This window comes from Emys orbicularis, chromosome 2 (genome assembly GCF_028017835.1).
Source record: "Emys orbicularis isolate rEmyOrb1 chromosome 2, rEmyOrb1.hap1, whole genome shotgun sequence".
Classification (NCBI taxonomy): Eukaryota; Metazoa; Chordata; order Testudines; family Emydidae; genus Emys; species Emys orbicularis.
The window spans coordinates 228,736,853-228,881,031 of NC_088684.1; the positions used below are offsets into that span (position 1 = coordinate 228,736,853).

The 144,179-nt window shown below is 39.0% G+C and overlaps 1 protein-coding gene and 1 long non-coding RNA gene across 2 annotated transcripts; one reads left to right on the plus strand and one right to left on the minus strand.

Moving 5' to 3' along the window:
• Positions 1–23,259: 23,259 nt before the first annotated feature.
• LOC135874957 (uncharacterized) lies at positions 23,260–24,589 on the minus strand. The gene is made up of 2 exons (XR_010561161.1): positions 24,344–24,589; positions 23,260–23,501 (listed from the first exon to the last, which is right to left on the minus strand). It is a non-coding gene; the product is annotated as an uncharacterized LOC135874957 (long non-coding RNA).
• A 4,187-nt stretch (positions 24,590–28,776) lies between these two features.
• On the plus strand, positions 28,777–109,049 carry SATB1 (SATB homeobox 1). Its single transcript, XM_065397901.1, has 11 exons — positions 28,777–29,007; positions 32,933–33,109; positions 33,781–33,907; positions 34,647–34,770; positions 56,559–56,670; positions 59,967–60,421; positions 68,309–68,521; positions 77,469–77,624; positions 103,020–103,223; positions 104,987–105,082; positions 107,367–109,049. Exons 1-11 carry the CDS (start codon positions 28,797–28,799, stop codon positions 107,832–107,834), a joined length of 2,343 nt encoding a protein of 780 aa, XP_065253973.1. The 5' UTR covers positions 28,777–28,796; the 3' UTR covers positions 107,835–109,049.
• Positions 109,050–144,179: the final 35,130 nt, after the last annotated feature.

Consider the following 144,179-nt stretch of genomic DNA (forward strand, 5'->3'; position numbering starts at 1 on the left):
ACACATCAACACAACTTCTTAACCCATAGCCTTCAAAAAAAGATTCAAACTGAGAGCAGACTGAGGAGGCAGTCAGGAAAAATGAATAGGAGTTCAATGCTCTTTGTTTATGCATCTGCAGCAGGTGGATCTATCCTCTTTTTGATACAGCAGAAGAGTTAGGAGGCAGTCTATAGGATGTGACTATCTTTCTAAGAGAATCAAAAGCATCTTCTGTAGTGGAGCTGTTGACCAGAAGGAGGTTATTGTTTAGGGCTGTTGAATGGACAAAGGTGATGTAGAGAACAAGGAAAGGAAATGTGGTTTTCTCAGAAAAGAATGATTAGTGGAAACCGAGTCCATTTGGAAGAAGGATAATTGACCTTCTTACTGGAAAATGTTAGAAATCTCACTGAATGTCTTCCAAAAAGACATAATTCCAGCTGATGTTAGTGTCCATCATCCCCACTTCAGAAGATAACAGGTCTAGTGTGATCATTCCAGGAAACTGCAGTATAGTAAAAAGACAACAGTGAAAGCCATAATCTCATTCTGGAGGAGTCACCTGAAATCCCTTCTACTGATGCACTAGTAGGAAGAAAGAATGCAGAAACTCTAATATTTATTAGATCAGGTAGACCTGTCAAAGAAGATTTGCTAAAATACATAATGGTCCTTTGAACTGTACCTGTAGGGTCAATTCCAGTGTGCTGTGTATTTGTTCAATAGTTTGAGCTACTGGGAATGGTTATGGTCTTACCACTTCATTAAGCTACTAAAACAGCTATGGGGGAGCCTTGGTATTGAATAATACTTTTGCATTATTTCAGCAGCCCTAAAACATGGCCAAAACAACACGAGCAGCCATTTATTTTTAGATACCAGGGAAAAAGCTCAAATACATTATTTTCAGTTTTTCGTGTGCTGAGTTTAGATCAAATCACAGTGAAAGCAAGGAATCAAAAAAAGTTAGATATTTTGAGCAAGTATTTCACTGCTATGGCCTTACTCATATGCTAGGAGCTGGGAAAAAAACATATTTGTATTAGGCCCAAATTGCCTGGGAATGATTCAAAGAATTCAGCAGATTCAGGATCAGCTTGTAAGTTACTGAGAGGTTTTGTTAATGAGAGATATTTGTTTAGCAATACTGTAAGGCAGCACTTGGACCCGAGTTACACTTCGTTGAACAGCTGTATTGCTGGTCACAATTTGGCCTTCTTTATCATCCAGCATTCAGCATGTATCTCGAGTATACTTACAAATTAGTGAAATATTTCTTCTGCTTTTGATTGTCTCATTTCAGTTTCCTGACAGTGAAAAAAATATTTTTCTGCTCCCAATGTGGATGCTTATGACCAGATACTACTGTCAGATCAACACTAGTTTTATTTATATGTGCCTTTATGCACCTAACAACAGCCTCCTCACTGAGGACCTGGTGGTTTCTCTTACACAAAAAGACATCTCTGGATTAGTATGTACTCCAGATTTGTCATATCAGCACCCAAGAAGGGGCATGGTTTGACCAAAAATGGGTGGAGTTGGCAAAAACAGTGCTTTGCATTACACTGTCTGACACAGTAAGATCTAAACACCAGTATTTTTTGTTAAGTTAATGCCAACATTAGCTTTAATAATTTATATCCACAATTCCCTTCAGATGGATGGTCAATAGGAAGCTCTCTGAATATATATATTTTTACACATCTTTCAGACCTATATGAAAAAAATCTAACACTCAGGGGTATCATATGGATTTGTGACACTCCCTGGAAGACTCTGAATCCATAAACTAATGAATGGATTACTATATGATTCATATGCCATTTTAATCTGTGACAGATAATCTTATTCCAGTACCATTCATGTTACTTAAAACAGAACTGCTCCCATTTCCCTCAAATCATCACTCTGACATTTCAAAAGATAAAATGTAGCTCTCAACATTAATAAACTGATAAATATATATGAACATTCATTTGCAGTGTCTTTTGAAACTCCAGATTTCAGGGATGAGCAAGATGAGTAGAACTTTCTATTCGTTCTTGTATCGTAAGGCCAAGCAAACACAGAATGGACACTGTTTATACATACCGTGAGAGGAAATTTCAGTTTGTCCGTGAAAAGAAAGTTAGTAGATAATGTTTTCACCCCCCAGCTTATTGTATATCTGCTTTTCAGGCATGCCATCTGTGCTCTGTCATACCGTAAGATAGCGGTGTGATGGCACAGTCTCAGCAACATGGCACAGCCAAAAAGCATGCGATATGTTCGTTTCATTGATGTGAATGAAAGCTCTGTGAAACTCACTGCATAATGTTACAAAGCATAACATTCAAATATGTTATAGTGCTGACTTGTATGTTTTTCAGTGTTCTGAAACATCCTAATCATTTGGTGTTGAAAACATTGAAGGAGCACTAACCTATTATATAGTTTAAGTCAGTACATGCCTCTTATGGCCTACAGGTTAGCAACATCATGCTAGCCACAATATTGTACTGCAATCAACAGCCATTATATTGTTTAAAATAATCCAACATGGAGAATCTTTCATTGCATTTCAACCCTTTCTTTCAGAACCAAATCAAGTGTACTTCAGATTTTGTTTTCCCCACTTGGGTTTTCTCTTTCCAGGTAACAGTATCACTAGGGAGCCCTTTCTGTATTTTGAACCCATGTTGAATAACCTGCCCAAAAAATATACAGTCTCACACAAACAGCAGCCTGTTTGTTAACCACTGACTATGAACTTCTGAAGTACTAATCTGCAAGCCCTTTTCACATCCACACATGGCCAAACTGAACTTTGAGATCCATCTTCACAAAAGTGGAGGCTCTGGCAGCAATTCTGTTCCCTTTATAGCCCCCATTTCTGTAATTTTGTTGTCAAGCATTTTCTTGTTTCCAGAGAGAATTATCTCGTTATGGATTTTGGGGCCTGTTGCAAAAATCAGATATCACCATGTTTATTGAAAAGCTAGGTAATTATCACGTGTGGAATAAAATCCTTTTGTTTTTATGCAAATACCTCTATTTCTAAAACAACAAAAAAGATTATATACATATAATTCCAGAACTCTCTCTTATAGCAATGTTTTCCAGGAGGCATCTTTGGGTCTTTAGGAGGCAGTGTTGTCTAAATACAGGATTAGGAATGACTAACTTCTGTCTCTACATCTGACTCAATGTGTGGCCTCAGGCAAATCACTTAATCTTTCTTTTTTTGGTTTTCCCATCTGTAAATTGGGGATAATATCGCTTACTGAAATACTTCACTGGGGAGTTGAGAATTAATTATTTATCACTACTTTGAAGAAGTGAAACATTGTATTATTATTAATAACCACTGACCACTGAGTCAAAAGTGGTTGATGTACGCAAAGAAGATATTTATTTGACAAGAGGAAATATGCCACACACTGAATGCTAGGAGCTCATCCGGTAGGCAGCTCCAAGAAGTGTTTGAATGGGCATGTGTGAAGTGCTCTTCACTTTGACGCTCATTATATTTCCCTGTAATTCCTAAAGATCAGAAAATCAACTGCCACTCCAAGAACTTGTTAGCAGGTCTAAAACTGTTCGGGTAGCATAGTTACAGGTAGAGAAGTTTGAATTTTTCTAACAAAGCTAGATATTAATCTCAGATGGAAAGGTCAGAACTGGTCAGCGACTTCAGCATTCTTAGGGAAGGGAAGGACATTACTTCAAGGTTGAAATAATAGGGCAAATTCATCCCTGTGGCAACTCCACTGAAGTCAAATGAAGTTACACCAGGATGAATTTGCCCCACTATGTCTTGTATGAATGGGAGTGTCTGGTAGTAACTACATAAAAGAGTTCTCCCTGCTGGCAAGATCAATATTATTATTATATTATTACTATAATGTAACCTTTGGGCTTAATGGATTCTCTGTAGATTAATGATTATTCAAAAATGGTGTTACAAAGTGGCAGCTTTTTATGCCAATAAATACAACAGTATAGCACTGGCTTATTAAAGAAAGGTGTATCATCTTAACAATGTCAAGATCTCTTATTTCAAAAATATATAAAGTTGTCTAGAGGATTTTTGTTTATTTGTTCCAGGAGCTGAGAGATCAACTCTGCCACAGACTGAAAATACAGAATGTGACTGGACTGACATTCAGAATCCCCAGTGTTCTCTCTTCACAAGCTTCTAGAGGAAAAGAAACAATCTCAGCTTTCAGGAAAAACTGAATTCACTGCCAGGTTCACTTTCCAGGAACTTTACTTACAAACTGTGCATCAACTAAGGAAGGACTGAAGGTCTAAAAAGTCTCTCCAAGCGGCAGTAACACTAATGAAGAAAAATCAGAAATATAATTATTTAAAGGCACTTTGTGCGACATAAAACATCGTATGAAAGGACCACAGAATTAAGGGCAGCTTCTAAAAAACACACACTGAGTAGCTCCAGCGTGCCTAGTTGCAAACTGACACCATGCAGTTCACGGCATGAGCCTGACAAGTGGAATGCTTGCAAAAAACCAAACACAAACAAAAAAATCCAACACATCCCTGCTCCCCTTATCTAAAGCAAATACGGGCTGCCTGCTGTCATACTCAATCCAGATTTCAGAGCCACTTCCCCATGCACACACTTGCCATTAACTTAATCTGCGCCAGCTTGTTCTCTCCCCACCCCCGGGTCTCAGCGACCGGGCCACAGGCGCGCACACGCGGCCCATCTGGAAAGAGAGACGGAGCCCTGTGTCTGTCCCACTTCTCCGGTCCCACTTGACGATCTGACCCTTAAAATATTGATCACCTTTGTTAGATCCCTTTCGGAAACCGGCCTGCTCGCTCATCCTTTCACTCGCTTGAAGCGAGTAGCAGCTGACAGCCAAGCATGTGGGGTATAAATATTGAAATAAACGAGCCGGAGGGAGGGAGAAAGTGGAGGTGGGAGGGAGGAAAGAGCGGGGGAGGTTCAAGAGTTATGAGTGTGTGTGTGGGGTGGGGGTGATCAGCCCGGTGCTCCTGCGAGGGGCGCTGCTCTCCGGGAATGGGTGGGTGGGAGGGAGAGAAGAAAGGGGGGGGGGGAGGGAGGCAAGATAATAGCATTAAAAACAACCTCCACCACCAGCAGCAGCCCAACAACAACAGTGATTAGCTCCTACCCATCGCACAGGGGCTGGGAGGGGATTGTGTGTCTCTCACCTGACTTCCTCCTCCACCGCGAGCCGGGGGGGGCAGAGACACGCGCGCACACAAACCACTCTCACCAACTCAGCCCCAAAAACAGGGGCAAGCAGAAGGGGGGAAAGAGCGAGCGCCAGACGCACACCCGGCTCCCGCGGCGGCGGCGGCTCCCGGCTCGGCTCTACGCCGGCGCTCAGCCTCCCCCTCCCTAGCCCGGCTCTGCTGCTGCTGCTGCCGCCGCGCACCCGGGGAGGGCAGCAGCCGCGGCTGCTCGGCTCCGGCACAGGCGCGAGCAGCGTCCGCCAGGGGGAGAGAGGCAGCGAGACACGGCGCCCGGGTGCAGCTGAGCCAGCCCCGGCCGAGGCTCGCCCGCTGAAGCCTGCGCCCGGCGTCCTTCCCCGCCCAAGGGCTCCGCCACAGAGAAGGAGCCGGGCACACGCCGGCCCCGCGTTGGTACCTTGCTGCCCTGCTGTCAGCCCGGGCTCCTCCTGAGCAGCCTGCTCGGCAGCGGGCGTGCGTGGCTCCCCCCTCCGCGTCTCCTTCCTCTAGACGCCCACTCCCGATGGGTGAACAGACAACTTGAACTTCAGCGCGATTAACTTCGCCGCCGCCGCCTGGGAAGCTGAAGGTGTCGCCCGCAACGCTCTCATGAGTGAGTCGGTTTCTTTTCCTCCTTCTTCACCCCCCCGTCTCTAGCGCGCCCCGGTTCTTGTATGAATAGTCACATTGTGGGGTCGGAAAAGTGGGGGGAGGCAAAGAGGGAAAACCCTTCCCGAGCAGCGCCGGCGCTCCACACACCTGCCGCCTTGGCAGGGCTGCATGCCATGAACCCCGGGGGGTTGTCCCGTCTGGGCTGCGGCTGCTGCTGAACCCCTGCCGAGGGGCAGAGCCGGAGCCACTGGCCTTGCGGCCACCTTCCCTAGCAGCAGCCACTTGAAAAAGGCAAGTTCCCTGAAAGTTTGGGAAACTTCTCCCCCACCGCGTGCTCAGCACGGGAGGGTGCCGGTGTTACACCGGCCAGCCGCCTTGGCGACAGGTTGCCTGGATTGGGAGCGTTGTAAACGATGCGTTTGTTAAACGTGTGTGGGCTGGGGGGGTACTTAGCCGCCGTGTTTAACCTGAAACGCAAAGTTGCTGAGGATTGTCTTGCGAGGCTGCATAGGGGGGGAAAGGAAGAGAAACACGAAGGAGATCAACTTTGGCAGTGATCTCTGAGAGGGAAACGTTTCTCGCAGCACGCGTCGTGGCAGCTGGCGTGCCTGTGACCTTAGGGGTGAGGAGGCACTGTAAGCACAGGTATGCTATCTCCTCTCCGCTGGAGGTCCCTCCCCTGGCGTCTTCCACTTTAGAACTGGTTGGGTCCTTGAAGCAGCAGCGAAAGCTCCAAAAGAAAACAGAGTATTTATTTCCAACCAGCGATCCAAACATGCACTTGGAAAATCCTCATAAGTTGATAGTTTTAAGTACATTAACCAAAGCGTCCCACCAAGATAGTGCCACTGTTTAAAAGACACCTGAGCCGCCTTTCAAACGTCATTTTACTATATATACAAGTGCATTTAGTTCAAAGGAAAATAATTCAAATACAAATGTATGCCTTGGATTTTTTTTTAAAGACCAACAGAAAATTTCCTCTAATTCTCATAGTTTTGTCGAAATATTTGATTAGTTCCAGTGAGAAGAACTAATGACAGACACCTGCAAGTTTCCAAGTTTTGCTCTGCCAGTCCCAGAAATTTAAAGTGCTTCTGTTACTGACAGAGAAACCCTTATCCCATTGAAAACTTTGCTAAAATATTTTATACCAGCTTTTTACCCAAAATGGGTAAAAAAAATTGGCAAACACCAACAATCAGTTTTATTCAGTCAAACCTAGTGTAATTTTCCTATGAAAATAATTCATAATTTCTGATTCAAGAACTCTTAAGGTTAAGGCATATGATCTAGTAACAGACCTTTATTGGGGATATGATTTAGCAGCAGTCCTTTATTTCTACTTTATATCATTTTGGTATAGTACATTGGGATATCATTTGGTATATATCTGTCAGCTCCAGTCTGCTGGCAAACATTAGCATTCAAGCTTACATTTTTGACAAATGTGCAGACAGGAATAGCATGAATAAGCATCTTAAATATTAACAACCTAAGCATCTGTTGTGAAACAAATTTAATATATTTACTCTGTTTTTCCTCACATTGTTAGAAAAGGTTACAATAAGTGTAAAATTGCAATGTTAGTTAATACAAGGATTGGATTGGATATTTCCCTATCTCTTCAAGTGTTTAAAGCAGTCACCAGATATAAAGACATTAACTCTGGTGCATTATTTAAAAAAGAAAGTTGAAACTCTGTAAAAGCTGGAATATAGTATAGTATCTGTAATTTGTATTATATTCACTTGCAGTGTTAATATTATTTATACACTTACACTCATTTCCTGTTTCAGATTTTATTAATATCTCACTGATCAAGTGGAAATAATATTTTATACGCAAAAATGTGTAATCCTGTATAGTAAAAAGTGAACATAAAAAGACAGCATATGTATGCATACATGTTTGTGTATATACGTATAAATGGATAGCCCACATACATTATAAAGCTCTATAACAAAAATAAAATCATTGTCTACAGTTGTACCCACTCCTGAATACAAACAACTAATGAAAAAGAAACAACTGACTCCAAGGAATTCCTCTTTCCCCTGGAAAAACAGTAATCTAAGTAAAACAAGAACATAGAGGGAAGTGTCCAAAAAGCCTGTGTCGTTGTTGTTTTTCTTCTGGAAGCAGTGCATTCCTCCTTTTCCCTACAAGTGCAAATGTGTAATTAAATAATAGTTCTTTGTATGCAAAATGACTTTACTGGGACAAAAATATTTAAGTGGAATGCTTTTTGTTCATGCATTTTTTTAAGTTAGTTTCTTTTTAATATTCTTTGTTCTTGAATCATTAAATAGCAAAGTAACTACCAAAACAGTTTCTCCTTCTCTTCTCCTGTTCTTTCAACAAGACTTATCTAAGGATAAGTACTTAAATACTGCTTATTTCTGAGAAAGAAATATAAAGCAGGTAAAGTCAGCCTGTGATTCATTAATGGTACATGTTGATTTGCAGAACAGGAAGAAAGAGAGAAGCTCCCAATTTAGCCAAAGCTTGTAGTAATCATTTTGATCTTAACAAGTTATGGTTTGCAATGTAGGCCCATAAGGTCAGCTGATAAGCACCTGTCCCTTATTATTATAGAGATCCTTTGGTTATAAATAGTGCTAAACTAAATACAATGTACTGTCTTCAAAGTACCATAGTAATTCAGTAATATAAAATCCCGAAGGGATGTAGGCAGGTGTGCCCTTTCAAACCACAGAAGTGTCTCTCTTTCATGTAGTCAAGTCATGGATAACTACAACTTATATTACATTAATATTTTTGTTGGAGAAGGGATTAAATGCATAGGACTTCAATTTTTGCAATCTTCAATTAAAGTTCAGCATTATTTAAAAAAAAATCTAATTTGATATTTTAAATTAGAGGAAATTTTTATTTCAGTCAAGGAATACATTTGTTGAAATACAGCTGTTTGCCAGATTTTTTTAAACTGAATACCATAAGATTAAATTGAAATCCTTGTTATGCTTTCTAGTTGTATTGGGGGAGGGAGACAAACAGATTAGTAAATTTTATTAATTTAATAGATTGATAAATATATTAACATTTTGCATTTGGACTACAGAGAAATTGTTCTTCAAGATAACACAACATTCCAGGGTACTTAAATATCTCTATTAATAATAGGGGAAATGTGATTTTTTTTTTTTTTTTAATATTTCAGTCATGTTTCTAAGGAATATTCTATTTTAGCATATATACTACTGCAGAGTTTTATAACCCTCTTATGCATACCTGCCATGGCTTTCTCTAGATATATTTATTAAATATCTAATAACACCACAAAGTTTCCTTCTAGAACAGTTTTAAACATAAGTGGAACATTTGTTTTTTAATTTATGTTAATAGATGTAGGGTGTATATACAATCTCCTTAGAAATCATTGCTTTTTCCAAAGAGGAAACTTTGCTTTTCAGTCAGGGAATACAAGGAGAAAAAAACTGAAAGTATAGGCAGTTCCATATATCATTTTATTTTATTTTATTTTTGCTATACTGGGATGATGATATGAAGTGGTCATTTAGAGCGGGATGATAAAATTATAGAAGAGTGTTTTTTACTTTTTTAATTATTCAAATTTAGGGCTGCTAAAATAAATGTTTTTGCTAAAGTTGTTTGCATAGCATTTTTCATAGAATTTTGACAAACTGATTTAATAGAAAAGCTACTAATCACGTAGTATGAGGAAAACATATTTTTCTGGTAAAATGGAAGTTCTGTTTTTGCCATTATGGGCATCAGGCTTTAGTAATCTGCTCCTCTTGTGGAGTGAACACTTTCTACTTAAAGCTATCATGCACCTACTGTTTATTTACGCTGCATTAAACTGACAGCACAGCAATCAGAGGGAAAATATTACTTATTTTCCTGAAGTAAATACCAGTTTATAGGTTAGTGCATGTATTTATATTCTTGTTGCCTCTAAATAATGGTTCTGTCTCCATTTTAATATCTACCTGCGGTGTTATCCATGGCAGCTGAATCTTCCTTGTTTGAAAAAGAAAAGTTTTGTTATCATTCCACACCACAAGGAACTTTAAAGAAAGATGATTCCATATTGCTTTCTGTGGCATGCAGAAGCCAGTTTTAAAGAAACAGTATTCAGTTTTGCCTAGCATTCTTGAGTTGTGTTTCAAACAGTGAAAACATCATTCCTTAAGAATATAAGCCTACCGAGCCACTTAGATTGCATATTCAGGCAACTGCAAATAAGGGCAGAAGCATTTTGTTAATAACTGAGAGCACAGATGTGTGTATGATGAAAAATGTTCTGCAACTCTTTCACTATGCAATCTAATGCATTTTTAAACTTTAGTTGTTACAAAGTTGCTGTACATTATTTAAAAAATCAAAACAACCTATATTCCAGTTTGATTGTTAAATAAGAACTTGTAGTACTTCTACTTAAATTTTGCAACTTCTTAAAAAGTTTCCTACCTCAGAAAATTCCATTATGTTATTTTTAAACTTTGTTTCATTACCTGACTGCTAACCTGTAGATAACATTAGTAAAAACAGCTTACACTTTGAAGAAGAGAATACCATTAAATTCACTATCAGGGTGTTCTGCATCTAATATTTGCCGCTGAGGTCCCCTTTGTTCAAAACAAGTTATAAACTTACTACATTTAATATTAAATTAAAAGTACCATACATATGGAAGAGGATGTATACCAACAACTCTAATTCTAACCAACAATGTACCACAGTTTGTAATTGTTACAACAAAAAGGGTATGCAATGGCCATTTTTAAAAAGTAGGTGTTTACCAACAGTTACTGTGTATCGGATATAAGTAATATCTGTTTACCAGTTGGCAAATGTTGACTTTTTAATGGTTCTACAAGCCCTCCATCAGGGTGTACAGATCTCCGTAACAGTAGATGAAGTTCTGAACAAAGATTAAGGGTAGGTCATGGCCCATATATAGCATACGAATCAGATCAGTTATACAAGTGATTCCCCTTCAAATTAGTCTGGTATGATAACATGCCTCTCTTAAGTGCTGTTCTGAATAGTAAATATATTTTCTTAAACTTGGTGGGTTTAATTCTCCTCTCATTCATGTTTATGAAAATCAAGAGTAACTCCGTTGAAGGTAATGGCGCTACATTTGTATATAACTGGTGGGAGGTCACTATCAGGTCTAATGTATAGGGTGTGAACAAAGTATTAACACACATTGTTTACCAACTGTATGGCAACTTTATCTTTTACTGTTTATTTTAAAAATACTTTTCCTGAGATCAGTTATTCTGATACAGATTGTGTCTGTCTACATATAAATATTCAGGGTGAGATCTGATAGTGTAACATTTCTTTTTTATATTGGCCTATTTATACCCTTTCAGTTGTTTGGCAGCAGCTCTGCTTTGATAACACTGGTTCATGAAATAAGCCCTCTTCATCTGTGTCAATGAAATGCATAGGTTGATTAAAATTATGTGGACCTAGGTCCACAAAAATTGTTCCTCTCAGACGGACAGCAGTATGTACCATACACCAGCTGAGTTGGACTTTCCCCTTTGCTCATATTTTGACATGACCTGAGGTGTTCAGGTCGGGCCTTTAAACTCAGTGTACATCTGCTTCACTCAGACTCTTGCTTTGGCAACAAGTAGCTGACCATCAGCAATCATTTGTGTATTGTGTCACTGCAGCAGTGGGGATATATCTGACTATGGAGACCATATATTAAGGATTACCCCTTAATCCTTTCCTGGTAGACAGAGTGGCAGAATGGATATCAAGATTCCTGGGTTCTATTCGCATCTCTGCTACTGACTCAAAGTGTGTCCTTGGACAAGTCACTTACAGTGCCTAGACAATGGGAGGAGTTAGGTGCTTTTGAAAATGCCACTATTAGGGCCTGATTTTCACATGAACTAAGCGCTCACAACTTCAGCTGAAATCACTGGAAACTGCAGGTGCTCAGCATCTTTGCAAATAAGGTTCTTACTGAGTATCTGCCTTATTTTCCCTATCTGTCTGACGGGTGTTGTAAGGCTTAATTAATTACTTTTTTTCTGTTTGCATAGCACTCTGATATATTTGGATGAAAAACACTATACTGTATAAGTGCAAAGCAGTGATGTTGTTCCGGGACCCAAACGGAAAGATTTTACTTGCAACGTAGAGTATCTTTCATATGCCCATCAGTAAGTAGTGTATGCTGAATTTGTCTGTTCTTGATGGCCAGATAAATGAAACCACTTGCAATGAAAAAAAAAAGTTTTGAACAGAATACATTTCAATGTTTCAAATTCTATATATATAGTATTACATGTAGTAGCTGTGTGTGTGTGAGTGTGTGTGTGTGTGTGTGTGTACTATATACTATATATATAGAATTTGAAACATTGAAATGTATTCTGTTCAAAACTTTTATTTTTCATTGCAAGTGGTGTGTGTGTATGTATATATATATATATATATATATATATATATATATATATATACACACACAGCAAATAGCAACAGCAAACAAAAACAAGTGAAAATTCAGCCTGGGTTTAAAATGTTTGTAATTTAAAGTTTAAACCAATAGATTTTTATATGGGGAACGATAGTGGAAAGTTTATTTTAACTATGAATGTTTTTGTTAATAGGTGAGTTTTCTTGATTGGTATTAAAGGTCCCAAGAACAATTAAAAATATCTTAAGTTTTAAAATGACAGTTTTAGTTTCTAAGGATTCATTGTAATATAAATACTGTATGCTTATTAGCATTACTAGTGCACTAGACATTTAATTACAGTCTTTGTGAGACATGTTATCTGTATATTAACTATCACTTAAAGAGAATGATATATAGTCTTACATGCAGGCTCTTGCTTGCCAACCTTCTTTTTAAGATTATAGATTCAGATCTTCAATCCAGAATTTTCATGACTTCAGTCAAAACAACTCAACTTCACAAATTTTTCAAATTTTTTTTAATGAACACTTTCTTTTATTTAAGTAATACTTAAAAATTGTTGTTTACCAGTTTTATTTTCTTTCCCAGTCTTGTACATGGAAACAATTCATATATGTCTTTGCCCATTCAAATCAAATATCCTTACAGGCATTTTTTAAAACTTTTAAAAAAAAATTCTTTTCATTGCATATTGAGTAGACAGACTCAATAATAATAATCTAATTGTAGTGTGGTGGGTGGTTTTTTGTTTTGTTTTTATTTTTTTAACATATATGACATGACATTTAGAATCTTCTTTTCCAGCATTAGCTCTTAAATACTATTATTGTCTGAAATACAGTCTATATAATATTTGTGACCAGTGATTTGGACTACCAGAAGCTATAGAAAATGACCATCATCATAAGCAAAATAATATATTTACCTAGTGCCAGTTTTCCCCCCTCCAATGTGTGTCCAGGTTACACTGATTACTGTGATCCCACTAATGTAAGTGTTCCATATGCAGAACTCAGCATAGTTCCCAATGGTTGTTTTGCACTGAGATTACTAGCAGGATCAGGCATAATGGGAACTGCACATGTGTCACTGAGGGCAAAAGTGGGTGCTTAGATCATAGGTATGTTTTCTATGATTAAAAACAAGAACAACGCTACAGCATTTTTCATGAATAGACCCAACCACGGCAGTATTGCTACTGAACCTAATTCAGTACTCTCTGTAAGAAAATCTCCTATTTAAGTCCCACTGCAGATGTAATATTTAATTTGGCTTACTGAAGACTATAATCCTGACTATAATTACTGCAGAATACTGTAGTACTTTTTTAAAATAAAGAATGTGTTCATTTTATAACAACATCTTCATTTATTGGACTTGTGATTCCATTAAATGCTGTATTTGGTGATTTATCCTGTAAGAAACAAGCTTCTTATTGTTGACTATTCTGAAAAATGCTTTCAGATACCATCTAATAAAGTTATACCTGCAGAGTTGATATTTTTAATATATTTGTTGCATAGTTAAACAGCTATTTGTGTGACACAAAGATAGATATTCCTCAAGCAGCATTTTACTGTTTGACATACTGTATTTCCAAGCAGTATTTTATAGGTTCTGTCTCTTTAAAAATGCAGTCTCCTCTATTTGCCCTATTAATTGTTGATATGTTGCCATCCACGAGACAAAAATTAGAGCTGTAATTAAATAATCATGTGATGCTCCTTAGTGCCAGTGAGAGCAAACTCATTTTTCCAGGCCCTGATGGTCACTGATTATTGTATTACTACTGGCTTGCTTTATTTATTTATTTATTTATTTAATGATTCTGTATTACTAGGTTACTTAACCACTGCCCTTCTTTTCAAAATTAAAGAAAGTGGGGAACATTAAGTCAGTTAATTGGCTAGCCATCCACAGGGACACAAGGTAGACATACCTTTTCTGCTTTTGGTCACCCGATTGGTTCTTTTGGGAAAGCTACATCAGTAGTGTGGTTGTGTGCCATTTAATTTACACTGGTGTTTTGGCTGGGATGGATGCATATGGGGAATGCCAGGAGAATTACAAAAGGAGCAGGGTATTAAAATTCAGAAATGATTAAAATTGAAATAAAAGGATGCTGCTGCTTTGCCAGTACTCTGGCAGTCATAATGACACACAGAGATTAGTTTCCACCTTCATCTTTTCCTTCTTTCTCATTTCCTCTTGTTTATTGTTGACACATTTTCCTTATGTCTCTGCTTCTCATCTTTCTGTATCTTTCCCCCCCACACACACACACTGTTACATATTCCTACTTTTTCCTCTTTCCTTAAGCATGGAGAAGCTTTTAACCATACTGTAACAATAACAGAATAAGTTATTACTATTTAAGATTCACATGATTAAAATTCTCAAACACAGGTCAGCTATATTATTAACTGACGTAATTTTTCATTTAAAAATTTTTTTATTCTGTCCTTACTGTTTTTCAAAAACTGTTTACTTTAGTGGAATGTTAGGCTAGGAAAAGAAGAACTTACCAGTCATGGATAATCAATTATGCATAGATTCAGATTTAACAGATGGAAACTGGTGAGTTAAAGTTTCTCTTTGACTTCATGATTTTTTTTGTTTGTTTGTTTTTGTGACACCTGTCTCTTATGTATAGTTAAACATCTAACATAGCATACTGCATCTTTGTATTTTTTTCTTAGCATAAACTCATTTTTTCCTGTTCTTAACTTATTGTTCTTAATTTGTTTGACTGCAGGGGTTTCTGCACTGACTCTGGGGTTAAATTATCCTGTCATGAAACTAGCATTTTAACTAGTAATAAATTACACAATGCCATTTAATCTTAAAATTGTGTGTCAACATGATCATTAAATTGAATGAGCCAAATTCTGCCTTCAGCTATACCCATGGCCTTCAGCAAGGTGACATAGGTTCAACAGTACAGAACCTGGCCATGTTTGTGTATTTATTTATATATATGCATACAAACGCACGCATATTGTTATGATGCTTAAATAGGCATACACTTCAGAGGTGTTAATTAAATTTCTTTCACTCATTTGATAGTACAGCAGATTTTTCAAAAGTCCAATATGGACTGGAGATAACATTCCTTTTGTGCATGGAAAGATTTACACACCTCTAAATAAAACAGAAAAGACATAACCCTTTGCTGCATTCTGACAATGGCAACAAAATGGTAGCAATTGAAAGAATGGATAAATATTGTGTGCTTTTCCCCTAAAAGCTATTTTTAACAAAAAATGATATAAAAGGAAACTTAAACTTTGGTGTTGAGTGATGATTGTTTTAAAGCACAATTTACTGATGGTAGTACATTGGTGTGTGCTTGTATATGAAGATGATCTGTATTTCAGAAACAAATATTCTATATTCTACACCGTGTGATGTACTGGGCGACACAGAAGTCGTATTCCTCCCAAATATCCTAATAAATAGCTATGTAAAACAGGGGTAACTTGGTACTGAAGTTATTTCTCTGTGACTGCAGTAGTTAACCTTTCAAACAATTTAAGATTGGTGTAATGTCCAAATGAAAAAGCATCTTTCCTTACCTGGTTCTACCCAGATTTGAAACTGCACTTCCCTCAGGTATGGCACAGGGAAATTCCACATCTATATACCTACAAAATTATAATGAACTGGAAGATAACACAAAAAGTGCCCTCTGTATTTTTCTTGAGTAACATATTTCACAATTTCTCATGAAGATGCTATCTTTGTAAGTGGGGAAAATCATAAAGGAAGATTTAAAAAAACTGAACAGAAAACAAATGCTGTATATCACTGTGTACTACAGAAGGAATTGAACATTGACACTCTGAAAAGAAAGAATTAATAAAATGAATATTAATTTTATAACAATGATGGTGAAAGTTCATGCGCACACAGCAGTTTACCCCACATATTTCTCCAAAGAACTGTAAAGATATCAACTAAAATATAAACTCATTTTCCCCAAAATATTATATTACTGTATTGTGTTGTACAACACTTAGGGGGATATGTTTTATTCATTTCTTTTCTTGTGCCGAGGCCTTAAGTACATATAAACTGTCCCATCTACTACCTGACTTCTAACCAAGGATCCTAAAAATTACCCATTTTTTGGTGGGATCCCATCTCTAATTACTCACGCAGATGAATTTCTGTTCAGATCAGGTATTCATTACCTGAATTAATTACTCAACAAAGGCTATGCTATAACTGTTACCAGGAACTAGGTAGCAATATATTGGTGAGGTAAAACATTAAAAGTGTTCTAATACCTTGTTTCTTTGATTATTGACCTAGTATACCTCTACCCCGATCTAACACGGCCCAATATAACACGAATTCGGATATAACGCAGTAAAGTAGTGCTCCGGGGGGGGGGGGGGGGGGGAGGGCTGCGCACTCCCGCGGATCAAAGCAAGTTCAATATAACGCGGTTTCGCCTATAACGCAGTAAGATTTTTTGACTCCCGAGGACAGCGTTATATCGGGGTAGAGGTGTATTCTGATTCCATTCTTATAGTTATTCTTTCTGGTTTTTAGTCATCTAAGTCAAATATTCCAGTGTGTTCTGGAAGTTTACAGGGACAGAAAGTAACATTTTGAGGTTGTTTGCTTTAGTGTTAAGTTGCTTGATTGCTTTTGTATTATGTTCCTGTGTGCTTCTACAAATGACACGTATTATAGTGGCACTGGATATGCCAGAATACGCTTTATTTTAGCACCTCCATATTGCTAGGTATGGTGTGTGGTCATAGTTTTACAAAGCTCCATTGGCTAATAATTTCATTTTCTGTATTTAAAAAAAAAAAATCTTCAAATTTTGTTTTTGTGGGATCTTCTGAGCTCTGGATTGGAGCAAATTCCAAAATTCAAAGCAAATTCAGCACAAACAACCAAGTTTCACTTTGTTTGCATCAAAACCACATATTTTGCATGGTTTTTAGATCCAGCCCAATATTGACCCCTGTCCACATTTGGGTCAAAATTAGGTGCACCATTTCACTTAAGTTTTTTGAACCTTAGAAAAAGTGTGGCAGAACTGGGCAGAGTTTTGAGTTAATGAAACTTGAAACCAGGACCTGCATGTGGTTTGGGGTTTCATAATGAAAGTTTGACAGTTCAAGTCATCAATCAGTTCTAACCATTTTCTTAGACCTAAACTCTTCCCTGTTTCCAGCCCACAAGAATTATCAGTAGATTTTTGAGGAAGTGAATTATTAGTACTATAAGAGCTGAAAAAAGAATGATTGTTTTGTCCTGTTGATGAAACAGGCTACTGCATAACAAATTTCTGCTGTCAGAACTCATCAGAGCAAGTATCAAAAGTCTTGCTAATAGTACTTGAATGGTCCTTGTGTAGTGATAACTGCAGTGGCAGGGGCTGTTTTGCATTGTAATATGCAGCTTTGCTTAGACTGTGTGAAAATCTTATTCTTACTCAAAAGTGTTGGATTAAACTTCTGTGTTGCTTGGAAGCCTCTTTCTTTATTAGCTCAATGTTACTTAAGATCAAGAAGGAAATTCAGTAGTTTGTCTGAAAAAACAACACCGGACTGTGTTGCAAAATAGTTTAGAAATATCAATTTAACTCTGACTTTAGTAAATAAAAAGATCTGAGAATTATTTTGTTTGGTGTTAGTCGCTTACATCTGTGATATTAAGCTCTTCTATAATATTCAGTACAATGTTTTCAGCATCCCAACAAGCTCCAAAAATGAATACAGGTGCCGCTTGAACATGTCCCTAAAATAACACTACTTATTAGCCAAGTCCTTTGACATAACTGTTTGCAATTCCAACCCTCCACCCCCATCCCTTGCCTACTAATTATCTAGTGTCTGGGAAAATCAGAGTTTTAACAGAGAGCACCCTTCAACATTAAGTATCTTTCCCACGGATGTATTTTGAAAATGCTACCTTAAACCAGAGCCTTTCAAACTGTGACCTGAGGGCTACTGGTGACCTGTGGAACACTTGCTTGCGAGGTAGAAGATCTGGCAGATCATATGATGCTGGCTTTCCTCTTTGCTTCCAGCTTCTAAATTGCATTAAAAGAATATATTAAATAATGTCTTATTACAAATTTCCATGTAAGCAATTACTGTAGTTGCCACAGGGAAGTTATAAGTGTGAATTGGTGGGAAGGTGGTCTGAACAATCATGAATGAGAGAAGAGATAATCTATGGGGCTGTCTTTTAAAATGTGGTCCACCCTTTGCAAACTCAATGCCATAAAAACATTCTTATATATATTAGTGTTTGTGAAAGTAGCTATACTGACTTAGGGAATGAACTCTATTTGTCTACACCACGGGTATAGATTAGGCAGCAGCAAGGTAAGCTTTCCCACACTGCTCCAACAAAGAGCCTCATCTCCTCCTAGTGGCACTACTTTTAAGGTGTTTAGTTTCCATGCCCATTCAGTCCAAGATTTCTCTGCTTGAGATTGCCAACAAGACTGTCAATTAGTACTAATTGTTGTGATGTGGACACCTGTCCATTAACATTGCAACCAACTTGGATTTGCATTGGCAACCTAAAGGTGAAAGACTCTATATTATCATTATAAATCTCTTTAGCCATTCAATCCCCACGCTTATTATCATCAAAATGTAATACTTTTGTTGTACTTATACCATAATTTTCTCCTAGTAATTTGCCTCAATGCGATTTGTGGCAGCTAGAGGCAAACCTAAATGACCAGCCAGGTCACATCAACTAAAGTATATGTTTTCCCCAATCATACAATTATCACAATCAAAACAGAAAAATACCTATATAATGCATATATGGAAAGGGATGTGGTGGTATGAGTAAAAGTAGCCTGTTTTAGCCATACACTGTATTTGCATAATCTTATCCATTTTATCAAAAGAACATTTCTTGATTGAAATATATTGCAGAAAACATTTGCAGGAATAAACACCAGCCTCCTTAGATATGTAGTCCATAGTAAGATGTCTGCCTGTATGTGATTTTCTACACTGTAAGCTAACTGAGCTATCCAAATGTAAAATACAGCACTGTGGGACATCATGTAGATACCTGATATTTTCTAGGGGATTCTGAGTCCATAAACTAATGAGTACATCATATGTAGGTTTTTCACCTCCGACAGATATGGTAAGGATAATTTACTTCAATTAATAAGCAATTAACTACAGTTTGATACAGACTAAAGTAAGTTAAATGTTCATTTTATGTAACTTTCAGACCATCTTATGTGAAAGAACACAGATAAAAATGAGACGGGACAGCAGCATTTTGTGATATGCTTCTCAGTGAAACGAAACCCATAGCACTCTTACTTTTTGACAGACACACTGCCCAGACTGGGACAGATTTTGATCAAAATGCAAGCTTAGTATGCACTTTTCACTTCATTGAGAGAGATGTCACTAAATGCTGCAACTCTAACTCCAAAATGTTGCAATATGTATTGCCCTAGGGTGACCAGATGTCCCGATTTTTATAGGGACAGTCCTGATATTTGGGGCTTTTTCTTATATAGGCTCCTATTACTCCCCCACCCCATTCCAATTTTTCACACTTGCTATCTGGTCACCCTATATTGGCCATACATATTACATGTAATTTCTGCTTGTGGCAGTCAGGTTAGGTAAACTGTTTGGACTGTAGTTTCAGACAATGATTGTTCATTTCTAATACGCAATTCAGGGTTACATCCAGTGGAGAAGTAACTAGAAAGTCAATACTGCATTAAACTGACAGACTTGGGCACATGTTAAATAAAGGTATAAATATGCACGGTTGTAGGTATGAGTTAAACACCATAGATTTGACTGTTGCCCAGCTCTGCACTGGGGCACAAGGGGCAGTGTGAAGGGAAGTGCAAGGACCTTCCCACCCCATGCTCCCTTTACCTCTTAGCAACATTAAGTACAAGCTCCTGCAAGAGGGGAGCCACTGCTCCCTTCTAGTGCCCATGGATGCTAGCTTCCTGAAAGCCAGGACTTAGTATTCTCTCTTACCACACTGAGCAGCAGAACTGGCCAGGCATGGAAGAGTGCACACTTCACCTCTTGAAACAGAGGAGTTGCCATTCTGATGTAACACTCTGGGAACCAGCCAGAATTTCCCTACAGGTGCCTGCTGCAGTGCAACCTCTCTGCACCACCTCCTGCACAGGCCATTACTTGAGTCACACTAGTAGCCTCATAGTTGTCAGAAATGCAAATGTGGAAAATCCAACCACATTCAGATCTGGACAAAAATCGGATGAAACTAAAAGTGCAGTCTCTCGTGCCAGTTTTGTGATGCTTCCAGGTCATGTCCTGTTTGCTTTATACAAATCATCCTACCAACTTCATGATTTTTGACCCACAATGTCCAGAGATATACCAACTTACTTTGAACAAGAGAAGATCAGAATAGAGTCCTTAGAAAGCACTGTGGTAACACTCCACCCTAAAGGCATTCATTCTGTAACCCAGGTACTGACTGATCTATTGAGTCACCTCATCCCAGAGTTCAAAAACTGGATACAAACTTTCTTTGTGTCCATATACAGTTTTGGGAAGACACATTCCAATTCAAAATATTTATTTCTGATTACTATAATGAGGCAGCTTTAATATAAGTATTTGGCTTCACTTGACATACAACTAATTTGAAAAGTGCAGTTATCAGATATTTAAACTACTGACTGCATACATTCCAGGGTATTTATCTGTTTCTTTGTTTCTTTATTTATCTGTTTCTTTATCTATGTATCTCTTTCCTTTTAATAAATAAAAATAACATCTTCCAGTGGGACACTATAATATTAAAAAGTTGATATACTTGAGCATGTATTGGCATAATGGTCAGTCTACAATTACACATTTTTACAAAATGTTAGCATTTTTTGCCTTTCACTACAAAAATTTGATATCAGTATCATAAACCAGTGAAATAAAATTTCAACTGAGTTTGCTATTAAGAGAAGTTTAATTATTCATATATGCAAATATAGGAATAACTCTCTCAATTTTTGCTTTCCAGTCTAAGCAAAGTTTTACACTAGTCAATGTTCAGAGCCTGCAATGAGTGTGTTAACAGGGGTAGGTGATATACAGTAATCAAGTTTATTAGTGTGGTATGGAGTTTAAAGGGTATATGTACATATATTCAATTTCACAGCAGTTATTTTTCATAACCATTTATCTCAAGTCCAAGACGCATATGCATGATCATATAATTAACAGAGTATTTGTCAGTGTTTGGTTAGTGTCCATAACAATATCATTTAGGCCTCTGTGCTCAAATATTATCAGATTTTTATCTCCCCAATCTTTTAGTTTACTCTTGCTGCTTTAAGATTAATCATTTTCTGTTTTTTTAACTTGTGTATTTTAAGTTCTTTTTCACATATGTATTGTAATACTGAGGCAAATGCATTTTTAAAACACAGATTTTGTCTTAATTTTTTTTTTAAATCTTATCTGGTGATCAATTTACAAGGTGTTTATAGCCATAATCCTTGTTCCAAGGATTTTTAATAGCTATTTATTAAACTGCACCTTTCTTTCCCTAAGTTCTGCACTTTCCTTATTCTTGATCATATTGCAAGCAACAGATACATGTGCTGTCACTTGAAGTTACCTCATTTTTCAGCATCTTCCTCTTTTCTTTAGTGTACTTCAGTGGTCAGTCTTTTTTCATCTTTTAAACTTTAGTGCTACAAAGGCTATTCTGAAAAGGTGAGAACTGATCCAGTGTAGTCGTTCTCCACTATTTCCACAAAGTTTAGGTTCAACTATTTAAATCAGATTTTTCAAGTGTTAGAATGTTTTGGGTAAAGATTCCATCTTTCAATGACTAAATAAAATTCAAATTATCTGGTGGAAAAAGATCAGTTTCTAAATAAACAACCTGCAAGATAGTTATCCCTTGATCATCTGTTATAGAAAGTGTCATCTACATTTTCTTTTTTCTTTGTAAAGAATGATTCTTATTTTCCTTTTTTTTTTCCAGTATGCACTTTCAGTAATAATTTTAATAACCTTATGAAACACAATGTGTACAACTCTGTGTTTCACAAGTATTCCACTTTCACATCTTTGAATATTATATAATATATTCATTTTCAAGCATTGCATTTCTTTGCTTCTGTGATTATAATCTATTTTGTGCATTGCTGAATATGATAAATATTTTATGTATTTCACCCTATTACCATTTTCTTTTCCTGTGTGCCCTGTATGTTGCTTGTGCTTATTTCAGTAGATGTCAGCTTGTGTTTCTTTGCCTACTTTTGATGCTCTGCTTTTGTTATAGTAATGTATATGTGGCGATACCTTTACTCTTCACAGCATTTATTGATTTGTATTTTTTGTTCAGAAATTATATTGTTGTAGTTTGCATTTTGTATGTTATGATTAATATTAGCTCCTTGTTGCCTACATTAAAAAATAACTCTTCTAAGTTTATTACAGCTTCTCTGCCTCTTTTAATACAATTTTTTTTCAAGTTGTTACCCTGAAGTACTGTTTCTCCAATTGGGTACATATTTTCATGCATGAATTAAAATTTTCTTCTGCTTCTAATATAGCTTTTCTTTCATATACAGTATGTCTACGCTTGTGCACTTTATCAATAAATGAGTTTAATTTTCCTGTTCTCTCATAGCTTGTGCAAACTTGTTGCTTTCAAGTCTATCTAGTTAGTATGGTCTTTCCCCCAATGCATCATGGGGAAAAAATATCTATTTATCTTTACATATACCCATTTATTTTGTGAATACTTTACTAGTTTCAGTAGTTTGCTATTCTTTGCATTTCAGTGGGTGGGCTTTGGACCCTATTTTATAAACTGTAGATTTCTACAACTGTATCGCATTGCTTTTTGATCAGGGTTATACTATTTCCAATATATTGTGATTTTATAATATCTGTGATATGGGGTTGTTTAATTATGTCTGTTTCTTATTTTGTTACACATATGTCCATCACCATCATCCTTGCTGTAAAACTTTACAGTAGATCATGCAAGTGACTATGGTTCCATGTACAACTTGAATAGGTACTCTATTTATTTAGTCCCTGCCTCTGTACTGTGGTCTTTTAAAGTGTGCCTTGTCCATCTCTTTCATCTGGCATAATATAAAAGAGAGAATCTTTCTTTCCATTTGCATTGTTAGGTCTCTTGGTTAGGTGAGTTCTGTTTCTTCTGTGGTATGCTTCCAACTGCAACTACTTCTTGGAGGAGCATATTTCTTGTTCACTTTTCCAGGGGTTGGGAAAACCTTGAGTAAAGTGAAGCAATATTACAAGTCAGAAACAGAGCATTCCCATTTACTCTGCTGGTAACTTGAGTGCACTCATAACTATATAGCCAGTAACTTTAGTTATTATTTACAATTTGTGCCATGGCTCTTTTTAGGAACAAAAGCTCTTTCACTCGAGGTAGCAGGGAAATAGGATTTTTTTTCTTCTGCCTCTAAGGGTTCACCCACTCTGGACTCCGCGTTGTCCATCCTGATTTGTAATCTGCCTGCTCCTTATGTGCACCGTGCACCTGCTTTCCAGGCTGCAGCTCTCCACGCCGCCGCTTTACCGCCCCTTGGTCTGCTCATCGCTCCAGCCCCTACGCACTTTCCTTTGCGAAGCCTTTGCTCACTGGCGGGTGCCCCTGTGGTTGTCAGGCTTGGCAGCCGGAGCAGCGTCACCTGCAATACCCCGTCCCCTCTCCCTGTGGTTCCAGTGCGCAATCCCCTCGGGTCCCGTCCCTCGCCGTGTGTTGGCTACTTGGCACCAGGGCAGCAGAGGGGGAGGGGGTGTTGATTATTACGCACATCTTGGCAGGTTGCCTGGATATTGTTCAGCCCCCCCCCGACCCCCATCTGGTTGGGCCCCCCGCGCCGCGTCCTTCCTGCTGCGTAACGAAGGGGGCTCGCAGGCAGGCGCGCCCGCTCCGCTCTGCCTGCGCCGCGCGCGGCCCCCTCTTATTCTGGCTATTGTGTGTAATGAATGCAGAGCCGCCTCACCCTAATCAAGCTGATTACAAATTCCTGCGCGCCCTGTGCCGGAAATCGCACCCCTCCCCCCCCCCCCCATCTTCCCCTCCCCAACCCTCTCCCCCACTCACCTCTTTGGGTCTCTGGTTTCCAACCCCCCTCCATCCCGTTTCTCGCTCCGGTTCCCATTTCCACCCCTGCTCGCTGCCCTCCTCCGCTCACCCCCTCCTCTCCTCCTCCTCTCCCGCCGCCTCCTCCTCCTCTGCCACTTTCTCTCTCTCTCTCTCCCAGGACGCGTCGGATGATCCGGGGCCGCCGGGGAAGGGCTCCGGGCAGCAGCAGGGAGGCTGCGTCCCTCCTAGTCTCGGGCTGCAAAAAAAGCCGGCTGGCCTCGGTTGTTGTTGTATTAAAATGAGGAGGAGGAAGAAGAAGCCGCCGCCGCGGCGGCAGCAGCAGAAAGCGCTGGAGGAGAGGAGGCTCTGAGCAGGGGACGGCGGCGGCAGCAGCAGGAGGAGGAGGAGGAGTGATGAGTCAACTAATAATTTAATGGGGACAGAAACACAGAGAGGGTGGGGGGGAGAGCAAAGCGAAGCAGCTCCGTCCGGGGAGACACACACACACACAAACATATCCATGTAACATCCAGCCACAGCCACCAAACCGGCCTAAATAAATAGCCAGCCAGCCAGGGGGAAACAAGCATCAAAGCCAGGATTTTTTTTTTATTATTATTATTCTTTGCAACCTTTTGTTTTTCCAATTTTTCCTTTGCCATTTGCAGTAACTCTCCGTGGAGTTGTCTGGGGTTGTTGTTGTTTTTTTATCACTCTTTTTTGTTCATTTTTTTTATTTTGAAATAATCATACACACCTCTTGGTGGACTCGGTGGGAGTGAAATCTCTCTACTTTGGTGGTGGTGGTGTCTTGTGTGTGCGTTTCCTTCCTCCTCCTCCTCTCTCTCTCTCTCTCTCTCTCTCACAACAGCCCAGGGTAAATGAGAAGAGACAGGTCCCCTCTCTCTATTTTGTTGTGTGTTTTCTTTTAACGGACCGGGAAGGCGAAATTAAAAGTGGCATTTTGGTGCCTTTTCCTGCTGTTTTCTCTACACTCACCCTCCCACCCCTACTACAGATTCATGCAGAAAGTTTGGGGGCTGTTAGTGGTTTTGAGGGAGAGGAGCAGATTGATTTTTGTGTGCGCGCTGTTCTTCTGTATGGTTGTTGGAGAATAATAGTGTAAGTGACAGCCTAGAAGTAGACTTTCTGCTTTTCACCCTGGATAGAAAAGCTTCCTCTCCCCCTTCCCGCCCCCCACTTGCTCTTGTCCGCATTGATGTTATTTTTGAAAGAATAGCTAGACTCAAGTCACCCCCTCCATTTAAATCTACTACTTTCATTTTTAAAATTTATTTTTAGCATTACACTTATCTGTTCAATTTTGAGCTTCACTTCCTTCTTCCCTTTCCAAACCTTGAAAACTGCTTTCCTAAAAGATATTTAATATTTTTGCCCATTGCCGTTTTGCTCATGGCTACTGTGTTTCTCGCCATTTATTTTTGCCCCTCCCCTGCATAGAGGAAAATAACAACAACAACAAAAAAAAGGAAAATAATAGAATTTCAGGGGAAGTAGCCTTCAGGGCTGGTGGCTTTTGGGGGGGAGGCGGGTGTATAGTGTTTTTTTTTTTTTTTTTTTTTTAAGGACCTAGCCAACATCAGTCTTGAACTTCTTCCTCTTCAAGAGCTCTGGCTGCAAAGGAAACCTCCTTTGTTTTTGTTATTTATATGCTGTCAAGTTTTGAAGTGGTGAGTTTCGGGTCGGTTTTGCTAATTTCACTCAGAAAACTGCAGTGTTTCTGTTTCTAGATAGTACTTTGCTTCTTTGTCTCTTTAAAAGGTCACAGTGAAAGCTTGGCCTGGATTGTGACAGCCATATGGAATGGATAAGAGCAGAGACTGTTTTAAATGTGATTATGGGGTTTTATTGGGGAGAGAAAAAGGAGGGCAGATGAAAAGGGGAGGGGGCTAATTCATGAGGAGTTAAAGAAATAAAATGATACTGATTCCCCTTATTTCAGGAATAGAGACTATTACAATGAATTCATTCAGAAATTAGTTGATGTGTGTCCGTGTGTGTGATCTTTTTGAAACTGTATGTTGAAATTGTGACATTATATAATGTCTAGGATGGAAACTTGTAGCTAGTGTAAAGGAGGTCTAAATATGAAACCTGAATAAACTCTCTGCCTGCCATCTGTAGAGATAATAGTTACTCCATAGTGCTGTCATTCTGGGCAGGCCATGCTGATTGTTGCTCATCACTATTCCAAACTGAGGTTTCAGTGAACTTTAGCCTTGGGCATGGAGTTGAAATGAGTAAATTAGGTGTTTTATGTGCATGTAATTTTGCTTTGTAATGTAAAGCTTTTTACAAGATGACTAAGTGGTTAAAGGATGCCTATGGGTGGGTATTCTAAGGCCAAATTAGAATGACCTATTTGGTGTTTTGGTAGCAGTCAATACACTAACTAAATTATGATCTGTCATTTTTATTCATTGTATATGATGTATTATTCTATTCATGATGACTGGATACTTTTTGTAGCAAGAAACTTGGAGTTGTAGTGTACTTTTTAAGTTGCCAGAAGTGACAGGGATTTTCTTGTGTAAAGTTTTTTTTTTTTTAAGTGAATCCTCTTATTCTCAAGAAAGACTAGTTTCAGAATAGCAGCTTTATAATAAAGCAGCATTGTAAGGAAACATTGACATCTACCAATGATTTGAGTCTGCAGTTTTTGGTTAGACTGCAGTTAATGTAATGATAGAGTAATCTTGGTTTTTTTTTAAAAAAGTGGTTAAAATAGGCACATTTATTGTTTAATGAGACTCATAACCAAAAACAGATGGGACCATGATCAATGGTAAACCTTCCGTTCTCGGCATGTCACTCTACAGCTTAAGGATAAATAACCATTATTTTCTAAACTTTACAGTTATTCAGTCAGCATTCTTAAGGTTGCTAGTAAACATCCAGATTAACACACATTCTTTTCTTGGCTATGTAGGACAAAGCAGCCTGTGTTCAAACAGGATAGAATTGTTTACAGAATTATCATTGGAATATATGGTGTCTCCCAAGAAATCGAGACCTAAATAGCTTTGCAATGAAAAATGTACAAAATGCGTTGAATTACTAGGCAACTGAAAGAAAGTAGCAATTATCAGATTCATGCAAGTCTTTCTAAATATGACTCCCCTAGTATTAGTGTTTGTACTCAGTAATGTAAATACTAGTTCATAAAATGAATGTCTAGTCACCTGTTCTTTGTGATTATATTATATACATAATGTAATTGACAGTGTGACTATACCTTTCTCAGTCAGAAAAAGGTAGAAGACCCCTAATATAACTAGGATAGTAATCCAGAATAAAATCACTACCAGATAAGTATCTGTTTTCAGTAACTGATTGTTTTATAGTTGATAAAATAGGTTTCGGGGCGTGTGTGTGTATCTATATAACTAAAGTCACAAACTTACTCTGTGTTTTAGTCTAGGGATTTTAATGATCCAGTCATTTAGCTGGAATGTGTTTGTTTTAAAAAAACAAGTTTTTAGAAAGGAAATACAACATGCTAAAATATCCATTTTCTTAATCTGATATTGTTGAAATTACTTCCATTTTTTGACTTCAGGTACCTGTATCAACACACAATTTTACACTAGCAGGAGTGTCTCTGTGTTGGAGGGTTTCTGAAGTTCCATAGGAATTGTAGTTTTTCAACATGAGACCCTTGTGATATTTGAGATGTTTCCACCTTCTTTCAGTTTATTTTGACTTTTAAAAGATCCCATATTTGACCTAACATTTAAAACTTGATTACATCTTAAAATATTCATCTACATATTTTAAGTTTTCAAAAGTTGATAATTCGTAATGTAAAACAGCTTGGAAGAATGCAAAAACAAACAAAACCCCACCTAATCAAAAATTACAAGGCAATTGAGGTTGTTCATATTTCTAGGAAAAAGATGTAAATGCACAATATTTCATGTTGCTAATAAATCTGTTGCATGGTTACCTAAAGTTTCAATCTTCTCTTCATTGTTGTACTTGCATTTATTTACTAGCAGAGAGAAAGCACTTTTATAGTGTTGGTTTTTCTTTTTTATTTATTTATTTAAATAAAAGCATTCATGATTTACAACAAACACTTGTGAGATTTGTAGCAATGGATAGATTGGAGCATATAATTTAGTAATCCCCTTCACCTATTTAATTCTCATTCTTAAGAATTCAAGATAGAATATGACTACCTAGGCTGCACATAGTTGTTTTAGTGTTCTGTAGATGGCATTAAATATTTTTTTACCAAATCATTCAATCTTTGGAGAATGGGAACATTTTCTGAGGATAAATGTATTATCTTATTTTAAAATATTCATTTACTACTTAATTGCGAGCTTACAATACATATGTATCTCTGTACATGTGTTAACTGTCTACATACACATACGCACACGTGTACAACATATATATATATTTTTTAAATCATGGCAGGTGATCTTTAGAGGCGGGACTGAGTATGGATCATTTGAACGAGGCAACTCAGGGGAAAGAACATTCAGAAATGTCTAACAATGTAAGCGATCCGAAGGGTCCACCAGCCAAAATTGCGCGCTTGGAACAGAATGGGAGCCCATTAGGAAGAGGAAGACTTGGAAGTACAGGAACTAAAATGCAAGGAGTGCCTTTAAAACACTCTGGACACCTGATGAAAACAAATATTAGAAAAGGTAACACTTTTAATCTGCATTGGAGAAATATTAATTATATTAATATATGCATTGCCATTTAGGTGGGGAAACATACTTTTCACAGACTTCATTTATATTTCAGTAATGAATCACCATTCTAAAAATATTTTATTCCCAGTTCTGATATAAATCACATTTGGGAAATATAAGCTTCATGTTTGGGTGGAGCATCTTGCTTTCCAGGGTGGAGTCTTATTTTTGTTAAGGTAAAGACTGTCTTAAGTTTAGTTGTCCTCATTAGACCAGATTCTTCCACGGAAAGACAGTTAATGTAATAAACTCACTCTCTGGTGAGTTTGTTTTGGTAAGCAGCACTGAAATATATAAAAGATACACCAAATCCTAAAAACCTAATTCTTGCCTTTGCTCTTAGTGATAGTCCAAGCTTGGAAAAGTCAACAGTATTTCATTAACAGTTGCAAGTTGTTTAAAGAAGAGAGTTTAAATCTTTAGGTAACACACTGGAAAAGTCATTTATGATGTCAATCTTTACAGTTTATTTTCTTAAGTACAATTCATTATTGAACAATGAACATCTTGGGCATCATATTTTTCAGTGGTTGGTTTGCTGTAATTAGACATTCTCACAAGGAAAAGGCACATTTAGAATCATTGATTGGTGTGTGTGTGTGTGGCTTTTGTTTGTATTAAAATACTTCAGAATTCACCATAATATATTAATCTTGTATATCAAAATATGTCTTTTTGACTGTATACTATAGACTTGCTAATTTAAATCAAAACATGCTGTATGTGTTTGGCATTTGTTTTAAAATGACTTCTACTTTTTCTCAGTATAATAGCTATATGTTTATAATTCAGATTTTTCTTGCATTTGCTAAGCAAAGTGTAAAATGCAGCCAAGACCATTAAACACATAAAGTTAGAAGGCAGTGGGATTTCATTGTGTCTGATGCATAACATTTATCATACAATCATTTATTTTTTCCTCGGTTTGGCGAAAACAAAGAATATATTGATCCTGAAATGAACAGACACAGCAGTCCGTATTGTTAGATCTTTATCTATTAAAAATGGAAAAACAGCACTTCAGCAAATTCTTTGGCCTCTGCTCATGATTACCCTATTTATTGATTGTTTGCCAAGAATGTATGCATCTTAAGAAAGCCAGGGTAAGAGCATTAAAAATATAATTTATTATAGCTTTTCAAACAGAGTGCATTAATATTGTACTGTGAAGCACTGGGGCTATATAAAAAGGACTTTCTGACGCCTGCAAACATATAAGTTCCATAAATTCCTAAATAGGAGATTTCAGCTGTCTCTGGTATTATGTGATATTTGCACAGCAAACTTTAATGCCAGGACAGTTTTAGACAAGGATTCTACAGACTTCACTGCTCCTTATGGCAGACGTGCTGTTTACACAGGCTCATAAACCTTCAGCAAAAGCTCTAACACTGCCTTCAGGTTTAAATCATGTTGTATTTTTAGCACTGACCAGTGCTCTCCCCTTTAATACTAGAAGGTTATGAAGTTGCTGCACTTGAATTTCTTGCCAAATACTAGCAAGAGTGATCAGCCAGCTAAGATTGTGCTCTTCTGCATAATATTTTTCACATTAGCAGAAGGACACAAGTGACAGTTGCTAGAAGGTTTAGCAGCTTGATTTGTAGTCAGATGGTACCTGTGTCACTCTACCAGGATACACCTTTGATATCTACAACTTGCATCAAAATCTGGTCAAGAGGTCCTACTGTTTTGTTTCAAGTAGTACGTTTTTAGGAGTGCTGTAACTTATGGGACATTTGTACATAAAATGAAATATCTGTGTGTGTGTGTGTGTGTGTGTGTTGTAATAGTCTAATTTTTGTAGCCTACTGGAGGCAGGGGAAGAGGAGAAATTTAAGAAACCGAATGCAGTATTTCACTCCCTGCCTTTGTAATTTTTGAAACAGAGTTATGTATTTCACATGAAAATAAAGCTTCATGTAGATTTTTGCCTTCAGATATTTAACAGTGAAACTTTCTGTCAAGTCAAACTTGAACTGTGAGAGCTGGGAAAAACCCACTCCCAAGTGAAGTTTGTGTGGGGTGTTTTTGTTTTTGGAAATCTAACCATAGCTCAATTAAATCCAGTGAAGAAATTGCCAGTTTACATATGCTGTTTTTGCTCTGGTCTTCCTGTCTTGTCTTATTCTGTGATTTTAAAAACAAGAACAGAATCCCTTCCCCCTTCCCCAACTCTGTGTCCTCTCCCCCAACTACATAAATATTGGCAAGCATTTAGTCTTGTCTTTCATGCTGAGCCTATTGGGCAAACCGGACTGAATTTGTGAGCTTTTCCAAATGAGCCTGAAGGGATTTGTTTCCCAGAGACTGACTCTCTGGTGAACAGCTTATTGCAGATTGTGTGTGTGTGTATATGTATATGTGTGTGTGTGTGTGTGTGTGTGTGTGTGTGTGTATATATATATATATATATATATATATATATATATATATATATATATATGCTTAAAAGGTATCTCTTTATTATAATCTCTTGTTACAGGCAGGAGTACAAATGAACAAAGGGGTTTTAAAGCATATATCATCAGCAATACATTTATTTTTTCAACTATAGTATCTTTTCTGCACCTTTGCAGGTTAGAAAGCCAGCTGACATGGGCCAGCCGTGGATGTTTAATTGCAGTGTAGACATACCCTATAAGTCTAGAGGGCAGTGCTCACAGAGGCATTAACATTGCAGGACTAATTGGAGATCCTGGGTGCCCTGTTAAAGTAACCCTGGTCATCATTTATACTAAAAATGATACCCCTCTGGCAATCTGCCATAAGCCAGTTCTTGTGCATCTGCTTTTTAACCCTTTTGCTTCCTGTCATTAAGGAGCCTGATTCTGCACGTCTCAAGCCAATGGGAGTTTTGCTATTGACTTCACTAAGAACAGGATTGGGGCTGCAGTTCCAAGGTCTTTTTGTAGTACCCTGCTATTTTGTATAAAATAAATACAGTTTTAAAGAAATCCACAATTCTGACTTCCAGAAGAATGCTTCTTCCCAGCAGTAAGTGTTGCTGGGCTCTCTGTTAATCTTCTGGTCATGGTCTAGTAGATTGCACTGAATTAAGCAAAAGGTGTGGGGAAACATTTTGTCTTCAAATACAAAAATATATATGTGTAACAAAACCAAGAAAATGACTTTTGGGCATACAAATAATATCACACCATATATACATAGAAATATATGGTGTGAAGTAGCAAAATACATATGCCAAAAATGTGTCAATGGCAGGTAAATTTAAAACTGGATTAAAATTATTACTGTTTCTTAAAGATACAAGTCTTGGAATTGCAGTTTAGTAGTGATCTGGTTACATCCAGACAATGCATGCAGCATCAGTTAGCAGTAAGTTTTGCTTTGTTTCCTTGTACAGTTTGTTAGTATGGAGATTTAACAAAAGACAAAGGTGAAATTTTTAAATCAAAGGTAAATGAATATTTTGGGCACAATTAGGAAAGTTTTAACGTTAATGAACAAAATTATGTAGATGCCATTACAATGGCTTACTCTGAAGACATCTGCAGTATGTATTTAGGTTCTCACGCTGCATGCTACTCACAACAAATCAGACAGGACAGAGACAACCAACTTATTTCTCTCCTGTCAGCCTTATTATTTATTTCTGCAGGCAGGTAATTCTCTCTTCTGTAGCAGCTGTAGTAGTAGTAGTAGGGATATATTTGCATTCAGACCTTTTAGGGAAATATTTATTTTAAATAACTCTTTTTGGGTGGGGAGGGAGTGATGTTTTTCACAAACAGGATACCCCTAGATATTCATCTGCAAGTTTATAGGGCTTTTAGCCATGTAATGCTGTAGATTTCTTCCTTATCCCTACAATAACACCAGTTAATACTATATATTTTACTTTTTTTAATAGGAACTATGCTTCCAGTTTTTTGTGTAGTGGAACATTATGAAAATTCCATTGAGTATGACTGTAAGGAGGAGCATGCAGAATTTGTGTTGGTAAGGAAGGACATGCTATTCAACCAACTGATTGAAATGGCATTGCTATCACTTGGATATTCTCATAGCTCTGCTGCCCAAGCAAAAGGTAAATATGATTGCTAAACTGTACTGTTTATTTTATGGGGGGAAATGTAGAATTTTTTTCTGGAATGCAGTGCAATTATTATGTTTTACTCCTTGTAGATTGTTTCTTTTAAATTTTTGCTTAATGTATTTTTATTTAGTTAACATATGCTTTGCTCGTGGAATGTTGAGGTAGATTATAATTTAAAAAAAATGACTTCAACTGAATCATTAGTATGCTTATTGACCTTAATAATCTGCTCCACTGAGGATCCACAAGGAAGTGTAAAGCATATTTGAGCAGATGGACTGTTGAGAGTCAACTTGCGTTTATGACTAAATATCTAGCTCTGTTTCTTTTATTCTGTTACTGATGGGTTTTGTGGATTGTGAAGTATTTTTTCAGTACTGAGATCTTGCATTATAAAATCCCATATAATGTGTATGAATGATTGTCTTATTGAACTCTCAGAAACTTAAGAAAAAGTATATTCGGATGGTATTTTTGATCCTTTACTGTAATGCATTTATATAATTTCATAGCATGGACAGCTAACTTGCAGGTTTTTTGTGCTTGTCTTCCAATAAATGAGCATGGAATCAAGGACAGTGGCACTGCTTAAAATCACAGGTATTTTTCAAAGCCTTGTAAGATACATTTATTAAATAATATAATTTCTCTGTCTGGCACAGGGCTAATCCAGGTTGGGAAGTGGAATCCAGTTCCACTCTCCTATGTGACAGATGCCCCTGATGCTACAGTAGCAGACATGCTGCAAGATGTGTATCATGTGGTCACACTGAAAATCCAGTTACACAGGTGAGTCACACATACCAGTCCTAGGACAGGGATTGCTATTTGTCCACTGTTAGGATTAGTAATATAGCCTGTATTTGATTCCCACTGTACTGTGTGCTCAAAGTTCAGAAGCGTATCTACATTCCTTTTTGGTTATTATAATTTTAAGTTACAACATGCTGTTGTAGAAAACTTTCATGCGTATAGCTCTGATACATAGATTTTTCTCTGGATATCTCATTAAAAATATATTGCATTTTAGTCAATTAAATGATGCATTACAAGAAGGCATTTTACATAAAGTTTACTTAAGAGAAAAATATTTTTGCATATCGTGAACAGTACCATCTGTGTGCATTTTGTAAAAGAATGACTTGCTCACACTTATTGTTGCTGTCTAGGTTCTTAAATTTCACAGTAACAAAAAAAGAAAAAAATGGTTGGTTAATATATTAATGCTTTTCACGATCAGTTGTGAGAAAGCATTACACCTTAAATTGTTTTACCAAGCGCATCAGAGCAGGAAGGTAGAAGTAACATGAAAAAATAGTCGCCACATGCAGCTGATGTATAATTCATGCATCAATACAGCAGATGTGTTGTATAAAGTAATTAACTAATCGGAACAATCAGGAGACCGAGAGCAATCTCCAGATGCATCTGCTTGATGCGCAAAATGAAATCTGTCTGTCTTAAAGGAATGTTCTGCAGCAGGATGCAATCTTGTAATAATCCCTTTTCTAATCTATGTCTCAAATAGTTGCCCTAAACTAGAAGACTTGCCTCCTGAACAGTGGTCTCACACAACAGTAAGAAATGCTCTCAAGGACTTACTGAAGGATATGAACCAGAGTTCATTGGCCAAGGAATGTCCCCTTTCACAGGTACTTATCAGAACATGTAATAAATATTGAAGCACTATAGGCAACACTGATGTGAGATTAGAGATTTCTATAGACTGTAGCAAGTAGTATCTGAAGTGAATCTGCCAAAAATACACTTTCATTTGACCAATTTGTGATCTTTTTAAATATGCTTGATTCATTTCAGATATAGTCTTTCAGTATTTTCCCTTGGGGAAAATGTGAAAGGCTGTTTACACTGCACTAGGTGCACTAGAATTGTCTCATACCAAACGGGATTTTTACTGGTTTTTGTCTTCAGTCTTTGAACTGTTTTGATGTAACTACTTTTTTCAAGCATGTGTTGAAGTTATTAAAAGGCTCTTTACATACTGCTGTCAAAAATACTACTGAATTTGAATGCTTGTTGCATAACTTACACTAGTTTTAAATGCTAATTCATAAAACTAGACAGTCTATTTACCGTACTGTATGAGTGGAGGGAAAAAAAGAATAAAGCTCCTTAGATGATGTGTTGTCATTACAAACAACCAAAAGAAAATCAGTCATTTATTAGAACTAATCAAAATACATCTAACAAGGATGAAATCTTATATTACCCATTGCTAAACACTGAACTGCTGCTTACCTTGAGGATGCTTTACATTGTTCTTTTGTCATTGATTTACATTGTCTTGAAGGAGAATTTATTTTTCTTTACTGTATTGTGCCCAGTGACGTTGAGGTGGGAACAACAGATGTATTGCTCCTTTAAATTTTTCAAATGTATTTTGTTGTGCTGCAGTTGAGACTTCAGACAGAAATTCTGTTTATAAATCAGTGATACTGGTCATGGTGGGGGGAAAGGAAGTCAGATTATTTTTTTTAAGTATTTACTTCCCGTTCACCGAATACTAGAGTCTTTCAGAAGCAGGGCCCTTAGTTCATTTAGAAACTAGATGTATATCTAGTCGATATATAATATTAGCGAAGACTGTTTTCCCATCACTATTTTTCCTATGGTTAGATTGTCTTCAATGACGTGGCTCTGATATAGGAATTTTTGGAGTGGAAATAATCAAAATTATCTTCACTGGTTGCAAACCAGTCTAGTAATATGTTTGCAAAGCTATCTTGTACATACCTACTGTACAAGCATGCGAGCTCTTGCACTGCTGGCTCATGGAGACTGCAGATAATTTAGGATTCGCTCCACTTTGGTTCACTAGCTTTATTTTTTTATTTGATACTGATAGAAAGCAAGTAAATTGTCTGGAGACAAAATATTTAATTTACATTTTGGCATATTGTCTTGTTGCAACTTGTCCACATATGTGCATATGATGCAACAATACAATGTAAAGTAAAGCAGACTTAAATAGGAATCTATCTTTATATTCAACATTAACATGTTGGTGGAAAACTGTATATAAATACTTCCTTCAACTAAATAATGTAGCAAATTCAGTGTCCCTGAGTAACAGTGATTTAAAGGGATAATGTCATGTAAAACAAATCATATTTAAAATAAAAGTCCTCAGCAATAACAGTTGGAATTATTAAAACAAAGAATTGCAAAACCCTAAATTGCCTTATGATCTTTGTTTAGTGTTTGCATTTCTTTCAGCTTGGGAAAAGAGATGTCTGCTTTTAGTTTTGTTTTATAGCAGATTTTACTTTTATCTCTTGCTCTAGCCTGGTGCTGCAATGTTTGGGTTGCAAAGATTGAAAACAATCAGTTTTTTTGGTTTTAGGAAATTGATTCCATTATAAAGTTTAAAAAATATGAATATATAGTCTTGAAAAAAATCAGGTTTAATGGACTTTGGATCAGGCTTTTTAAAATTCAGTGTGAATCGTTCGATTCCTTTGAGTAAACTTTGGATCATGGTACCTAAAAACTTTGACCTGCCCATCTCCCCTTAAATTATCAAAAAATGGTTAAACGTTCAGACAGATATAATTAATTGTATATTACTCTCTTATGTGGGAGACACTGGTTTATGAGCAATACTGGGACATTAACTGTGTTTCTTAAATCAATTGGGAGTGCTCCGAAACGGATGCATTTGCAGTCTGGAGATCAGAAATAAGAGTGCGTAAAAAAGCTTAGAGACATCCTCTCCCCTGGGATCAGCTAAATATAAACATTGGAGAGGTGTCTTCTCACTATACGCTTGTGCTGGCATAGTGGAGATATGCATGGAGCATTCCATCACCAAAGCAAACCATCATAAAAACACCTAACTATTAAAAACTGAAAAATAACTCCAGGATAGTCAGATTTTGTCTGTCAAACTATCCTTACCAATACCTCTTTGCGTTGGTATGGAAGTGTTTTTCAGACAATATGTAAAATGATTTTGCGTATGTGCAGCATTGTCAATGTACCGTTTGACAGTGGAAAGCTACAAAGAGTGCTGTCCCTAACTAAAAGTTGTTTACTTCGGTCAGTTGATCTTGAGTGTTTGCGTATAATTTCATTCAGAATACTAACAGTTCTGTGCTTCAAAAACAAACCAACTATATTTTGTAGCAAATGCTGATGTAGTTATGGACTGTTGATGATCTGTAGGCAAATATAAACTGTATTTGTGACACAGTTTGACCCTAAGTTATTAGGCTCTATTTCTTGACTCTTTTCCTCCTCCTTTTACTATCTTTTTTTCTATTTTGCCATTGATTTTTTTGATCATTTGCTATAATTGGTATCTCAGGGCATCTAGGTATAAAGTGTTGCCCTCTTGTTTCTTCATACCTTCTTCCTGCATTTCCTCTAGCAAAATGCCATTGTGACATCGCTGTTTTGGTGAAAAGGGTGGAATGCATATCTCTTCCAAGGTTACTGTAACTGTCTTGGTTTTGAGAATGTTGTGACTTACTCCTGTTTTTCCCCACTTCCCCTAAGGCCAAGTTTCACTTACTATACTGGCCTTGATTGTAAGGAATTTTCATTGACATAAATCACATTCTGTGGGTGGATTGGAGCTAGTATGTGAGCCTAAATTACCATTCTATTAAAAACTTAAGAGTTCAGAGATTGTTCTCAAATTCTGGCCTCAAGCAGGCAAGCGAAAAGAACAGCTACTAATTTCAGATGGTGAATTGCAAGCCACTGGATATTTGCATGCTGTTCCCTAGGTTTGTGAATGTCATTACCATAGACTATACAGAGTTGTTGTAGCTGTGTTCATCCCAAAATATTAGAAAGACAAGGTGGGTGAGGTAACTTTTTTTTATTGAACCAGCTTTTGTTGGTGTGACAGACAAGCTTGAAGAAGAGCTCTGTGTAAGCTCGAAAGATAGTCTTTCACCAACAGAGGCTGGTCCAATTAAGGAGGTGAGCTCAGCCATCTCATCTCTCTAATTATCACAGACTAGCAGAATATGTAGATGCCATGCAAGAAACTTTTCATGTTTGACTTACCAGGCTTTCATAATTTTTCACTCGCCACCCCCCATTTTCCTTCTCATATAAACCGACATATTAGAGTGGCGGCATGGGCTAGTGGCCTGAGTCTAGGGTTGGGAAACAGGAACTCCTGAGTTCTCTCAATAGTTTTGCAACTCTCTCATTGTGTGTTGTTGGGCATTTGGGCATGTCACTTACTTACATTTAGTTTAGTTTTCCCTTTTGTGTGATGGGAAAAACTAATTAATTTCCTACCCAATAGAGGTGTTTATAGTGATTAGTATTCGAACATGACTTTGAAAGTGTTTCTGTACAAACGCACCCACCCATAGCAGCAATGGCTATGTGACAAAGGACATTTGTCATGCACCCTGACCACCTCACCTGAGCCCTACCAACTAATCAGTTTCCTCTAGGACTACTACTAGCATTTTAAACCTCTGAAACTATTCAAACAGCCACAAACTGTTGCCCTTTTGAATTATGTTATATCAACCTGCTATAAAAATAGTTGAGGAAAAGAGAGAGCGCTTCTCTTTTCTCCAAACATGGAATTGTCTTCTTTGTTTCCCAGACCTTCAGATTACACTGGCCTACAGATCAGGATAGGCAATATCCAGTCCTGGTATCAGTGTTAGATTTAGGGCCTGATATCTCATAGCCTTTCAGGGTTTTAGTAAAGGAGCTTTATATCATTAGAAAAGGGGGATTCCCCATTTTGCAGTGAACAAGCTGCACTTGCTTCTATCTCTAGAAGCATCTGGGAATCTATTCATGTGTCATGATGTTTTTATGCATAGTAATATTATTTAGGACATGTATTGTTTACGTATCAGTGGGGGTTTGTTTTTTCTCAGAAACCTTTCTAGTTTCTCTCCTGGAACTGAGAGAGACTGACTTTTTTTAGGTGAGAGGAAACAAAAACAAACAAAAGTAAAAACAAACACAAATTCGGAAGCATTTCAAAGCTGTATTTTTGTAAAATATGTGGCATATGCAGAATGGTACAAAGGGTTTTAATAGCTTCACGTCTGGGATTAATGCAGTTGTCCCAAATGCATTTTGATCAAGCCTTTCTATTGTATCACTGTCATGTATTGTGCGTACACATATTGTATATACTTTACACAAACACAATGTGTATATAAAAACACATTTCCCTTTTGTTCAAATATCAGGCCCCAAACCTGCAAACTGTTCCACGTGGGCAGACCCGTGTGCCCCTGCAGGGTTAGCGGGGCTTGGCATAGGTGCCACAGATCATTTTGCAGGATCTGGGACTGCAATGACTAGGAGATGTTTCTTTCGCCAGCATTAAATAGTCTTTGCTTAGATTAGCAAATGCCTCAAGTTTTGCCCACTTCAGAATGCTGATTTTCCACAAAATATCAGTGTATTATAATGCTGCCTCCTTCATGTTATTCTCAACCCAAATATATATAGTATGGCAAAATGTTTACAGTTCATTACTTTTGGGGAGAAATGATTGCGCTGAGTTGTAATCAGAACTTAGAAGTTCTCTGGACAACCTAACTTTCTTCTCTTGTGGTTTCCTGGATGACTTCACCCTCAATCTCAGCGCCTGACAATTTCAGGTTGTGGCTAGCTGATCCTCTCCCTTTTATCTCCAACCTTCAGAGGGACATCCAATAGGCCTGCCTCCAGATTCACCCAGGGATCGTCTCTCTCTCACTCCCTGCAGCAGACAAGGCGAGAGGGGGTCAGAGCTGCAGGTTCCTATCCCCCTCTCAATGGAAGGGGCCGGAACAGTGGAATCCAGCTGCTGCCGAGGCTGGGGTGTGGAGGAAGAAAGGAAGTGGCTTCTTTTCTTCCTTCCCCTACGAAGACCAAGAGAGCTAAGCAGCTCTTCCTTAAGAGTTCCTTTACTCAAATACCTGGCAGCAGAATGTTGCCCAACAATATTCAGCTACCTAAATGCCAAATTATTGTATAGCTACAAAGATATTGCATTCAATAGGGACAAGAATTGAGTATCTTAAACTAGTAGATGTTCTGGCCATCTTGGTAAACAATAGTCATATTTAAAAGGTCCCTTTTGTATTAAACTAAAAGTGAACAGATAACTTTTTTTTTTAAGTTGAAAAACTTTGTAAATAATTAACCACTATATTCTGGGCCACTGAACAATTGGAAAGTTCTGCTTTTGACTTCAATGGGACCAGGATTTGGGTTTACCATAATGCGTGTTTGTGTAGAATAAAATTATTTTTAATAATGAACTAAAAGGTGGGTTCCCCCTCTTTTTTTAATTTTACCTGCCTAGACCTGAGCTCAGATCTTCAGATTTCTGTTTGTTTTGCAACAGTTAATGGTATCACTAACATCTAAAGCAGAACAGGGAGCCGCATTCTTTACATTGCTCTAGATGTTTTAAAGATGCCCTCAATTATTGCAGGGGAAACACAGAACCTTGAGGGCCTGGACACAGGTTTTGGCAGGTTAGTGAAGGAAAAACTGACTTTTAGAACAGTTTAAGTGTATTTATATTTCTTAAGTTTATACACATTGACTTGGTATCCGTTTTTTGTTTTTGTTTTAAATATTTTTAAGTGTTTATTTCATTTTACCTTGAAAGTTAACATTGCTAAATGTTTTATTTTTATGGATATAACCTTTTCTGTCATCTATATCAGTGGTTTTCAAACTTTTTTTCTGGGGACCCAGTTGAAGAAAATTATTGATGCCCCTGACCCAACAGAGCTGGGGATGAGGGGCTTGGGAGCGGGCTCTGGGCTGGGGCAGGGGGTTGGGGTGCAGGAGGGGATCAGGGCTCTGGACTGGAGGTGCAGGCTCTGGGGTGGGGCTGGGGATGAGGGGTGCAGGAAGGGGTTCCAGGTTTGGGGGAGCTCAGGGCTGGGGCAAGCAGTTGGGGCACAGACATACCTCCGGCGGCTCCTGGTCAGCACTGCAGGCACCACCCCCTCCAGCTCCCATTGGCCGGTTTCCAGCCAATGGGAGTGCAGAGCCAGTGCTCGGGCCAGGGGCAGCTGGCCGCTTCCGGGGTGCAGTGCGGTGTTGGAAAAGGTAGGCACTAGCCTGCCTTAGCTGGGCAGCACCGCCGACAGGACTTTTAATATGCCGGTTGGCATTGCTGACCAGAGCAAGGTGACCCAGTGCCTTACATGCCGCGACCCAGTACTGGATCGCGACCCACAGTTTGAAAAAGACTGATCTATATGGCTCAGGTATTTTAATGGGATACAGAGCCTTTTGCTTCAAGGACAGTAATGCCTGAAAGTTAGAAGAGCAGCTCTGTGTAGCTCGAAAGCTTGCCTCTTTCACCAACAGAAGTTGGTCCAATAAAAGCTACTACCTCACCTGCCTTGTCTCTAATATCCTGGGACCAACACAGCTACAACAACACTGCAAATACCAGGAGATATATATAAAATACACAGTAGCTTAGGTGAAATGAGTGCTGCTCTTAGTCTAGTTCTTAGTGGACAGGTGTCAGAGTGACAGAAGCCATCATCACGAATGGCACTCCTGGGAGAACCTTCGCAGAGAGGCGAGGGCCTGGCAGAGATGCTGACCATCCCTAATTTTTCATAATCCCCCTGATTTTTACAGAATCCAGGCTTAAATCTATTAATTTTCCAAGCGCGCGCGCGCACACACAAAATGTGTGGATCACTCACAACCACTCGGGTCCAACAAACGCAGCAAATAATGCCACGGGGCGGGTGAGTGAGAGAGACAGTGTGTTCTTCACCATCCCTGTGGCACATGCACAGACAGTACGGTGACGGTCTGAGAGGAGGCAAGCGGTGACAAATTTGAATGGGTTGGGGCACTGCTGAATTAACCGCCCAAACCACAGGCTGCGTGTTGCGCTCTAGCTGCCCTGTGTATATGCTGGTGGACTACAATAATGTGCTGGAGGTACCTAGAGCTCGCCAGGAGGGTCTGCATGGGGCAGTTAGAACACAACATACAACCTCTGGTTTTGGCAATGAATCCAGCATCCTAAGCCCTACTGCCAATCACCTCAGCTTGCCTCCTATCAGACCCTCACTTTGAAGTCTGTGGGGGAGACTGTGTCAGTTGAGTGGATGCAACAGAGAAGGATCATCCTGGGAAGGAGGTCCAGACCTGGGACTGACCAAGGTAATTAAGGATCATAAGCAGTATAAGAGGGCACTTTCCTAGGGACAATCCTCCCCTTATAATAATAATAATATATGGAGATATACCTATCTCATAGAACTGGAAGGGACCTCGAAAGGTCATTGAGTCCAGCCCCCTGCCTTCACTAGCAGGACCAAGTACTGATTTTTGCCCCAGATCCCTAAGTGGCCCCCTCAAGGATTGAACTTACAACCCTGGGTTTAGCAGGCCAATGCTCAAACCACTGAGCTATCCTTCCCCCCCCCCTTATCTCCCTGTTTGGGGGTGTAGGTCAGTGGCGCAATGCGGGATGGGGGCCTACGGACCCAGGCTTCCTTCTCCCTTGGCTATAGATAGGAAAGAAGGGGAGTGGGGAAGAGATACTGTTCCCTCGAGGGGAGAGAGAGATCCCAGTTTCTGGATTCAGGGGGAGAAGTCCAAGCAACCTCCCTAATGTTTTTCATAAACATAAAAAGCCTCAGAACAAGGTTGGCATCTCTGGACTGGACGGGGATGGAGACTGAACTTTCCTCAAGGTGACTCTTACAAGTAATTCGTTAAGAATATCCATGATCTGGCTTGAGGCTTTTCCTGCTATTCCCTATGCTGCTATATCTTTTCTGGGGGTACATTTAAATAATCTTAAATCTCTGGTACTTTCATTCTGGCACCTTCTATGAGCATTGGCACAAAGGGAAAAAAGGCGGGGGAGGGATGGCCACAACCATTCACTAGCAAATGCCAGAAGATTCTGGTGCTCATGCGAACTTTTCATCCTTAACTTTTGTTGCTGTGGTGCCTCTTTCAAAACTTAAGTAGAGGACAAAGAGTCTCCTCTCTAATTAGAATTTCTAAGGTTTTTTTCCCCCCCCCTCTGCTTAAATCAGACTCTCAACATTGTTTAGATATTATTTTTGAAGATTTAAAACATGTATAGATGTTTCTGTACATAATATAAAACAATTTCCTCTGACCTGAAAATTTAATAGAAGGAAAATAGAATTACTGTGAAGAGGTAGAAACCTATTCATACCTGAAACGTTATAACTAATCATCCTCTCCAGGAGGGAAATTCATGAACTGGGCTAGAAGAATCAGTTTCTTTTCCTGGGTTTACTCAGTGAGTGATTGGGGACGGTATGTGTCCCTTACCAAATCAATATAGGCTGTGACCTCAAAGGGCCCTGCTAGTACAGCAATGAAGGGACCTACTGTCATGGGGTCCCTACGTGCATCTGCTTCCAGCTATCTTGGAAGGGTGTTTTTGTGCAAGATAATGCATGATACTTCGCGCAACCAACTCTCAGAAGCTAAATGCTGAGATATTATAGGCAGCAGCCTTTTATTCACTTCTGGCCCCAACATTGCAGAGCCCTAAACTCAGAGGAAGAGGTTCTGTGGATTGCAGGCAGATGAGGATGTTTCTGAGCTTCTCCTTCCCATTCTCCATGTACTGGCCAATGCTAGTCTGTACTTTTGTGGTTTTCAGTCTACTCACGTGAAGGATGTCTGCATAATATGGCCTTGAAGTTTTAGGGAAGTGGCAGGAGTAAAACAAGAACACAGTGCTAATTTCAGAAAAAAGATGCCTTGTATACATTTATAAAACTGAACTCTGTTTTATTTCACTTTCACTGCAATGATGATCTTGACAGAAGCCATACACAAAAACTAGTGTTTAAAGGGTCCTTTATATATATATATCTTTGCAGCATATTTAGTGCCAGTAAATAATACACTGCTCAAGAATTGCATGTTTATTATAAATGCTTTCTTATATCATTTCTTAATGCACCACTTAAGACATTTTATGTCTATAGATGTGTCTGAGTGTGAACCCTGATTTTCTCTAACTTTCACAAGAGGGTTATTCCCCAGCTACTCCCCAGCTTTCTTTTAAAACAAGATTTGCAAATAACACATACAATTTTTCTTTTATTGGAAACTGGTTGATTGTAGAGTACTAGAAGAGTATAAACAACATAAGAGATCCTTTAACATAACATAAGAGAGCCTTTAGTCGCTTTGCTCTCTAGCTTTGGAACTCATTGCCAATTGAAGTAAGGAACGCTCTGACAGTTGGGACTTTTAAATCTAGACTTAAAAGTTATTTGTTCTGTTTAGCATTCTTAAAATGATTCTATTAGGAATTGTATGTGCTTCAGTTTTAATTTTAACTCATAATGATTGTAAAGCACCCTGGGATGCTTGCATGAAGGGTGCAACAGAAATCCAAGATTGTATTGTATTGTGTTGTAATGTATTGTATTATTACATGGCACTGGAGTTGGACCACGGACAATTCATATAGAAAACATTTGACTACTTAGCTAAAGATAAGGAGTGGGGGTTGGGACTCTCTTCTTGCTTGTTTCCCCCCCCCCCCCTTTTCTATGTCAGTTATTTTATTAAACTAAATTAACATGGCAGTTATTCCCTAAGAAATGCCAGCATAATTTACTGTCTGCGAAGGCGCTCAAAATGTAAACCAGATGATAAACTAAAAATAAAAAATGCCCACATTAAGATTTAATTGCACTTCCCTTTCTATATTGTGTTCCTATGTAAAACACATTACGAACAGTATTTTCTTTATCACTTCCTCCACTTTTAACTGAATTTCATTAACAATGAAGAAATATATGGTCTCGGATTCATTTATGTCACTCGACAGTTACTCCCTTAACTTAATGTGTATGTTTCTTAGAATTTTTTTTTATATAAAAACATTCTATCTCTGATTAGAGCCAAACCGTGTGACTTGCTCATTCTCTTTGCCAGTGCAGGTCAGTTACACCTGCCACACTAATGCCATTCTGGTCCTCATGTTGCTTTTCCTCAGGAAGTTGCCAATGGCAAAGAATTTTTCCAAATTATGTGGTAAACTTTTGTGTATTGTGACGTGTCAGTTTAGGAAGTAAAATTAAGTTCATTTCTGTCCATTAAAGAGCTCTTATCTGGACAGCCAACTTAAGTCCTCTTTAAAAGGCAAGTGGACAGATGAATCTGACTCATGAGATGTTTTTCTTGTCTTGCTACACTAACCATGTCCATTCTGCCCTGACTACAAGTAGACATGGCTGTTGTTTCTCAATTTGTGACACATTTTTCTGATAAAATTTTTTCCCTTACAAAATACCACCAGCATATAGAAGAAAGGTGCCCAGGTAACCAAAGCGTATTAACTGCATATTCTGCTCTTTATGCAGAGTGCTGTGGTGGTGTTCTAAATTGTGACAGTCTTGTTTGAAGAAAAGGAATTGGACTCATAATAATCCTTTACACCTGACAGGAATGAAAGCACAGTGAGACCCACTTCTTGAGTGGCTACACAGAGAGATAAGCACTTCTGGCTTTGACAGACCAAATACTTCCTTCCTTGTCAGATTGATCTAAATGCTAACTTGAATGCTCACTGAGGATTATTTGAGAGGATGAGAGAGGATTTTTTGTAAAGGTTCTGAAACCTACAAGCAAACTCTCATAAAGCTTAATTTAAAAAAAAGTGATGTATAGTTTCCTCTTCACTTCCCAACTTGTCTCCTCAAAATACATGCTAGGGGAAGGGTGAGGTCTCTGTCTACTTCCTTGGATGACTCCTCAGTGGAAAAATAAGTATCAAATTCCTTCGATGCCTTGCAGCATTTATCGGAGGACAGGGTTTTTCAGTCCTGAGCACAGTAAGTAAACCTCAAACACCTGGCAGCAGCCTGAGACCTGTCTCCCTCCAAATCTTGGAATAAACAAGCTAAAGAAATCTGTCTTCCCCAAGGGTGAGAAGACATAAAAGGCTCTCCTCATATATATATAAGTCTAGAGAATGCTTAATTCTGACAAGTTCCCTAACTCTAAACATAATATACCCAGAGTCTCAAAACGTTACAAGCTTGAGAAGAATTATTTCTCAGAGTGGGGTAATGTGCTTTTGTGTGATCTTGATGTGGCCTAGTTTGCTAAAATGGATCCATCTCTCTCAAAGAATTTGTGGCTCTGAAGGAGATTATCAATAGAAAAAATGGACTCAGTGATGAGACAGGACAGTGAAACTTCTGCTAAGACCCTCACTATTAACATCTGTTCTGGGGCAAGGAGGAATAAATCTCTCTCTCTCTCTCTCTCTCTCTCTCTCAACCTGGCTAGTGCTTACCATGGAAAAGTATGTCTTGTTAGGATATACTTTTTTCAAAACGCTATATCCCTCTCCTAAAACTGTTTTCCCATGTGTCAAAATATCTTCTAAAAGTAGATGGGCCAAACACAGTTCTGTTCTCAGGTATGTTCTCTGAATGTCCCTTACAATAAATTCAAAATCTTTTCCAGTACCAGGAACGCCAGAAGTTTTCAGGGGTATATTCCCCATTCTTTGTTCAACAAAAACGAAAGGAGCCACATGTGTGATGAAACCCACACCATCAGTTAATGGTATACAAGGAATTAAAAATGTAGATTTTCTCCAGGAAGTAATTGTTGCAGCAGAGCCATGGGACTTCTTTGAATCACCAGATCATCAATATGCATATCACTATGACAAGCAGTTATCAAAAATCAGTGAGATTTGTCTTAATGTTTCCAATGTCCTGTCTGGTTTTGAATCTTCTCAGTGTAGCTGGACTTTTTTTTTAAAACTCTCATGGCTAAAGCCAGCATCACTGAGGGGAGAGACCATCTGTAACTTGTTCTACTAGAGAACTGCTTAATGAAATCTTCATTTATCCATCAAAATCAGTTAGCACTTGATAATGAGCTTTAAATATTTTAGTCTCGGATTCATTGCAAACTTCAAAAAGGGCTTGATTCCTCCTGTTCAGACCCTAGTGCACTTTCTGTCCTTTCTGTCAAAGTGGACTCTAGTCATTCATCCCATGCTTTCTTAATAGAGCTAAATATACTCGCTGAATGAGGCATTGTCTGATTTAGGGTCACTATAGATAAACTGAACACTAACTCCTAATGTGGTACTGTGGCAAAAAGCCTAACATGATTATTGTATGCAGTGCTGATGTAGCCGCGTTGGTTCCAGGATAGTAGAGAAACAAGGTGAGTGACATAGTCTCTTTTATTGGACCTACGTCTGTTGGTCAGAGCAACAAACTTTCAAGCTTGCCCAAAGAAGAGACTTGAAGAGCTCTGGGTAAGGTTGGAAGCTTGTCCTTCTCACCAGCCAAAGATATTGCCTCACACACCTTATCTTTCTAACATGATTAATAATAATCAGGTTTATTGTGGGTAGTGCCCAATAAAAATTCAGCCATGAGTGGGGTCCCTGTTGTGCTAGGCGTTGTACCAACACAGAATAGCAGATGATTCCTGCCCTCCCAGAGCTTACACTCAAAATAGACAAGACAGACACGCAGGGTGGAGAAAGGAAGGAGGGTTTAGTTAGGAGGGGCTAAGCTAAATGGAAAGAAAGTTGAAAGGAGAGGGGACATGGAAGGGAAGGATGGGAAGGGACAGGGCAGTGGGGAAGAGAGTATGAGGGGAAGATGGGGAATGAAGTGGAGATGAAGAGACTGTGAGCGAGGGAGAGTTGGGGAAAATAGCCAATCAGGACAGGGCAGAGAAAGTTCTGTAGAAACTTCTCTGGATGTCCAAAGGTCCCTGCTTCTGCAGTTGCTTCTACAACTGCTCCTATGGGCACGCCACTTCCCACAGCTCCCATTGGCTGGGAACGGCGAACCGCGGCCACAGGGAGCTGAGGGGCTCCATGCCTGCAGACGCTCCATGTAAACCAAACTACAATGTATTAGATCAGGGATCGGCAACCTTTGGCAGGCCGGGCCGGTTTATTTACCTGCTGTGTCCGCAGGTTCAGCCGATCGCCAATGGGGGCGGCAGGAAGCGGCGTGGACCGAGGGATGTGCTGGCGCATGCCAAAGGTTGCTGATCCTTGTATTAGATATTCAACTCAATGATTTTAAAATCATCACATTTTGGGAAATAAGACAGATTTTTAACATTAAGGGTAGTTAACCAGTGGATCAAATTATCAAGAGAGGTTATAAATCTTCCATCTCTTGAAGTCTTAAAATTAAAATTGGATGTCTTTCTGAAAGTTAGAAAGAAATATGCTGTAGTTTAACCACAAGTTGTTGGGGTAGATTCAGAAATCGCTGGGTGAAAATCTGTGGACAGCTTTATGTTGGAAACTAGATTAGATGATCATAATGGCCCCTTCTGGCTTTAAAAATGTATTCTATTTATGTCAGAGAGTAGATCAAAGAAAGATTTGATCCTGAACACCAAAAGAAATTTGGCAAGACAAGCATTAATGATACTGAGTCTGATGACTTCTTGTCTGGACATTGTGCCTTAGGGCTCAGCTTCATGCCAGACAACTGATGCTTTACCTAGCAGAACAGTGGAACCAGAGAAGGGACTTGCTGAAAAGGCATGTCATAATCCCTAGCAAGGAAATCTTCCTTAACTTGGTGAACAATATTGTGCAACTTTCAGGAGCCCCTTTACTGGAACCAAACTGTAGAATTACCACAGCAGATGGTCAAGGCTCATGTGTTCTCAAAATCTGTAGAAGGAAAAGTAAATCTTTCTGCAGAAAGGAATATACAATTTTTGGATGCTCAAAGCAGTCTTTAATTCACTGATAGCTTTAAGGACTCTCCTGTCTGACAAATCATTTGTACCAATAAAACCTCAGTCATGTCATACCTGAAAAAAGATGATGGAACCAGGAATTTGAAAGTCAATAAGGAACTCGGAGGTATCCTATCCTCCTAAGAACAGAACTGTCACAGGTAAATGCAGTTTATCTAGCAAGAAGATTGAATGGAAAAGAGAATTGGATAAGGCAAAGATAAAGATAAGAAATGCTCAGTTTTCAATGTCTTCACATAACAGTCTGTGGACACTCCAGACCTTGACATCAGGTGCCCCATGTCTTCTGCTTGTACACGTGTCTGCTAGCTCTAGCAATAGATGTGTTCTCATTACCCTTCACCTGCAGTTTCCTGTTTATGTTCGCTTTTTTTTCCTCTCATTCCTGAAGACCTGAGAGCACCATGCAACCAAACAGCAAATTTGATCTTATTGCTTAATAGAGTTGCCTTTGAGAGCCAGGGTTGCTGATCTGAAATGGATATTCGCTCAAGCACCTTTCCCTATCCATATCCTCCTTTTTGTGGGTTGCCCTGCTGGAAGCCAGCCCAGAGACTCAAAAGTTTGTTACAGTTACTGGAAGGTGAACACTGAAGTCAAGTATTCTCAGATGAAGTAATGTAGACTCTACTTCTAAAAACACAAGGCCATTTTCATTCAGTGAGATAAAGCTAGGAACATGTCTTCTATTGCCACTATTTTAGTTATTTTCAGATTTTATCCAAGTTGATTTCAGGAAGGGTCTAGTCAGCAGCACACTTAAATCTCAAGCCTTTGCTGCTGGAAGCCCTTATACAGGCGTTAGGTAGTGGACAATAATTTCAAGATTGACTTTTGATCTTTTGGTGTCTCAATCGGTGCCCAACTTGAGACATTTTAAAAGGGAAGGGGTGACTTTCAAAGGGTGGGTGCTCACCACTTTCTGAAAATCAACTCTTTTTAAGGGGACTCAAGTGAGGCACCCAAAACCGAAGACAACAAAAATCACCAGTGCTTTTTGAGAACAGCTGTGAGTGTCCTTTGGCTTTCTGCCATTTTCAGTTTCCCCATTTCTTGTGAATTGGTATGTGTGAATTAGCATTTCCCACCTACCCTTTTATTTTTTATTTATTTTATTTTTGAGCCTTTAGACTCTGTGGATATGAGACTGGTATCTTGGAAAGCAGACTTTTTTTCTCGGCTTTATTTATATCCATCAGGAGAGTGGGAGATTGGAAATTTACATGACAGAGAAGCAATCTTCACATTACAAGATGACAGAGCAGTGCAAGAATCTGTAGTTCATTCTTATTTTTCATTCTACACTTCAGATTCTTTTTTTTTTTTTTTTTAACCAAAATAAGAGGTTGTGGCAGTCCCCATTATAATGGAGGCAATTTTCAGTTCTCTCTGTACCGAGACAAAGCCTTTAGAAGCAGTGGGAAAGGGGGAGGAGCTAGTCTAAATTAAATTACTTTGATGATGTAGAAGAGGTGCGGAGGGCAAGGGTGGTATTTTATTTTTTGGAAAGCCTCATTTTAATCATTTTTAGGACAGCCTTTATGCAATTTTAATGTATATGACCAGCACTTGCTATACAGATCACCATAGTTCTCGTGACCTTGGCAATGTACAGGGTCAAATCTTCATCCAGATGCACTGACAAAGGCACAGACAGTCTTCTCACCATCAGGAATGTATCTCTGTCCATCTAATTTTTTCTACAACATATTTATAGTGGGCATGACAAAGCAAATTCCTATGTCACTCATATTTCAAGGTAATAAAGGGTCTTAAAGGGGTGTGTGTGTGTGTAGGTGTGTGTTAACCAGCCCATTTTAACATTCCATATCCTAAAAACAACTCATGGTGTCTAGATATTTTGCAGTTGTAATTCTGGTTTTAGTTTGTGTCAGAGAATTATCATCTGTATGTCAGTGCCTCAGGCACCAGGTTGCATCTTCCAAGTGTGTGGAATGGCATAATCTCAAATTATGTGTAAACTCTTGGGGCCATGGACTGTCTCTGACGATGTATTTACCTGATTGGGGCCTATATGCGCAACTGTAGTTTTAATTAAATAATATTTAAACAGGAGCTTAAAATAACTTCTGAGATCTCAGTCTGCACTCAGACTATGTTGTTTGAGATTTCTACCACTATTATTTCATTGCTCCAAGCAGCTTCCTTACCGTCATCCACTGTTGGTGGCTTTTGTTTATGATAAAGTTCCTTTGGGTAAAGCATATATTCTACATTGAGATATGCACAGTTCCTTCTCTTCTAATAACACCCCACTTCCCCCCCCCCCCCCATCCAGAGCTGTACTCTGTTCTTAAATTCAGCACCATTTAAACTTTATCTAGGGACTGAAACAGATTCACAGTTTGGATATTTGTTAGGCAGATTATAGTGGTGGTAGCAAAGTATCCTGCCTTGCCAAATACCTAGGGATCTAAAGTGATGAATTTATGGAATTGAAAATAGATAGAACTCTAAAAGTTTGGTTTAAAAAAAATTGGAGCCAGTCCTTTGACAGATTGTTCAGTAAATGTTCATTTTATTGAAAATTATAAAAAAGGTGCTTAACGCTTCTGTGCCATTAATATAATACATTAAAAGGTTACTGTCAAGATTAGTGTTTCAGTTCTGAAAATTGACTGTAGGGGTTTATGGGCAGCTCTCTTCATATTCTGCTTGGAAGATAAGACATCTTACTTTCCACTTGACAAAATCATTACATTGTTATAAGGCTTTATATTGAAGAGCTTGATAAATGGCAAAACATAAATAAAACTCCATTGAAAAGGGAAAGAATTATATGTGCTCCGTTTATGGTAAACCAAATTTAACAGATGCAAGACAAGGTTGTGAAAATAGCCAGTGTCAAAACAGTGCAGAATTGAACTTGTTTAGTGTTCAGTTTGCAATGTCTGCTATCAGTACAGTACTCCATTTCAAAAGCATACATTCCTTCCTACAGAAAAAATGCAGATTCCTTAGTTGAAATTAATTAGCATTCAGAAACCAGATAGCATGTTTTTGGGTATTCATGAGATCTCTGTTTGAAAAAATGTTTTTAACTTGTAGAAATGTGTTGCAACACACAGATGGGAAGAAAAAAGAAAAAAAATCTCTTTAGCAAGCACTGTGTGTAAAAGGAATATTACATTTTGCACGCTCCTGATTACCCTATATAAACAGTTTTTGACATCTGTCTTTATAGTTTGCGAGGAGAGGAAGACTTTGTTAAAAGAACCATTTTTATACAGCAGTCACCATTTCAGTCTTGCTTTACCTGTATTATGAAAGCAGATGGTCTGCATGTCTTTTGAATATTTATAACTATCAAAAACAATCTCTTGCTATTCACCCTTAGGCTTATGAGATGTCAGGACTGTTCTGGTTGAAAAAAAAATCATCTTGGGTGTTTACAGAAAGAGGATTACATTAAGCTGAAATGACTATACATTTTCCAGTTTAATATTTGTCCATCAGCTGTTTAATCGTATTTAGATAATTGTGTAAATAAGTTGTTGCAGCCCTTGCCCCCTCCACTGATAGAGCTTGAAAGCTTTAAACACCGATGAGCCAGTTTCATAAATGCTTCTCTCTCTCTCTTCTCCCCTCCCCCCACCCTCCTTCAGTTAAACAATTAGAAAGGCCTAAATAAGTTTTGGTTATGATACCACTTTGAGGAGGAAATTTCATACCAAAAAATCCTTAATATCTAGCTCAGAGTCCTGTAAGGGAACTGTTGTCTCTGGTACCCTCTGCTAAGTCTGTTAGCATGTATTTGTTCTGTGCAAATACTGCATCCCAAATACCCTTTGATGAGGTTGTTTTCTGTGCTTCAGTCTTGTTATGTAAGAGTAATGTTAAGGTTATTATGGGGGAAGTTTTGGGATTGTGGGGCTTAAGTGTTTTTGACTGGAAGCTGAGCAATCACTGATAACAGATTTTGCTGTGGTTGGTTGATTTGGCAGGAAAGCATGAACAGTTTTGGTTTGGATGATTGAATTAACCTGATTAACATTGTTTTTGTTGTTTTGCAAAAAGGACAACAATACATTTTTAGTCATAACTGACCAGTTTTTTACCTGGTTGGTAAGCAGTCTTACAGGAAACAGTGAAGGAATACTTCCCGGAAAGTACCTACAGTGGCAGCTGAAATGACCAGACAGAATCAAACATAAAATTCTTTCTGTTGGCTAGTGAAACACATCATATACTGGCCTCTAACATAATAATGTAAAAGGTGACTGACACTGGCATCTTTTTAAGCAATGGACATATAAACAACTTACGTTCTAAAGAGTGCTTGAAACTTCTTGAAGAACACCTCATGCCTATTTATCATATCTATGATATTTAACCTTTTGAGGTGATGAGATTCAGTTTATAAAACTACATTCTAAGGAAACCTAAGCTGAACTTGAGAACCAATTCTAGCCCTATTCCACCACAATTATGGAAGACCTAATTGTAAACAATGTATCTGGCTGAAAAAGAAAGCTCAGGCTGCGACAGATGGTATCGTGCCAGAGTACTGGGGTTTCTGTCAAGGTGGCACCATTTCAGATCAGATCTTCATCAGACTCTCAAAACAGAACTGCAAGTACTGTACATGTACTTGTAGGACGTGTGTGTGGTGTATTTGTGTGTGTGAGACACTTTGGATCCTAAAGCAACTTGATCCGAAGGATAAGGTTGTGGGAGGTTCTCTAAGATTTTGAGATCTATGGCCAACTTATACAGTTTATCAATTTTCTTTCACAGAAAGTGTGAAAGCTGTGGCCAGATCATGGGTGAGTACTGTGATGCATTTGAATATGTCTGAGATTTATTCAGGCTGCACGTTGTGCTAGCTCATCTTCCCTGTTCTTGGGCAGCATCTACAGCTATAGCCTGTACATAGGGTATATCTGGATAAGGAATTTAAATGGTACAGTCCTGGACCATAAGACAATCAAGTTTAACACTTGTGGACTGTTTGATCACGGAGGAATAAAAGGCACCAACAAAGAGTTTGAGGGCTTTTTGCATGTAGTGTAGCCAGCCTGTGGTTGAGAGAGAGAGTAACCTCAGTATGCCTAAGATCAAGATTCTGGTTTCCTCAAGAATGTTGGGAATATCTTCCAAGACAGAGAGAGATACCATGAGCTTCTGAAAACAATGGTACAGGCAGATCAAGAATAGAAACGGTGAAGAAAAGATCTGGTGAAGGTACTTGGTGGATTACCAAGATATGAACATTTTACTAGACTTGTAAAACTGTTGCCTTAAGTGAATTAGCAAATGAACCACAGTAGTTTGCATGTTTGTGTGAAATATTCTTGAAGAGTCCACTGTTAAAGAGGGACTTTCAGACTGGGAATACTTTAGGTACAACTACATTGTTTGTGTCTTTCACTGTTCCCCTTGCCAAACTTGCTAATTCTTAGATATGTGGGGTGAAATTGTGGTCCCACTGAAGTCAGTGGGAGTTTTACCGTTAACCTCAAAGGGACCAGGTTTTTACCCATGTTGTTTACACAGGCGTTTTGACTCAGCCTATCAGTTCCTTCTGTTTGGTCCTACAGTGAAGTCACAGTGCTGAACTGATGATATCCTATTTCTTTGGTAACAGACTGTGATGTCATTAAACACAGGATTATAACTTGAAGTTGAATGACATTTAAGTGGAGATGAGGATAGCAAATCTTAGGCAGACATCTTAAATAATAGCAGGAGGCACACAAAGTATTATTAAATTTATTGTATCATAGCAAAAAAGAGATGATCAGAGATGAGCCAGATTTTCAAAAATTAAAACCTAAATTTCACCTGCAAAATATGCATGTGTACACACAAATGGTTAATTGTGTGGACAAAGTGGGCTGTGCAGTTGCCGATTTTTGCATGTACAGAGGCAGGTTTTACATGCACAATAACCTGTTCATTTATTCAAATGTATTGCGGATGCTACTCATGTTTTTTTTGTTTTGTTTTTTGTTTTTTTATGTTGTCATGTGCACCAGCTGTCCCCATGGGGAGTAGCCAGAACTGTAAGGGAACCTAAAGCCACAATTTTATTAGTATCAGACATCAATGATCTTGTCATTGTACTGGAAATAGAAATTGGATTCAGTTAAGCTTAGTTTAAGATGATTCAGGCTGTAGATAGTGATCTGTCAAGATTTCCTTATACTGTTTAATAGATTTCTAGTTCATTTGAAAAATACTGGGTTAATGTAAAGGAATAGTTATCACTTAAAGATTATATATTTTTAGTGGTTTATGGAAAAAATGTGAAGATGACTTTAAGGTAGTAATTGTCTGATATGTTCATTACAGGACTTCTATAGTATGGTTTCCATATTTTGCCTTATTAACATGTCAGCATAACTGTTTTGGGATCTAAGAAATTCACATATTGCTGAACAGCATGTTATAAAATGAATGCTTATAATGGACTCCAGTAGAATCAATAATCAAGATAACACTGTGTTAGATCAGGAATAGTTTGTAATAGACAGACTTAGAGGAATATTTACTGCCTTTGTCCCCAAACTGGCTTTGCTAGTGTTTATTACAATTCATATAACAAAGGCCCCATGCTGTACATTGATTTCACCATAGCACAAATATAATGAAATGTTATATGCAGGCTAGCAAAGGAAACTTAATAATCAGGGCTTTGTCTTCTAGAGAGTCATTGTGTTCTAAATATGCTGGACAATTCCTTTAGTTATGCTAATAGTAGTTATTTTCCGCATTAAATACTATTGAAATTCATCAGTCTATTGGAATTGCATTCAGTGATTTTTTGTTGTTGTTGTTGATCCCACTTCCTATCACAAAAATATATTGCCTATATTGAGTGTAATTTTTAACTTGCAACAGTGCATTAGTGTGCAAAACAATCTTGATTGATTTGTGAGACAGCACTTTATTGAAAGGTTTTATAAATGGTTAATTTGGTTAAAAATTGGCACCTCTTTCTATCTAACCAACTTGTTTCTAAAGATATCCTTAAATTTAATAATTTTAAAATGTCTTATTCTTTAGTATATTTTATGATTAATCTGCAGTCCTAGAATTAAGCACTTAATAGCACAGTACCTAGAGTAGAAGCTGACAATGAGAGAGTTTCTCAAAGTTGTTCCCTAGGAACATTTTAAGTTTGGTTAAGAAGAGTGCATCCACTCTTGTGCGGCATTGTTTAAACCACTCTTCTGCAGCCCAGAAGACCTCATTCTAAATTAAATTTGCCCCCGTGATTCTCTGGGTTCTGGGCTGCATACAGGTGACATGAAGGGAATGGGCATATCCTTAGCAGTGTTGTGTGGACCTAGGATGGTCAATTTCAGTTGAAAGCAGAAGTACTACTAATAAATGACACTTTCTGAATTTAGGATTTTAATTCTTTATCTGGTGAAACAACACCTCATCTCTAGTGGTCTAAGATTCTTAGAGTTGATAACTTGATTCTTTTCTCAGTGGATTTGGTTTTTGTTCTCATTTACAATGTATTTGGTATATGCTTTTAAGCTTGATTAATGGATTTAAAGAAATTGAAGCTCTGGGCAAAAGGATTAAAAATGCAGTATGATGCTCAGACTCTAAAAATATTATGGTTTCAACAATTGAAATAATTTCTGTTTCTCAATTTGTGCTGCTATGTGTTACAGATGATTTTTTCCCCCTTTTCATGCAGAGTATGATTTCTTCCATTGTGAACAGCACTTACTATGCAAATGTCTCAGCAGCAAAATGTCAGGAATTTGGAAGGTGGTATAAACATTTCAAGAAGGCAAAAGATATGATGGGTAAGCAAAAAAGTTGCAGTGGTGGTGGCTATATACCATTACACATGTGTCAAGGTCTGTCACAGTCCTATAAGAAGGTAGAGCTCTTAAAGATCAATGTAGTGTGCTTTTTTTATGAGGGCGCAGGGAATATGCATATAATGAGAGAATTAATTTCAATAAATATTTGTTATTAAACCAGCCAAACTGACTTGGCTTGTCTGACATGCGGGAAATTGGAATAAGATATAAAGTTGTCATTTTGTAAATCTGAGGCCTACCACGGCCTAGAATAATTTTTTTTTTAAAGCTTTATTTAGAACCGTGAAAGATTGTGAATTTGTGGATTTTTTTTCTAAAATAGTACATTTTATATTTTAAAGAAACAAGTCTGTAGTTACTGTAACAAATTCTAGTCTGGTCTCCATCACTCTCCTCCTAAAGAAGCTTATGAATTAACAAATGAACTGTATCTTGCTGTAACTTCTGTGGACTTCTGTAACTTCAGTCCATTATGACAAGGGCCTTGTTATAGCTATTGGGACAAATTTTTGCTGATTACAGTAAGGCTATAGTGTGCATGTATATTATAGGATTATAATAAATTAGTTGATGAGGTATATTAATTCTTTAATGTGTTTATAAATGTCTTTCACGGTTTGTTTTTTAAATCAATTAATATAAATGTGGGCATTTTACATCCACTTCTACATAATAATTTTCAAACTGTTTTTGGAATGAAGAAAATGGAGTCTAATTTGGTTTGAATTTTGAGCATGTTCTAGCTTTTAGTATTTAAAGCAAAACCATTCATCTACCAAAACGGGTTCCTTGCCTTTTATAGCTTAAGGCAGTAATGAAGACAATGCATCACTTTTGTGGTAATTGCTTGAATTACTGTTCCAAGTGAATGGCACACTTGGGCTGATCTCTGCTTTCAGTTAGTGAAAACAGAAGGCTGCTTTCCTTAAACTTGTTTGCAGCTTCTGTGTAATGTTAACTTCAGCAATGTCAGATTTTTCTGTAAGTTTAAAATCTAAAGCTGTTTGCTCCTCTGAGATCTGTGTTAAGGCTTGAGCCAAAGCCCACTGAGCTCCGTGGAAAGACTTATACTGATGTCAGTGGGCCTGATCCTTGTGCCAATCTCCCCACTGCACAGAAGGGAGTTTGGCCATCTCCACAGAGTATGCAAGCCAGGGGTAATGGGAATCCCATTACCTGAAATGGTAATACAGCCACAAAGTCCACACTACATCTCCTCAAAAATCCTAGTAGCTGATGAAACTAGAGAGGGGCTCCATGATGACAGGAAGCTGTGAGTCCTCACCAGAGTTTGGAGGCATGGGGCCTCTTTGTAGAAGAACCCCATCTTTCCTCCGCCCTTGACAGGACAGTGTGAGGGGATTCTGTATGAGGGAATCCATGGACAGATTTCTTCCTACAGACTCCCCTCTGGTAGGAGGATGATCTGCTGAATAATTGTTAATGAGGAACATTAGTTAGTGTGAACATTGTAGATATGTTTTTCTCCCTTCTCATAAACTGGGATTTGTTTCTTACACTGATATTTTTATTTTAGGAATATTGCCAGTAAATGAAACACATTTGAACAAAGAGCTATTCCAAATAAATCTGGTTTAAAGGAGCCCTGTCAGATCAAAGTTGGCCAAAAGTTTGATGAGGGAGGGGGACCTCTTAATAAAACCTAAAGGAGTATTAATCTAACCTGTTCCAGCACTACATATGCGCTCTGCTCAACTATAAGGGAGTCTAAATTGTCCACAGAGGCGCTAGAAGTTAGAATAAAAGGTGTGATTAGTCAGAGGGAGTGTCTGGGGAAGGTGCCAGTAAAAAAAAAAAAGTTTAGCTGTGCTTCAAGCCACTGAAACGATACATGGGAGGCTATAAGATAAAGCAGCCTGTCCTCCTTCCCTACCCCAGTCTCTCACATCCAGATCCTTGAGCATGGTTGAAGAGTAGCTCAGGAGTGAGCAAGGTAAAGGTTGCCTTTGTCCATTCTTGGTCCTGCATGCCAATACGGTCCAACAGCAAAATTTAACATAAATTATTCTAGTTTCTAACAGGCCATAGGATTGATACAGCAACGAGGAATTAGCAGGGTACAGGGATGTCTAGATTGTATGCCCTTCTCCATCCCATCTGGGAACTGTAGATATAGTAGGGAAGATTCTGCAGGAGTTAAAGTTCATGGGTGCAACACAAGCAGCCAGTGGGTCTATATGCCAGAGTGAGGTTGCTCCCCAGTAACAGCCACTACTAGGCTTTGCATGTCTGCACCCAGAGTTGTGCACACTCATGCTTATTGAGGGGCCTCCCTGAATTCCTGTAGAGCCGGGTAGCACTGCTCACCATTCCCTCTTCTGTGCTCCAGCTCTTTGCTTTGTCTAGTTTTTGCTTCCTGATTTTGGGCCCTTGGTTATTTACAGTGCATTAGACCAGGGGTGGGGAACCTTTTTTTCCTATCACGGGCCATTGAGCCCCAGAAAAAATCAATTGCAGGCCACACACAAGTAAAAAGCAACTTAATTTACAGGTTTTTTTAGAGCGAGAAATATAAAACGTTCAACTCAACCGCCCCGGGGGGCACAGAGGCTCAGGGCTTCCCCCTGCGGCGGGATGAGCCGGATGAAATTAAGCAACTGGCCGCATCCAGCCCGCAGGCCATAGGTTCCCCCACCGCCCTGCTTTAGACCCATATGACTGTGCATCCTCACTGCAAACATGGCTTTGTTGTTGTTGTTGTTGTTGTTTGTTTTTTAATTAAATAAATAAATGGAGATATCCTATCTCCTAGAGCTGGAAGATCATCAAGTCCAGTCCCCTGCCTTCACTAGCAGGACCAAGTACTGATTTTTGCCCCAGATCCCTAAGTGGCCCCCTCAAGAATTGAACTCACAACCCTGGGTTTAGCAGGCCAATACTCAAATCACTGAGCTATCCCATTTGGTGGCTGCTACATTCCCCTTGTCCTTACCTTCAGGAAAGGCTCCTCCCTTGCCATACTTAGACCAGATGAGACAGGTTTTTACTGAATCCCCACTAGCCCATCCTAGGTACTACTGTCTGTATGTGCCATGTGTGTGTGTTCGTTCTTCTTTTTAATGCACTGCACCATCCTTGGAAGGCCAGAAATGTAAGATTACACAGGAATGGTGTTGCTATGAAACTTCTTATGGGATTTACAATACAGTAAGCCAGAATCTAAATTAAGCGGTCTTCTTCTAAAGAGTGTTTTACTATTTTCAGTTCATCTATACTGGTATTTTGTCTAACTAAATGTTTCTTTTCCATTCTAGTTGAAATGGATAGTCTTTCTGAACTATCCCAACAAGGTGCCAACCATGTCAACTTTGGTCAGCAACCAGTCCCAGGGAACACAGCTGAACAGCCTCCATCCCCTGTTCAGCTTTCTCATAGCAGTCAGCCATCCGTTCGGACCCCAATCCCAAACCTGCACCCTGGACTTGTATCAACTCCTATTAGCCCTCAGTTGGTAAATCAGCAGCTGGTAATGGCCCAGTTGCTGAACCAGCAGTATGCAGTGAACAGACTTCTAGCCCAGCAGTCCTTAAACCAACAGTACTTGAACCACCCTCCTCCTGTCAGTAGATCCATGAACAAGCCGTTGGAGCCGCAGGTCTCAACCAACACAGAGGTGTCTTCCGAAATCTACCAGTGGGTGCGTGATGAATTGAAACGAGCAGGAATTTCACAGGCAGTATTTGCACGTGTGGCTTTTAACAGAACTCAGGTCAGACTTTTCTTTTGTTTTTAATGCAAGATTCTGTTCTTTTCAGTATTTGCCACCATTTCCATCTCTCACCTTGTTCATTTCCTCCCCACTTTCCTCCTATGAAGGAGCCATCAGTACTGGCTTGTGCTAGTACATCTGTGTCTAAGTTGACATGGTAGATAAACCTTAAGTTATCCACAGTCAGGGCCAGCTCTAGCTTTTTTGCCGCCCAAAGCAGCGAAGCGGAAGGGGGGGGGGGGGGGAAAGGTAAAGCCGCGATCGGCAGCACTTCGGCGGCAGCTCTTGCAGGTCCTTCACTCCAAGAGGGACGAGGGACTCGCCGCCGAAGACCAGGACGTGCCGCCCCTTTCCATTGGCCGCCCCAAGCACCTGCTTCGTTCGCTGGTGCCTGGAGCCGGCCCTGTCCACGGTGTGTGGAAATTCTCACCATTCTTAAACCGCTTTAATTGTTCCTCTCTCGTTCTAGTTGCTATTCTTGGATGTGTAGTAATTTTCCAGAAGGAGAGAAACCTAGCAGCTCTACCCAGAGCCAAGCTCAAAGCCACACACCGAATCCCTTTCTATGTTGTAAAGATGCAGCTGTGCAATTAACGCTGTCTGTCTCGCATCATGCGTATGTGTATGCTGAACAAACTAACCGCAACACAGTGCAGACTGTGCTGCTCTATATCCCAAATGTATTCTCACTCTGTTTTATCATTAGCTATACTTAGCCTCCAAAGCACCCAACTGGCTGTTACTATTTTCTTTTCCTGCTAAGATTTGTTCTGTGACTACTACCAAAATTTTAAACACACCTCGACTAAAAGATGTATAATTTTTTTATTATATATCAATTTGGCTTTTTGATCTCCCACTCTTTCCATATGTCTCCTTTTTAAAATTAAATTTCATATTAAAACATTATTTTTTCTGAGTACCAGTGTACAGACCAAAGTGTATACTGCAGCTGTCAAATGCAGTAAAACCTTTAGCTCTAGCAAAGCTGATACAACACTAATGTGTTAGCTTTTGACACTTGATTTAGAAGCTAATGCTGCTATAACTTATTCTTCTATAGGATTTTAACTTAATGCCATGCCACATGAAATGTAATGAAGACACACTATGAAAGAAATGCCAATATATCTAATAAGCATAAGAAAAAATAAAAAAGTATAATTTTTAACTTAAGGTAAAATGATTCTTAATATGAAGTATGAAAAAAATGGCTTGGAATTATGAAAATTTAAAACTTAGTGGGAAGGTATCTGACCAGTGTGTAATTTAACAATTATGCTCTGAGTAAAGTACATTTCTTGAACCTTTTTTGATTTAACTTTCCTTCTTGTATAATTTAAGAAGGAAAAAGACATTACACTTTAAATTCACTAATACTAGGTTTATATCAATGCACTATTTCCCATCGTTATAAATTAGGAAAATGAACTCCTTTAGCTGAGATAAAATATAGCTTCTGTGTTGTATGTTGTGATTTCTGTAAAAGGTTGTAGTTTTTCTTAAACATGAATCCTTAGATCCTTACCAGTGGTTGAGGTTTTTAGGATTGGGTTTTTACACATTATTTCAGTGGTACTAGTGTATCTGAGTAGGATCAGGCTATGTCAGTTGAGATGTGTGAATAAATATACATGTGTGGGTTTTGGTTGTGCTTTTACTTAACACACTTGCAGTATTTAACATTTCTGATTATTGGCACTATTTCCTATTGAAATAAATAATAGCTTCCAGTTATGATGGCCTGGGGCTGCCATCTTGCCTACAAGTAAAGCTGAGCAAATAATTCAGAGAATAATTTATTTAGTAGATTTTGCCTCTGTTTGAATCGTGCATGAGCAGCTTGAGACCTCCACCCCTCAAAAATAGTTTTTGTTTCCAAAATTTGCTAGTTAATTTTTTCACACAGTTTTTAGTCTGTAGATTGTATACGAATGCATTCTTCGTATTTGATATTTGAAATTCAAGTTGGAATTGGTTAATTTTGATTGAACACCTATCTCATATAGTACCGTATATTTCTATTTTGTGATTGGATTTGTGTAATCTTAGAATTAGGTTCCAGTGCAGATACTCTCACAAATTAGGAATTTGTTTGTTTAAAATTTACTGTTTCCAGGAATATTGTTACCAATAAACTCATTAGGATATACTCAAAAATGGTCCAAAATGGGAGAAAACACCATCAAAGTGAACTTGTTTTAAAAAGTCAAATGAAGAGAGATGGAATCTCTTCCCCCCCCTCAAACAAACAGTGAACAAACAGTAGTTGCCGTTGGAATCTTACAAATTGCCTTGGCTAATTAATTAATTACTTGCCATTACATTACCTGTGTATTTACAATATTCATGGTATTGGATATGGAAAAGGTAGAGAACAAGATAGAAATAATGCAGATGCTGAGGGAACCTTAGACCCCAATCTTGCAGAGAGATACGCAAGCCTTACCTTGTGCCCCTGCAAAGCCCAATTGAAGTCAATGGTGCTTCACACATACACACTGTTTGCAAGATTGGGGTCTTAGCTAGTTATCTTGGGTAAAACAGACAAGTTTAAGGGTCGCTGCTGCATTTAATGTCTACATTGTATATATAAACCCATATTTTATAGATATGCATATTTATTTTTAATCAGTGTATTCAGAATATATCTCCTTTAACCAGATTTAGGGGAAGAACTTTGATGCATTACATCTTTCAGAGGTTATTTCTGAATACAGTATAGTACAATGTACATGTAATATTTATTTTTATTTTTCAATGGTGCAAAGTGAAAATGTTTATTTAAATCCAGCTACTAAATTCTGAGTTAAAAACTAACCCGGGCTTAACTGTGACATGTTTAAAAACTGTCATAGGTATATTTGAGCCTCTCTCTGAAACAGTCCAGGCACCATATTATGCCATCAGTTTTTTAAGCAGAAGACTTCACCGGAATCGGTTAAACTGTGTAAAAACTAATGGTCTGATATGGCCCCAGATGAGAGAAGAGACTTGATTTTCAGTATAGAAGTTAAAGAAGGAAATGACTTCTACACTGAGAGCAATGCAGCATAACAGTCTGGCGTTCAAGATGGGCGTCAGTTTTGGTTAAACGTGCTGGTGTAGATGTCAGCACTTCTTATCTTACAGACTTTAACTCTGTCAATATTACATTGTGATACTGATATAAATATGCTTTAGGAAAAAAGAAATTCCTAATTACTTCAATGGTTGGTCAACACTTGGCTCCATTTTTCTGGGGATTTTTTTTTTTTTTTTCCAGGAAAAAATTCTTCTTAGATTAGAGCTGCTTGTGCTAGGTCCTAGTCCATAGGAGAGAGGAATTTGGTAAAATTACATCTGCTAGGGTGTGTGTTTTTTTTTTTGTTTTTTTTTTTTTACTATCTGAATGTTATTTTATGACAGTGTTGGGGGTTTTTTACATACAGAAATTAACCAGATGCTTTTAATTTTCTCTTGGATAATCAAATACAACTTCTTTTTCAAACTTCAAAGTTGGTACATATATAGTTCTCAGTTAGGAATACATGTCTGGCCAAGTGTAAAAAGAAAATAGTTGAGAAATCTATAACTGAGTGAAAATGAGCATACTTTGCATATGCAGTACATCATTTGCCTTCCTGATTTATGTACCTTAGGCGAGTGGAACAACCCGCCCTCCCCACCCCTCCATCCCGGTCTGTTGCTGAACATTCCCAGTTGTCCTGTAAGGTGGGCTTCAGTGCACAGTGAGTCTAAGGTTCTAGTGATTGCGTTGCTAGGAACCCCTGTGAAGGGAATGTGAAAAAGAAGCAGTTGCCATTCCAACCCAGTGGCTGAGAGAGAGGTAGATTACATCGCTTTAGCCCCTCTTTGTAGTGCCCCATGCTAAGTTCATTTAGCCAAGATTTGTGTGAATTTCACCCCAAGTGTGGCTATCGCAGCTATCCATGTGCATATATCTGACTAAAATAAACCAAGCTATGTTTCAGTTACGAGCTGTAAATGAATGAATAGATTGTATTCAGACTTTTTTTTTCATCTAAATTCAGTACATCATGCAGATAACACATATGTATAGTGAGAACACCCCATTGAAATACATAGGCTGAGTCCAATCCCTCACTGGGCACAGATGAGGAGGGTGAGATGAAGAGGAGCCGGCCAGTTGTGGTTCCCTGAACCTTGCAGGGGTGGAGTAGTTTAGAGACGTCTCAGGTCTATAACAGTCATAAGGGGCTGCCCACTAGCTAGGGGTTGCTGAAGTGCACTTTGGCCATACCCTTTATGTTGGGGACAAGGAGAAGGAATGGCATAGGGTAGCTGCACAGGCGTTACACTATGTCTATATGGATGGGAGGCTGTCTGCTCTGCTTTTTCCTTTTCAAAAGTGTGTCCACCCAGAGCCAATCACAAGTAGTAAATGTGAAGAGTAGTGCACAATCATTTCAATAGTCTTATTTAAAAAACATTGCAAAAAATGCAGTACGTTTGCAATGCCACACACACACAAGTTGGTCAAGTCAAAGGTTAGGTTCCCATTTCGCTTTAAGGCATACGTTGAACCATGTATATAGTACAGCAATCAGTACTATGTACATTTCAAGCAAGGAGCTATTAGTCATGGTTATGGTTCAAACCATAACTTTGGATTTCCTTTTTGTTTACACTTTATCATAACATATGTTGCATAAACTCTGGTTTTGTTGTATCAAGGTGACTGCAAAACACATTGTTCTCACCTACCAAAGTTCTTTGCCTAAAGAGAGGCTTGATTTGCTGCTTTTGCTATGTCTGAATGTAGATTTTTTTCTGAACAGAAAGTGACACTTTTTTGATTTCTGAACATATCTGAATGTTTTTGAAGGATACCCTCTCTTCCTCCCCTCCATTCAACCCATATATATTTTGTTTAAAATATCGGCTTTTATTGTGCCATTCATTCGTTCGTCTTTTAGTTTTTAAATGGTAGAGTACAACCAAAAATATGTGAAAGCTTCTGGATATTTAAGACTATGCACATACTAATTCTGGGCAATTACTGTTTTAAAGGAAGAACATTTGGGTGCAGTAAAGTGCAGACTATCATTTTAAAACAAAATCTGAAGTTTACACCGATCACCTTGCTAGGCTTTTTTTTCTTTTTTCATTTTGTCTTTGGCACACTTTATTTTCCAGTAAAATGAAGAATGAAGATGGATTATTCAAAATTGATAACAGTAATGGACCATCATGTAATGTTTTATTGAATTTGAGCTCTGTAAATTATGTGGTGGAGGGAAATTTGCCTGCTTAAGTATAACCGAAATTGCCACTGTGTTCATATAATTCTTCATAGTGTAATTTAAGAAAAAGCACACTATCCATATCACTATTGAATAAAAGGTAAAAAGGTGCTATTACACTATCATGACAGCTCTCCTCTTGCTACTAAGCGACATAGATAAATGTGTCTGCTTATAACTTACTTGGCAGGAATCCAAACTTGTGGGTGGAGCTTGCAAATAATCTTCCACCTGGACATGTGATTTAAACACAATGTAATGGAGACAGATAGCACTCAAGGATATTCTACATATTTTTGGGAGGTTTCAGCAAATCACATTTTTCTTCTGGGAGCTTTGAAGTTCCATAAGGCTGATAAAATCTATTTGAATCAGTGATTACGTTCAAAGAGGAGACGAACTGGGGGCCAGACAGGCAATGTTTTTGTTCATATTGGCAGACACTTTCATTTATCTCCCATTTTAAAGAATTCATAATTAGCTTTTGAAAGCACTGATAATATTTATTGAACATTTTTGTGCAATTACTAATGAATTATACTTGTGATGACTTGAAAACTTTTCTTTAAAATGAGGTTTGGTGGTGTCTTAAAATACATCTCCACTAAAGGGGGGGAAATGGGACTTTCAGGCTGACAGATTGAAGTTTCACATGCAAAACTGCATTTAGTCTTCATGCAGCCTGAAGTATAATATCAGGAGAGCACACACTACAAATTGTATCTTTGCAAATCACTTTAAATCTGGTTATAAGTGGATGGTAAATCTGTCAGTCTCAGTATTAGACAGGGTGCTAGGTTTGATGTACGGAATGCTCATTGGGATTTACCTGTTTATATTTGGTCATACAATTTTTAGCTGAATTTTAGTGCTCAGAAAAGTGAAGGACTAGCAGTACCAGCTAAAGCAACGTATTGCAGGCAGATACTGCTCTAGTACTTCCCAATTCTGTTAATGCACCTTGTGCAGTCACCTGTATTCATGTGTGTACTGGAACTTTCGCTCTCAATTCATTAGAACTCCTACTCATGTCAACTCAGTGTTTTCACAGCTTATGGTGAAGGCCAGATATACATTTAAAACTTTTGTGAATATAATAATGTTGATTTGGGGGTGTGGTTTTTTAATTACATTCCTAACCAACAAAAGCCCTAGAGTTTATACCAGCTTATAGTTTATTTCGTTCAAGGAACTGGTGTAAGTTATACCAGCAAAAGCATTCTTTTTTTGCCATTTTAAGTTGTCTGCATTGGGAGAGTGTGCTGATTATAGCTAGACCGAGAAACCTTTCCTAAATCTAAAACTTGCTGTTTTGTCATCCATATCTCTTCATTAGTTCATCTTCTCCAGTCAAATGACCCCTTGTTGATAGTGGTTGTCAGCAGTGGCTCTCTTCCTGCCCCCAGCTAATTAACTGGTGTTATAAATTCATTGCTTTTTATCCTGTGTATACTCCTTTCAGCATTGCTACAAAAAGCACATATGAGATCATATTCCGGCACATCTCAAACACACTTTCTATAACTGTGCTGAAAATGGCTTTGTCTACCCTACAAATAGCAGTTAAACCTTTCTGAACAATTATTCGAAAATTAGAGGCACCCATTGCTAACTAGCATTCTTAGCACTGGGTCATATTTCTAGCATCCAGAGATCTAGTAAATAGGTAGATAAGTATGATTATTGAAAATTATTGCCAAAAGTAAGTGTGTTTTGACTCCGAACATTTTTTAAAAAGACTAAGTTCCAACCCTCCCCATAACACCTCTGCCTGTAACTCAACTATTCTATACTGGTTTACTTCTTGAGTAGAAACTACCAAATTGTGCACCGGATCATCACTACTTGCAAGAAAGCCCACAGGAGAGGTGGGGTAGGGATGAAGAAAATTCCATGAGGTTTGTCCTCCAAATTATTCCTTGGGGTTTGGGCTTTAGGTGTGGGTTTGCATTTGCCTCTTTCCCCCCCTCCCCCCCCCCCCCCCACCAGATAATTAAGGGTTTGGCTAATCCTTCTTGTGAATAACGGAGGATGCAAGCAAGGGTCAGGCAACTATAAAGGTGCACAGACATTCTCTGCACCAACCTCTGTTTCTACACACTCTCTTTTCCCACCCCATCCCAAACCATGCATTTTGTCAGTGTAATTTTTCAAATATCACTTATTTTCAAAGTGCTGCTTGAGTTTCTAGAAATTTCTGCTTTCCATTACTACCGATTGAACTGATGCTTCTCTGCAGTCTTTGTCTACCCGGCATGAGAACTACACAATCTAGTGCTGCTGTTCTATGTGGATTTCATTTATTCTTAACTTCTTGCAATTGTCTGACTGTGAAAGATTTCATGGCAAGTTAAGCCAGTAAAAGGAAGTAGACCAATTAGGCAGAATCAGTTTATGTTGTATGTAAAGCAGATGCTTAATAAAATTAAGAATACAATTGAGGCTCTCTTCTCCACTACCTACATTGTCATTAATATATTCCTGTGCGGTGTGAATGCCTTTGACTGTTCATGTTCTAAACATAGTGGAAAAGAAAAAGGAATGATTAGCAAAGGATTTGCAGAGCACGTTTTACAAAAGATTGCACAGCCTAACTCTTCAGCATTCTTTTTTGCTACAGGGCTTGCTCTCAGAAATCCTCCGAAAGGAAGAGGACCCCAAAACCGCCTCACAGTCTTTACTGGTAAACCTTCGGGCTATGCAGAACTTCTTGCAGCTGCCAGAAGCCGAACGAGATCGAATTTACCAGGACGAAAGGGAAAGGAGCTTGAATGCAGCCTCTGCTATGGGCCCAGCACCTCTAATAAGCACACCGCCTAGCCGTCCTCCACAAGTAAACCACTTTCTCAGTCTTTCAGATCTGCTCCTTGTGCCTTCTTAAGGTCCCACTGACAACCTCTATTTTAAAAAAAGAAAAAAGCTTTTCAATACAATTATGTTAAAATCCTAGTCAAATCATTAACTTCAGTGCACACCAAAAATTAAGTTTAGGAAAAATATAATAAACTCTTATTTGTTAAAAATCTTTACTTCACATCACAGCAGAAATAGTATATTTTCCTCTAACTTTAAAATAATTTAATGTTAGTAATATATTCATAGCTAAAGAGTAACTTTTGTGGTACCAGTTATGAATCATGGATTTGATTTGGTCCATTTCTTTTGTAACTATTGGTCTGCATTAAATGTAACAGCTTAAATAAGTACTATGAAGATTTAGGGCCCAGTTCTGGTCCTACTGACTTCAGTGGGAGTTGGAGCAGGAGCAGACCCATGGTTCCTGTCCTACCACTGAGCAGGTAGTATTGGCTCATTAAGAACCTGATCAGAGGTCCTTAATACAGAGATGGGTTCAAGTAGCTGAAAAATGGGGGGGAATTTCCTCAAAACATTCCTGAAATTTTCTCTTCACGTCAACATTTTTACATTTTCCAATGATTTTTACCACTGTGAACCTTTATGTCCACATGGAGTCCCTTCAGTGACTCCCAGGTAGGCATAAGTGTCTTCCCCCATGAATCTTTTTGAAAGATTGGGGCCCTAGGGCAACATCCTTAAGTCTTTACTCAACCCTTAGTCAAATGAAACAGCTGCTCACTTCTCTGAAATCCAGTGGGACCACTTGCTCAAATAAGTATTCCTCGTGTGAGGATCTGTCAGACTGGGCAACGGAGACCTAATTTTGAATTTTCAGCAACTGTCAAACGGAATCAATGGTAGTTTTGGGGAGTACAGGATTGGGCCATAGGAATGCGCTGGTTTCTCTGGAAAAGAAAAACTGTCTTTGTGTTGAAATATTATTAAGAAATATTGCATGTATGCTGAAATGTTCTGTGTTGCTCTAGCTCAAAGTTGTACCACTGCTAGAATAGACACACACACAAAAATGTGCACTACTATACAAATACCTGTGGGAAACATACGATGCATACACCAAAATAATTGTATTGAATAGGGCTTTTGGTCCTGGGAATTCTGTTTGAGTAGATGACTATTGAAGGGTAATAATACTGATCAGGATCATACACACACTGATTGCTATGTGCTGTACACATTTTGAATATAGTACACTTAATGAAGATTATTTTTGTAAAAACTTTAGCTAATGAATACTAAAAATCCTGATTAATAACAAATTATTTGTAGAAAAGGATGGAGAGGAGTTAGCTTCTGATCTGCTGTAATGCATTGCATGAGAAAGGGAAATTTCTGTACCAGAACAGACTGTGCTAATGGTCTATTTTTGTTGTCATTAATGAAGTTTAGTCTGTGAAGGTCCCTATAGATACCATTAAAGATAAAGGATGAGGGTCACTATTTACGTAGTAATGTTTTAGTGGAAGAATAGTTCAATACAGATAACTGTTAAAATAACATCTGAGTTTGGTTTAATATCCCTGCCTGCCTCCCAGAAGCCAAGTAATTCAGAGTTAAGGCAGGCTCTCCATTCTTAACTTATCCCCTTAAACCAAGGTCATGCGACACTATGTCTCCAGTGGTCTTGGACCATTTGGTGATCTAAGAAATCAGGTTAACTGCAATACTGACAGGCAGAATGTTAAGTCAAAGAAAGGATCAGCCTTAACTCTGAATTTGCTTTCTGATTTAAACTCACATAAGCAACCTAATGCATTCTAAAGAAGTTTTTTTTACATTTGTTTTTATCTTTCAAAAAGTTTATATATAATTCTGTGAAGACAACACGTACTATTAATCACCAAGTTATTCTTATAACCATATTCAGTATCTATCCATGCTGAGTAAGTTACTGAGTATACGAACATGTTATGTGTATCATTGATTCCCATTGAAAAAGTCATTTTAAATCAGCCAGTTCAAAGTAGAAGTAGCACACTTTTTTTTTTTCTTTTTTTTTTTTAAACTAAGTAAGGCTGCTCCCCCAGATGAATATTTGTGTCCTGTAAAACTGATCAGAAGACAGTTTCCTAAATGCAGTATTTTTCTTTGTTGTACTACAAAATATGCTAGGATTTTACCTGAAAGAGAGACGTGGTCTAGTGATCAAGACAGAAATGTCTGAGTTGTGATTCTGGGTGCTACTAACTCCCTCTTGGGTAACTTTCATTCTCTGCCTCAGTTTGCCATATGGGGATGTCCTGAATCCTAACTTCAAAAATGAAAAGTCCTAAATAATCAGTACGTATTTTTCCTGTTTGTTAGTTACACTGGAAAACAGTAAAAATTCTATACATTGTAGGGGAAATAATTCATAGTAGTATAAATGCCGGAATTATGATGCCTCTATTAGATGGATCATAGCAGTGATCTCAATATTTATCATAAGAATTTTTGTCCAGTTTTTATTTGTCACTAAATAAAACCCAATGAAATTAATAATATCCTATCTATTACATATTTATAGGAAGTTATAGTCTAGCAAAACGAAGTTCACTATATAATGACAAAGTTAATATTTTGCTCATTCACCAATGTACATCTTGGATTATTGTTTAAAGACAAAACGGACCATTTAGCCTGACAACATACTTGCACAATAGCAAACATATTTTGATACTAAATTTTAAGACCAGTAAGATTTGAAACAATTAAGATATGAAACCATGAAATGGGGAGCTAATATGCCACACAGGAAGGTTTATTTTGCAATTGAAAGTTTATCTGTTTGGGACGGATGTGAAAATAAACATCCTGAAAAGGATCTCCTGTGTTGCCAACTGGCAGCCAGACAGTAGCGCAGACTTAACCATTAGTGGCCAGGCTCATTGGGTGTGTGAGTCGTTCACAAAATTGCATGCAAAAATACAGTCAGGACCCTGGTGTTCTAATGGTAACGCAGCAGTAAGTGCAAACCCTGATCCCTGAGCTAGGAAGAGCTGTGCTGAGTTTCTCACTCATACAGCATGCTCACGAGTTACTACTGAGCTAATGTATCTGGATTGTTTCTACCTCTTCCTTGAAAACCTGTAAGGAGCTCTTCTGCCCCTTACCCCTGCTCTTCCTCCTCCAATAAATAATCTCCCCCCCTCCCCCAATACTCAACATCAGACTCTTGCAGATTACCTAGGGCTTAATTTGGGTCAAAAGCTACAGATGCTATCTGCCATGTAGGCTGACTGAACCAAAAGAGGCAAAGCACGTGTAAGAGCTTGCAATGGAGTTGTTCAACTTGCCACATCCTGGGATGGAAGCTTATGCTCATGCAGGTGGTGATATTAATTAATATTCTCCTACAACAGTGGGGCTTACTAGGGGCCACTGAGAGTGCGACCCCATTGGACAAAGTGCTGTACATACATATAAGAGAGTCTTTGTCCAAGGGAGATGACCTGCTCAAGTTCACAGAAGAGATCGCTGGCAGAGCAGGGAATAGAACCTAGGTCTCCTGAGTCCTAGTCCAGTGGCCTGTCCACAGCACCATATTGATTCACAAAAAATAAAATGCTCCTCAAATGAGCTCCCTTGCTCTACTACTCATTTTCAGACCTGTCCATCACACATTCCCTGGTCCTAAGGGCATGTCTTCACTAGCAACATTAAAGTGCTACGGTGGCAGCTTTTTAACATGGCTGTGTAGGCGCGGCACAGCTCTGGGAGAGCGCTCTCCCAGCGCCTTTAAACAAAACACCATCTCCATGAGGGGAGTAGCTACCAGCGCTGTAGCACTGTCTATACTGCCACGTTACAGCGCTGAAACTTGCAGTGCTCAGGGGAGTGTTTTTTCACACCCCTGAGTGAGAAAGTTGCAGCGCTGTAAAGTGGCAGTGGGAGAAACAACCATGCACCATCTCAGATGTGGGGGATGGGCAATTCTAACCCAAGCCTAAGGGATAAGCATCTAATAAGAAATAAGTTGCCTGGAAATGGGGGCATGGAGGGGTGGCAACAAACACACCCATTGTTAATTATTTTCAGTGGATATACTTCATTCACTGCTGATCAGCTAGGGAGGAACTCCCCATCCTGATCAGTATCATGGTGTTTAGGGGCATGTTCCTTCCTTGGACTGGAGCTTCTTGAGTGGCTACCTCATTCCTGTTCCCTAGTGTCCCTAAAAGAACGATCTCTAGGATTCAGGACCTTTTTGCCAACTCTTACAGGCTGTTTTCCAAATCAGAGCTGAGAGAGTGGGAGCACGATAATTTCAGGCCAGAGTCCCTATACGTTTCTACCCTAGCTGACTGTCATGTGTCTACATGCCTGGCTGTTCTGAGCTGCAGGTTTTCCTTTGCAGAATGTTTGTTTGAGCCACCCTGCAGTCATTAGGCAGTGGGTACTTCCCTCTCAAAACAGAATAATCTCTGTCGCTGCAGGGAGCCCAGAAAGCCCGAAAAACCTCCAGTCAATCAGGTGGGATCCTTTTTGGCCAGACACTGCCCTCCCATCAGCATATGTGAAACTGAGCATGTGCAGACGAAGTGCAAAGTAAAATCTACAAGGCCAGCATTTTCAAAAGTGCCCACAGATTTTTATGTGACTCAATGTTTTGGGTGCTTAGCTTGAGAAACCTTTGTATTTAATTTTTTTTTCCCCAAACGTGATGAGTACTCCCAGCTCCTTTGGATTTCAGCTGAAGTTATGATTCTTTCATACTTGTGAAAATCAGGCCAAAAGCTCTCAACTTGAGCACCAAAAATCGAAGGCCACTCTTGTTTGTAGTATTGGTGTAGCTGTTTTGGTCTCAGGAAAAGAGAGACTCACAGGTGGGGAGGTAATTTTTTTGTTTTATTTTATTGGAACAACTTCTTTTGTTGAAAGAGACAAGCTTTCCAGATTCACAGAGCTCTTCGCGTCTGGAGAAGGAAAACTGTGTTAAAGCTAAATACAAGGTGGGATAGATTAAGCATAAGGGGTTCACATGTTGTAGGAGACAATTTTAAAAAGTGGGCAGTTAACACCTCTGCAGTGGTAAGACAATGAAGAGTTAGTAGGCAGCAGGGTGTGTTACAAGTTGTTGCAATGGGCCATAAAATCAGTGTTTCTGTTAAATCCATGGTGTTTAGGGTCAACAGAGTTGCGACTTTAACTTCCCAGGCTTACATCATATGCCCCAATAACAACTATGGGGTGAAACCAGACAATCACTATGATCTTTAATGAACTCACCAAAAAAAAAAAAAAAGACTAAGACACTCTGTGACCGGTTAAGGAACGCTTTTCACAAAGTGATCACTCAATATCTGACCTCTCCCAGTCCTTGTCCTCAAAGAAAACCTGCAGGACACCTTCAAAAGACCAGCCTAAGAACTTAAATTCACAACTCTACTGCACATTATAAACCATGGACTTAACAGGGACACTGGGTTTATGGCCCGTTACAGCAACTTGTGACACACTCTGCTGCCTACTAGCCATCTATTGTTTTATACTTAACCATCTGTCCCGCCTCGTATTTACCTTGAATAAAAAGTAAACAAAAAGTAGTTTGTTTTGCCTGGAATGAACTACTTCATGAATTTTAATGTACGATGTAATATTAAAAGCTAAACCAGGATTAAAGAAGTTCCCCCCCCCCCCTAAGCTAAAACAGTACTTATGAGAATGTGTTATAAAAGATTTTTGTTTTGATTTTTTCCGGGGGGGGGGAGGGGAGATTCCATATTTGTGAAAACCTGTTCAGATTGGTTACTCCATCACCACCTTGTGCTTTGTTTAGGAAAAGTGAATGATTCCAGAACTTCTCATGACTGTAATCAATCTCATGTGATGAGATATGTATCTGGGCAAACTAGCTGGGAAGGATAACGTTTTTTTCCAAATATTTTTGAAATGACTAATGTGGGGGGAGAAGGAGGCTAGTCTTATGATATTAAACTTTGTGGTAAAATATTTTTCACCCTCATCAAGTGTAAGCATAATTTGGTTACCATTTAAAAATGATTAGCTGATATTTAGTGACATTAAATTGATCTTGATCTTTTTTTTTTTAAGTGGAAGTTGTGGATAGTTTATAAAGGCTTATTCCAAACTCTTCCCTTTCCCCAACATATCACATTTTCCCCCCAAAATGAAAATGGTTGTGCCTTGAGTTCAGGTCCAACTCCAGCACAAAAGCTTATCTCAAAAAAGAGCTGAATCTAATGAAACCTCTCTCTTCTGAATAGATTTATAGAATGTCACACTTTAAGATTAGACTAGAAGGTTGCTATATACATTATGAAATAATTTTTCTATATGAATATCCTCCAAAAGGTTAATTGACTGTTACTTAGTATTCATCAGACCAGAGCAGACCAATGGTCCATCTAATCCAGTCATAGTCTGCACCTGATGTTTCAAGAGAAGTTGTTAGGGAGGCGGGGGAACATTTGCACTTGACCAATTATGCAAGTTTGGAGGGGTGAGGGTTGTTGGGGGGATAAAATTTCTCTCCAGCCCCAAAGATCGATCATTTTATACCCAGAAGTGTCAGGTTTGCTTTTTCCTGACATTAATTTGGGCTAATATAATATTTTAGTTGTCTGTCAATGGATCAAGTGCTGAATAATAGAGAATAAAGTCCACTGAAGTCAATGGAAGTCTTTCCATTGACTTCAGTGGGCTTTGGAGCAGGCCCATAGTCAGTATTGTACTGCACCAACATAAAGATAGGCACAGTCTATCTGTTAGCATTAGGGTTTTTAATAGCTCCTATCACTGTAGTATTAAGCATTAATTCATGTATCCATCTACATTCTATATTTCCCTCAGGTTTTGCTGGGGGTTCTTTTGTGGCAGTACACTCCACTGACTGAGCAGTGTCTGCGGTAGTATCCTAAAGCACCAATGCACTATGTAGCCACCTTTAGAGGTGGGGGTGGCAGCCAGCGAACACGCTGCAGAACAGCAGAAATTGTGACCAAGGCCACAGGGACAAACTGGTCCTCATACAAAACATGCTATGGAAGCTTTAATGTCCATGCAGAGTAGGCAGGACATCTTTATTTTATCCCACTACCACTCCTATGAATTTTTGCATGCCTCAGAAGTATGAAGACAACCCTGACAAGATTTGAACTGACGGTCCCAGGAAATCCCAGTATTTCAGTGTCGATGCTTAGACTACAAAGCCATCCACTTTTAGCTTTCTGGTCTCAAAGTTCAATCTGATTTTTGCATGAGTTGTGAGAGCTGCTTACAATAATGCATTTAACATGATCACAGTTGTAGATAGCCTTTCAGTACATTTCAAAATTATAAAGGTTAGAGAGTCCATAGTGTGCACATAACTTTACTGCATGCTACATACCTGCGCTCTTTCCGCCCAGGTGCAAGTAAAATTCTAATTATAAAAATGTGCACAATATACTGTAAAGGGGTGGCTGGGATCGGGGGGTTGTTGCATTTTTAGCATATTTTCTTTTTTTCAGGTGTGCATCCATATTAATATCAGACATTGTTCATACTGGGAGGCACTCATGCCTCACACTAGAAGGCAAATACAACCACATGCCTGCTTTTCTGTTGTGGAGACTCATAATGTTTAGCAATGGCATCTCTAGTTACAGATAATGTGCACATATTGCACTGCTGCTGAGAAGCCTCGTAGGCACATCCGCAGTGGAGCTGATATGCACTCTTAATTTATGGACCATATTTGAACATTCTCAGACTATTCTGGAGGGTGTATAGTCTGGATTAGCCATAAAATTGGTCCTTTTTTTGTTCAGAGTGCAAGGGGGCTACCTAAATTGCATTCCCCCTTTTATCCCAACCCTTTGACTCATCCTTTTGGGGCTCTGCAGTTGTTAAGAGCTCATGCAAAGTGGGGTTAGAGGTATAGTTATTCATCATGCCATCATCATCTCCCTTCACATCCTTGGGGAATTTAAAGCCCAAGATAATGTTGACTCTGGTCCTGACCCTGCAAGTTGATTCATCTGAGCAGACCCCTTGTTGCTACGTGGACCCTCGATGGGATTTTGTGGGGTCTAAAGGTCCGCCTTGCCTGCAGTTGGACGCTCCTGACCCCATAACACTATGGCCACCAACTGGGAGAAAAGCATTACCATAATAGCTCCTAAAGGAACTATGCTGTCCTGAGATAGCGAGGCCAGATTTCCCCCACATTTCTCCGAACATCTGCAGGTTAGAAGTGTCATCCCCCCATCGCCTGTTCTGCAGAGGGATGGTGCACACTGTGCCGTATCCTTGATGGGGTATGGCGTGGTGTGAAAAACAGCTTAGGAATACACAAGTAAAGTACAACTAATTAGCCATTATGGTAGTTGGAGAAGGCCCTCCCTATCCCCATTTCATAGATGAGTAGAGAATTTCAGTGTGCAGTGTTGTAAACTGATTTTTCATAGAAGATACAAAAATAAACAGATAAGAAAAAAACATAAGATTAAATCTAAAGTGACAACTGTATTACACTTGTATGATGCAACTGACTGTACTGGTCACCAATCAAGATAAATCTGTCTGCAGTTTGATTTCATTGGTGATCCTTTTACACTGCAGTTACAATTTTTACTTTAATTGTTGGGGGAGGGGAGACTCATGTCAGGATTTGAAAATCTCTGTGAGGCTGTTTCCAACTAACTTGTTTGATGACATTGTAATTTGTAGTGGTCAGCTGACAGACCATTTTATTTCAGGTACATTCACCTGTGACAGTATGCAGGATTTTCTTAACACCCATTTTCCTGAACCTTGGATAATGCATAATATTAAAATACTGAAAGGTTGAAAAGAAAGAGAATCATGAAAAGAAATATGAGTAGGACTGAGTAAAAGCATCCAAGGGAGAGAGACTCTACTTGAGGGAAAAAGTCACTCATTCATAATGAAAAATGACAATCTCATAAAATATTTTCTAGGTAAAAACAGCTACTGTTGCAACGGAGAGGAATGGAAAACCAGAAAATAATACCATGAACATTAATGCTTCCATATACGATGAGATTCAGCAGGAAATGAAGAGAGCTAAAGTGTCTCAAGCACTATTTGCGAAGGTTGCAGCAACCAAAAGCCAGGTAGGGACTCACCAGTTATCAACAACTTACATTTTATATATGATTTCTGCGGTCTTTGTGATTGGTTTTCTATATGAATTCAATTATTTGTTGGGTTAGCAACATGTAGTATTACAGCTACTTAAATTTATTGCTGAGTCCTAAGGTAACTAGAAGATACCTTTTGTGTGCCAGAATTGGAAAAAAGCAGCTACCAAAGACGTTGCCCCCAACAGCAAGATAGGTTTGTTGTCTGCCCAAAGGTTAAATCCTGGAGGGCCAACACTGTCAACTTCTTAAATTCATAGTGGCTGTGAATGAGTAAATGCTTTATACTCTATACTGTTGCAGTGTTGATCAGGTGACTGTAGTTTTGGCAATAACAGGTGTTATAACTAGAGAGTTCAAGGTTTTGATTTTGTGGGTGTGGCTAGTGCAGCTATTGGATCAGCTAGAGAAGTGTCAGAAGTGAGCTTTGAAGAAATAGGGACACAATGGAGCTGTATGGGCGTAGATACATTTGTTTTGTTTGTTAAGCAAAAATAGCAAAACAATAGGGTGACCATATTTCCCAAATAGAAAATGGGGCACCGAATGTGGCTGGCCCTAGCTGCTTGCCTGAGCCCCTCTCTCTGTGCAGGGCTGACCCGCACCACTGACCTGAGTGTTGCCTCCCTTCCCCATGCGGGGCTGGCATCGCTGCTCCCCTGAGCCCTGCCTGCCCCCTGCACGGGGGTGGCATCTCCACTCACCCCCCGCATGTTCTTCCGCACCCCACTTTTTTTGACAAAAGTGGGCATTTGTCCCGTTTGCTCTTGCCAACTGATCAAAAAAGAGAATGTCCCGACCAAAATGGGACATATGGCCACCCTAGAGTTTCAGAAGTCCACAATTCCAAACCAAAAGGCAAATTATTTTCTGAAATGTTATGTACAAATTTTAAAGAAATAAGGGTAACATATCTAGCCTTCATGAAACACAGTACTTACACAAAAAAAGATGTGTATTCAATTTTAACCCTCTGCTATTATGTGTTTTTATAAAAAGTTCTTAAAAAATTAAACAAAACCTCAAGTTTAGTGCAGGGAACTATGTTAATTTTATGCAAGGGAAGGAAGACCAGTGAACAAGATATGTCAGTATGATTGTCACAGACAATTGCTGCATGATGATCCTAAGTAACATGTTTTAAGAAAGCTCATCAGTGTGCTCAAAAGTGAGAATGTGCCCAAGTCTCAAGTAGAGTGCAGGGCAGTCAAATGTAAAATGGGAAAGAAGAAGACCACATTAACACCAACACTGGAAAAACCATTGACAGAAGAAATAGAGGCACCGCTGGTTACCAATTTATTTAAGTCTGCTAAATCATTACTTATTCTCTTAACTCCCCAAACTGCTTCTGAGAGAAAGTTTCCGTCTTTCAGTGCCCATTAAGCTGGTGATAAAATGTGATCAGGTTTATGAATGTTTATGTGGACCTTCAGTGTTGTAGTGTGCATTTTTTTTTCCTTTTAGAATTTTTATACTTTGACTTTGGAAATATTTGCCTTTTGGACTTGTTCCATTTCCTTGTAGAGAATGGATGTTCTTTTTTAAGTTATATGCTGTAAAGAATTACTTCAAGGATATCAAAATGATTAAACTCAAGCTGTGGACTGTAAATAAAAAAAAATAGCTTTATAGGCCACATGCCTGCCTACCCTTCAAATCACTGTCAAAGTGATAATTTCTACAATAATATGTTTCTTTTATTGTGGGATTCTAAACACCAAGTGCTGTTTAAACATTAAATTGAATTGTTTATGTTAGCACTGTACTCAGTATGTCATACATCAGGCCACTATAATCTCCCATGGAATGTAAAATTCTGTCATGAATCATGGCTGGTATATCGGAAATAACTGTAATTTTGATTGGAAATTACAGGGCTCTTGAAATGTTTCTAATTATGATAGAATGTTACAGCAGCTTCAAACATTTGTGCTTCTTCAGATGTCTTTATTTACATGTCAAAACTATGTGTTAAAGAGAAATGTCCATTTTGTTCACCTCTCTACCTTCTTTGGCATTATGAGCAGAATTATGGTGCAATTCTCGTATACAGGCTCATGTGATTTTTTTTATTTTATTTTATTTTTGTTACCTTTTTACATTTACATGTATTTTTGCTTAAATCTATGTATTCCAAACTATTCAGGAAGGATAGCCCTTCTAATGTTTGCTTTAAAAAAATGCACATATGGCAAGAGGAAATAACAGTAGATACAAAAAAAAGTCAGCATTATTTTTATTAGCATTAGTGTAAAATAGAGATTTGTACAAAATATACCAGAGATGATAGCCCTGAACTTCTTCCCACTGTGGAGGTTGCATCTTTTTCTCAGGGGTTACTTCCCACCTGTTTCAGACTGCATAAGGGTAATTTAGATATAAAACAATCTCTCAAGACCATTCCCTTCCAGTGACAGAGTCGCAGGCTCTATCTAGCTGGACTGCCACATATGGCAAAATACTGGGTCATGGCAATAATATCCGGAGATGCACTGAGCATGCTTTGAAAGGTGGGTCTTCCCTAGTTGGTTGACTGTTAGTCATCCTGTTACACATAGCTCCATTAAAATGTGTTCTCAAGCCATACCGCTTCTAGGCTTATAGCTGTATTCTGAAGCTTGCCTGACCACTATGCAAAGGAGAAAGATTTATTGAGACCGAAATCCTCCCTCATCTCTAAACAAAAAGTGATTGGTGGTGTTGGTGTGGAGCTCCATTGCTCAAGTATCACCAAGGATATTGGGTTCCATTCTTCTCTTTAGAGCTAGGACAGGATACCACTTAAAGTCCAGTGGACTGGACTGGGCAGGAACACTCTTCCCTTCTCCCATTCTACTTGCAAGTTACATATTTATTTAGTTGGGGGGGAGGGTGTTAAATGGCCAAAGGTCCGAACTTGTTCTCTTCTCTCACCTCTTGACGCTGTACATAAGCTGGAGTAACTTCACTGTGTGAAATAGGGACTCTCAGTACAGGTGGTGAGGATCTCCTTTACATGACCTCTCCTTTTCCAAGCAGTTCCACAAAAAGGCAAGGACAATTCTTTAGTGGAGGGCCCTTTGCAACAAGCTAATTTTTCTCCTCATGAGGTTAGATTGTTGAGTAGCAGGTATCCACAAGGCTGTGGGGCTTGTATGGCCTAGAAGACAGCAGATCTATTTCTGCTGAATAGAGCACTTGAGAACAAAGTGCCTATTAAAGGAGAAACTAAGGAAGTCTATATTTAGGCAGGGTTAAAGTAAAAACTAAATATCTATTGTACTGTATTAGGGACTCTGGAAATATAGGACCATACATGGGCCTGCCAGTTTACAAAACAGATGAAGATTGAATCCCAGTTCAGCAGAATTTATAATATAAACTAAGGCAAGAAAGTAAGGGAGCAGGGGAGAGATTAGGGTGGTAATAGTAATATCATTGCTGTTGCTTAGAGGAGTGATATTCATTTCTTAACAGTGATTTTTGTTGATGATTTTTTTTTAACTGTCCATAAGCCTCCTGAAAGAAATGGGTCTATCTGGCTTGTAAGACTAAATGATCATAGAAATTTGGGAGGGAGGTAGAGAGGGATGTATTTTTTTTCTTGTTTTTGAGGTTTTACTTCAATATCTTCTATTTATTTTAGAATTTTTTCTAGCACCCATCAATGCATTATCTAAACAGTGAATATTATATTCAGAATGTACCTTATTATTTTTTTTAAATATTCAGTGCATTTATACTGAGGGTCTAAATGGTTTAGAATTGTGGAACTCTGTCATAGCAACTTTCCTGTATTTCTTTGAATTGTAACCAACTGAAAAAAGCATATCATTTCAAAGTCAAAAACTGTTACCTTTTTATATTGTTTGGACTGGCTAATAAACTTTAAGTAGACTACCCAATAATAAAATCTGATCTAAAAGCAGAGCTTTAGAAAACACTATGCAAATATAAGAAACATTTTGAACACGCAATATATGCCTGTTTGTGTTCTTTTTGTGAGGTTAACCACATTGTTTGCTAAAATTTAAACAAAACAGCCCCAAAATAGGTCAGAACAAAACACAAAAGAAACCCCTGAATATATTTGCACTCTACATAGTACTTTTCCGATTTAATCATTTTGAGATTTTTATTAAACTTGTAATACGATAATCTGATTCAAATAATTATGAAAGCACAATTTTCAATTTCATTGTTTCAAAAAAATGTTGATTTGGGTAATAATCATTAAGGTAACATGGTTCAGTAACTGTTCATTGGTTACAATGTTTTCATGTGGGAGCCAGAGATGAAATCTTTTCTTATGGTGGCAGATGTTGAAATCTAATTTTATTCCACACAAAACCCCTTGAGAGCTCTGAGACTTAAGGTGTATGTCCAGCAAAGAGACATTAGTAGCCCTCCATGATGTTTGTTGTATTTTGAGGTGTTACATGGGCTTGCCTGAAAAGGTGTAGCCTGCACATGTTGAAGTGAAATGGGGAAGAAAACAGTCTGGTGAAAGTCAGCTCATGTTCAGAGGGGGTTTTTCGCATTCAGGAAACACACTATGAAAAACCTGAGTAACATGAGTACTGTATTTTGAGTATTGCTTTCAGTTACTGTAAATGACTAATATATCATAATTCAATGCTGTTAGTCTGTCTAGTTCTTCCTAAATATGATGCCTTACTACTGGAAGAATAAATATAAATGGGGAGATAATGTTCTGTGGGCATTCCTTTTGAGGAACTCCCATTGAATAATAATACCTTGCTCTTGAAATTGGTGGGAGTTAAGCACTGATTTCAGTGATTTAATTTTGGAATGGAAGTAAGAGTACTGTGTGTACTTCTAAAAATCAGATATAGTCAGAGATCATTTTGACCCATTTCTTTTGCAGTATGTTATACTATGTTGCCTAATTTCCTGTCCGTCTATGTTTGTCATTCCAGTTGGTTAGGCAGTTAGCCCCTTTGAAATTGATAGGTTTGCATGCATAAGCGTTGAGGTGAATCTGTGGTTAAGGACATACTATAAATTCTATTCTTGCCTGCTAACGTGATTATTTTGTGCTGTGGCATTTCATCAGAAGTGTCCAACTTCTTCCCTTTGACAACTCAGAGCTCCCTCCGTTTTTAACTATGCATATAAAAGAACATGGTATAGGGTAAAAAGAGAAATAGACATAGAAATTTAGGTTTTGACACATGGATTTGAAAAGAGTTAATTTGGGAAGGGAATGCTAAACAATGGCACTAAAATTGCTTTTGGCATGCAAATGCCATGCTTTTCCTGACATAAATATTTTCAGAATAGGCCAGGTATATATAAAACCTTGCTTTTACTGGAAATTTTAATGTTGTTGTAAACTTAGTGATTTATAGTGAAACATTGATGTTTGTTATCTCACTTTTATCTTTTTAACCAGCAGTTTTATAAATGCTATATCTTTGATCTGTTTTTTTCCCCCCACACAAAATATAAGCTATATTCTCTAATAAGAAAGTCCTTTTTAAACAGTTTCCCTCACTGAACAAGTATTAAATATTGTAGATCTGGCAAGAGAATGCCATTACCACATATGTAATGATCTATTTGAATACTTTCTAATAGGAAGATAACCTTTTATCATCAGGAGACATCCCTGTTACGATATGGGAGTAAGGGGAGGAGGGGGCTCTGAGCATATATTAAGAGACACCACCCCTTCACCATTCACATTCTGCCTAGCTAAACCTTGGTCTCTGATTTGGGCAGACAATGAGTCTCCAGAGTGGGATTTGATCTTTTAATTATCATATCCCATCTATCTGGAATTTATTCTCTTCTTTGTCTCCTTTAGAGTGACTGTCATTTCCTGTTTTGAAATCTTGTCTTAAGAACTTTTTTTCTTCTTAAGCTTACAGTGGATTTTCTATGATGTGTGTAGGGATACTGCATATAAAAGACACTAGATAAAAATAAAATGTACTGTTACATCTTTCTTCATTTCGAGGTTCCATTCAAATCTTTGCTCCTATAGGTAGAAAATGTTAGCGGTATAAACACCTCATATAATGTGTCTCCTTTTTTTTGGACTGCCCTACTGTGGTTTCTCTGACAGTTGTAGTCTTGCCATGAGCAGCAGGAGTCAGGACAGGATCAGGTGTCAACAGGAATGGAGGGGGGAAAGAGTGATTGGCTTCTGTCTGGGATCAAGAATTGCTCCAAAAAACCGTGTGTCGTTCAGTGAAACTGTGAAACTTGGCAGATAATGCCAATTTGTTTTTCACAAAATATCACATTGCAAGTCATAGGGTTCTTTCTAAAAGAGGTCGTGGAGAGTGAAATTTCCATGTTTGACAGCAGAAGCAAAAGAAAGTACTAAAAGTCCTCAAGACTTTTCCTCTGCCTATATTCTCTAACTTTCACTATGTTTCCTCTCGGAAGTAAGAGTAAAGCACTTCATGAAATGACTGGTCTTTTAAAAAAACATTTCTGGAGAGACTGCAGGCAATAGCAAAATGGGGCAATAACTTGACTGTCTTTTAAACTGGGTTTTTGGTTCTGTTCCTGGCTGTAGCACAGGGTGTTTCTGTGACCTTGGGCAAGTCATTTGATGTAACAGTGCTTCAATTCCCATCTGTAAAATGGGGATAATAATCACAGAGATATTGTGAGGATAAACTCCTTAATGTTTGAGGTGCTCTGATACTGTGGTGCTGATTGCCCTAGAAAAGCTTTATAAATAAAATGAACCAAACAACACTGGACATTTTTTATGTCAAAGAAAATGTATAAAGTGAGAATGGAAAGCATTTCAGTATGATATACAAGGACTAGATTAACCACTCCACAGATCTTTATGGATCACTCAATACCTCCAACAAATAAAGAAGATGAAAAGACTCTGCCCTTATCTATGCACAGGCTAAAACTGTTTTCTGAACTTGTACACGTGGCTTACAGCTGATTCAGGTTAACGACACAAACCTGTCCAGTGTGGATGAGGCAATAAGCATTTTAAATAGTGTTATAAAATAGCTATCCCACTGTATATCCGAATATATTAGCCTGAACCAATTTAAAGTATCTGCACCAGTTTCAAAAAAACATTGTGTACAAGATCTAAGGAGAGCTTCTCTAGAGGAATGGGTTGCACACCTGTCATACATTATTCCTAAGTTAATCTTTAACTCCTTCATAGCCAGGTCCTGCAAGAGATCCATAGAGATCCGTGGGAGTTGAGGGCACTCAGTACCTGACTGGAGGTGCTCTCCAGTGGAGGTGCACCCAGCAGGATAAAGCTCTCCATTAGCCTTTTGCAGACTGGCATGAAAATAACAAAAGCAAAGCACAATGGCTAGTTGAATGACTCTGTCCTGGGCGGGGGAAATCCTTGTCTGAAAATTAGAATTTAGGTCTGTGAATATATACAGAGAAATTGTCATGTGTGAACAACATTTTGCAAAATCTAAAGTCATATCCAAAAATTGAGCAGTGTTGCCTGACACTGAAATGTTCATCATATTTATTGCAATTGAAGAAACCAAAGTATCAGATGAAATATAGCTTAGCATAGTCCATAATTTTACAGTTCTCATTTTTAGTAATTGATTTTATTTGACTACAGATAATCAGGTCAATTGACAGTATTTTAACTATCTCAGTAGGGTTCCATGATAAAGGAAAAAAGTCTTAATTATTATGACTTCACAGTTTTGGAATCTTTATGTATAATAATTCTGTGTAATTCCTTTTTTATAAGCATGTTTTAGACATGCATTGTGTACACGCTGTTCCACAACCCATCAGGCTTCACTGTTGCCTCAGTACCTCTGATTCAGTAAATCAGATCATAGGCAGCATGCTGTCATATAATAAGGTGTCTGATCCTTATTACCAGTTTGTTGATGCACAGACTCCTTCAAATTGACCATTGCAACACATGGTTTCCCCTGAAACTAGCTGTGATAATTAGCGTGGCTCTAATGAGACAGAATGTCACTGATCTTGTGCTGAACTGTCGAGTATCGACGCTACGGATGGGAACTGTCAAAGCCTGCCATCTGTGACAGAGCTTGGCATATTCCATTTGCAAGATAGAGCATGCTCAATAGAGTGTTTTTAAACAAATGGTCCATTTCTTGATCAGGGTTCTATGTTCAGTTAAAAAAATAGGTCTTCCATTTTAAACTTTTTTTGCTATGCTAAGCCTATTATGACATGAAAATGTTACAAATTTTGAAACCAATGTAATTTATTTTTTATCAAGCTTTGTTTTTGTTTGTTGTTTATCGTGGTCCCCCTCCCCCCCCCCCCCAATTATTGAATCTAGTCATTTTAAAACTATCAGTGAAGATGCCCTTTATCCAGTTTTCAACAGTGAAGATGTTTGTGGAAATTAGCCCATATGAAGCAGGAGCATGTGCAAGTTGTATGGAAGAATTGAAATGGTCAAGACAGTAGGATTTCTAGACTCCAGAGATCAGTACAGCATTTTGCAGGACTGAAAGTCCAGCACTGCTTATCATTCTAAAATATGCTTTGTTGCTTTTTATTTCCTCCTCCTTTGGCAGACCACACAGGGCTTGTTCTGAAGAACATTTTCACTAATCTGATCAGGCAGCCAAATACGCCGGGAAAACTGCTTTAATGATCCCACTAATTACCTCAAGTCAATATGAACTGTATTATTAGACTGAGGGAAAATATTCCATTAGGTCTCCCCCTTGGGAGTTTCTCCGCTTTGTGATGTCACTGAAGCCTTCGCCCTCTTGCTTGTAATTAATTTTATTTACACACGCAGGCACGCACAAGGTCACACCTGCACAACCGGAGCTGGCCAGGGAGCTAGTGGCACTCAGGCTTAATCAGATCTGTCATAATTACCATTCTGCATGTTTCTGACACACGCTGTGAAATATTTCAATTTAACTGCCGCTACCAGCACAACCAGATGTAGTGTGAGTGTGGCTGCATTGGAAATATTATTCCTCAGGATAAACTCTCTCCTCCTCCTTTTTCCTCCCACCCCTCTCCCTTTTACAGCTAATGTGGCACAGAAGCTGATGTATCCTGTAAATCTTGAATGCAGCGCTAGATTGATAACAGCAGATTAGACAGTTTAACCACAAACAGCTTGTTCATTTTTCACAAATGAAAACCACATGTGGTGTAACTAAAATTTCAGGCCTTTTTTTGTTGTTGTTTCCTTCCCTCCCCCTTTTCTTTTAAGGTGTGGTTTTCACTGTAAAGAAGATGAAATCAAAGTCTGTATAGGAAAACAGACATTGTCTAATTTTTCAAGATTGTTTTACTGAAGGTCATTTGCTCAGGACTTTTATTGGAAATCCTCCTTGCTTACACACAAAATGAAACAAGAATATGCCTGCACTGCTTTTCATCTCTCATTCTTTTTCTTACTTTTTATCTCTGCTCACTTAAAAAAAAAAGTCAGACTAACGTGCTGTTTTTAAAATGATGTGCTAGGAAATTTGGAGTTTTGATTTTGAGGTGGGTTAAAAATAGAGCTGGTCAGAAAGCAATTCCCCCCGCCCCCCCCCAACACAATTTTGATAAAAATAAAATTCTAATTTTTATCCAAAAATGCAAAAAAATAAAATGTTGTTCATTGGCAACTGGGAACATAATAATTTTTTTTTTTTGCCAAAAACTGCCAAAAGGAAAAAAAATCAAGTATCAGATGGAAAAAACTCAAATATTTTCAAGGAAATCAAAGACAGTGCAGATTTTTTTGTCAAACAAATTTTCCAGTCAATGTTTTCAACCTGACATAGTTAAAGTTTTCCTCATTGTTAGATTAGTTTTAAACTGTCTACTTACAACTAGATCACTTCGTTGGCTATTTTTTTCCATTCAGGGGTCCTGTTAAGTAATTTTGAGAAGATTTTATTTATAAGGGTTGAAACAATTCTTATAACAAGAAAAATATGTAATGGACAGGAGTGGAATTGAGTAGGCTCGTTGGGTAGTTGTGACTGGTAGATGTATGGGCATGCTCTCCTAAGGTGAGCAGTATTATACACAATACAATCTGCATGGAGTCTATTCTCATTTAGACACTGCTTCTAAGTTAGGTGAACATTTGTCCTGAATTGAAGATTAATTTATGCTATATCCTTTGTCAGTCATTTAGTGGTAGAGTGGTTATTTTGGTAGTGTGGGAGCTGTGTACGAATAGTAAAATATTCAAAATGAGCCAAATAAGTGGGTGTAGGAGGAGAACTTCTTGGAGGCACAATGAGCCAGAATCTTGGGGCCAGCCAAGTTGCACATAACACTGGGCACTGTATGCATGGCAAGTCCTTCTGTGCTGAGATAGAACAACTGGAGGGCTGCTCTAATGTATATAGGCTGTTCATGGCAGCAGGAGGGCTGAAACTACAGCTAGGAATCAGTGGGTGTCTCAGCGATGTCCCCTTTCTTCAGCCATGCTCCCCATCTTGATAGCAAGAAAGGGCAGTGACAAAGGAGCTTGTAAGCTGGCTTATGTCACTGGAGGATCCCTTAGCTGTGGGATGATCCTCATAGGGCTGGATCTGCCAGCTCTCTCACTAGAATCCCCCAAGGAAGGTGGTGTAGAATGGCTGTACCAATGAAGAATCTGGCCCAGTGGATCCATCAGAAGAGCCCCAGCGAAGAACTATTGGAGGTTCTGGCCGTATAGCTAATTCAGAATTCAGTTGGTGGTGGGGCAAAGGGGAGGGTAAGGAAGGATTCAGCTGAGAAGAGATAACCAGGAAAGAAATGGAATTGTTTAAGGTTTCTACAAAAGGTCCAGAGCTCCTCCTCTCATTCTCAGAAAATATATGAAAAATATAATGCTATCTGGAAGTCTCTTAATGCCAAAAAATGAGGGTGACCCCCTTTCCCCCTCTTTTTTTCAGTTGCTTTATTTTTAATTTTTTCCTATTTAGGGAAAGTGTTTTGGCTCCTACACTTCCAGATGCGTAAATCAGTTCTTCCCGAGGCAGCACCTGCTGTCTGACAAGAGGTGCTGTTTCTGGCAGGATGGATTTTCTTAATCTCTTCCTGTTTTCTGCATCCTCACCTTCTGTTTTGTTTCCCTGTTGTCATCCTTGACTAATTCCCCTGGTTATGTCTGTCCTTTTATCCCTCCCTTGCCTCTTCACATTACTATGTTCCCCTGTTTCTCTTCCACACACACCCTTACCACCAACTCTCTTTCCATCTCTCTCTCTGATCCCCTGTTGCCACCTCTATGCACAAACCTGCCTGTAAAATAGTCACCCCACCCGAGGTGCATACACACACTCCTTTTGTACAAGCATCGTCTACTCTAGCAGGCACTCACACAATCTTCCCCCATTTCAGCAGGGTAGAAGCTCTCCTCCTAAAATGCCTCCGATTGGCATTCTGCTTACTATTCTGCTAGATACACATGCATAGGGCAGTAGAGAGAGAACAGCCCTAGTCAGAGGCATGGCTGATTTTATAATCGGACAGGTTGGTGCTGCATCCATATCAGAGGTGAGAAGGAAGACAGAGCAATCTGCCACTTCACTTCAGAAAGAGGATCCGTGTTCTGGATCACTCCGTTTCATTACCTCCTTTTTGACCATGCATCAATGATTTTTGGCCTTCATGTAGTAGACGTGAAAAAAAGAGGTTAATAAGTGGAGAGTATATTATTGTAATAGGAAGAGGTAAAAAACAGAAAAAGCCTTCGTGAGATAGTATTAATGGTACACTGAGGTCAGATGCAGATACAGTTAAAAATTCTGCAAAGAAGTTAAGGAGTTAGTGATCCTAATCAATCATGCCTGGAAATGGGCTAGACTAAGTACTGAGCATTTGTCCAACTCTTGTTGTTTTCTATACTGTTTGAGGGGAAAATAGTGATCAGGGAGACATTTATTTCTGAGACTGAGAAATTTGATTGTACAAGTATATTAATACAAAGAAGGAATTTCTGTGAAAGTGATCATATGTTTGCTGGGCCTTTTTAATGGCAGTTTGAGAAGCAATTTAATAGAGGATTGACAGATCCAAATTAAAGTGAACAGAGGTTGGAGAGTATAGATCTGTATTTCCTGTCTTTTATAAGCTGTATAGCTAAAAACTGTTAGCGCTGAAAAGAATATTGTAGGATTCTTAGTCATAATGAGAAAGGAGACAAAATTTTGTTTTTCTGAATTCAATTGAATTAAATTAAATAGATTTTCATATTGCATATTTTGCTATCATCCAAATTTAACTTGCCCATATTTCAGAATTTGGATATAGCATATCCAAACTGTTCCAATGGATAGACTAATATGAGTGACACAGCAGGTGTGGGGGGAATCCCAGTTCACAAATATTTATCCAAATTGATATTCAGTGATCAACTCATCTTTATTCTATATAGTATAATGTTCTCTCACTTCTCAGTTACATCAGGGTGGTATTTGAGAGGCAAATAAAAATCGATGGGACCTTAAATGATCCTCAGTAGAATTCTCTAAAGCTTTAGGCTCCAATTCAGCAAGGTATTTAAACATCAGTAACTTCAGTGTCATTATTCACATCCTTAGAGTTAGGCACATGCTTGAGTATCTTATTGAATCAGGATATTAATGTCTCTGGTGTGTAATGGGGAGTTTTGTAAATACCGGAACTTTCTCCAACTATACAAAAACAAGCAGGCTGTGAAAGGCTCAAATGTAACTTAATTTTTGGTTCACCTTTAATTAATGATTTGCTACCCTGCTTAAATATGAGAGGGGAATTGACCTAAGAAAAGAGATTCACCTTGTTAGGTTTCAGGTGGCACCTAGCTGCTCGTGATTTTAAGATTTATTACCAGACATCACTGGAGCTATTCACTTTCGCATGAAACTCCAAATAAATGCCATTGGGTGGAAATAAATATAAGGAACAAAACTTACCTGGTTTATTACCACCAGATGAGTGACTCAGTGGAGGAAATCTTAGAGAAGATGCATTTGTGAAGACATCCAGAAGTGATGGTGTGAGCTGGTAGGCAGTTTCATTAGCTAGGGAAGGGAAATAAAGATCCAAGCATTAGTCTTTTTAAGGGCCTTTCCTCCAGGCTTGTATTAGAGTTCACAAAACAGAAGCAAAGTACTTGAAAACATTGGGCAACAGTTCCCACAGGCTTTCCCTGCATTGGCCAGTCAGGAGGAAGGAGAACAGACTGTTCCCCTTATTTCACTTTTGACCCAGCTTACCACTCTCCCAAGCACCATGTGATAAGCAGGGGCCTTTTCCTTGTCATATGTAGGATATGTTCTCATCACTGTCGCCTTCTCATCTGTTTGGTGCTTCACCATCTCCTAAGATGTGCATTTTAAAGAGGTTCTAAGGGGACTTGAGACAATTGGCATTGCTAAGTTATCTGACCTTGGCTGTAGTAAAATTTCTGTATCAGCAGAACCTGGAGGAGAAGTTGGAGATACGTTTTCTTTCTTCCAACTTTTACGCTCATCATCTTAACTGTGGAGTTGTCATATTTTAATTGCATTAAGTGCCATTTATTCAGAAACTGAAAACCACTGAATATACCTTGTTCCAAAAGGGAATATGGAAGGAATTTGTTCAGGAATATTTAAATGTCTAATTTAAGAATGCATATATGGAGCTTTTAAAAAATTGAGACTTGAGTCAAAAATATGGCAAGTGAGGAATGGAAATACGTTTTGGGATATGCACTTTTTGTGGGTGATATAACTTACTGGAAAATGATTCCAGTCAAATTGAATGTTGTGGTTAAAAATGTTTTTGAAAATTGTAGGGAGCTGGACTCATTCTTCAATTTGTAGTTCATTTTTCTATGAGAAAAGAATGAATTTCTAGAAAGAAGGATTATGAACCTTTTTTCGTTTTAGGGTTTTGTTTTGGGTTTTTTTGGGGTTTTTTTGGTTTGTTTTTTAAGAAGAACATGTGACTTATTCTGAAAGTGGCTTTTCTGTCCCCAAGGTCTGTTTACCAAAGGCCTTACCAAAGAAGCAAATGTTCAACCTCTATAAGTAACTTAATAATAAACATTTGCTGTTAGCTTGTAAGTTGTTAGTGGTAAAAAGGTTTGAAAAAATTGCCAGACCCCTTCTGTTAAAGACTCCTGCTTAACTCAACCATACGTATAGCAGCCAAAGAAAAAATTCATTGCACATTTAAAAAATAAATATAGGGGCTACTAAGCATATTGGTAGTTTTTTCAGTTATATGGAGGGAAGCCATGCTATTGCAGTGAAATCAGGCCTATTTACAAGTAATGTCTCTTCAGTATGTGTAAGGGATGTGGGGTTGTATTTTCCAGTCACCCTCTGTGAAACCCAGTGACCCATTTTATAGCCCTACACTGTAAAGGGTAATGTACCAGATTAAAACTGACTTTATTAACTAATTGGCAGTTTGTTTTTTCTTGTTTTGATTTTTAAACACATTTTTGTCTAGTGCCATTTTTATTGTATGTGTGCAAGAAAGAATGATGGAAAAGAAAGGAGAATAAAGCATCACTTTTTTTTTTACAATCCATTATTATTTTTTCTTTTTTTCTTTTTTTACATATGAATATAGTTGCATTTTATATAAGATTTGCAAAAGAATGCTTATTATATTTTTGATTAGGGCTTGTGCCTATCATTGCTATTTGTATTGAAGGGAAGAAAAATATAGTTGGAAGATGGAAAAGAAAAGTGGAGGAGGCTGAGAGATAGGGAACTAAGTTTGGGGGCAGCTCTTAATTTAGATTACTTTTTTAGCTGAGTACAAAACGAGTTGAATAATTACATTTTTAGTTAGGCACAGAATTTTTGCTCCCATAAGTCCATGTGTACATGGAGTGTATATATCTGGTACAGTTTTAGGCCTTGATCCTGCTCCAGGAGGCTGGATCCTTGCCCCTGGTGGAGCCCCCCCAATTTCATCATGGATCCAAGTAAGTACAGGGGTCTGCCAGCACAAAGCAGCTTGCAGGATCAGGACAATAGCCAGCTAGCTAATTATATGCAGTTTGTTTCTTTTCTTCCTCACCTGCTGGCTGTAAATGAATTTTCTACTTTTTTTTAATATTCCATATCCTTATTTTGTTAAAAAATATATTTTTTTATTTAAAAAACATACAAATATGAATTGAAGTTGGTGGCATTTTTGTAAGTTTCTGATGGACCAGTGTTAAATATACACACGTGGGATTGGAGAGGAAATTTTTGTTTTGAAGTATACCAGGAAAAAGTGTACACAGAATACCATTATGTACCACGATTAGCTGTTGGGTTTTTTTTTCACATCAAAGGGAGGGTGCAGTAACAGATTAGAACTGCAAGATGATGTGACTGGTTAATGGATTAAATATGATACCTCAGGAAACAGGAACATCAATTTCTTCATCCTTCCCTAGCTGAAAAAAATGAATCCCTTATCTTTGAAGTTTACCTCTTTTTCGACAAGCCCTATAAGTTCTTTTATACTAATTCCCATCTGTTGTACTGACAGCTACAGATTTATTTATTTATTTATTTAATCACAGCTGATCACATCCAGGCTCACCCTTTTTGCTGATCCTCTGGCAACAAAAGCCAATATAGTAAATAAAGAAACCAGCCTTTTTGACAGAACTATCCGGCGTAATCATTTAAAAAAAAAAATCCTAAAACATGAAAACTGTGGATTGGTGCAACTGAGGAGTTAATAATGAATAAGTAACCAATCAGTGTTCTAGCGATTCAGTTAAACTGTAAAATATGTGCATAGCTGCCATTAACACTTTCATACGAGCAGTTTCAAATTTCCTGATTTAGGGTTGGGGAAATCCCAATAGCTGATGCAAAGGAATCAGTCAGCTTATGCAATAAAGAAACAGCTTTAGTCCTCTTTTGGACTGAAGAAAGTCTAAAGAGCAGAGAAGAAACCCTCAGGTTATCTCTATTAAAATTGTATTTGTAAGATGGTCTTTGTGGTGACACCTCTCATCCCTGCTATATTGAAGGCCTACCCTCAAGAGGAAGCGTGAAGTTCTTGTTCAGCTAGATCAATAGAGGTCATATAATATACTGAAGAGCAATCTCTATTTACTGAATGACAGAACAGCAGTGCTGATGGGTCAGAAATGAATAAATGGTGAATTTTGCAGACACACAAAAACCAATTTCATAAACTCTTTGAAAAGACAATGATAAACTCATTAAAAAGGCTCCAACTGGTAAAACCATGCTAGTGCAGTATTAGGAAACTTTGGTCATGAAAGCTTTTTGCCTATTTCCATTTTCCAAAAATCAAGTAGCCCATTGCCCTTCATGTAATAGACCTTAGTTTCTCTGGAAAGCATTTTATGCCTATTCATCTATTCTTATAAGAGCTAAAAAAAAATCCAATTCAAATTCACACAGAACTTTGACAGCCTTTACAATGCATCCCCCTGTAAAAGGGACCAGGACAATATGATATGCTCCCTAAGAGGATTCTCATCTCCTATCCACACATACTATTAAAAGTGGCCCAGAAGTATAGTATAGTGTAGGGAGGATGTGGCTGTAGTGGGTTCATAATGCAAATAAACAGACAGTCAGCAAGATCATATATATGCTTTTTTACATTAAACAAACTTTGTAAACCATCCTGAACAACAGGTGAAATGTATTTGTTTCCACAAAGGCCTAAAACATGAGCTATAACCTATCATTTTCCAACAGGCTTGCATTGCAAAAAAAAAAAAAATTGGGTGTACAGTTCTAATTGGAAAATTCAGTGCTGGAACAAGTGCTGCAAATGTATGAAGAAGGGAGAGACTGTACAGACAGAGTAATATATAGTACGAGCGAATAGATAACTAAAATATAGTACACCTCTACCCCGATATAACGCTGTCCTCGGGAGCCAAAAAATCTTACCGCGTTATAGGTGAAACCACGTTATATTAAACTTGCTTTGATCCGCCGGAGCACGCAAGTCCCCTCCCCCTCCCGCCCCCCCCCGGAGCGCTGCTTTACCTCGTTATATCCGAATTCGTGTTATATCGGGTCGTGTTATATCGGGGTAGAGGTGTAGTTCAAATTTGGATAACTCATATACTGAAGATCCTAGAAACTTCAAACTTGGTTTGTTTTTTAGATCTCATTGAGACATTTAAACAAAAAGCCAAGTTGGAAGAAAACTGGTTTTAATCCATTTTTTAAAACTATGAACCCTTTGTGTTACTAGTTCTGTACTTGTGCAGCCACATTTTCCTGTTTTCATATAGAGGATTTCTGGATACTGACCACACTCCCCAACTGAGGTACTTTGGTTACATTAAATTTCCTTAAGTGCTATACTAGTTTAAGCTTGTCCATGAGTTTCCAGGACTTGGTCCCACCCCTTCTGCCCTCACTGCAGATTTTTCTGCCTCTTGCACCTTGTCTGTCTTCTAAAGCTGAATGGGGGTGACAGCAAGCAAAATCATCTTTGCTATGCTTTTTTCCTAGGAGCCAAAGTTTCAGGGGCTTTATTTTTCAAACTACTGGCCAGGCTCCTCTTCTAGTTCCCCAATTATTAGAGCAGGCCAAATGGAGCAAACCAAAGTCAAGATGTGCAGTGTCTATGAGGAGACCTTCTAAGGAGACACAGGAGGGGAGCTCTGTCATGATGGCTTGCAACTCATGGACTTCCACTTTGCCAAGGGAAGAGGTTTGCAGTGCTTACAGCTTATTGTGGCTTCTCTATCCCCCTACCCTAGCTAGGACTGCTCCAGAGATACCTCCACAAGGGAAGGTCTGTTTTCTTCCGCTCTCAAGACTGCAAACATTAACATCTTCACCAAGTAGGAGTCTCCAAGGCTAGGTCCAAAAGTCCCCCTTTCCTTTAGTACAAATCATCTCTATAGATAGAAATTCCAGTGTGCCATCCCAGTTTCTTGAATTTCATCTGCACTTCCTCTCAATTTAGTTTGGAGAATAAAAAGTACACAGATGCACCTCCGTCTGCCCCCAGCTCCTGGTCTAAGCCCCCCAAAATGCAAGAAAAGTGACCTGTCCTCTGATGGGACACCTACCATCCCCCAAAGGGCAAAAGTAAAAATCCCTCCAAATTCTCCTTCCATGAGCTCTAGCTCAGTCCTTCAAAGAAGAGAAACTATCAGCTTTGGATAATGATAACCCTTTCTGAGACCCCCTCAAAAACATGTCTGAAACTAGAGAGAAGAAGGTGATAGCCAGAAACGTGATGCACCCATAAAGAGAGGATGAGCAGGATAAATACAAAATATCTCCCATCCAGAACTAAAACTATTTCCCAATCCTCTGTCAAAAAAACATTAGGGAGGAGTGGAAAACAGGGTGAATTCAAGTCAGTAGTAAAGAAAACATCCCTACTGTGTTAGTGGTGGGTAGATCCATGTATTCCAAGAGACTGGCAATGAAAGCTAGGGCAGCTAACTCAATGGTCAGGCTTTAAACCTTGGTCAGCAGATAATTATTCAAATGAAATCCTCTGAGCCTTAAATTCTTAGATGGAATCTTGTGTGGGAGGAAGCTCAATAAAGTGATATCTGACAACACAGACAAGACAAGCATGTGTTCCTTACTCCAGCATAGCCAACTAGCCATCTCAAGAGAAGGAGCTTTTTCCCATTCCTGCTCACTACAAAGTTGCCAGAGAAAGGTAACTCTTATTCGAGGAGTAAAACTAGATACTGAACACCAGAGAAAAGCCTAGGTATGGGACGACTGGGTCTGACTTCTCCTTCCAATCAAACCATCAATAGGACTACAGCCAGGCCTGCTTCTATCTGGAAATAGGCTTTCAGATGTCAGGAAATTCCAAAAGTAGATTCATACATTTTAAGGCCATAAGGGAACATGTGTGATCATCTAATGTGACCTCCTGCATAAACCCATAGGATTTCACCCAGTAACAAATAAAATTTAAGTGGTCTCAGCCCAAAAATGAATTTGTGATGAACCTTACATTTTGACTACTACTTGTTCTTTAGTAAAATAGAATATCATATTTCTCAAATACAAAATTAATGCAAACTGAAATGTTTTTAGATAACTTTACCTACAGTTTATAATTCCATTTTACTATGTTTATTAACATTGGAGCAATATATTTAATAGTTGGCACATTTTTGCTTCAAAATACTGTATGTACAAATTTGGCTATTCAGAACTCTGAATTTCTAGGTTCTGTTGAACACTGTGAAATCACAGTTGAAGGGTTTAATGCATTTTCTAATCAATGTACAGAGGAAATTTATCCTTATCAATTTAAATGTTGTGGATTCTCTCATTACATTATGGAAGAACCTTCTCTAGCAAAGATTATTCTTAAGAACTTCATAACATTTAAAGGTTAATATGTTAGATAAAGAACAATATCTTAAGACAAACATTTTTATTACAGGACATGAAGGGATAGTTCTGATTAAATTACATGATTATTTGAATGGGAAAGAAGACAAAGTGCATCATTTCTTGCCCTCAACTTTAATGTCTTTAATCAAATAATGACCTTCTGGAAATAGTTAATTTTAAGCATTTGGAAAGATCAATACCACTTTGCCACCAAAAAATGGCCCAGATGATGAAATTTGATGTATTTAAAGTACCATTTCACCCTTTTAACCTAGTAAATAATTTAAAATGCTTTCAGTACTCCTTTGCCACCATTATGTATCTCGTTGTTCAAAGTATTATGACTTCTTTTTCCAAAAGCAACCTTCTTGCACAATGAAGAGCTCACAAGTTAAAGCCTGAGGAAAACATACATTCACTGTAATAGTGCTTTTCACCCTGTATTCCTTCCTTCCTATACATGGGTTCTGCCTTCATAGCTCCCAAAGTAATGGAAGTATCAGTGGCAATGAACAAAGCCATTTTAGCAAAGATGAGATTTGTACAGCAAGTTGAATGATTTTGAAGGGAGAAAGTCAGTCTTAGAAGTTTAGTTCATCAGTTTGCATCTATTGTTCTGTCTTTAAGCCTTTGTGTTAAAGGTGAAGGATTTTGGTGGCTCAGACGATTAAGAGCCCATTTTACCCAGTTTATAGAACATTGATATGAAATTACACTTGAGTGCCTTCAGCTTTGTAAATAAAAAAAAATTGCCCTCTATTAGCATGTTTGTGGGCAGATTAAAAACGGTCTTCATTAGCATAAGTAACACTTACAGATTCTTTTAAAAGTAGAAAATTATTTGCTGAATGATAAATTGCTAGCTTTATAGTTATTGCTGAAAATGTGCTCATTCAAAATGCCTACTGTAGTTTATTCTACAATACTGAATTTTTTGAGTTTAGAAGTACTGTTTAATGGATTATGTACTTAATCCTTGTTCATACTGGATGCAGAAATGTAATTCATGCTTTCCACTAAAATGTTTTGTATCAAATACCTCCCTATTTAGGCTGATTTCTTCTAATACCATATATTTTTATACTATCTACCCCGGAGATTGCAACAAAATACTCCTGCGTGTAATATATGAAAGAACCTTCTTCATATCTTAGCATACATGATATAAAATGTTTTGCCATTTAGAATTCAAATTAGAGCTAATATTTTTAATACATATTTGATTCCTTGCTAGTTAATACAGTAAGAAGTATTTGTCATTTTATTCCTTTTACCATTAACAGATTTACCAAACAAAGAAGTTTAGTTGCTCTTTACTGAATTCCTTTCCTTCTAGACTGGTTATGTTTGGCACAGTCAAATATAAGGTGAGCCTCCTAGCACTGCCATAGATCTGGAGGGATTTGCATAGCAAATGTTGATTGGTTGCAGAAAGGCAATCCTTCTTGATTTTAATAAGAATTGGTGCTTACCTATTCCATGTTGAATTGACTTGTATCAACTTCTTCAAAAAAGAAAGTGCTATGGAAACCAGAAATTGTCTTGCTAGAAAGTAGGAGATGAGAGTAAGGGTGAGGGTCAGGATTTGTATTTAAATTTGGTACAATTAAAATTTTCAGAAAAATACATCACTGGGCTATTGAGATTAGAACTGCTGAATTTTTCTTTAAAATAAGCATACAGTGGTGTGTATTGTGGACTATAACATTTGTCATTGTTATCTTTGTGTTTGTTTTCCTTTTTTCCTGCAATACTTTGGCAGTTTCTCTGCTTTCTAATGTCTTATGTTTCTTTAATAAAATCCTAACAGCAAGCCAGTCAGAAGACTTATTTTTTAAATAATATTTAGGTTTAGCATCTTTTTTTTTTTTAAACAATTTTTTTGCTTACTGTAGCAAGACCTTTGCAGATGGTTCTTGGTTACTCTAAAGTGCATAACAGTATTTCCTTTGTGGCAGATGGATTTAAGACTTTTAGTTCTCAATAAATGTAGGTTTACAATACATAACTTTACAGGATTTGTGTTGTATATAACAGGTTTGAACATATTATCTCAGAATTCATCTGCATGGCATTTTCAGCTTATCCAGGGCCCATGCTAGTATTTTAAGTAATAGGGAGAGCATAGTGATTGATAGCAGCTAAAGGCGTGATTTTGAATAGAAACAAAGGTTTTGGAACAGAAGGTGTCACATTAAACTTTATCAGTTTGAAAAGTAGTAACATCCTGAAAGTTCTACAAATGTATTTACATGTGGCTAAATGTTTATATTTTGTCTTATACCTTCTTTATATTCAGTGTAATATTGCCTGGCAAACATGTTTAAAGTTTAGGTTGTTCCCAAGGATGTTTTAGTTTTTTAAGCTTGCTGTTATTGAATTGGCCTAATTCTTTAAAGGCTGCTTCTTCACTGTGCTTTGTATGCACTAAAGAACAGTTGTGATCTGATTTGAATAGTGAGTCTTTTGCCTATTATCTTATAGTCCTATAATTTTGAGAAGCCATAAAACATGAAAAAACTATGAATTAAATTCTGCCCTCAGTTATACTGGTGTAAATAAGAAATAACCTGATTAAAGTAAATAGAATTACTCCAGATTTATACTATCATAGAAGGGCAGAATTTGGCCCTGTTGGTTCATTTCTAAATTTAAAAGCTACATTAACTACATCTGTTCATGTTTTGCTCCAAGTAAAAACAGATTCAAAACAAAAGATGTCATGGTTTTGAAAGTCCATCCAATTGTTTTTCTAAATATTATAAAAATCATAGAATCATAGAATATCAGGGTTGGAAGGGACCTCAGGAGGCCATCTAGTCCAATCCCCTGCTCAAAGCAGGACCAATCCCCAATTAAATCAAAAAATCATTTCACATATCCTTTCTCAGTGTGTTGAATTTTGTGATTGAGGCATTTATCTGGTACAGAACACTGAACCTGGAAATGTGTAAAATATTAATGACATTTTAGTCTAAAAGAAGTGATGTTGGTACAGTGATTTTGGTCCCCTGTGGAAGCTAGATCATACAACTTCTGTTAGTGCCCATTCACCCCTCGCATCAGTTAAACCTTAATAAAATCAGGCTTTATAAAAGTATTCAGAAATACATAGTAGAGATTAGTCCAGTAAATTTTTTTTAACCTTGTAATTTTAGAAGAAACAAATTGGTTATTTCCATATTGCCACACAGATGTTGCAACAAAATGTCTATCTGCTCCTTTTAAAATACATGAAGAATAACATGGAAAAATAGACACTTTTGTTAGAATAGCAGTCTATGGCTGCAGGTTTAAATAGTTTGTGAGAAGCATCTGATTTCAGTCTCTTAAAATCACTGCATTTCCTTGGAAAGCTAAGGAGACGCTTCAATTTACAATTCATCAAATTATTTTTAGATAAGGAATTAGAAGTATTATTTCAGGGCAAAGGTTAATAGCAAACTACTGGAAATGTTATGTTAGTCATGGGCAATTAATAAAAATAAGGATCAATCTAGTATGTATAGAAACACTGAAGTGACAATATGAGAAAAAATATTTTGTTAAGTGAATCAAAGCGCTCTTTCTGAAATATTTGTTAAACCAGCATAATTGTGATGAATCTTTTCTAAAGAACATCTGTGGTCCACATGTTCGCCACATATGCCCAAGTTCTAATGGACAGTGTCAGGCTAAAAAACAAAAGTCCTTGCTTGTGTTACTTATACCTTAGATAACTGGAGGTTGTTTAGTTTTCTTTTTCACTTCCTATGATATAAATAGACTTGTCAGTTTCATTTTCTGCTTCAGGAGCACTAGCACAATGCCACACATTTCGAGTGGGGAGCACAGCAGACTGCAAACATTTGAAAGACAATTTTCTTTGTTTTTAATTAAAAATTTCACAACCGTATTTTTTATTAATATTGGGTTTTGACATTTTTTAAACAAAAACCTACATTATCCATCAATTTAACTGGTGCTGTACAATTTAAAAAAAAGGCAGAATACTGTCCCTCTGCCTATGGAATACACAGAAAACTGGAAGGAGCAGCATGATGCTGAAGTGCCTGTGCGGTCCATGCACTAACCTACCCACATACAGCACGATGCCTTAAGGCAGGCAGGAGAAATCCACAGCTAGGTGCACTTTGCTGCTGCTTTAAAAAGGAAATGCGTTCAACCTCATCTAGCATGTGCCAGACATCATGGCATATGTGCTAAGGAGCTGGCTACATTTCCTAATCAGATTCCTAGACTAGACCTCTTAGCCTATGTTGCACTGGAGATCACAGTAGCCATTCTCTCTCACTAGCACTCTTTTGAGCAATAGGTTGGCTTTCTATCCTATTTTTTCCCACAAAAGACAGTTTTCTAATACATTATGTTCTCTACCCAGTGTACCTGTTCAGCACAAATCTGGGTTTGGCCCTATTTAAGTTTTCGGTTTCTCAACTGTGCTACCCCAATATTCATTTAAAGCATTTATCTTTCATTATTTCCATACGCTTTCCTCCATATCCATTGTTTAATCTGCCACCTGTGAACATGACCATATATTTTAAATTTTCAGCTCTCCAAATAACACAGGATTAAATAAATTACTTACTTCTACTGTTTTCTCTTCTTTAATGGTTTTTTTAAAACTACACTTTGAAATTAACTTCTGGACAAAGTATGTATGGCACCAAGAACACCTAAATCTCCATTGTTAGTGTATCTACAGAAAATATAGTAAACTGGTCTGGATAAACCATGAGTACATGAAGAAGGGGTCTAAAGGCTTCTGAATGTATTTGTTGGTCCAATAAAATATCACTTTATCTTACTTACGGCATTAAGAAATAAAATTGTATAGCGCTAGTTAAAAAAAAAAATCCATGAGCTAAAAAAGAATTGTGAATGTTATGCACTTGTAATGTTTTATGTCTTTGTAATTGTTTTCACGTTTTGCAAAGAAATGCAGAGTTGCTGCACATTATAGTAGCCCATTTGTGTCTGCGCTGTTCCTTTCAAACATCAAATACAAAGGCAGAAAGTACCCCAGATTTAATTTTAAGGTAACATAAGAAACCAGTTGCTAAATCTTCAAGATAAAACTCTGTCTGTTTTTGAAGCAAATTAGCAATTGCTACATTTCTGATGGGACAGTCTTTTGACATACATTTAGTCTGTTTGCCTAGAACATGTCTGAGTTGGAGTGGGTGCATTCTTAGCTAATTTGCTATAATCTGGAAATGGTGTAAAGGGCATGTTCCTGTGCATACCTATGAACATATCCCCTTTTAAATCCACAATATCAACGTAAACTTGTGTGTCTGATTTTAAAGTCTGTTTTAAAGGGAAAGGGTCTGAAATAGATAAAGTTATCATGTGGGGTAAGTTCACCTCTGTACATAGCAATGAGGAAGAAGATATAACTTCACAATGTCTACTCAAAGGATTCCTTTCTTTTAAAAGGACATTATGGAACTCCTTTATCATAATGATTTACATTAGGCAGATCTACAGACAAGACATATTTTTGAAGTAGTTTTACTCTGAATAAGAAAAATTAGCATACTAGAATTCGGAAAGGAAAAGGGGGGGGGGGGGGAGAGAAGAAGCTGCAGCAGCAGCCAGAAGACATCATCTACCAGCTACTGAAATACATTCTTAATACCCTAAGATTGATATTGGCTTACATAAAAGAAAATAAACAGAAGAAAGAACGTGCTGGAGTTAGATGAAACAGAACACTAACTATATATTTGGAGTATGTGAGGGATGCTGCCTTGATCAATTTGTTTGTTTGTTAATATATAGCAACTGTGTGAAACTACTGAAAACATGCTATGCAAAAAGTTTCCATTTTGTGATGGGTTTGTAAAATAACACAACAGATTCTTGACACATTTAGTATTTACTTTAGATTTCAGGAGAGGCCTCCGGAATTTAAAATGAAAGTAATTTCTGACAAAAGTAATGGGGGGGGAGGGAAATGAGGCAACGTTAAAGTACAAATTCAGCCCTTGTTTGTCCCTGTAGAACCCCCAATCACTCCAAAGGAAGTGTAAATGAGAGCAGAATCCATCCCTTATTAAATGAGGAATACTAATACTCTGATGTTATCTTCAAGGGGTGGCTCTGTGAACTGTTACGTTGGAAGGAAGATCCCTCACCAGAAAACAGGACCCTATGGGAGAATCTTTCAATGATCCGAAGGTTCCTCAGTCTTCCTCAGCCTGAACGAGATGCCATTTATGAACAAGAAAGCAATGCAGTTCATCACCATGGTGACAGACCTTCCCACATTATCCATGTTCCAGCAGAGCAGATTCAGGTTAGTTTACCTTGGCCAATCCAATATAGCACTAAGTAAATAAAGCTTTAAATGCAGCAAAGGAAATTAGTGTTTCTTTTCTTCCTGCCAGATTAAACAGAGGCTTCTTACAAAGAGATAACAGTGAACTGCTATCTTCTTTCACAATTAAAAGGAGAGTGTGAACACATATACACTTCATTGTTTTAAATTTACATAGACCAGATGGGTCAAATGTATCTGATTGGAGAAGGAATAATTGATTACTTATCTTAGATGTCCATAGGTAGGTTCAAGTAGTTTGTTAGAGGTCAGAATTAGAAAGATGGCATTACTCTCTGTTCAGTTCTGATACTTGCATAACCTACAAAGTGGAAGGAACAGATATTTTTAAGTGGTGTCTTTTAAAATCCAAGTACTGTAGACTCAAATCCTCAACAGCAATGGTTCACTTCAAGCAGAAATAGAGAGAGGGGTGTAGCAAAATAACCCTATGGGCTAGCTATTATATCCTACTAATCCAGCCAGCAGTATTAATTAATATGTTTCTTTTTCTGAAATTAATCCATTTTATTCTTATATTTTATTAGTATTAATTCCTTGGGATTTAGGATGTGTTGAGGCATATGTTTCCTAATAAGAAGTTTTTCTGAAATGCAAGAAGCCTACCGGCCTGTAAGATCCAGTAAGATCTTGTTATATAGCAAAAAGTAGAATTAGTTATAAATATGTCAACATAAAAGCTGGCAACCTTTGGCACAGATAAGAATGGTCCCTGAACTTTGGGGAACCAAAGGGAGGAACTATCCACATCACATCACAGGTTTATCCGGCTTCTACAACTGGTTGGTAACCGCAGGGTACACCACAACTCGAGGTCATCAAAAGAGCCTAGGTTGGCAGTTTTGGAGTGAGATCCTTTATTAATATATTTAGCAAGTGTCATAATCCACTAACCTATAGGAGAAGGGTACCCATACATTTCTTAGGGTACGGAAACAAGATTTGGGTAGAGTAGGTTGGGCCTGAATTACATAGGTCAGGATCCTCTAAAATACCCTGTAAGAGAGTTGTTAATTAGTTGGTGAGTTCTTTTCTTAAACCTTCTTCTTGTAGCTGCTTTGGAGTTAGTTCTTTTCTTCTTCTTAACTTCTTCTTAGACTTCTTGGGGTCTTAGGCTCTTAGAGCTCTTAAACTAAGTTCTACTTCTTAGATCTTTTCATCTATCTATCTATTCTATCTTCTATCATGCTATCAGCTCAGCTTGTGAAGTATAGTATAACTACTCAACATTCCTAACCATTGGGGAAGGCAGCACCATCGCGTAATCGGGCATGCCAGGAGTGAGGCTGGTCCTTCACCTCCTATTACCAGGTTCTCAAGGAAGGGTGTGAGTATGTTAGGTTAAGGTACTTATAATAGAAGTGTTATTACCAGGAGTTTTGGAATTCTTTTACTGTTTTGTAGTTATAAGTTTCATTGCATTTCTTATTTTTATGTTAATGTCAATAAAGATTTTATCAATTTGGTATTGTCCTCAGTGTACGCATTCTTGCCGAGCACCCCGAGAGTCCTCTCCCGATATAGAACTCTCTGAGTTCTTGAATTCTGTAGTCTGAATTGGACAAGAACCTATAAATCTTCTGGTCGGATGTGATCAGTGGCGAGCCATAAAAACTAACCCATCAAATTCAGGTCAACAGGGGGACCAGACCTAATTCCTCATCCCATTTACTCCCAGTTGAAAGTTGGGATGAGTCAATGTTTGTTTGTTTTTCCTTTAGAGCCCCTCTCCCACCACCCTTGTGAAAGGAGAGCATAGAGGCGCTTTCTTACCAGGCCTGCTGACCACTGGACCTTGGCTGGGTGCTGCTCCTCAGGTGAGCTGGCACAAGTTAAATGTGTCAGGGAGGGGGTTTCAGGACCCACTCCCAGATAACAGAGAAACAGCATATTTATATACTTAGAAAAGATACGCTCACTGAACTAGCCATGGTAGGCCTCAATATTCACCCTGGGAGGTAGTTTTCCCTCTGCTCCACTGCATCCTTACACATGAACCAGATAGCACATAAACTGCTGAGCAAGATAGTCTATCATGCAAAACGTAGTAGAATAGTTCCATTATGTGTCCGTTTGAACTGATGAAGCTATTTAATTCCTTTTTGTTAAAGCTCTGGGGTCAGCCTTTAACTGCTGCCCCAAAGGGCAGAAAATACCCATAGCTTTCAGAGTCCACAACCTCCACTGAGGCTTCGTGGATCATTCGTATTACCATTATGGAAAAATATTTACAAATCTACAAAGAATAGAGTTATCCAGCAGCCAGAAACAACATGAGTGTGTATTAAAGATAAAACAAACTGAACAAGACAATCCCTTAGGATATTGAGTACTAAAATAATTGTGAAAGCCTGGAAACTTACTGTTTGATTTAGCAAAGAAAGAGAGAGAAATATCTATATTAAGTAGTAAAGCAGCATTGGTTTGAAAATGTACATTGTTTTTAATAACATTACTTCTTAGGGGGATAAAAGGAAAAGCTTATGCATGGTACACTTATTCTGATATTACGCTGCTTTCTCAGATAGACTTGCTTTGTTGATAAAAATTATGTCCTTCATCCTCCAAACGTTACTCACACGAGTAGTTGCATTATACTATGTCAATCTGTCTACTTGTGTGAATAAGGGTTGCAAGATAGGATATTTTGTATTTGTATTTACAGTATGATAGGTGATATTTTATATACTGTAATTGTTTGTAGATCCATAAATTGTGTAATTAATATATGTGCTAACTCTGAAAAGCATACACACAGGCCCTGATCCTGCAAAGATTTAAGCACATGCATAAAGTTAAGCCCTTTAAGTAGGGGCATACATCTGTTTGGGACTTAAGTCTAGAATGGGACTACTTGCAGTGCATCAAGAGAAGGATGTGCATAAATATTAGCAGGGCTGGAGCTTAATTATAGTATCTGTATCTAAATTTACCATTATATAAGAACAATTAAAATATTCTATTAGACAAAATCTAGATATATCTACTGTTCAATTTTTAAAACAATAACTATTACTTGTTACTTTATTTAAATAGCACCATATGACAAGACATTTGTTGATCCAAAAAAATCTTACTAAACAATTCTTTTTGTGCTGTAAAGGAACATAATTCTCAACAAAACCAGTAGCTGACAAATTCACTTTTGATTTAAACATAATCTTATAATGTGCTGTGCTCCAGCCGGTGATGAGAAAAACATTTCTGTCCCTAGGGCTCAGTGCATCACCTTTTTAAAATGTCTTTGAATTCCTTGCTTCCAAACCTTCATTTTAAACTCTTGTTAATTATTTACATCATGATTTGCTTTATCTTATTCCTCTGTGATGTGCATCCTGGGTCATTTTATTGCTTGACATTTTAGAATGCTGGATGTTCACTCATAGTAATAATAATGCAACTTATTTAGCATTTTGTATCTTAGTACTATATAAATATTAACTCAATTGAGGTAAGTATGTATGTTTATTCCCAGTTTGCATATTGGGATATTGGAACACAGGCAGGTTAACTGACCTTCCCAAGGTCACAGAAAAAGGTACCGTCAGGGTGATAATTAGAAGTGAGGAGTTCCTAGCTCCTGATTATTATTATTATTTTTTTTTTTTTTTTTGGGTGTCCTTGTCTAGACTAGGATTTTAAAATGCCATGTCAGAATGTTAGAATATATTAGCTAACACATTTTCAAATCTAGTGTAGACTCTAACATGTTAAATCCTAGACCCACCTCTAGGCTTTAACTCGGCCAGTTTAACACATGTTCAAGTTAGCATACCTGGTCTGCACTTGACTCTTAAAATATGTTAGTTAGAAAGTGTCCCCTAACACATGCTACCACCATATCTTCAAATCTTAATCTAGACAAGACCTGAGTATTTTACCAATATTCCTCCCCTTCTCCCAACACCCATTCGCAGAGAGGGGAACTAATTTGTATTTTAATTCTGACTCATTTGGATGTGGGCAGTAGTGAGTCTTTTTTCAAATCTCCAGGGCCTTTCTTTTTAGCTTGGCAAATTATACTTAGATATCTGGATGTTTGGGGTAGGATAAAAAAATCAGCAAAAATACATTTACCAAATGATTTACTTTGTCTTCCAGCAGCAACAACAACAGCAGCAGCAGCAACAGCAACCAGGTCCCAGACTACCGCCAAGGCAACCAACAGTGGCATCACCAGCTGAATCTGAGGATGAAAATCGTCAGAAACCCCGACCACGAACAAAGATTTCTGTTGAAGCCCTGGGAATCCTACAGAGTTTCATACAAGATGTAGGCCTATATCCAGATGAAGAAGCAATCCAGACTCTCTCGGCTCAGCTTGACCTACCCAAGTACACCATTATCAAGTTCTTTCAGAACCAGCGATATTATCTCAAGCACCATGGGAAGCTGAAGGACAATTCCGGGTTGGAAGTGGATGTTGCAGAATACAAGGAGGAAGAGTTGCTTAAGGATTTAGAAGATAGCATCCAAGACAAAAATGCAAACACACTTTTTTCAGTGAAACTAGAAGAAGAATTATCAGTAGAAGGGAACACAGAGATTAATGCTGAATTGAAAGACTGATCTAAAAAGTATTATTTTCATTCAACAGTGCCACTGGTATTTAATAATGAAATGAAAATTCCATCTTGTATTGTGTCAGAAACCTCTCTCATTCATTGTTTGGTCAATGAATCTTCCAAAACTTGCACAAAAGTTGAAAAAAAAAGGATAATGCAGACTGCACTAGATGTTTTACTCTGTTTTACAAACTGCTTTGCAGCTACAGATGAAGCGTTGAGGATTGTTTGATATTAATTTGTGTTCACTGGCTACACTGTGGTGTACCCAATAAGCATGATACCAGTGATTTTGATTCTGGAGCCTTCAGACAAGCATTACAACTTTTGTGATTTGTTTCTCAATTATTATTTTTTTTAATTATTACTGTAACACTCCACACTTGGTCTTTGGAAACTCACGTTTATTTAAAAAAAGAAAAGAGTTTGTTACTCTTGCTCTATTGTATGTTACAAAAGAACTATAGACTGTGGAATGCAGTTTAAAGATAACATATGCCAACAAATGCCTTGTATTATATGGCACTGCCGTAATTCAGATTTGTTTTTGTTTTGGAAATAAAGGTCACTGTATTTTTTTTCCATTCTCATTGTTACATGATTTTAAAAAAATGAAAAGAAAATGTGAAACACAATTTAGTCCTCATTATTTATTTGTAGATCCTGCAGCGTCATGTTGTAATTAATTTTTTTGGAAGTTTCCGTTAAATGTAATATTGCTTCTCTTGTTATCATACTGATTTTTTTTTCTATTTATAAATGTATTTTGATGGGCAGTAAAACAAAGTGTCTTAAAAGTTTTAAATAGAGAAAATGTGCTTTACACAGTTGCCTATAAAAAGTGCTCTATGTTATCCAAGCAATTCATACTATAAGCTTCACTCTTATTGTTGTATGCAATTTTTACTATCATGCAAATAAGCTTAGGTAAATAAAACTAATAGATCACCTTAGAAACTTATGCAATTAATGTGAAAATAATTGATGTTTGCAATGTGTCTTCCTTTGGTTTACAATCAATTTTAAAGCTACAGCTGTATAAATTTTCTGTATAAAGGTGTATTTCTTTTTTATGAGTTTATTGCTATGAAAACACCAGTTATTTTGTTACAGCTGGCTGTTTTTATAAGTGTATCACAATTTTCTTTATGCAGAAATGTTCTGACTAGGAGTGGTTATTGACTGTAACTACACAATTAAAATTGTTTGTATGGTATGATATGGCAGGGTTTGTCTGCTTATGTGTATATCCTAAAGAAATATCTCTGCTTTAAGTGCATGTTGTACCTTCTTGCCACCACTTTGAAGATGACTTTTCAATTGTTAAAATCACAAACACTTTTTAAAAATGACCTTCTTAAAATTTGAATTTGGATAACATACTTTAAAAAGAAACACAGTCTGACTATGAAAATCATAACCTGTCTTTTTTGGTTAAAACTTGCCTACCCAGCAGAGATAGCAGGATATTATTGAGTCAAGAGGCTATCAGGCAAAAACATATTTACAATTCCTGGCAGTAATGCACGTATAATGGATGCAGCTGGTTTTATTTTACAGTACTTGAACTATGCGAACACTGTTCCTTACACTAGGTATAAACATTAAAAAAGACCATTAATAGTCACAAAATAAATAGGAAAAATGGCCTCTGTGTACAACAATCCCTTACTAAGCAAAAGCATTTTTAATGATCATTAATAACGTGGTTGTTCGAGCCATAATAACTAATAGGCATTGAATTCATGCCTAGGCTTATACGATCTGTACTGGGGAGGTGAGATCAAACTCCATAGTTGAAAGTTGAAGAATAATACTACATAGTTCATTAGCTTAACAAAACAAAAAGTCCAAAAACTCCAGTAAGTTCCATTTTTAACATGCGTTTGCAAATTCAATGTAACCATTCTAAAATGACTAAAACTTTGGACATCTCCCCCATTGTAATTTGCCAAGGTACAACTGGCAGTCAGCCATTTGTGCCTGTGAAAATTTCCCCCTATAACTATATTAGATTCTAATCTAAGGAGAGACAGGGTAGATAGCAGAACAGGTTTTTTGCTCAACATGCTTAAAATGAGTCAGACACAAGAATGTGTGCATTCCTGGTCTCCTGGTGCTCCCCTTAGGGTCCTGATTCCACTGTCACTGAGGGGAGTGGCCACAATGATAGCAACTGGCAGCCAGCAATCCGTCTAGCTGCATTTCTGCAGACCAATGAAGCCACTGTTTGCACCAGTGGAGCGCCCCCTGGTTTCAAGCAGGGGCAAGCTTTACTGGTTCAAATTGCTACACAGCTGGCTGGCATAAGGACAAATCCCTAGTGTGGATAGGGCCTTTCACTGGTGTAAATCAGGAATAACTAGCTAAATCAATGGAGTTGACTTAGTCGGAGGAGAATCAGGCCCTGAGCATATTAGTGTGAAGGGTGACTTCAGCTGCCAGTGAAGTGTACCAGTGGTGGCTGAATATGGCTGCATAATTTAAAATTAAGTGGTGTGGTTGGGATGGGAGGGGCAGTTGTTTATGGAATATATATCCTGGCACTCTATAAATTACTATGTACATATTTCTAATGCCCTGGTTTAGGCAGCAGATCCCACACCTCACAATAGCAGGATAAGAGCAAATACCATCAACAAGCTTATAAACTGCTTTTCCCCCTATTGTGAATAAATTATCATTTTGGGTTTTCTGTATGCTGCTCTTCTAAGTGGTAGTTTACAACTGCACTGCCTTTTCCCCATTACCTCTGTCCTCTCCTCCCCCAAGCTCAGCTGATGTATCTTTAAGGTTAAAGTACTATTAAGAAACTGAATTGAGAGCACCGAAACGGTCCCAGTTGGACTTTGTAACTAAAGTTTATCTTTAAAGCTCAGCAATGATACAACTATGGCTCGGATGTTGTATCATTAAAATGTACTAAGAAAAATGTTTATTGTGAATAACATTTAAGCTGTAAAGAAGGCCAAATGCCTGCAAAACACAGTAGGCAGGAGAGAAGGGAGATTGATAAGACTAAGGGCTTTAGCTATGAAGCAAAAGCTGAGCATTGACTTAAATAAAAGCAATAAAAAGGGCAGAAAATGGAATATTGTTATTGCCTTTCCCCCCACTTATCCTTATGCTACATGGTAGGATTTACATGTTTGTGATACAGTCCCAGGTGTGCATGCCCTTGGACTTGGTATATGGCTGTGATGTAACCAAAAAGGCTCCAAATCCAAAGAAGAATGTCTTTAGTCAATCAGTGTTCACAGTCATGTATACTGAAGGCTGATTGCCAAGTTAAGGCCTCCCATTCTTATCATAAGGGATTTCTAAAGTTGTGTTTGAAGGGCTGCTCTTTTAAGTTTTGAGAGAAGATGCAGGAAATAATTAAAAACAATAGGGTTTTTCAATAAGGTTCTCTGCTGAATTTTTTGGTTGAACTAGGAGGGTAGGACAAAGGGGAAGTGAAAGGAAAGCTCCCAACTCATGGAGAGCCTGATTTAGATAGTGAAATTCTGAGTTAATGCCAAGATTGTGCACTGGGCAAGTATCAAACGCTGCTACCAATCTTCCTTTCTGCTATGAAATTCCCACACTTAATAGCGGTCACTGTCAATCAGGTGCCAAGAAAGTCCTACTCTAGCATCAAGTGTTGAAGGTTATGTAGCATCTACAACACACCCTAGTATGTCCAAGTATTACAGAGACTTGACGCTGCATCATTTTACTTAATGTTATGCTATGCCTCACATGCCCATAGTGGAAGGGTCATATGACTAGACACACTAAGGGCTTTTCTACACACGGATGTTACATCGGGGTAACTTCAGGTTGTTCAGCTTAAAGTAACTTGCATGCACTCAACCTTTTTTTAAAGCCAGTTGTTTGATGTCTTAGGTCACTGTCAGTAATCTTCCTTGGAACAGAAACTTTGCAGGGAGTTTGTTCACTTTAGAGTTTGTCTGAACCCATTCCTAACTACTCTGCTGCTGGCAGTCCTCCTACAGCTATCCCACACTGCACTGTTTCACATCTGCATCAGCCTGTCTGTACTTGTGTGGTCTCAGCTGCTCCAGGGCTCTCTTGTCACATTTCTGATAAAGTGTTGGCAGTCAGTCAACCATAGCCGCAAGTTCACACACCTGGAATCACATAGCCATTAGAGTAGACATGCCTGCTTTTCTTCTGCATGGACCTGTGCAGAGCTCCTGGACTTGACTGCCCTCTTTGGAGAGCTGCACATCCAATCTCATCTCGAGAAGAGTCACAGCAATGCAGACATCTACAAAACCCTGTCAGAGCAAATGAAGATGAGGATCACTCGCTGAGCCATGCCTGTGCAGAGTCAAAGCAAAGGAGCTCTGGCAGAAATACCTGAAGACAAGGGAGAAGAACAGGACCTCCAGTAATGATCCCACTACTGGCCCATACTATGAGGAACTGGACTGCATTTTTGCAAGTGACAGTTTTCCAGCGAGTCCCCTTGACCCCCATGGAAGGCAAACTTGGCCCATATACCATGGGGACCACACAAAAGGAGGTTTTTCCTGGGCAGCCAAGAACCGTATGACCCACCCAATTCAGAGATTATACAAGAACCCCATGCGGACAGCCATACTGAAACTGCAGTGGAGGTTATCTCTACTAGCCGCCAGCCTGAAAATACCGCAGAGGTGTACCAGTATTATGTTCTGTATTACATACAACTGTATGGGGGGGGGGGTTAAATCACTTTTTTCTGGGTATCCACTGTCTGCTGCCATGTTGAGTGGTGCTAGGATCCTCTCTGCCTGCTCAGCTTTTAATCCCCTTCCCCGTCCTCTAGTGTACTCAAAATGCTGTTGGTGCTAGAGATGTAAAGCTATGAAGTTTTCTTTCCCTGCAGTATCAAATCCCACAACCATCAGCCACAGTTGCTGCCTCCAAACCCTCTTTCCAGAGCTTGTTCTTCCTCTTCCCCAGGGATCTTCCCCCCATTTGCTCAAGATGTCAGCACCAGAGAGTTTAAAATTCAAACACGTTGTAGGGCAGGCATGTTTCCTGTAGTGGCAGATATAGAAAAAGTAATTTGGACTACACAATGCGTAACGAGGAAAGTACTTTAATCCAGCATAGCAAAGTGGTGTAGACATACTTCAGTTCGATACAGTTAATTCACTGCACTTAGAGCAAACAAACTAATCTGATGTAGCATCCGCATGTAGACAAGCACACAGGCTGGTGTCACATTCCTGGAGCTCTGCTGCAGAATGCAACCACTGCTACAGCCTGCTCTAGGACTTGGGGCTCAGAAATGGGGCCTAAGCCTGCTTGCTTGCCCTGCTCCTTCCGCACTTCTTTTCTATAGGCTGGTACCAGCTTTGCACTGTCTTTGATTGCGTGAATGCAGATTGTTCCAGTCCCTTTCAGGAGTGCAAGCAGGGGAGGAAACTATCTCTCCCACCATCTCCCATGCTGTATATCTGTGCCTAGACTTGGTCAATCTTGCCCTTCATGAGTTACATTACATCACATTACATTATAACAGGGCAGAATGGTTTGAGCTCTAACTCTGTGTTTTCTTGCTCTTGTGAATGTGAGTCTATCACTGACTCCTACTTAACACTAACCCAATTTTGTTTCACTGCCATTACTAGGGGACAAACTTGCACACAGTGAATGGGAGGGCCACTTGTTACCCTCAATGCTCCATATTGTGGCCTTCAAGAGTGACTGTGTTAAGAAAAACATGTTTATTTTTTTTACAGATTGAAAATATATTTCCATAGCTGTGCCCTGTGGTGTTTACACTGAAGTCTGAATCTGCCCCATTACTATAGGGAGGTCACTGGGGGTGTTGTTTCTCCTACAACCCCTGGAGGGCCTTGATGTGAACTTGGAGGGCTGTCAGTAGCAGCAGGCCTTTTCCCACTGCAGCTGCTCAGCAACTCCCCCTTTGGCCACCTGCTGCATTGCAGGAGAGGGAGGAGAGCGCTGGTCTCATTCCAGGAGAGCAAGATAGGAGCTTGACTGGCTCTTCCTGAGCCTAAGTGAGGTCCAGCAAAGGCTGGCTCTTCCTCGCAAACTCCCAGGACAGCCCCAGAAAGATAAAAGAGGCAAGGTTGAAAACCAATAACCAGTTACAGCTCCCTGATTCTTTGCCTAACCCTGGCATGAGTTTGTGTAACCTGGGGCCTGCTGTAAGTTGCACCAGCTGGCAGTTGTGAAAATGGAGCAGAACAGGGTACAAAAAAATCTCTCCCTAAGTATTGATTGCAGGCCCTTGACCTGTTGAAATAATATGTTTGGCCCTCAGGCTAAAGGTTGGATACTACTGGTGTACAGCGTCTCGTAGGCTAGTGCAATCCCGTGAGATGCTGTACAACATCACTGAGAAGAATTTGACCAATCCCTGCTCCTGACATGTTCTATATACAGTAGTTATTTGGTTACAAAGCATATAGAGACAGTATCTATAGCTAGATGGTACATCTGTGAGGAGAAAGGACATTTTTAGAACACAAAAGTAACTCAGTATGGTACAAAAGAAGATGTAGGACAACTCCAACACCAAATAAGGCCTCTTTCCACACACACAGAGAGGCTTTAGGACAGAGGCAGGTTCAGCAGCCTCAGAACTTCAGTTCCTACAACTCTTCACTGCAAATGCTCCTAGTCAAACCAAAATGTAGCAATACCTTTCAAAACTGCCCTCCTAACCATGGTAGAGAGACTGCTCCCACCTACAACTGGCTGACATTTTTTCATCAAAGAATAGCTTTTGGGCCTAAATGAAAACTTTCGTTTTTGTTGAAATTTCCCGCTTTTTTGGCCCACAAAACCTAAACAAACTAAATTGGGGGGGAGGGGTGGAAGGGGTAGCCCCTTCCCTTTCCTGTTGACAAAGGGGGGGGGGAAGGAAGGATAATAAATTTTTCTCATCTTAATTTAGTTAATGAAAAAAAGATTCAAACAATGATTTTTCTTTCTTGAAAATTGTAAGAGAGAAAAAATGGACCAGTTCTAGAGCTGCCACATTTTTCTCTCTCCCTCTTAAAATGGGCCCTGGACTGTCACTGTGTCATAACTTTAACATTAGTTGAATGTAGTCTTTTAAATGATTGCATAAGGAAATATAAATGATTGCATACAGATTATCGGATAAGAAATAATATGGTAATATTATAGTGTATGTGATAGGCTACTGCAGTTTATTGTAGATATTTCTAGGGTGCCCTGCACTGCAGAAGCTAGTGCCATTCCATAGCTATCCTTTGGAAGAATTGCAATCTATCTACAATTTAATAAACATGTCCCTTGTATTAACTGTAAATCCATGTGTGGTTTATCTGAAAGAGGGAGCTGTTACTGTTCAATGAGTAAATAAGTATTTTTTTACATTCTGTTTTGGAAACTATTTTAATTACATACCTGCATTTTTTTTCTGAAAGCAACAAAAAATATTGACAAAATGATTCATTTCTAAGAATGGCAACAAAAATGTGCACCTGCTCTGAGTCCTGGCATGCCATATTTCAACTCAAAGCAAACTTTCATCTGTTATAAACCCTTTAAAGAGGTTTATGCAGAAAACACTAGTGCAAATGTGCTGCTGTAATCCAAATAATTAGTACTTATGCTGTCAAGAATTAAGATTCAGCTACATTTCTCCACCTTTTCCAAGATGGATACATGTTCCATATGCATGGTGCCACCACCTCTAATCTCCCAACACAGGAGTTGTGTCTTGGGAAAAGGGGAGCGGCCAGGATCCTTAGCAGCTGGAATAGCCCCGCTACGGGTCACGGGCAGCCAATGAATAATTGGAGCAACCTTCACACTGTTCTAACTCGTGCCAGGAACTGGCCTAGTCCTTGACTGGCCCTGGGATTAGGGCTGTGCAAAAATGGCTTGACGCCACTTTGCCCCAGTCCCTCTGGTTCTGCACCAAACACAGCCCACTGCACCAGCAAATCTGGTCCGTTATATTGTATGGCTCTGAAGTCATAGCCATGACATTTGATTTGTTTCATTACTGGTAACAGGTTGTTTGCAATATGCGTACACATACATGTATATCTACTACACACATAAAGCCCTGAATTGGTTGGCTGTTTCAGGCACCTGCTCTTCCCCCTACAGACCACTGTTAGTTGCTGTTTATCTGCATACTCTCACTCTCTGCCACTGCCATTGAACTCCTAGCAATGGACAGCAGGGCATTCCCAATGGTAAGGTCCCTGAGTCTGGAATTTGCCCTTCCTTGTGATCTGCCAGAGCCTCACTGGGGAGATTTGTTAGGCTGAAATGCAAGGAATCAATGGGCTCATCTGTTTTCCCCCCCAGGCAGCTGAAAGTGTGGGAAATTGTAACTGTAGAGTGAGAAATTGTTTGAGGAAGGGGGGGACTGTGGTAGGTTATCTTAAATTGCTGCCCTCACTAGGTACACTTAAAATTACATCAAGGACACTACCGTACATGTATGAGCACCCTTAGCAAGTGTGTGGCATGTGTGTTTTCCTTGTGTTATATGTATCCTTTATGTCTTTGTACCACTGCATGTGTATGCATGCACAAAAATTGAAATATACAATAATAAAACAGCAAAAACACAATAGAAATAACACATACAGATGGAAAGGAACTCCTTGGAACTGGAAGGATGGCAGAAAGAGATTGAGGAGGAAAAAAAACAAAGGAAAATATAAATAAATAAGAACAGCAACATTGGGTCAGACCAATGATCCATCTCACTCAGTATCCTGCCTACTGACAGTGTGTCCGGTGCCAGATGCTTCAAAGGGAATGAACAAAAAGCAATTATTGCATGAGCCATCCCCTGTCATCCAGTCCCAGTTTCTGGCAGTTGGAGGCGTAGGGTCACCCAGAGCATGGGGTTGCATCCCTGACCATCTTGGCTAATAGCCACTAATGGCCCATATCCTCCATGAACTTACCTAATTCTTTTTTGAACCCAGTTACACTTTTGGCAACAAATTCCACAGGTTGACTGTGCATTGTGTGGAGAAGTACTTCCTTTTGTTTTAAACCTGCTGCCTGCTAATTTCATTGGATGACCCCCCGGTTTTTATGTTAGGGGAAGGGGTAAACAATGCTTCCTTATTCATTTTCTCCACACTATTCATGATTTTATAGACCTCTCTCATATCCCCTTCATAGTCATCTCTTTTCTAAGATGAACAGTCTTTTTAATTTCTCCTAGTATGGAAGCTGTTCCATACCCCTAATCATTTTTGTTGCCCTTCTCTGTACTTTTCCCAGTTCTAATATTCCTGTTTCCAATTCTAATATATTATTTTTGAGATGGGGTGACCATAACTGTGTGCAATATTCAAGGTTTGAGTGTACCATGGATTTATATAGTGGCATTATGATACAAAATAAATGGATGTCTGGAATCTATAATACTCCTATATAACTATGGGCCCTAATATATCTCGCTTCCTTGTGTAATTTATTTTTTTAATTCCAAAATTCCATCCATGTCACATTAAGATTTGCCAGTTGGTATATCAACTGGTATATCAACTGGTATATCAGCTTCTAAGTAGAAGCAATTTCCTCCCTATAAGGAACTGTAAGCAGTATTTTAATTCTGGATTTTGGATTCCTTTGTGGCCTTTTAAAAATTTGGGCCCATAGCTATGATACTTATCTCATCAATAATAAAGCTATCCTATCTCCTAGAACTGGAAGGGACCTTGAAAGGTCATTGAGTCCAGCCCCCTGCCTTCACTAGCAGGACCAAGTATTGATTTTGCACCACATCCCTAAGTGGCCTCCTCAAGGATTGAATTTATAACCCTGGGCTTAGCAGGGCAATGCTCAAACCACTGAGCTATCCCTTCCCCACCTAATGTATGTGAGTGGGAGAAAACTGGGTGAATCTGACTGGTTGGCAACAGTTTGTTTTAAGTTTTGTAATATACATCCAAAGAGCATGCGGAGAAGCCCAATGTAAATACACACTCTACCAGTACTGCATTATTTTATGGCTTAAGACACCTTGAATTCAAGAAAAATGCATACTTTTTTTAAGCCTTTGGGTTGCAACTCTCGGTCTCATTGCTGTAAACACAGTCAGAAAGCCAAAAATAGTTTTTTTCTATTTCCCACAAACTAGTCAACAAGTAATGTTTTTGCAATAATGAGAAAATTATTGACCAGTGGCAACACCCTCTTTCTGATAAACTGGAGAAATTTTAATAGTCTTGGCAAAATTGTTTTTGCTCTAATTACTACATCCATCTGCTCCATAAGATTGATTATACTGTGAAAATGTTTGTTTTCTTGTCTCCAGCAAGGGTGGGCTGCTTTTTGGCATGGAACTAGTCCTGCCTTATATTTACACGGAGATGGCTATGCAGTTGAAATCAAGTGAAACCCAAGCTTAGTTCAAATGAAGCCAAACCTAAGTTCTTTAAAGGAGTTAATAAAACAGATAATGACTGGCATTTGGATGGACTGTACAATGGATAACTATTGTCCCAAGCCAGATGAAAACAACTTCCTATTTTATGCCCAGACTCCATCAATGGTCCCAATCCAGCACAAAATATTGAGGGCCAGAAAAGCCACTACTGCCCTAGAAGCTTACAGAGACTGACATCTCAACTGTGTGACTGATTCAACCAGAGAGAAACCAAGCCTGCTGCAAAAGCTATGACCCCTTCCCCACCAATTATTTGGCAATGAGTTGCAGGGATGCCCAGGAAGTGGAGAGCTTCCCATCAATTAGCTCTCTGCCCCCTAAACACCACGAGAAGCTGCAGAGGCAAATTTTCTGTACCTTGGACTGAATATTGGATACAAACAGTAAGTATGCATATTATTTGGGCATGTGATAAAACAGGTTTGGAATAAAGTAGTTGTTATTACAGCTGCTTAGAAAACCAAATTTTTCTAATGAGAAATTTTTAACAACAAAAAACCCTTCATTTTCAATTTTGTTGTAGGAAAATTTTGGTTTTTCCCATGGGAAATTTTGCAAATGACTGAAATTTATTTTTTTTTATTTCAAATCATTATTTCAAAACAAAATTAAAATGTTTATTTCATTTTGATTTAAAATGCCATTTGGAGTGGGGGAAATTGTTCTCAACTTTTTGTTTCAAAATTTCCTGCAGAAAAACTGATTTTTCTCATTGGGACTAACATTTTCCTAGCAAAAAAAATCAATTTAAAACTTAAAACATATTTTTTCAGCTGAAATTCTTTCAACACTAAAAATTAGACCAGCCCCAGTCATTATTATTTAGTATTTGTTTGTGGTAGCTCCCATGATATGCTGAGAACTTGCATATGTTCAAAAAGGGATGGTTCTTGCCTCAAGAACTCAGAGTCTGAGGACAGACAGAAAGATAGATGGCATTTAGGAGAAAGCGGGGAAAGGACAGGGATAACTTAAGAAGTTTAATTAGATTCCACTGCTGTCAGCATGGGAGAAAAGGGTCTTTAAGGATGACTTCACCTGTGGAATAGATTAGTAACCATCCTTTCTACCATTACATGTTATTATGCCATTTCCATCACATTTATTTTTGCTGGTTTTTTCTCCTTAATTGTATTTATATAGATTTCATATACATCTATATTCAATTCTATGGTCCTTGACTCTGCTCCAGCCTGTTTATGCCACATAAAAGTGCTGGAGTGCTTTAAAGGGTCCCTAAAAGCCCTGTGTGCATCAAGGGAGGTGGGCGATTTCTCTGGTGCAAGCATTGCAGACAGAGCTTTAAATCTGCCTCCCAAGCCCCTTGAAAAGCCTTGGCATAGGGGACTTGCCAGGGTTGGGGCCACAGCACACAGTGCTGAAGAGATTCTGTGCAGTGCTGCTCCCCATAGGCAGCTTGGAGAGGCTGCCATAACTTAGGCCACCAGAGCTATCTAAGGGTATGTCTACACTGCAGTGTAAACCCAGGCTCAAGCTCAGACTCAGGCTCAAGCCCAAAACCCCTTCTGTTTACACAAAAAAGGTGTTTCATTTGGACCAGTAAGTCCTCAGGATCCAGGCCCTAAGGCCCATCTGGGGGGTGAGAGTCAGAGTCTGAATCCCACTGGGACTCAGGGCCAAAATGCATCACGTTGATGCAGCTTGCGCCTGGCTCCCAAGAGACCGTCAATGCTCTCTCACAGTCCCATGGCCTAGTGATCCTATCCCAAGAGTGGCAAATCAACTCCCAGGAAATGGAAGCAACCACCCTGAGTCAAGTACAGCTGCTCTACCTTGAACCCTTCCATTTTATTCTGACCACTGTTCTGCACACAGAGTAAATTGTCTCCTGCATTAGTCCCATGGACATTGACAAAAAGAAGTCCTTTGCCAATCACGCAGATATTTGATTACAGGAGCACAGTCAGATTCTGACAAATCTCTGGTGCGAGGCAAGTAAGATGTTTGACATTAGTAAGAGTACTAGAAATAACATGTACAAAGAACTAGCGGACAAGCTGGCAGCATTAGGACAAGCACAGGGAGTGGATTAAGCAGCTCAAGAGCGACCATTGGAATGCCATAGATGGGAACTCCCTATCATCCTGTCTCTTTTACAAGGCATTTGACTGGGTGCTGGGTACTGTGCCAAGCACTGAGCCCCTAGCAGTTCATGACAGCCTGGTCAGTCAGGATGGCGACCATCTGACCCCCGAATCTAGTATAGCACCAGAGGGGAGCCAATAGGCACCGGATCAGGCTGCCAAAATGACTCTGGTGCTCACACCTGTCCCAGAGGAAATTTTGCCACAGGAGCAGCTGCAGCACATCCTGGGTGACCCCACCCTGGAAGAGCAGCCCGCCACAGAACCAGCAGCAGAAACAGAAGCAGAAATACTTAGAAACTGATTACATGTTTGGCTCCATGTGTGTTGTTAATAATACATGAATGGGAGGAATTTTTGGCTTATGACCCAATGCAATTTTTATTACAAGCTGGGGGGAGGGGGGGAATAGAGGGAGAGGAGAGGATGCTGGCTATGCAGTTCTTTGCAAGTCTATATTATGGAGTGTGTTTGTGTGTAGTCCTTAGGTAGATGTAGGCAGCACAGTCTGTTTTGTAAGCCATAGGGAGGCAGTAATCCATGTGAACGTTAATGCAATATCCTTTTGATTCCCCCTTGCATTTTGACCCAATCCTAGATGCTGATAGCTCCAGACGAGTAGTCACATTTCAGAGCAGGGCGTATTTTAAGGCCTCTCTCTCTGTAGACCATCAGCCCACTCAACCAGTAGGTGTGTTGCTCAGTCATCATAAGCTTGAAAACTTCTTGCCCTACAAAGCTGGCTTACCATGGCTAGCTTGGACTAGAAGGTCTTTTGCCATTCAGGAACCTCCAAGATTGATCTGACCTCCAGAATGTGGAATGCCTGAAAAGATTGAGAAACCTTAGTCAGTAAAGCGCAGCACAGAACCCCTACCCCTTGTCTATGAGGGGCTCCCATTTTTGCATGTCTAGCATTTGTAAATTTCACCTTACCATTGCGCGTGAAGTCTTTTCACTCTGCTTAATTCACTTTTGTCCATGGAGCTTCTGGGAACTGAAGTGCTCCTCTGGGAAAGTACTGAAGCAGAGTTTTACAAAGTCTCATGTTTTGGCCTTGAGATTCCACAGGCACTTTTTTCTGAAGATGCGCTGATGGTTTTTTGAAATACTGAGACAATAATGCACTGTTTGATGTCTGCTTTCAGGACCTTCCACCACCAGAGGCCCTTGCTCTTTTGCAGGCCAGCCACAGTCCAGCAGAATCCTGGGATTTAGAATTGTCATGGAGCATCAAAGAGGAAGCATGGCCGTGACCAACTTACAGTGGACAGCCTGGACAGGACCTACAAACATGTACAATACCAAAGGGGAAAGGATTCATGGCAAATGGAAAGGCACAGACAGGTTTTAGAGCACCAGGAGAGAATTGCAGCATATGAGGAGAGATTTGCATTGCAATTTCTGAAGCAGGAATGTTGCTTGAGGGAGGAAGTTAGAGTGCAGCAGAAGGACCTGTTTGAGAGGCGGCTTGCACTAATGGCAACAAGAGTTCAGGTTGCTGCACCACATACCGAGTCCCATCCAAAGTACCATGTCCTGCTGACCAGAAATGCATTAGACAATAGCACAGTTAGGTGGTCCATGCAACTGGAACTGAACACTAGTTCAACAGGTTAAATGTACTCCCTGCAGTCCTCCACCTCCCTGCAGTGGCACCAAGGTGCTAAATGTGCTAGAAAGGGCACGGAAACAGGGATGCTGGGGACATGCAAATGTAGGGAATTTGTTTGCACTGATTTCACTGTTTAATGTTTGTGTTATGCACTTTATTTTATTACTGCTTTTGGTGGTCTGATGGCAACTGGCCTGCCTGACAATTCTTTATTGATTTGTACAGCCATGTTCACAAATAAAGGTTTTATTTCATTAAGGAAGTATATTACCATCACTTCATATAATGTGTAGTTTAAAGAATAAAGGTAAAGCCATGATAAGGTACGACTGGGAAGTTGCATCCAAACACAATCTATCTATTCAGATCAATTCATAATGAAAAGCCACAGTTCATGTCACACTACTCTCCCCCATCCATTGTATAAGCGGTCATCTCATTCACAATTCATGACAACCACACACACATGCCATTTGTAGCATACATGTATTTGTACAGCAACTTTTACAGTAATAAACATCCCTTTCTCTCTCTTCCCTTGCACCATGCAAGTCCATAATACAGGCACACAAAGCATTCCAGATGTCTGTTGCTCACCTACATTTTGCTCCAGCTATGACAGTTATACTTGCTGGCTGACTGTACCCGTTCAGCCATCCATTATTGTCATGGGGCCACTCAAGGGCCAATGACACACCTTTGGAATCAGAGATTCCAAAGAACATAGCAAACCACAATCCTGTGGATGCTATTGATGACACTGGACTCCAAACAGTTCTGTAAACAGCGCCAGTGGGATTTCAATCTGTCAAATGCACATTCAACCACCATTCTACACCTACTAGTGTAATTGAGCCTTCTTTTGCCAGGGCCTCTGAGATCAGGATATGGTTTCATAAGCCAAGGCACAAAGGAGTCATGGGATCATCTCCTAGAACAACACTGAGGATAGATATTCCATTTATGACAATCTCATTTGGTGGGAATAGAGCCAGGGACTCTCCATGAAAGTAGACTCCCAATCAGTGGAAAACCCTGGCATTATGAACTTTTCCATTGCAGCCCACATTGGCATCCATAAATGGGCCTCTGTGATCCACAAGCACTGGCATAACTATGGAGTAGTGACCTTGCCATTTATGAACTCTTGTGCTCCTGGAGGAGGGCAAACTATGGCCACATGAGTCCTATCAATGGCTCCGGCACAGTTTGGAAACCCCATTCTCTCAAAACCAGCAATCACTTCAGGGCTGTTGTTTATCCCCACCATATTTGGATAAAATCACTCCTGATTGTCTCAAGAAGCTCTGATGCCACTGTCACAACAGTCGACTTTCCAACACCAAACTGGTTAGCAATGGACCTGTAAGCTGTCAGGAGTAGCCAGCTTCCAGATGGTTCTAGCAACCCAATTCTGGCCTGGCATGGCCAACCTCATCTGTGTGTTGACACACTGGTGGGCCAGGGCAAGCTGCTCACAAAGCTCCAGAAATCTAGCTTTCTTCATGTGAAAGTTCTGTAGCCACAGCTGCTCATCCCAGGTCTGCATGAGGTTGTGGTCCCACCGGTTTGTTCTTGTGGCCCTGCTCCAGAAGCACTAGGCTAGAGAGGGGACATAAGTGGCTATAGGGAGATTCATGAGTAGCATCAGCCTGCCATGTCTGCATTGTCCTCCTCTTCCTCCGCCTCTGAGAGGTGCCTTCAGTAGGACAGAAAATGCCACAAAAACATCCACTAGTATCTCATGGATGCTCTGCCCATTTCCTGAAATAAGCGTGAAAGCCCAACCAGGACAAGTTCTTCAAGAAGGTGCCTTATCCATGTTGCTCACTCCATCTGGCAGCAGCATGCAGGCCCCAAACATGGCTCAGCTGGAAATGCTGGCAGACTGAGACAACTTCTTGTAAAGTGCTAAAGGATGGACAGTCAAGTTTTCCCAGAGTGCACCATGAACAAAGGGCTAGAGCTGGCGAGGGTGCTAGGAAGCTTGTGACTCAGGTCTACGTAGTGCGGTGTGGACATGTGAACACAGGTGTGAGGCATGGGTCCAGAAATTCTAAACCTAATGTCATTATTCAGTGTGGATGCTCAAGCCCAGGCTTACAAATACTGAGCCTGCAGACTCAAATCCTGTGTACCCTGGGCTTACATTACAGTGCAGACACTCTATGCTACACCAGGAGCTATTTCAGTCCCTGGAGCAGTCCAGAATCAGGAGGGCCCAAAGGTAGTACTAAGTCCCCTTCACCCAAGCTCCAGTCTCCTGTTCCTGCCTCCATCCATCTTCTCTTCCTGCCTCTCACAGATCCTTTCCATTCTGAGACCAGACAACACAGTTTTATGCCATTCCTCTGTGCCCCACAGTCCTCTACCCTCAGGATAAGTTCCTCCAAGTCTTTTGCCCCTGCCAGAAACTTTCATACCCTCTCCTAGACTCCTGCCCTTCCACATCCATCCAGTCACCTACCACTCCGAATCAATGCCCTCAACATCCCCACCCCAAATGTTGCACTTTAAACATTTCTTCCACTTTGGGATAGATGACTAATTTCAGGGGAATTTCCAGTTGGAGCCACTGTCTTGCTTTCATACTGATAGGAATCTTTCAGAAAACACTGTATATTTTAAGTGTCAGAACTGATCAAATGAGAGAGAGGGAGAGTGGTCTTAGAAACTCAGAGATTGTTACCCTATGGTGGAACAGGATTGTCAGTCAACAACCAAATCCTTTATTGAGCTGCAGAAGAAAAAACAACCTGACATTAAGCCACCTGAAGTCAGTGGTTCAATTCCATTGGCTCTCCACTCACTCTAAGTTCAAGCATCTTCTGGAACAGGAGGAGTTTTCATGTGATGATAGGCAAAACTGGTGATGAACCCACCAATATGTTTGGCAGGCAATCTGTACACCTGTTTGAAGTCAAGTCTGATGAAAACATGTGCACTCAGTTAACTAAGCCATAAATCAGATTTGTGCATGTAACACTGGAATACACTCAAACCCTCTTTGAAAAATGAAGGGCATCTTGCTTCAGTAACACTGGCACAAGGCACGGCTCTTAGGCTGTCCAAAGACTGCAGGATAAGAGAAGTGTTTTGGAAAGAAAAGTATTTGTTGCCAGAAGTGACGACAACACTGTTTGACCCAGGAATAAAAGACAAGATGAAAAAAATACAATAATTCTAATTAGCAGCAGATTTAGGCTCATAACCAGGATTTTAAGAGGAGGTTGGGAAATCTTTTTAATGAGCCTTTGGGCTCCCAACAGTGGTTTATATTAGATGTTTCAGAGGTGCAGTTTTCTAATTGTTATAAGTTTGTTAATTCTATTCCAAATTTCTACAAAAGCACTAAGCATTGAGGGACAAGGGCCTGATACCAACTCAGACTTTCATTGACTTCAATGGGCTTTCCCACAGGAATTACATTTATAGTAACTTTGAAGTGACTTTTAAAAAGTCAACTTTCAGCTGTTTTTAAAAACGTGGAAAAAAATTGTCACTAGTTTAACAAAAACAAACCACCCCTTACTCACGTTCTTTATTCAAATACTGTATCCCAAAATGGTCCACTATCCCTCAAATGGTTACAAATCCATGATAAATATCAACATAAAGGATCATTTTAAAAGCTCTGACTCATAGACTCATAGACTTTAAGGTCAGAAGGGACCAATATGGTCATCTAGTCTGACCTCCCGCATGATGCAGGCCACAAAAGCTGACCCACCCACAACAGAATCTTCCAGCCTGCGACCCCTGCCCTATGCTGCGGAGGAAGGCGAAAAACCTCCAGGGCCTCTGCCAATCTACCCTGAAGGAAAATTCCTTCCCGACCCCAAATATGGCGATCAGCAGAACCCCGAGCATACAGGCAAGATTCTACAGCCGGACCCTCATTTTACCCGCGATGGCACGTTAATGCCTAATTGACTAAAATCCCGTTATCCCATCAAACCATTCCCTCCATAAACTTATCAAGCCTAATCTTGAAGCCAGAGAGGTCTTTCGCCCCCACCGTTTCCCTCGGAAGGCTGTTCCAAAATTTCACCCCTCTGACGGTTAGAAACCTTCGTCTAATTTCAAGCCTAAACTTCCCCACGGCCAGTTTATATCCATTCGTTCTCGTGTCCACATTACTACTGAGCTGAAATAATTCCTCTCCCTCCCTGGTATTAATCCCTTTGATATATTTAAAGAGAGCAATCATATCCCCCCTCAGCCTTCTTTTGGTTAGGCTAAACAAACCAAGCTCCTCGAGTCTCCTTTCATAGGAAAGGTTTTCCATTCCTCGGATCATCCTAGTGGCCCTTCTCTGTACCCGTTCCAGTTTGAGTTCATCCTTTTTAAACATAGGAGACCAGAACTGCACACAGTACTCCAAATGAGGTCTCACCAGTGCCTTGTATAATGGAAGCAGCACCTCCCTGTCCCTACTAGAAATACCTCGCCTAACGCATCCCAAGATCGCATTAGCTTTTTTCACAGCCACGTCACATTGCCGACTCATAGTCATCCTGCGATCAACCAGGACTCCGAGGTCCTTCTCCTCCTCCGTCACTTCCAACCTATGCGTCCCTAACTTATAACTAAAATTCTTGTTAGTCATCCCCAAATGCATCACCTTACACTTCTCACTATTAAATCTCATCCTATTATTGTTACTCCAATTTACAAGGTCATCCAAGTCTCCCTGCAGAATATCCCGATCCTTCTCCGAATTGGCAATACCTCCCAACTTTGTGTCATCCGCAAACTTTATCAGCCCACTCCTACATTCGGTTCCGAGGTCAGTAACGAATAGATTAAATAAAATCGGACCCAAAACCGAACCTTGAGGAACCCCACTGGTGACCTCCCTCCAACCTGACAGTTCCCCCTTCAGTACTACCCGCTGCAGTCTCCCCTTTAACCAGTTCTTTATCCACTCTGGATTTTCATATCGATCCCCATCTTTTCTAATTTAACCAATAATTCCTCGTGCGGCACAGTATCAAACGCTTTACTAAAATCGAGGTAAATTAGATCCACCGCATTTCCTTTATCTAGAAGGTCTGTTACTTTCTCAAAGAAGGAGATCAAGTTGGTTTGGCACGATCTTCCTTTCGTAAACCCATGTTGTAATTTGTCCCAATTGCCATTCACCTCAAGGTCCTTAACTACTTTTTCCTTCAAAATTTTTTCCAAGACCTTGCATACTACAGAAGTTAAACTAACAGGCCTGTAGTTACCCGGGTCACTTTTTTTCCCCATTCTTGAAAATAGGAACCACATTAGCTATTTTCCAGTCCAACAGTACCACCCCCGAGTTTACAGATTTATTAAAAATTATCGCCAAGGGGCTTGCAATTTCTCGCGCCAGCTCCTTCAATATTCTAGGATGAAGATCATCCGGTCCGCCCGATTTAGTCCCATTTAGCTGGTCTAGTTTGGCTTCCACCTCTGATACTGTAATGTCAATCGCCCCTCCTTTATTCCCCTCTGTCCCGCTCCCTCTATTCCTAAGCCCTTCATTAGCCTTATTAAAGACCGACGCAAAATATTCATTTAGATATTGTGCCATGCCTAGATTATCCTTAATCTCCACTCCATCTACATGCTTCAGTGGTCCCACTTCCTCTTTCTTTGTTTTCTTCCTATTTATATGGCTATAAAACCTCTTACTATTGGATTTAATTCCCCTCGCGAGGTCCAACTCTACACGGCTTTTGGCCTTTCTCACCGCATCCCTACATGCTCTGACCTCAATAAGGTAGGTTTCCTTGCCGATCTCTCCCCTCTTCCATTCTTTGTACGCTTTCTGTTTTTTCTTAATCGCCCCTTTGAGACGGCCGCTCATCCAGCTAGGTCTAATTCTCCTGCCTACTAACCGTTTCCCCTTTTTCGGGATACAGGCCTCGGACAGCTTGTGCAACTTCAGCTTGAAATAATCCCAGGCCTCATCTGCCTTTAGCTCTCTAAGTATGTTAGCCCAATCCACTTCCCTAAGTAGTCGCCTTAATTTATTAAAGTTGGCCTTTTTGAAATCGTAAACCTTAGTCACAGTTTTATTTCTGTTAATCCTTCCATTTAGTTTAAACCGAATTAGCTCATGGTCACTCGAGCCAAGGTTGTCCCCTACAACCATTTCCTCAACGAGGTCCTCACTACTCACCAGCACCAAATCTAAAATGGCATCCCCCCTCATTGGTTCAGCTACTACTTGATGAAGGAATTCATCTGCTAGCACGTCTAGGAACATCTGAGCCCTATTATTGTTACTAGCATTTGTTACCCAATCTATGTCCGGGAAGTTAAAGTCCCCCATGATTACACAGTTCTTATTAGTTTTTACTTCCTTAAAAACATTAAATAGTTCTCTGTCCGCATCCAGGCTAGATCCCGGCGGTCTATAGCACACCCCAAGCAGTATCTCAGGGGAGGCTCTAGTAGTTCTTTTACCCAGTGTAATTATTGCCCAGACAGACTCTGTCTTATCCATTCCATCACTGACCCTCAATAGAGAACTGAAAGATATGAAAGAGTTATAAGAAAAATATAAGCACCTGGGAAAAGGGTGCTTATAGAGACCCTGGACTAGATCCTCAGCCATTGGTAAGTTCAGCAGCACAATGTGGACTTAAAGCTGCTTTAAGGCAGCAGATGAGAGCTCCATTGTTGAGAACATTGTCTATGCAGAGGGCCTCCCACAAAGGGTGTAATGTCTCTCTTATGACCCCCTCCCTATCTTGAGTCCAGGAACTGAGTATCTGAATCAGGCCCATCACTGTTTCTAGCTGTCTACAGACATCAGTGCATTGCTTTACATTGGATGACCATTTTTAATGGGCTTTTTACAGAAAGAAAGGCTGGAATAATGTGATGTTTAAAAATAAAAGCTTTGGTTACGGCGCACAGTCCTGTGTGCATGGGGTGGATTCTGCAGTGAGCTCTGCAACTACTGAATCACGGAACATGTAAAGTACCAGGCTTATTATAAATGGAAGTGCCTTCTCAACCATATAGCATTGGTGCTGTGCCCTCGCTAAGTAATAACTGCAGATGAAGAGCTTTTAATGCATTGATAAAAGCAAAAGGCTGGCGTCACAGCCAGCTGTAATGAAGCTTATTATTCTACAGCTAATCTGCCCACAATATTAGAGTTTTATTACAGAGCACATGTACCATAAGGCAGTGTTATGAACACAAGCCCTAAATGGAGAAAGTCACAGGAAGAATGTTGATAAGCTGCAATGGCGTTAAGAAAGGGTCTCCAGGATTAATAGAAATACACTTAAATCTATAACAGCAAGATGACCCCTTCCCTGAAGAGTTTCCTAGCTGAGTAAAAATATAATTACCAGCTGGAATTTAACCAGGAAGCCATGGCTAAGTTATGGATCATGAAAACGCTTGTGGTAGCTTTAATGACCACAAGTGGTCAGGATCATTATTTTACATCTTGTTCAAGTGACAGCATCTCCATCCACCTTCAACATTTCAGGATGGGCTGGGATTGGAGCCTGCAGGGGTGGAATAGTCTCTAGGAACCGTCTACTCCCCCCTTGACCGCTTCCACTCTTCCCCTTTCTTACTCTCTCATGACAGGGACCAGGCACAGTTGTGCTCCACAAGTTCTCCTGAGGACCCCAAGGTCACAAGGCACCCCAACAGGGGCACCATTTCAGAAAAATTCAGGGGGGGGGGGCAAAGTTGTTTGAGCATCCCCACTTCCACCTCCCTCATGGAGGCCACGGCTGCTCTGATGAGGGTAAGCAGGCCAATCCCAGCCCAGAGGAGGGCAGGGAGGTGGCAGACCACTGTTCTCCCAGGGAATAGAGAAGGCCAGCAGGGGTGTTTTACCCATGGCCAGCCTGGGCCAGGGATTGGGACCCAGCTCACTCTGCACTCAGCTCCGGGCCAATGCCACTGCTTCCTGTCTGCCACTGCAGAGAGGGGACCAGCACTGACAATGCAGCAGTTAGGAGCCCCAGCCCCGCTTGCCCCACAGTAGCCCCTGCAGGCCCGAAGACATTGCAGCACCAGCAGGCAAGGAGAGGGCAAAGTCAGGAGGTGGCAACTGTCCCCCACATCCCATAGCAAATTATGCCCCTGTGCCCCACAGTGGGAAAGACACCTATGGCTGCAGGAGATAGAGTTTGGGTGAAGTGTACTAAATAAACAGGCCCATCCTACACTGTGACAGAAGTGGATCCAGTTGCAGGATGAGGGCCATAGCCTGTAACATGCCTTGGGAGCTTTCTGTGGATATTAAGAATATATTTTGCCTTCCTAAAAATCCTTTGTCATTTCAGCAGGGTCAGACAGTCTTCATGTTCTATTGAGTAGTGTTGCTTTGCTCTATGTACAGGCTGTCAGCTACCAGCACCAGCTTTGGCTTCACCAAACTCTGTTTGGCAGGGAGCTCACATAGACAGGGTATGGACTTAAAGAACAAAGCCTGTTTGCACTCCCACTGGGGACATGCAGCCCCACACCACTTCCCAATACATGTCTATAGAATCAAACATTTGGGCCCTGTTCCTGGGGCATTGGTTCAGGACAAACTCAGAGTGGAAAGTGCCACCTACAGAATCACCATCACAACTTCCTGCTGAGGCATCAGTCATTAGGTCTCCTTGAAAGAGAAAGAGGAGGGGAGGCTGTACAGACTGCTGTAATTTACACAACTGGATAACTGCACAAAATCTATAGTGTACAGAATGCAGAGCAGAGAGGAGAATCACTCCCATATTTTTCAATGGAGGGAAATGTCATGAACTTTTTTGTTGTTGATAGAAGATTTCACAAGTATTTCTGTTTATTTCCATGCTTCTGAGCAGTGACGGCATTCAGTCAATCACTGGCAGTTCCAAGGTAGGCCAGAGCTCTGCAAAGAGATTGCTGTAGGACATGTTATGGTTTTGTATGTAACTACAGTGTAGTTCAGAGAAGTTATTTATCCTAATTTACAGAAACCCATAATTCTTCTGCAAACTCACTGTCTGTGAAAGAGAATTACAAATGTGTGAGCTTCTCTCCTGTATTCTGTCTGGCCAGGAAATTGATCTTCCACTGCCACAGGGGAAAAAAAACAAAAAAGAAAACAAAAATCCAGAGCCCTCCTTTTCTTTCAACCACAAGGCAAGCTGATCAGCTGCAGGTTTCCCTTCCCTATTCACTAAAATATTGCTGTTATAAACCTTACTTACATTTCATAGCAGGAGTGCCCAGCACATGTTAAACTCAGTTTATAACTGCAGTTCACAGTTGGTTTGTAAGAGTACTAATTGCCTCAGGTATTAGTATCAAATTTATAGTGGCTGACAGACAAATGGCTGCAAACCCTGAAGATGAAGCCTTGGCCAGCCCTAGAGGACAGTGTGGAATTTGAAAATGCCTGCCAGACCACCTGGTGACCCAGAGGGCACATGGGCTTGCAACTAGAAGGTGCATAGCCCAGCAGAGTCCTGAGGGTCTCTGGAGCAGTAGCCCTTTCCCTTCTATTCAGGCAGCTGCTGTTGGCTCGAATCGTGGATAACTCCACCTGGAATCAGAAGGAAGCCAAAGGTACCAATCAGCTCTAACCACTCAACATTCATATGCAAGTACTTTTGAAATTTAATGACTGGGACTTTTCAGCTTGGAAAAGAGACAACTATGGGGGATATGATAGAGGTCTATAAAATCATGACTGGTGTGGAGAAAGTAAATAAGGAAATATTATTTATTCCTTCTCAAAACACAAAAACTAGGGGTCACCAAATGAAATTAATAGGCAGCAAACAAAAGGAAGTATTTCTTCAAACAACTCATGGTCAACCTGTAGAACTCTTTGCCAGAGTTTGAAGGCCAAGACTATAACAGGGTTCAAAAAAGAACTAGGTAAGTTCATGAAGGATAGGTCCATCAATGGCTATTAGCCAGAATGGACAAGGATGCAAAACCATGCTCTGAAGTGTCCCTAGCTTCTGTTTGCCAGAAACCGGGAATGGGTGACAGGGGATGGATCACTTGATGATTACCTGTTCTGTTCATTCCCTCTGAAGTACCTTGTATTGGCCACTTTTGGAAGATAGGACACTGGGCTAGAAGGACCATTGGCCTGACCCAGTATGGCCAATCTTATGTTCTTAAAATCCAAATATTACTTAACCTGACCTTCATTTTTTTCAAAGGGGACATTTTGGGCTAGTGTTGTACTTTAAAAACTCTATGCTCCAGAACATGCTGATGTGCTTTGGAAACGCAAGCTGCCAAATACAGTAGGTACACTGCACGCCAAGGAGCTGTAGGAGAAAATGTATATGATCGCAATGCCTCATGATCCCACACTGGGGTAGGGGGCTCCACAATGTCTCCAGTTCAGGACACTGCCTATAGAGGTACAATCAGACTCAAAGGGAAAGCTGTTATTCCTGCAAGATAGGTAGAAGGCTAATGTTCAGTGGGTACAATGTTTCCAGCTGATAGATAATTTCTAAGGGATGAGAAGTGATTGAGAAACAGGTCAGGAGGTGGGCTGTGAAGGCAGACCCCTCCCTCCGACATAGACATTTATGAACCCAGCATAACCTCTCTTCAGTATGGGAGGTTTCAGTTGTGGTGACCAATTCATGAGGAGCATTGCACACACATAGCCATAGACAACCTAAACTCCTTAGGGAAAGAGACATGTGCCTACTTAGGCTTATAGATGGTAAGTAGCTGAGTGACAGGCTCAGCAGGCCACTGTGATTACTCCCTGACACATTTCCTTCTCACTTCTTAGTTGCTGTACAAAAATCAGTCTCTAACTGGGTAAAGCAGAATTGCCAAGGCACCCTGAGGAAGGCTGTCTTCACAGTGATTTGGGCTCAGAAAGAAGCAGGAAATACAGAAATCACACAAGAATGTCCTTGAGAGATTTCCAGTTACATTATGGATGTTTCAAGAGATGTAGGTATTTTGGTTAAATCTATCATGAAATGTTTCCTAACAGTGAGATCTATTTGACTATGGGAGAGGCTCCCAAGGAAAGCTCCATTACTGAAATCATTGAAAACTGGACTTCATAAAGGCATTACACAACATACAATAGAGAACAGAGTGAGCATTGGCCTGCTAAACCCAGGGTTGTGAGTTCAATCCTTGAGGGGGCTAGTTAGGGATCTGGGGCAAAAATCTGTCTGGGGATTGGTCCTGCTTTCAGCAGGGGGTTGGACTAGATGACTTCCTGAGGTCCCTTCCAACCCTGATATTCTATGATACAGGAATTGCCATACTGTATCAGACTACTGGTCTACTCCATTAGCCCATCTCCAGTAGCGGCCAGGACTAGAGTAAGGTGTAAAACCTCTGTAGTTACAGTTGGCCCAATACTATTAATCACATTAATTATTTGACTACATTTGCTGTTACTTGTCAATTGTTCAACAAGTCATTTTTTCTGGTATTCCACCATCTCTAGTCATAGACCATTTTGTCCACAATGATGCCTAGATATTTCTTCCTTATTGTCTACAACCCAGCAATATGTATGAATAGTTTAAATTATTCCTTCCAGTGCACATCATCTTGAACTTACTTATGATAAATTCAGTCATATTCACTTCCTTCCATATTGGCTATTTCTACATTGATTTCTATCACTTAAGTAGTTTCTAATTCATGACAAAACTTTGTCTTTCTACCCATGACTACCCCCTAATAGTTTCCTTACCAACCTCTTGTCTGGCTATTAACAGTGTGGCACTGGCAGAAGGTTGGATAAGAAGATCTAAATAGGTCTTTTCTATCATCAGTGTCTCTCTCTTTGATCCTTGTGTGTGAAGCTCAGCATTTTCAAATGTGGTATCTAAATGTTAGGCACCTAAATTCCTAGCTATGCACCTAAATAGGGTGACCAGACAGCAAATGAGAAAAATCGGGACAGAGAGTGGGGGGTGGGGAGGGGGTAATAGGAGCCTATATAAGAAAAAGACCCACAAATCGGGACTGTCCCTATAAAATCGGGGCATCTGGTCATAAAGTTAGATCTGATTTTCAAAGGACCCTCCAGTGGGAGTTTAGATTGAGAGAGAGGACAGAATAAGCACTGCAGAATTTCCCCAAGAGACTGGTTTAAAGAGGGCTTTATTAGAAAACTCTGCAAAAGTTGTGCAGGTAGCAGATCTTTCTTTGGTCTGTGTACATGCTTTGACATCAGCCTTGGGAGGAGACTATTTTTCTGACAAACTTAGCACTGTTGGGAGTATTACTTATCCTGTTACTATGTATGCATTATGGATGGCTTGTTGTCAAACATGCAAAACAACAATAAAAATTTAAGTAAAAACAAAAAAGTTGTAGCTTTTCCTTTAAGCTTTGTTTAACTGCTTAATTAGTGGAAGAACCAGGTAGTTGAAACATCTCTAAATAAAGAGAAGCTCTTTTGGGCAATGTAACTCAAATGCAAAGCGACTGTGCACCCATTCACAGGTTACTCTCATCACACACAACCTTAAAACAGGACTACATATATAGCCAAACACAAAATTTCAACTTTGAGCTGTGTAAATCAATGTTGCGCTGAAATCCACTGAAATCAATGGAATGACACTTACATGGGGGGGCCAAGTCCTCAGGCTGTGTGTATAGCTAAAGAAAAAGGGGAAAAACTAAAGGAACCCAGATTCTACAGAGATAATGTGAGGTGTGCACATAGCAGAAAACAAGCCACTAGTAACAAACGGCTATGTTACTGCTTAACAACCAGAAAAATTCTCTCTGGAATTTCATTTAAAAAAAAGTAACAATGACATTTTAAAATATAAGCCTAATAGAATTTAACTGCATAAACATATATTCCAGTAGTTATTTATCTGCATGAACTGAGATCCAAATTCAGAGAGTTGGCATCAGTCTAAACTGGAGTAACTTACACCTTCTTCTGGCTTTTCATCATCTGTCTGTCTAGCTAGGTACATTTGAGGCCCCGTCACCATACTGTCTGAGTGCCTCACACGCATAAATACATTAAGTGTTTTGATGTTTGCTCAGTGTTACACCAATGCTGACTCCCTCTAGATTTACTTATTTACTGAGACTCACGTCCACTGACTCCCACTTACCAACTTACAGCCTCCTTATTCATCCATGCTGAATTTGGTCTAATTTGCTTTAACTCACAACATGAGGCCAGAAAAGAGAAGTTTGGCAAGAAAAGCAACTAACAGGAGCGTGTAAGAAGGTGTCAGTTGAAGCAGATAACCCCCCATTTTCTCCGTCTTCGGAGTACCTTACATATCAGTAAAGGGGTGAAAATAGGTCTGACAGTCTGAGCCTAAGGGGTTCAAATGGAGTGTAAGAGAGCCTAAGTTTCATGAGGTCGAACTTGCACCACCTTACACATGATTTCTGATTTTGACACTGATTATCCTTTGAAATTAGATAGCCTCATAGCAGTACATGTTCTCCAACTCTTGAAATAAAGATGCTCCAAGACATCACTGTTGTGAATATCAGTAATGGAGCAAAGTGCAGTTCAAACATTGATTGCACTACTTACAAATAATGAATTCCATCATAAAAATATACTGTAGGTATGCACAAAGGAGATGTTTTCTAAGGGAGGCATAATATGTGATATTAAACAGTTAAAACTTTTTAAATCTTAAATGTGTAAACAGGACAGTGAGCATTACAGTTTTAAGCATCTGATGAAGGTGCAACTGTAGCAACCCTTGGTTCAGCTCGAGCACATGAGATGGTGCACCTTTAGCACAAAACGCAGATTTTCTTGGTAACAGTTGCTATGTGAAATGTTGTGAGATAGAAATTACTGTCATAATTAATAATAGGTAAAGGTTTTACTTTTGATGTGCTAAATTCCATGTTGTTTGATGAGACTTAGTGATTGTATTTATTATTGTTACTTTCTATGTTGTCCTATTATTTTTCTTGCCATTTAGGAGCGGAGTTGGGTAAGTGTTTCTACTGTATTTAGCCAGTGCTATTAATCATTTTTTTCTAATTTAAATCTAGCAAAAACATTTCCTTCCTAATGAGATTCATAAATTCATTTTTAAGTTTAAGGGGAATTGCAAATATGATTAAAAACAGGCCAACATTTTCAAAACTGGGTGTCTAAAGTTAGGCATCTGTGTCCTTACATAGGCATCTAAATAAGTTTCTTCCAGATCTTCCGTGCACCCAGCAGTCCCATTGACTGCAATGAATGTGAAAATTAGGTCATGTATTTAGGTGCATTAGGCATCATTTTAAAAATCTCTGGCCTATGTTTACTTCTTTTATTTAAGTTTCTTCTTTACTGAAGTTGCTATAGTTGAGCACTATCGTTTGCTTTTAAACACAATATCTCATATAAGGAAAAAATATTGGGTATAGGCTGGATAGAACATCTAAGCTACAATAGAAATGGCTATTGTATAAGCATATATTGTACAGAGTTTCTATACTACAATAGACACTTACCACTAGACCTTTTGAAATCTTCAATATAATTATACTTTGTAATATGTTTGGCATATTGTTAGCTGTAAGGCTATGAGACCTTGTACTCAAGGGCCTGTTTTTGCATCTCTCTTGGGGCCAATCCTACACCCATGGAAGTAAATGGGAATTTTGCCGCTGATTAATCTGATTGGCCCCTTGTTCCTGAAAATAGAATATAAATGAATTTATAAAGAAGAAATAGTTGTCAAAGAGCCTTGACTGACTGCGTAATCTGCAGACAGGACATTTCTTTGCCTGTGAACTAAATAAATTAATAAAATTAATGCAATGGAAAGGTCAAGACATGAACACAAATAAGCCACTGAACAAGATGGTCATATTGTTGTAGTAACAAATTATTGATTTCCCAACCTCAAATTCTTCTGTTGCAACATACCTGAAATTCCTGCTAGCCAAAAATGATGTCCCCCAAATTAAAAACACTTTTATGATTAAACAGTAAGTGAAGAAAAAAAACAGAATATATGTGTAATAATAAGCAGTTGTGGGTTACCTGTGTTATTTATTTTCCCACAGTAGATAGACTATCACAGATACTCATTAGTGAGACTGCTGTCATAAGTAATGATAAATAACTCCCACTATGGTTTTGACTTGGGCTGCTGTACTCATGTCTAGGTCTTAGGCACACAAACATTAGAATATGTCTGTAAAGTGGCTGCTTTAAAGTTATATCTTTGGCTCCAATGCAGGTCCACTGAGACACTTAACTCTTGTATTAGCTTCTTGACAGTGGTGGCAGTCTCTTGGATGGGAGCAGCCTAACTTTTCTGAGAAACAACATATGGTGCTTAGAATCTAGTGATTGCCAGCTTTTCATATAATTAGCAGTGATCCCTGAACATCTGTAGCAACTAGTTATTCTATGTTGGTGAGCTATTGTTTTACATCAGAGTGAAGAGTACCATTTTCTTGGAACATGCTTCCTTCAAGTATGTATTAACTTGGTTTAGAGTTGCTAGCTACAGAACCCAGTGGGTCCTTTGGAGATGGAAATCTTATTACAGCTCTTGAAAAAGCTTCCTGTGACTGGAGAGAGACAACTGCATCAAAATCCATCCTTGGACAATTACGAGAAGTCATAAAGCATGATGGTACTCTGAATAGACGAGTACATGCTTCAGACTTAGCATCTTTCCTAAAACCAAATTAAGAGTATGATATTACAAGACTTATGAGAGTACGTACTGTACAAGTACAGGAGCTTTCTAATAAATTCACTTTAGAAATACCATAGCTAGAATTGGTCCAACAAATATGTAGAAGCATTTGTGAAATTTTCTTGAAGTTTTGGGACAATTTTCTCATTGAAATTTTGAATTTTTAGATTGACAACTTTATAAGCTGATCAAAAGTTTTGGGTGATATTTTTATTGCAAGTAATCATCATCATATTTACTTTTTTGACCATCTCGAACCTTACGTTACTAGACTGAAAGAGACACAAAGAGAGTAGTCCTTAGTCAAATGAGCAATCTTACTGAAGCTATATGGACTACTCCGGTGATTAAGAATTATTCATAGAAATAAGGTTTTGTAGAATTGAGCCTTTAAGAGATCTAGATAGCAAAATTACACAAAACAATGAATGGAGCCTATTTGGAAGGGAAATGACTGGCCGGGGGGCAGAGGGGAGGTTGACAAAGAATGGAGAAACCCCAGGAATAACTATTATATCTAGAATAGCAAGTCAAATGATAAAGTAACTAAGAAATATTTTTTCTGGCTGAAGGAAGATAGGAGGCATCCTATTCAACCAATCCCAGAAGAAGCAGAATAAAAGACAGCACTATATCATGGATGCTGGAAATTCAGCAAGAAAGAACTCTATTTTTCTATTGCCTATATTTCTAGCACTCCTGGAAAGTGCTAGAGGATGCCTCATTCAGGCCAAGGGAACTAATAATTGTTTATTTTGTTGAGATTACTGTAAGTTTTGAAGAAATATTATCTAGAGCCCCACTAAACAATGGAATACTGATGCAATCTGTTGTCTTCTTTGAAAGTAAGCTGTAGGCCTATAACTACCTGAAACTCAGAGAGGTAGACATAGGCTGAAATTGCTGAACAAACAAAAACATTTAATTATGCAACAAAGCAATTAACCTCAGGTTAACCATATCACTTCACAGGCAGCACTAAGTTATATGCTCTGAGTTACAGTAGAACCTTAGAGTTATGAACACCAGAGTTACAAACCACACACCTCTTTTGGAGTTGGAAATACACAATAAGGCAGCAGCAGAGAACCAAAAATAACAACAACAACAAATGCAAATACAGTACAGTACTGTGTTAAATGTAAACTACTAAAAAAAAATAAAGGGAAAGTTTAAAAAAAAAGATTTGACAAAGTAAGGAAACTGTTTCTGTGCTTGTTTCATTTAAATTAAGATCTTTAAAAGCAGCATTTTTCTTCTGCATAGTAAAGTTTCAAAGCTGTATTAAGTCAACATTCAGTTGTAAACTTTTGAAAGAATAACCATAAGAGTTATGAACATTTCAGAGTTACGAACAACTTCTATTCCAGAGGTGTTCATAACTCTGAGGTTCTACTGTAGTTAAATTGGAAAATGAAACAAAAATTTGAGAAGCCCAACTTGTAATGGAATGCTAAATTGTATTACACTGTTCAGCCATTAGGGTGCACTGTGTGTAAGATGCCTTATTTAAACAAAGGTTAGTCATATCTGGCAAAGCACTGAAGGATCTTATGATGAACACATCTGGTGTGTATAAGCAAGCTCTGTGAGCAGTCCATATCTGGATGAGAAGAACATGACATGGTGTCAGGAGTAAACTAAGAACAGACACAGAAGGAAACCAGCAACAAATGTTGCAGTATCTCATCGACATGCCACTCTTCAATGCTCAAGAGAACAACATTTGGCAAACCTTCACAATGGACATCCTGTAAGCAGTATTTTGCAAGAACTCAAATTGCAAACAAACTCCACAAAGAAACTGGAAATACACAGGTATCTTCTCTATTTATGCTATAGTGAAGCAGGCAGAGCATCTCTCCAATCCTGTGTCTTTACTGAAGACAATCACAAAGATGACTATGAAAGGGTTCTGGCTATATTTGATGCCTACTTTATACCTCAGAGAAATGTGGTTTATGAAAGAGCATGTTTTCACAGATAATTAAAAAAAAAGGGTGGGGGGAGAATGTTGAATTTTTTATAAAAGTTCTGCATACACTGGCTGAAAATTATGATTTTGAGAATGCAAAACATGAAGATATCAGAGACAGGCTGGTTATTGGTCCAATACTGGGGTGGGGAACCTACAGCCCATGGGCCGGCCCATTGTTTAATTTCATCTGGCCTGCAGCAAGTATTTCTAAAAATATAGACCTATGACAGTAGCACTTTAAACTTTTTTTAATAGCATTTTTAGTGCATGCAGTCTATCATCATTGTTACTTATTCAAATGTGTTGATGGAGGAGTGGGTGGTAGGGTAATGTTTGCATTGGCATGGCAACCAGCAACTAATTTTCAAATCTTGTGCGTACGACACGGTTGTCATTTCCTCCCAACCGTGCAGCACGTTCCTTCGTCTCAACGTTCATTATTCAGCTACTGTACCCTGTTGTTGCGAGTTGCCTGAAGATAAAAACACTGTTACAATCCTTTTTAAAATGGCTACTGGCAAACAAAAGAAGAAAACTAGATGTGGAGTGTCATGTTTTTAATGAAAAATGGACAAACGATTATTTTTTTGTGGAGGTGAAATGCAAGCGCGTTTGCCTGATTTGTGGAGGAGCGATTTCTGTCATGGAAAAAAAAAATCAAACCTAGAAAGACACTACAACACGAAGCATATCAAATATGGAGAATTTCAAGGACAGCTGTGTGTGGACAAAATTAAAGCACTTAGAAAGAATCTGAATGTGCAGCAAGCAATTTTCACAAGACCAAGAAAGAAGATGGACAGTGCTATGCAAGCCAGTTATGTGGTGAGTGAACTTATCGCAAAAAAACTTCAGCCTCTTTCAGAAGGAGAGTTTGTAAAGGAGTGCATCGTTGCAACTGCAGCTTTATTGGCTCCAGAGAAACTTAAATTATTTGAGAGTGTGAACTTATGTTACAGGACAATGTCAAATCGAATAAACGATATGGCTCAGGATATTGAAATGTCTCTCAAAGATTCTGCGGCTGATTTTGAGTTCTACTCTCTGGCTATTGATGAGACTACAGACATAATGAGTACAGCCCAGCTGGCTATTTTTCTGCATGGAATCACACCAGGTTTTGAGATATGAGAGGACTTGCTTTCTTTAGTATCAATGCATGACACCACAAAAGGTGAAGATATTTTTGAGACGGTTACGTCGGCAGTGCACAGGCTTCTTTTATCATTTGAAAAATTGAGTGGTCTTACTACTGATGGTGCTCCAGCTATGGTTGGACCTCAGATGGGATTAGTTGCCCTAGTCAAGAAAGATCCAAGTAAGTCAGCCTTGATCAAAGTAAGTTGATTGTGTACCATTGCATCATTCATCAAGAGAATCTGTGTGACTGAACAATGTAATGTCGATAGCAGTATCATTAACTTCATTAAAAGTAGAGGATTAAACAGCTTCCAGTTTAAAGAGCTATTGAAAGACTTTGAATCAGAGTATGGTGATTTAGTTTATTATTGTGAAGTGCGATGGCTGAGCTGAGGGAGTATGCTGATGCAGTTTTATGAACTGAGGGATGAAGTGAAACTTTTCATGGAGACGAAGGGAAAACCTGTGGCTGAGCTGAGCGATCCCAAGTGGCGTTATGATCTGGCATTCATGGTCGACATTACTCAGTATTTGTCTGACCTCAATGTCAAATTGCAAGGGCCTAACCAGCTTCTTACTTCTCTTCTTTCAAACGTAAAATCATTCAAAGCTAAGTTAAAGCTGTGGCAAATGCAACTGGAAAAGGGTAACACGGTGCATTTTCCAACCCTTCAGGGACAAAAACCTGCATCAACAGTAGCGTATGCCCGGAAGTGCGCAAATTTACTTCAGAAATTTTGTGAGCAATTTCAAGACCTAAAAGTGAAGGGACTGGAATTAAACATTTTTGCCACACCGTTCAATGTTGAAATAGTCGATGTACCTGAAAACTTTCAACAGGAAGTCATCGAACTGTAAAGCAACAGTGAATTTATGGCTAACTACAACCACCTACCTCTGCTGGAATTCTACAGACTCTATGTAGGTGCCGATGAATTTCTAAACTTGAGGAGACGCGCTGAAAATTGCATCACTATTTGGTACTACATACTGCTGTAAGCAGTTCTTTTCAAATTTTTCTCTTGCGAAGAGCCGCCTGCATGCCAGATTAACAGACGTGAATTTGGAAAACCAGTTGCGAGTAGCAACATCTTCAGTGCCAGCAGATATAACAAGACTCACCAAGGAAAAGCAACCTCAGCCATCACACTAAAAAAGTGTGTGAGTTGAACATTTTATATTTCTCTCTCTAAAAAAACCCCTAAATTAAGTTGCTTTTTACTTGTGTGTGGCCTGCAATTGATTTTTTCTGTGGGTCAATAGCCTGTGATAGAATAAAGATTCCCCACCCCGGGTCTAACAGATAAAAACCTTTCCCAGCAGCTACAATTGAAGAGAGATTTAACCTTAACCACAGCTATACAGATAGCAAAAGCAGCCAGAATTAGTCAAACAGAACAAAATGCAGGAGCAACTTGAAAAACTATAAACTATAAACAGACACTTGATTATTAAAAGTCATCATAGGCAAGGAGAGAACTCCCAGGCTAAGAGAGACAAATTCCAGCCCACATTTACGAGGTATGGAAAAAGTTAGACTCCAAGAGATGATGCATGTCCAGCTAGAGGCACACGGTGTAATATATGCATGAAATATGGACATTTTGCAGCTGTTTGCTGCACCAAAGCAGTCAGGGAGATGACTCATATACAGACAATCAAGAGCCATTGTTTCTGAGATCTGTCATTTGTGATGACATAGACCCTGCCTGGAGAGTGAAACTGAATATTCATGGCTAGACTATTGATTTTAAAATTGACTCAGGAGCTGACGTCATAGTAGTCTCGGAAGAGACTTACAATCACCTTCAAACCCTCCCAGACATAGGGGGCTTGAAGTCATCTGACACAGCTCTGTCTAGCCCTGGAGGTATTCTGAACTGCATGGACCAATTCACCACAGAAACAATTTATGAAGACAAAAGTTAGAGAGACAAGTTGAGTGAGATATCTTTTATTGCACCAACTTCTGTTGGTGAGAGAGACAAGTTTTAGAGCTACACAGAGCTCTTCTTCAGGTTTGGGAAATGTATTCAGAGCGTCACAGCTAAATAGAAGATGGAACAGATAGTTTAGCATAAATATTTAGCACATATTGTAAGGGACCATTCAAGGTCAAGTTATGCACTCAGAGCGCATGTGATCATGGCCACAGACCAACAGCTCTCTCAGCCACAGCCTGGCAGGTATGCCGGGCCTTGTGAGAAAGGTAGAAGAACTTGATGGAGGATTTGATTATATTGGTCTTTTGAAAGTAGATCCAGTACAAATCAACTTAAAAGACAATGTTGAACCATACAGCATACAAAAAAACCCCTACTACAGAGACCTTGGAAGAGACCAGCTGCAGATTTATGTAAATTCAGAGGACATTACCTCATCACTGTGGATTATTTTTCTAGGTACATAGAAACAAAATATTTGAAAGACATAACATGTTACTTATCAAGAAACGGAAGTACACTTTTGCTCATTTTGGTATTCCAGAACAACGGACCATAATTCACTGCAGCAGAATTTAAGTCATTCTGAACAAAATATGGTTTTGATCATATTATTAGCAGCCCACGTTATCCACAAGTGAGTGGAGAGACTGAGAGCTGTGCATACAGCCAAGAAAACCCTACAGCAGAAAGATCAATTCCTTGCTTTTCTGAGTGACAGATCAACACTAATAGTGGCTACAGGATATTGTGGCAGCTTGTGATGCAGTGCATGAACCCTGCACAGCAATAAGAGGATTAAAATCCTTCCAGGTGTGAGGAGTGGAAACTTTTTCCTCCCCCCAAAAGTTATTCCTGCTGACAGGAATGGAGGCAATTTCCTTCAGATGAGGAAGTAGTCAGGCTATATAAAAAAGCCCAGCAAAGTGGGAATCTGCTGGAACTTGGTTAAGATAACCTGGAAATAAGAGGGAAGATGTAAATGTTTATTTTCTCTGTTTTATAGTGGCTTGCTATCCTTGGCTCTGACACAAAGAGCATGTCAAGGAGAGAAGGTGATAGCTTTGTCAACCTGAGAAGAGGGGAACCTGGGTAATTAATTCTTATTTCTATTATGAAGATCTTTTGTTTTATGACCGGATAAAAGGCCAAAAAATATTTAAAACCTGTACTTTTTCAGGCTGCGTTTTCATAAACTGTCACAAAGTTGGCCAATTTATTGCTCTGACAGTGGCGGCTCAAGAGCTCCCACAACAACGATCACAATGTGAAACGTTGAGTTCAAAATGATGTACTCACTTACTGTAATTCTAGATGGACCCAAAACCAGGATTGCAACTTCCTTAAACTCTAGCTGTTCAAAATTAAGATCCATGTAAAAAATGATGCTATTTAACTGAAACCTATTACTGGTGCAGTACTTTATACTGGCAATCTTAGCTATTACTAACATGGCAGCCACTATCAACTATATAACCAAAAATGTCACACTATCCAAACTGATTGTCTT

What these genes read in the sequence shown, in the direction of transcription:
- SATB1 (XM_065397901.1), top strand. Translation starts at nt 28,797, where the DNA reads ATGGATCATTTGAACGAGGCAACTCAGGGGAAAGAACATTCAGAAATG. An exon ending in GAAAACAAATATTAGAAAAG is followed by an intron (nt 29,008 to 32,932) that starts GTAACACTTTTA and finishes TTTTTTTAATAG; the next exon opens with GAACTATGCTTCCAGTTTTT. An exon ending in CGCCTAGCCGTCCTCCACAA is followed by an intron (nt 68,522 to 77,468) that starts GTAAACCACTTT and finishes AATATTTTCTAG; the next exon opens with GTAAAAACAGCTACTGTTGC.